The 103,143-nt window shown below is 48.6% G+C and overlaps 3 protein-coding genes across 14 annotated transcripts; 1 reads left to right on the forward strand and 2 right to left on the reverse strand.

Annotated features, from left to right (window-relative positions):
* Positions 1–13,490: 13,490 nt before the first annotated feature.
* Positions 13,491–76,542, reverse strand: VAV1 (vav guanine nucleotide exchange factor 1). Its single transcript, XM_047777316.1, has 27 exons — positions 76,260–76,542; positions 40,505–40,621; positions 39,949–40,007; positions 39,765–39,833; positions 39,507–39,615; positions 39,314–39,409; positions 37,781–37,849; positions 37,502–37,605; positions 36,816–36,915; positions 36,115–36,210; positions 35,802–35,870; positions 35,435–35,521; positions 35,246–35,331; positions 34,768–34,900; positions 34,273–34,382; positions 33,490–33,591; positions 33,148–33,245; positions 33,037–33,059; positions 32,809–32,854; positions 29,622–29,758; positions 29,222–29,287; positions 26,943–26,974; positions 21,667–21,783; positions 20,196–20,283; positions 17,324–17,438; positions 15,574–15,725; positions 13,491–13,800 (listed from the first exon to the last, which is right to left on the reverse strand). Exons 1-27 carry the CDS (start codon positions 76,461–76,463, stop codon positions 13,747–13,749), a joined length of 2,538 nt encoding a protein of 845 aa, XP_047633272.1. The 5' UTR covers positions 76,464–76,542; the 3' UTR covers positions 13,491–13,746.
* A 2,698-nt stretch (positions 76,543–79,240) lies between these two features.
* On the forward strand, positions 79,241–91,412 carry SH2D3A (SH2 domain containing 3A). 11 transcript variants are annotated; one of them, XM_047777321.1, is made up of 11 exons: positions 79,244–79,323; positions 79,630–79,797; positions 80,062–80,515; positions 83,548–83,684; positions 85,166–85,515; positions 86,755–86,831; positions 88,032–88,749; positions 88,909–89,083; positions 89,173–89,284; positions 89,779–89,964; positions 90,789–91,412. In XM_047777321.1, exons 4-11 carry the CDS (start codon positions 83,616–83,618, stop codon positions 90,947–90,949), a joined length of 1,848 nt encoding a protein of 615 aa, XP_047633277.1. In that variant the 5' UTR covers positions 79,244–79,323; positions 79,630–79,797; positions 80,062–80,515; positions 83,548–83,615; the 3' UTR covers positions 90,950–91,412. The 11 variants fall into 11 exon arrangements, with proteins under 11 accessions (XP_047633279.1, XP_047633281.1, XP_047633277.1 ...); XM_047777322.1 differs by having other exon boundaries at positions 79,720–79,797; XM_047777326.1 differs by lacking the exon at positions 79,244–79,323 and having other exon boundaries at positions 79,330–79,797; positions 88,032–88,519; positions 88,634–88,749.
* A 258-nt stretch (positions 91,413–91,670) lies between these two features.
* Positions 91,671–101,308, reverse strand: TRIP10 (thyroid hormone receptor interactor 10). 2 transcript variants are annotated; one of them, XM_047777330.1, is made up of 15 exons: positions 101,197–101,304; positions 99,903–100,018; positions 99,762–99,818; positions 98,508–98,655; positions 98,368–98,430; positions 98,062–98,166; positions 97,853–97,981; positions 97,075–97,221; positions 96,786–96,980; positions 95,606–95,773; positions 95,230–95,339; positions 92,777–92,909; positions 92,430–92,572; positions 92,216–92,337; positions 91,671–92,092 (listed from the first exon to the last, which is right to left on the reverse strand). In XM_047777330.1, exons 1-15 carry the CDS (start codon positions 101,218–101,220, stop codon positions 91,944–91,946), a joined length of 1,809 nt encoding a protein of 602 aa, XP_047633286.1. In that variant the 5' UTR covers positions 101,221–101,304; the 3' UTR covers positions 91,671–91,943. The 2 variants fall into 2 exon arrangements, with proteins under 2 accessions (XP_047633286.1, XP_047633287.1); XM_047777331.1 differs by lacking the exon at positions 95,606–95,773 and having other exon boundaries at positions 101,197–101,308.
* Positions 101,309–103,143: the final 1,835 nt, after the last annotated feature.

Here is a 103,143-nt window from a genome sequence, read left to right on the forward strand (position 1 = left end):
ACAAAACAGAAAGAGACCCACAGACACAGAAAACAGGCTTATGGGAAGAGGAGGGAGGGATAAATTCGAGGCTTGGGGTTAACAGAGCCACACTACTGTATCTAACATAGATTAACAACTAGGACCTGCTATATAGTGCAGAAACTATATTCAATATCTTATAATAACCTATAATGGAAAAGAATCTGAAAAAGAGGAGATATATAGATACAGATGCAGATAGATATAATGGAATCACTTTGCGGTACCCCTGAAACATTGTAGATCTACCATTCTGCAATAAAATAATTAATTAATTAAAACATGTGTATGTGTCTATTTCAAATCGTTATTATGAGGACTCAGTGAAATAACACACCAAAAGCACTTGGAGTAACAAGTAAATAGTAAACACACATCAGCTCTTATTACTATTAGAATTCACTACACACATTTACATCCAAGTACATACATATTGTTTTTACAGGACATGGCAGAAGGGTTCTCCCTCATTACGGCTGCGGCCCCCACATGTGGGAGAACAAAATAGAAAGCAACAAAAGAGCCTTATCCTATCACCCCAGCAGAGCTGGCAAAGGAGATGGTCAAAAGCCAGGCTTGTGACCTCTTAGCTCAAGGGGCTGCAACTTTTTCTATAAAGGTCCTGGTAGCGCATATTTTCCACTTTGGAAGCCACAGGGTCTCGGTTGCAATTTTTGCCATTATAGCGGAAAACAGCCACAGATGGTAAATGAGTGTGACTGCATGCTAAGAAAGTTTTATCTGTGGACATTGAAATCCACATTCCATATACTTTTCATGTATCTTGAAATATTGTTCTTCTTTTGATTTTCTTCAACTATTTAAAAATGTAAAAAAAAATAAAATAAAAATGTAAAAAACGTTCATCGAAGCACTAGTCCCAACAGCCAAAAGGTGGAAACAGCCCAAATGTCTATCAATAGATGAATGGATATGCAAAATACAGAATATCTGTTACCAAACCAAACCAGGGTCCAGGCCATGGTATGACTATATTATGTATAATTTTCCACCATTTAAAAAATTATAAATGTTTTTAGCCTTCGGTAGCCTCCCACAGTATCCATTGATGGTCTGCAAGAAGTCTTTGTGAGAGGAGTTCTCGTCCTGGCACAGCGGAAATGAATCCGACTAGGAACCATGAGGTTGAGGGTTCCATCCCTGGTCTCGCTCAGTGGATTAAGGATCTGGTGTTGCCATGAGCTGTGGTGCAGGTGGCAGACGCGGCTCAGATCCTGTGTTGCTGTGGCTGTGGTGTAGGGGCAGCAACTGTGGCTCCAATTCGACCCCTAGTCTAGGAACCTCCATATGCCGTGGGTACTGCCCTAAAAAAAAGCAAAAAAAAAGTCTCTGGGAGAATTAGAAAATGAGCACCCACCCCCCGCCCCCTGCCACAGCTGTAACCCCACTCCCACAGTGTATGGCTTAGCTTAGGATGAGTTTCTATCTCTCCTTGTCCCCCTAACCAAGCACTGTTGTACAGAATATAAGTATATACAGAAGTCCTGGCTTCCCACTAAGGTCAGAAGAAAATCCCAAATTTTTACCATGTTCTATCCCTGCCGACCTCTTACTTCTCTCCCTAGTTCAGACCACTCCAGCTTTATGACAATTTCTTTTTTTTTTCTTTTTCTTTTTTTTTCTTTTTGCTTTTCAGGGCACATAGAAGTTCCCAGGCTAGGGATCAAATGCGAGCTACAGCTGTCGGCCTACGCCACAGTAACAGCAATGTGGCATCCAAGCTGCATCTGCAACCTACACCACATCTCACGGCAATGCTGGATCCCCGACCCACTAAGTGAGGCCAGGGATTGAACCCACGTCCTCATGGATACTAGTCGGATTCGTTTCCACTGTGCCACAACAGCAACTCCATATGACAATTTCTTGATTTTACTAGCTCCATAAAATGGTTTTTAAACAGAAAAAGAAAATCTGTTCCTTGTCTCACTTCATTGCCCAAAATTCCATTATTAGAGAGTCATTTCTTTTGCTAAATCATTTCTCTTCCAGAAAATACAGGGTGCTGACTCAACAGCCTCCTCAGAGCCTTGGCACCTGCTATTCCCTCTGCCTTAACACACATTTTCTCCTCCCCCCTTTTCCCTGGGCACTCTCTCCATTCACTCAGGGTCTCAGCTCAAATGTCCAAGATGGCTTCTCTGACCACATAATCAATAATAACCACCCACCACCATCAAGATACTCTCTACCCTGCTCCTCTACACTAATTTTTGCCATGAAACTAATTCTAAGTAAACTCAAGCTGAGCCCGCATATTTGCTCAGCTTTTTCTTCTGCCCTTTCCTGCTTCCAGAGGTTAGTGCAGCCAGATCAAGAGGAGGATGCAAATTACATAAGGCCCTGTGGGTCATCCTAAGGATTCGATCTGCTGCCTGGACTATATGACTTGGGTTGTGCTTTTGCAGAATAGATCGGAAAAGGGAGAGACTGGAGACCAAGTGATGATACTAATGAATGGAAATCTGCTGGGTCAAGTGTGAAATGGCCCCACTGATTAAAACCTCAAATTGTCCACTGATTAAGTCTCCTTAATCCATGGCTCCCCACCTCCTGCAATTTAAGGCTCAAAGTTGTAAGCCTGACTTGGAGCCTGCGCTTTCAGTCTGGTCCCAGAACAATCTATGCAGAAAGCTTAGAGCCAAATGAGCGGTGGCCACTAGAGGGCAGCACACAGCTTCAAATTGATGAGTTTGGAGGCAGCGGGGAAAATATTTCATGGGACCTGAGACACTCCCCCACAACTCAAACAGGAGTGCTGGCTCCCTGAGAACAGACTTTCCTCAAGTCAACAGTCCCCATGAAATGTGATGGGACCCCAAAATGAAAATCCACTGCAGAAGGAAACTTTGAGAAGTGATGGGTATATTTACGGCCTTGATGGTGGTGATGGTCTCACAAGTGGATGTGTATCCCCAAACTTATCGCTATGTATACACTCAATATGTACAATTTGTATGTTTCAGTCTTACCTCAAAAAACTGTTTTTAAAAAGAAAGAAAATCTGCCCTATGCCTGACTTCATTGTCATTCCACCATTAGAGAGTCATTTCTTTTTCTCACTCATTTCTCTTCTAGAAGATACCAAGTACTAACTCAACAGCCCAAACCTAGCCCTCTGGAATGGATTAAAGAATTAAGAAGAGGATTTGGGCTGCAGTAAAAGGCTTTGGGTAGAGCCCACTCCATCTAAAATAGGTTTATCTGCCTTTGCAACAGTATAAGCCCATGTTTATCCTTCAGAGACTTGGATCCAAACTCTCCTTTTGGGAGACCTCTCATCCCTCTAGCTTCCTCCAGCTCTGTGTTTCTACCTCTTGCCCCGTCCTGGCTACATGAGGCTATGACTGCTTGTGTCCAACAAGACTCTGAAATGACTCTATAAGTCCCTTCTCTGTGCTTTTGGGTGAATGAATGGGAGATACCACTGGGCAGTGTGAGGATGCTACAAAGCCATAAGCATCAGGGGCCCTTTATGGTGCCCAAATATGGGCTCATATATATAGGCTGTGAACAAACTCAGGTGCACAGGTACACCTTTCTTTCTCTCTCTCCCTCTCTTTCTCTCTCTCTCTACTTCTTTCCCCAAGCTGGGATCCAAGTATCAGCCCAGCAGTTTGGGACACTACTGATACTGTCCACCAGAGGGCAAGCTTGGCTTTACTTTGGTGCTATCTGCGTTGGAAAGCGCTCTCGTGTGTTCGAGTGTGTGTGTTGGGGGGTGGTGGAGAGAGAGAGAGAGAAAGAGATGTTTATAAAGGACCCTGTTTGATTCAATGCCATATCTGCCTGGCTGTGTTTTAAATATGTCCACCAATATCACCTGCGGATGCCTTCGTCAGAGTTAGTAAGTCCCAGGGCAGGGTGTATGAGTGAATCTGTTTGAGGGTTTGTGTCTGTCAGTCTGTCTGTTTGGGGTACAGTCTGTCTGTTTTGGGTATTGTCTGTTGTGTGTTTGGAGTGTGTTTCTGTGCCTGGTTAAGCAGATAAATGTCCCCATATCTATAGAAATGACCTTTATAGTTGCACCTGGGAATTGCCAGTTGGGTGTTTGCATCTGTACGTGTTTCTGTTCATATTTCAGTCTGTTTCCATGCTTGGGGAGGGGAGGATTTGGGTCTGGGGTCTGTTGCCTGTTGCAATGGGGAGAGTATTTCTGTGTCTGGGCATCTCCAGAGCTGTCTGCTTGCTGTTGTGTGTGGGCAGATACTTTTTTTGTTTGTCTGTCTGTCTGTATCCCACTGTGCGTCTGCTTGCCGGTCTCTATTAGTGTGTATTTGCCAGGGGTGGGACTGGGTCTCTTCATGACTGTCTGGGCATCTGCTTGACCTGTTGCATGGGGGTACCTTCCTGAGGGCCTTTGCGATCCTCGGGTATCTTATGGGTTAAATTGCATCCCTCCTCCTTTTAAAGTCCCCTTGTTGGAGTCCTAACTCCCAGGACCTCAGAATGTGACTTTGTTTTGAATTAAGGTCTTGGCAGATGTGATGAGTTCATTGGAGGCTGTGCCAGAGGGGGGTGGGGGGCAATCCTCAGAAGAGGCAGAAATCTGGACCCAGACACACACGCAGCGAGGACGCCACATGAACACTAGAGCTTTCCTACCATGAGCCAAGAAACTCCCAGGAGGTGAGAGACAGAGACACCCGGAACAGATTCCTCTCCAGCATCTTCAGAGGAAGCACAGCCCCCTGGTGACATCTTGATCTTGGACTTCCAGCCTCCAGAGCTGTGAGCCAATACATTTCTATTGTTTAATTAAGCCACTCAGTTTGTGGCACTTGGTTATAGCAGCCTGGGCAAGCTAATACAGTGTGTGTGTGTGTGTGTGTGTGTGTGTGTGTGTGTGAGAGAGAGAGAGAGAGAGAAAGAGTTAGGGCATTGAGAGGATACCCTATGTTCCTTTGAACCTCTCTGTGCCAGTATATTCTGGTGAGATCTGTTCCCTCGGACCCAGCTCTCCAGCCATCAGCGGGCCACTCCAGGGCACACCTGAGACCCCTCACCATCTCCAGAAAGAGGTGGTTTCCTCCACCAGGTGTCTGCCTGGTCCCTCTGGAGAGTCACGTAAGAAGGAGGGTCCAATAACTTCTCCAGCCTTTCCTGTCTCTCGCCCTCTCTAAGCAGAGTGAGCTCCTTGCAGTTTCCAGAACCCACCAAACTCACCCTCAAGTGCACTTTCCCCTAAACCCACCTTTTTGGGTTTTTTTAATTAATTTATTTTTTTATTTTCCCACTGTACAGCAAGGGGATCAAGTTATCCTTACATGTATACATTACAATTACATTTTTTCCCCACCCTTTGTTCTGTTGCAACATGAGTGTCTGGACATAGTTCTCAATGCTATTCAGTAGGATCTCCTTGTAAATCTATTCTAAGTTGTGTCTGATAAGCCCAAACTCCCGATCCCTCCCACTCCCTCCCCACCCCCCATCAGGCAGCCACAAGTCTTTTCTCCAAGTCTATGATTTTCTTTTCTGAGGAGATGTTCATTTGTGCTGGATATTAGATTCCAGTTATAAGTGATATCATATGGTATTTGTCTTTGTCTTTCTGGCTCATTTCACTCAGTATGAGATTCTCTAGTTCCATCCATGTTGCTGCAAATGGCATTATGTCATTCTTTTTTATGGCTGAGTAGTATTCCATTGTGTATATATACCACTTCTTCCAAATCCAATCATCTGTTGATGGACATTTGGGTTGTTTCCATGTCCTGGCTATTGTGAATTAGTGCTGCAATGAACATGCGGGTGCATGTGTCTCTTTTAAGTAGAGTTTTGTCCATATATATGCCCAAGAGTGGGATTGCGGGGTCATATGGAAGTTCTATGTATAGATTTCTAAGGTATCTCCAAACTGTTCTCCATAGTGGCTGTACCAGTTTACATTCCCACCAGCAGTGCAGAAGGGTTCCCTTTTCTCCACACCCCCTCCAGCACTTGTTGTTTATGGATTTATTAATGATGGCCATTCTGACTGGTGTGAGGTGATATCTCATGGTAGTTTTGATTTGCATTTCTCTTATAACCAGCGATGTTGAGCATTTTTTCATGTGTTTGCTGGCCATCTGTATATCTTCTTTGGAGAAATGTCTATTCAGGTCTTTTGTCCATTTTTCCATTGCTTGATTGAGTTGTATAAGTTGTTTATATATTCTAGAGATTAAGCCCTTGTCGGCTGCATCATTTGAAACTATTTTCTCCCATTCTGAAAGTTGTCTTTTTGTTTTCTTTTTGGTTTCCTTTGCTGTGCAAAAGCTTTTCAGTTTGATTAGGTCCCATGGGTTTATTTTTGCTCTAATTTCTATTGCTTTGGGAGACTGACCTGAGAAAATATTCATGATGTTGATGTCAGAGAGTGTTTTGCCTATGTTTTCTTCTAGGAGTTTGATGGTGTCCTGTCGTATATTTAAGTCTTTCAGCCATTTGGAGTTTATTTTTGTGCATGGTGTGAGGGTGTGTTCTAGTTTCATTGCTTTGCATGCAGCTGTCCAGGTTTCCCAGCAATGCTTGCTGAACAGACTTTCTTTTTCCCATTTTATGTTCTTGCCTCCCTTGTCAAAGATTAATTGACCATAGGAGTCAGGGTTTATTTCCAGGTTCTCTATTCTGTTCCATTGGTCTGTCTGTCTGTTTTGATACCAGTACCACACTGTTTTGATGACTGTGGCTTTGTAGTATTTCTTGAAGTCTGGGAGAGTTATGCCTCCTGCTTGGTTTTTGTTTCTCAGGATTGCTTTGGCAATTCTGGGTCTTTTGTTGTTCCATATAAATTTTTGGATTGTTTGTTCTAGTTCTGTGGAAAATGTAATGGGTAATTTGATAGGGATTGCATTGACTCTATAGATTGCTTTGGGTAGTATGGCCATTTTTACAATATTGATTTTTCCAATCCAGGAACATGGAATTATCTTTCCATTTCTTTACATCTTCTTTGATTTCTTTGATTAAAGTTTTATAGTTCTCAGCATATAGGTCCTTTACCTCTTTGGTCAGGTGTATTCCGAGGTATTTGATTTTGTGAGGTGCAGTTTTAAAAGGTATTTTTGTATTCCTTTTCTAATATTTCATTGCTGGTATACAGAAATGCAACTGACTTCTGAATGTGAATCTTATATCCTGCTACTTTGCTGAATTTATTAATCAGTTCAAGTAGTTTTTGGGTTGAGTCCTTCGGGTTTTCTATGTATAGTATCATGTCATCTGCGTACAGTGACAGTTTTATCTCTTCTCTTCCTATATGGATGCCTTTTATTTCTTTTGTTTGTCTAATTGCTGTGGCTAGGACTTCCAAAACTATGTTGAAGAGCAGTGGTGAGAGTGGGCATCCCTGTCTTGTTCCAGATTTGAGTGAAAAGGCTTTCAGTTTTTCTCCATTGAGTATTATATTTGCTGTGGGTTTATCATAAATGGCTTTGATTATATTCAGGAATGTTCCCTCTATACCCACTTTGGCGAGGGTCTTGATCATGAATGGATGTTGGACTTTGTCAAATGCTTTTTCTGCGTCTATTGAGATGATCATATGATTTTTGACTTTTTGTTTGTTAATGTGGTATATGATATTGATTGATTTGCGTATGTTGAACCATCCTTGTGAACCTGGGATGAACCCTACCTGGTCATGGTGTATAATTTTTTTGATATGTTGTTGGATTCGGTTGGCTAAGATTTTGTTGAGAATTTTTGCATCTATATTCATCAATGATATTGGGCAATAGTTTTCTTTTTTGGTGGTATCTCTGTCTGGTTTTGGAATGAGGGTGATGGTGGCATCATAGAATGTCTTTGGGAGTATTCCTTCTTCTTCAACCTTTTGAAAGAGTTTAAGGAGAATGGGCACCAGTTCCTCTTTATATGTTTGATAGAATTCGCCTGTGAAGCCATCTGGTCCTCGACTTTTATTTGTAGGGAGTATTTTTATGACATTTTCAATTTCATTTCTAGTGATCGGTCTGTTCAGTTGGTCTGTTTCTTCTTGATTCAGTTTTGGCAGGCTGTAAGATTCTAGAAAATTGCCCATTTCTTCCAGATTGTCAAACTTGTTGCCATATAGTTGTTCATAGTATTCTCTTATGGTTTTTTGTATTTCTTTTTCACTTATAATTTTGGTTATTTGGGTTCTTTCTCTCCTCTTTTTAGTAAGTCTGGCCAGGGGTTTGTCAGTTTTGTTTACCTTTTCAAAGAACCAGCTCTTGGTTTTATTAATTTTCTCTATTGTTTTTTGAGTCTCTATTTTATTGATTTCTTCTTTGATCTTTATAATTTCCTTCCTTCTGCTGACTTTAGGTCTTTTTTGTTCTTCTTTTTCTAATTTGTTTAGGTGGAGGGTTAAGTTGTCAATTTGGGATCTTTCTTCTTTTTTGAGAAAGGCCTGTATTGCTATAAATTTCCCTCTGAGCACTGCTTTCGCAGCATCCCATAGGTTTTGAGAGGTTGTGTCTTCATTATCATTTGTTTCAAGGTATTTTTTAATTTCCTTCTTGATTTCCTCATTGACCCATTGGTTTTTTAGTAGCATGTTGTTTAGTCTCCATGTAGTAGATTTTTTCTCTTTCCTTAAACCCACCCTTTTGAATTGAAGTATAATTGATTTACCACCTTGTGTTAGTTTCAGGTGTACAGCAAAGTGATTCAGTTATACATATTTTTTTCAGATTCTTTTCCATTACAGGTTACTACAAGACAGTGAATAGAGTTCCCTGTACTATATACTAGGTCCTTGTTGTTTATCTATTTTAGATTCAGTAGGGTGTATCTATTAATCCCAAACTCCTAATTTATCCCTCCCCCTCCCCCATTTTTTGTTTGGTAACCGTAAATTTGTTTTTCTATGTCTGTGAGTCTGTTTCTTTTTTGTAAATAAGTCCATTTGCATTATTTTTTAGATTCCACATACATGATATCATACGATATTTGTCTTTGTCTGAGTTACTTCACTTAATGTGATAATCTCTAGGTCCATCCATGTTGCTGCAAGCAGCATTATTTTATTCATTTTTATGGCTAACATACCATTGTATGTATCACCACACCTTTATCCATTTATCCATTTATCCATCTGTCACTGGACATTTAGGTTGCTTCTATGTCTCAGCTTTTGTAAATACTGCTGCTGTGAACATTGGGGTGCATGTATCTTTTCAAATTAATTTTCTTCTTTTCCGGGAAGGGGAAGGGAGTGGGGTGATTGGGGAGCTTGGGGTTAATAGATACAAACTCTTGCCTTTGGAATGGATTAGCAATGAGATCCTGCTTTGTTTCACTGGGAACTATGTCTAGTCACTTATGATGGAGCATGATAATGTGCAAAAATAGAATGTGTACATGCATGTGTAACTGGGTCACCATGCCGTACAGTAGAAAAAAAATTGTATTGGGGAAATAACTATTAAAATTTTTTTTTCTTCTTTTCCCGATATGTACCCAGGAGTGGGGTATTAGGATCATATAGCAGTTAAGGAACTTCTTTACTGTTATGTCAATTTATGTTCCTACCCACAGTTTAGGAAAGTTCCCTTTTCTCCACATCCTCCCCAGCATGTATCATTTGTAGATTTTTTTTTTTTTTGGCCATTCTGACGGGTGTGAGGTGATACATATTGCAGTTTTGATTTGCATTTCTCTAACTAGTAGTGCTTTTTTTTTTTTTTTTTTTTTTTTGCTTTTTAGGGCCGCCTCTTCGGCATATAGAGGTTCCCAGGCTAGGGGTCTAATTGGAATTACATCTGCCGGCCTACACTACAACCACAACCACATCAGATCCAAGCCGCGTCTTCGACCTACACCACAGCTCACGGCCACACCGATCCTTAACCCACTGAGTGAGGCCAGGGACCTCGTGGTTCCTAGCCGGATTCATTTCCACTGCGCCATGATGGGAACTCTCAATTAGTGCCACTGAGCATCTTTTCGTGTACCTGTTGGCATCTGTATATCTTCTTTGGAGAAATGTCTAAGTCTTCTGCCTTTTTTTTCCTTTTATTGTCACCTCATGCCTTACAGAGTTCCCAGGGCAGGGATCAGATCTGAGCCGAAGTTGCAACCTATGCCTCAGCCGTGGCAAAGCAGGATCCTTAACCCACTGTGCAGGCTGGCTAGCGAAACTTCATCCCAGCGCTCTGGAGGCTGATGATCCCGTTGCACCACAGTGGGGAATTCCATGCCCTTTTTTTTTTTTTTTTTTTTTTCCGTATCCACAGCATATGGAGGTTCCCAGGCTAGGGGTCCAATTGGAGCTGTAGCTGCCGGCCTACACCACAGCCATAGCCACAGCAACGCTGGATCGGAGCCGCATCTGAAACCTACACCGCAGCTCATGGCAGTGCCAGATCCTTAACCCAATGAGTGAGGCCAGGGATTGAACCTGCACCCTCATGGATGCTAGTCAGGTTTGTTAACCGATGAGCCATGATAAGAACTCCCCATGCCCATTTTTTGATTATGTTGTTTTTTTGATATTGAGTTGTATGAACCCTTCGTATATTTTGGAAATTAAGCCCTTGTCAGTCTCATCATTTGCCCATACTTTCTCCCAGTCCGTAGGTTATCTTTCATTTTATTTATGGTTTTGCTGTACAAAAGCTTATAAGTTTGATTAGGTTCCATTTGTTGGCTTTTGCTTTTCTTTCTTTTGCCTTGAGAGATTGATCTAAGAAAATACTGCTACAATTAAGTCAGAGAATGTTTTGCCGAAGTTTTCTTCTAAGAGTTTTATCGTGTCAGATCTTATATTTCACTCTTTCAACCATTTTGAGTTTAGTTTTGTGTATGACGTGAGGGCATGTTCTAACTTCAGTGATTAACAGCAGAGTGTCCAGCTTTCTGCAGCTCTTTCTCCTAAGAGGTATTCCTGCAGATTTACCGAAGAAGCAACGTCTTGGCTTTTTTATTTATTTATTTATTTATTTTTTGTCTTTTTGCTATTTCTTGGGCCGCTCCCACGGCATATGGAGATTCCCAGGCTAGGGATCTAATCGGAGCTGTAGCCACCGGCCTACACCAGAGCCACAGCAGCACAGGATCCAAGCCGTGTCTGCAACCTACACCACAGCTCACGGCAACGCCGGATCCTTAACCCACTGAGCAAGGGCAGGGACCGAACCCGCAACCTCATGGTTCCTAGTCGGATTTGTTAACCACTGCGCCACAACGGGAACTCCCGTCTTGGCTTTTGAACTTCAAAAGCCTAATTAAAGACCCTGGATCTTGGAGTTCCCTGGTGGCTCAGTGGGATAAGGATCCAGCGTTGTCACTGCTGTGGCTCAGGTCACTGCCCTGGTGTGCATTTGATCCCTGGCCTGGGAACTTTGGCATGCCATGGGCACGGCAGAAAAAAAGAAAGGAAGGAAGGAAGAAAGAAAAAGAAAAGATTGATTCTGAATTTTGGCTTTTGAGCCCCCCAAAATCAAAGCTCTCAAGGATTCTAGATAACTAAAGTCTGGCCAAAGTGGTGACCAGGGGCCGGGGGGGAGAGGGGAAAGGGAAGTTGTTGCTCAATAGGGTATAATTTCCCTTTTGCAAGATGAAAATTTCTGGAGAGTGATTGCACAACAGTGTAAATATACATCCCGCCGCCAAATTGCACATGTAAAACTGGTTAGGATGGTAAATTTGATGTCATGTGGGTTTTGCCACAATTTTTAAAAAATAATGCTATCAAGTCAAAAGAAAGCCTGGCTCTCTATACAGATGAGTATTCAGGATGAGTCAACTTTTCTTGCAGCAAAATAGATCGAGGTTCCCCATTGTGAACAGGAAGAGCTGGGCGGGAAAGAAGATGGTTAAACTCAGACATGGGTCCAGAGCTACGTTCCTGAATCCTGCGATCCCACCTCTCATCTAAATGGCTTCAGGGTGATGTGAGAAAAAGAAGGTTCCCGGGAACCCCCACCCCCACCCTGGACCCCAGGATAGAGCAGGCTGGGCGGGGTTTCTCCATATCCATCATAAGGCAGCATCCTTTGAGTAGGACTGGCTGCAAAGGACTGTGCACACCCAATCAGTACCCCACCCATTGCGCCCCAGGACTGACAAGGTCCATACAGGTTGGCGGCTCCAGTATGCCTGTGGTTCTCTGGCCACCAGAGCGTGTACTGCCTACATACAAGCAGGTTTCAAGCAACACCTAATGGAAGTTGATGGATAAATACCCCAGTTCCCTCGCCCTCCTCAACTCCAAAACTTGTTCTACGTTAACTTCCAGGTCCTGAATAAGAAGTCCCCATTGCCCACAGCTGTCACCTGCTCATCAGTGCTCCCTGTATCCCCCTCCCCTTCCCATCTCTCTTCCCCGCCCCCTCCCCTCTGGTTCCTTAGATCACCTCCCAGGCAGATTTTGCACCTCTCAATCCTTGTCTCAGGCTCTCCTTCTGGAGCAGCACCACTGAAGACAGGGACCACGTCATTTAGCATCCAAACCAGGATGCTCTGGAGAATGAGAAGGAAAAGTGACTCATAACTAGACCAGGGCAACAGCCAGGACTGCCCCAGGGAAACCAGAATGTAGGGTCATTCCACTCAGCATTCACAAAGAAACAGCCAGATGCCTGGTCCGTGCCAAGAGGGACACGGATGATGCAGAAACAGCAAAATCGAAGCAGAAGCTGTGGCATCTCAGCAGGGGGCAGCGGTGTCTCCAACACTCATGCCAAAGCCCCTGGAATTTGAACGTGACCTTGGAGAGAACTGACTCCAGAGACCCAGATGCAACTGAGATGAAGTTTCTATACCACTTAGCAGAACTGGAGGCGCTCCAAATAGGAATTATGTTCTATTATAGAAAAGGCGAATGAGACTTTCGTTTTTGCGATCTGAAATCTGTTGACGTACAATTATTTTCTGCTCTGTGGGCGTCCCATTTCCTTCTTCAGGTCTTATTTTACTTTTATTTTATTTTTACTTTTTGGCCACTCCGCAGCATACAGAGCTCCCAGACTAGGGATCAGGTCCCAGCCGCAGCTGTGACCTTTGCTGGGCTGGGGATTGAACCTCTATCCTAGTATTGCAGAGACGCCACTGATCCCTTGTGCCACAGTGGGAACTCCAGGTCTTATTTTATTTTGTTTTATTTTATTTTTATTTTTATTTTTGTCTTTTTAGGGCTGCACCCATGGCAAATGGAGGTTCTCAGGCTAGGGGTCCAATTGGAGCTATAGCTGCAGGCCTAGGCCACAGCCACCGCAACACAGGATCCAAGCCACGTCTGTGACCTACATCATAGCTCAGGGCAAAGCCAGAGGCCAGAAATCAAACCCGCGTCCTCGTGGATGCTAGTCAGGTTCGTTAACCACTGAGCCACCCGATGGGAACTCCCAGGTGTTATTTTAAATGGTAGAGGACGGTGATACAGCTGGAAGGCAGGAATTGGCCAGGGAGTTTTGTCTGTGTCCCAATGCCCCTTCCCACCTTTAGCCTTCTAGGGCTTTCTGAATGATACCAGTCTGTCCAATTATCATTTTATTAAAAGCTATTGCCTTGAGTCCCGCCTTCTCAAGGGGACCCAGAAGGAAATCAGTGTGTTATAAATTAATTGCACCAGGGCAACATCCCAGGAGCCCTGCCACCTGCACACTGACTCTCTACCATTCATCCTGGGCTCTCAGCCCACCAGGACCTGTCAAAGCCACTGGCCCCGCTGCCTGTTCATCCTGGGCTCAGAGCCGAGAGTAGTTTCTCATCTCTTTGCCAATGTGCCAAAGCTCAGCAGTACTCAGAATAATCTTCTTCCACATAATTGGAGGGGAACCAGCCAACCTGGAAAGAGACAGGGAAGTGGTCAGGGCAGCCTCTGCATCTTCTCCTGCTGTTCCTTGTTTCTTCCTACCTCAGGGCCTTTGCACCTGCCATACCTTCTACTGCAGAAAGTACCTCCCCCAGATATACCCTCAGCTGACCGCTCTCACCTCCTACAGTCCTTTACGTCTGTATCACCTTATCCTTAAGAACTTCACAACTATTAAAAATTGTAATCCCACCCACCCCAACACTCCTTATCCCTCTTTCCTCCTTTCCATAAAACTTCTCACCACCTAATCGATGACTTATGTTACTTTCTTATAGGCTTGTCTGTCTCCTCTCCCTTCACTACAATAGGGCAGGGATTTTTGTCTATCTTATTGATCACTGAGTTCCAACAGCCTAGAATCGTTCCTGGAATGCCATAGATATTTAATAAATATTTACTGAAAGGAGAGAAGGATGGATGGATGGATGGATGGATGGATGGATGGATGGATGGATGAATGGATGGAATGAGGGATGGATGATGGATAGAATGATGGATGAAATTATAGATAGATGGATAGAATGATGATAGATGGATGACTGGATAGACAGGTGAATTCTTTACAGCCCAGACCTTCCTAAACACTCCCAAAAGGCTCCCTCAAGTGTCCTCCATCACACACTGAATTTACCCTTCATGGTTCCTAAAACCATTCACCTGAGTCATTATCCAGGTCACTTTTCACGTATCTTTTCCTCTGGTAGAATTTAGGCTCCTAACCAGCGGCCTTATCTTCATTTAATAAATATTTTTCGAGAAACCCATACATCCCAGGCAATAGTCTAGATACAAGGAATTCATCAGCACATGACACAAAGACCCTCTGCCTTTGAGAGACAAAAATAAGAACCAGGCAGAAACAAACTTTTTTGAGAAAACTTGAGCTCTCTCCTGAAAGTCCAAATTCAGGCAGACAGAAGAACCCAAAAGGCAAAGGCAGTGGGTCCCAGTTCTGCCTCTTGATATGATTCAGTTGAGCACCTACGATGCAACGTCACTGCCCTGGGCACTGGTGATATGGCAGTGAACAAGATAGATGAATCCTTCCCTTCATGCTCCCTAAACATGCCAATCACTCTCTCACCCCAGGGCCTTTGCACATGCTGGTTTCTCTGCCTGGAATAATTTCCCACACACCAACCCCACACCCCGCCCCCATGACCTTGTACTCGGCTCACTTATCTCATCCCTCAGTGATCAGCTTGGCCTCTTAGAAGGCATCCTGTCCTGCTCCCAGGGTGGCTCAGGAGTTCCCCTCAGGGCTCCCAGGGTGCCTTATGATTTCCCTTCTCAATCTTGACTGCTTACTATTGCAACTGCATGTGTACAAGTCTATGCTTCTCACTAAACTATGAGTTTCACGAGAGCAGTAATTGTGTCGGGCTCATCTTTGCCTCTCTGGCACCTGGCTGAATGCCCGGCACATAGTAGGTGCTCAATACTTAAATGCAAGGTGCAAAGGAGACAGTTCGGGGGGTGGGGGGATGCGCTGGGGTTGTGGAATGGGAATCCTATAAAATTGGATTGTGATGATCTTTGTACAACTATAAATGTAATAAATTCATTGAGTAATAAAAATTAAAAAAATAATAAATGCAAGGTGCATAAATGAAATCTGCCCCTCATCCCTTCCAACTAGAGACGCCCTCCCCAGGACCACTGCCCACCTTCTTCACGCCACCAAGACGCCCAGTTCACCCTACGCCCTTTCCCTGGGGCTCCCAAACTCCACCCTGACTCACCCGGCCATAAATCTCCCCTCGCCACCAGCCCTGCTGTCCCTTCTTGTTCAGGATCTTGATGATGTCACCCTCCTTCAGGGACAGTTCCGATCGGTCCCGGGCGCAGAAGTCATAGCGGGCTTTGGCTGTCCCAAAGTACTTGGTGCTTCCCGCTGTGTGGGGGGACAGCAGATGTGGGAAGGGGGTACAAAGCAGACACCCACCCACTGTCTGGGGATGGGGGTGAGGGTGGGCAGGGAATGCTCCCAGGAGGGTACACCAGGACGAAGGGCCCCTCGATGCTCCTTTATGCTGAGTGTGAGGCACCCCGTGTTCGGAGGGGGGCACAGCTGTATTCCCAGAATCATCCTTCTAGCCCAACCAGCATCCACATTTAGAAAATAATACCATTTATCATCTCTTAAATGTTTTGCATCTATTCACAGTAAAAGAAACAGAAGAATGATGTGGGGTTTTCCATTCCAGATAACATTCATTATATTAAGAATGTCCAAGGATTGCAAAAGAGAGAATCAGAGAAAGAAAAGCAAGGGGGGAAAAGGACACAGAAAACATTTCAAATGTAATAAATGTCACAATATAAAGTGACATTATAGAATATAAAATTCATGTATAGTATTTCTGCAAAGATGCTAAGATGGAATGTCCATATACAACCAGGACAAAGAAAGGAACGGAGAGACAGACAGAAACATATTTGACGGGGTGATAAAAATAGGGGCAATTTTGGTCTCTGAGTCCTGATGTTATGCTGGTGTGGCTTCTTCAAAAATATATCATTTTAATAATAATTAATTTTTAAATCCAGATTTAAAATTTCTGGAGGTGTAAGAACTCAGACACTCCACCCCCCGTGTGACTGTTTCAAAAAAGTTACACCAGAATGCACTCCAGCAAAATGAAACTTGAATCGGAATAAGGAATTTTGAAAATAAAGAAAAACGTGGAAAACAAGAAATACAGAGTCTAAATAATTCTTGATACTGTATTTGCAAAGTGAACTGCAATGGTAAAGAAAAAATTCCTACAATACAGTTGTTTTCATTCATTCACAGCCAACATTCCAAATAATTTCAACAAACCAGGTGAAGGAGCGATACAAAGGAAAAGAGAAATAAGAGTGTGCTAACAGTCTTGCCTTTTTGTGGAAGAAGATTGTAGATACTAACTAAGGCCTGATATTGATACAAAAGGCTTAGGAGTTCCCGTGGTGGCCCAGTGGTAATGAACCGGACTAGCATCCATGAGGATGTGGGTTCCATCCCTGGCCTCGCTCAGTGGGTTAAGGATCCGGCATTGCCATGAGCTGTGGTGTAGGTCGCAGACGCCGCTCGGATCCTACATTGCTGTGGCTGTGTATAGGCTGGAGGCTTCAGCTCCCATTCAACCCCTAGCCTGGGAACCTCCATATGCCAAAGGTGTAGCCCTCAAAAGGCAAACAAACAAACAAACAAACAAAAAAACTCACAAAAATAAAGGCTTAAAAGGTGCAGGGGAGAATGCTTCTGGTCCCTGGTGTCCTCAGATTCCTAAATATGAAAGGAACCCCTACTCCACCTTCCATCCAAGTCAATGGATATGCAAACTTCTCAAGGGCAAAGGGAAAGACTGAAAGTGGAAAAATGTTCAGATGGTTTCACCGAGAAGACTTCTCTACACCCACTGGAAGGAACGCCTGTGGTTTCCCCAGACTTTCCCTCCACAATGGGAGGAAGCTGGCACTGCAGACCCCCATCTAGAGACCTCCTACCTGGAGGTTTGCTGATGGCTCTCCTCTCAGGCTCCTTAAAGGGGAACTGCAAGGTGGTGTCCAGTGACTTGAAGCAATCTTTCAGGGAGTTCTGTTGGTAGAATTCAACCAGCTCCTGGAAAGAGAACAGCAGGACAGATGCTTTTCCAGGTCAGCCTATTGGGCGGGGGGCGGGAGGGGGATGCTGTAGAACTGGAAGGAGCTACATCCATCTCATCCCAGGAAACAGGTCCTTCCTTGTGGCCTCTCTGGCAATAGACTCCTTGAATGCTCCCTGTGACGTGGAGCTCACTTCCCTACTGGTCAGCCAGGACCATTTTATACGGAAGAAGTTACATGGTCTCAAGCCAGTTCCCCTAATAGCCAGTTCACTTCATTATATATTTATCAAAGAATCATAGTTCCCATCATGGCTCAGGGAAAACAAATCTGACTAGCATCCATGAGGATGTAGGTTCGATCCCTGGCCTCGCTCAGTGGGTTAAGGATCCAGCGTTACCCTGAGCTGTGGTGTAGGTCGCAGATGTGGCTCGGATCCTACATTGCTGTGGCTGTGGTGTAGGCCAGCAGCTGTAGCTCCGAATGACCCCTAGCCTGGGAATCTCCATATGCCAGGAGTGCGGCCCTAAAAAAAACAGAGACATTTTAAGGAGATGAATGCAATGTGTGAGCCCTCTGGGAAAAACAGCTATAAAAAACATAATCAGGGCAATCAGGGAGCTTGGAAAACAGGCTATATATTAGATAATAATTTTGTAGCAATGTTCAACTTTCTGGCTGTGATAATGAGGCAAGAGAATGTTTTGGCTCTTCAGATACCCGTGCTAAAGTGTTTACAGGAAAGATCTGGCTGCCTGCAAATTACTCCTAAATAGTGAAGAATAAATGCATGACTGGGGCAGGGGAGAGGTAGAAAGAGAGAGAAAGCAAAAGAGGCAGAATATTAACAATTAGTAAATCCAGATGAAAGGTCCACAAATATTCATAACACTATTCTAGTAACCTTTCAGAATTTTTCAGAAATAAAAAAATGAAGGGGGACATTTTTTTCAAGAATAATATATCCCATTTCTGGGTATATATCCGGAAAAGATGAAAACGCTAATTTTAAAAGATACATGCACCCCAATGTTCATAGCAGCACTTTTTACAATAGCCAAGACATGGAGGCAACCTAAATGTCCACCAACAGATGAACGGATACAGAAGATGGGGTGCGTATATACAATGAAATATTACTCAGCCATAAAAAAGAATGAAATAATGTCATTTGCAACAACATGGATGGACCTAGAGATGATCATACTATGTGAAGTAAGTCAGATATTGAAAGACAAGTGCCATATGATATCACTTATATGTGGAATCTTTTTTAAAATGATACAAATGAACTTATTTACAAAATGGAACTAGATTTACAGACAAAGAAAACAAACTTATGGTTACCACAGGGGAAAGGGAGGAAAGGGATAAATTAAGAGTTGGGGATTAACAGATCACACTACTACGTACAAAATAGATAACCAACAAGGAACTACTGAGTAGCACAGGGAATTATATTCAATACCTATAATGGAAAAGAATCTGAAAAAGAGTTTATGTGTGCGTCTATGTGTATATACAGATGTGTGTGTGTGTGTGTATGTACATATATATAATATATAACTTAATCACTTGCTGTATACCTGAAACTAACAGAGCATTGGAAATCAACTTTACATCCTTAAAAAACTAAAAAAAAAAAAAATTTAAGTTTGATGAAGAAAAAGATTTGTAGAATGAACGAACAGTCCCTAACCTTCTGGGCACTCAAGGATCCAATGGATCAAGTGTAGGATCAAGTGAAGTCTGAGATATCTTCCTTAAAAAAAAAAAATGCAGATATATGCACAATTCTGGATTTTCCTTCAGAAGACTCAAAGCTCCTTAAGGATCTGCAGACCATGAGTGAGATCCATGTGCCTTAGACCAATGGGCTTAAAACGTCTAACAGGTAGCCCGAAATTACAGGGCACCAAACAGAAGCCAAAACATTTAAAGATGTTCGGATTCTCCATGAAATGGTCATTGAGCAGGTTAGGCAGAGCTGAGTCTTGATGCTTGACAAAAATAGAGGCTCTGGGAGTTCTCTAGTGAGCTCAGCAGGTTAAGGATCTAGTGTTGTCACTGCAGTGGCTCAAATTGCTGCTGTGGTGCAGGTTCGATCCCTGGCCCGGAAATTTCCACATGCCGAGGGCATGGCTGAATAAAAATAGGGCCTCTGCCATTCTGTGATATGAGAATTAAACTTCAGTTTCCCCCATCTGTGAGATGGGAACTCAAGAGTGAGTTGAGGGGATTAACAGGAATCCTATTTATATGTGATACTCAGTAAGTGCTTATAAATACTCACTTCTATTATGTTTATTATTATTATTATTATTATTATTATTATTATTATTATTATTGCTGGGCATTAGGAAAATGAGTTTAAAGCCAATTGCTCCTGGAATTCCCATAGTGGCTTAGCAGTATCCATAGTATCCATGAGGATGTGGGTTCAACATCTGGCCTCCCTCAGTGGGTTAAAGATCCAGTGTTGCCGTGAGCTGTGGTGTAGGTCACAGACATGGCTCAGAGCTGGCATTGCTGTGGCTGTGGTGTAGGCCGGCAGCTGCAGCTCCAATTTGACCCCTAGCCTGGGAACTTCCACATGGCACAGGTATGGCCTTATAGAGCAAAATAAATGAATAAATAAATAAAGTCAATTGCTCCTTAGTGTTCTTGGAGGGGCTGTCCTGAAACATAGGAAAGGGGGTCCTCAAGATAGAGCTTCAGGAAGGGTCCTGCCTAGATTCTAGAAGGCTGAGGTGACGGGTAGATCAGCCCTTACCGTAAGCCCTCGGAAAGCCTTCTTTTCTGTAATCCGGTAGAGTCCTTCTCCCGTCATGATTTTAATATGCTTGACTTCAACATTATACCTGGAAACAGGGAAGAGAGTGAGATAGTCATGGGGCCCTGGGTCTGGAAATTCAGGGCCATCTCCTGTCACTGCTCAGCCCCAGGCTACACACCACCCCAACCATGGAAGAAGCATTCTTGGCTACTTCAAGGAGGGGGCGACCCCTGGAGCCCAACTGGATCCCTTTTCTGGAGCCTTTGCTGCTCTAAGCCTTAATTTCTTCCTCTGTATAACAGGCAACATCTTCCTTGACTCACAGGATCGTTGAGAAGTCAAGAGGATGTCGTAAAGAAAGCACTGTTCTAGAATAGATAGGACAAAACCTCCACTTGCACCACCAAGGAGCACCACAGACTCTAAAGGACACTGGAGAAGGAACCCACTTCCACCAATATGGTGCACCACGGACTAGTAAGGACACGGAAGAAACATGCAGTGGCAGAACCATCTGCCAATCTGACCTAGATAATAAGAATAATAATGATAAAAAATCTCCTTCTCCAAGTCCCCCACCCCCAGAAATGCCGGGGAAAAACGGTGAACTCTCAAAAAAAGTAAGGGAAATCCCCAGAGGCCAAAAATGAGGGATGAAACTAAAAAGTAGGCAGGAAGCATCAACTGCCACCCTATAGGCTTTGCTGATCTTGGTAACCAAGGAGAACATGTCTTGATCACACAGAAACATCAGATGAGTTAGTGGATCCTTGCAGGGTGGAGAGTCGGCACTGAGACCTGACCACACTCCATAAGGCTGGATTGTCAAAAACTACATACTTAGGGAAAGGGGTGGTCTTGAAGAATTCCACCCATCAGCAAAGCAGGGGCCATAAGAAAGCTTGTTTGTCTCAGACCCAACACAGAAAAGTCACTGCTGAGAATTCACAATCTCAGTCCTGCCCTCATATGGATTTAGGGTTTAAAATTAAACTACCTGTGTAATTGGGAATGAAGGAAGTAACCTAGAATAACTTTGTCTGAAAAAGAAATCTACTTGTTGATTGCCAATGGAAAATCTCTGGAGACCCAGGCAGCAAAGATACCTGCTGGGAAAGCCCCACTTAAGATCACAAGGCAAAATTACAAAACCAACAAGGAAACGAGCCACCATGAGCAAGAAGCTTCACCCAAGAAACAGAGAGGCAGGAGAGCCAGGGTCTGCAAGACTTGGGTGCAGGTTGCATTTCTGCCTCTTCCTGGAGTATGCGGAATACTCCAGGCTTGGAGCCTTGCTAAGAAGCATATCTCTTTCCTATGGGTTGTCGGTCAATTAAAAGGAATAAGAAAGATTAAAAACATGCAGCACGAGCTCAAAAAAAGGTGACTATCGTGACATTCCCTTCTTCCTAAAGCATCAGCAGCACCCAGGTCACAAGGGGAGATGAGTCAGAAAAGGAGGAATTACTTAATGCTGATGGCAAATTCTGCAGCATCCTTCACCCTCTGCCGCACCAAGAACGTCCCATCCGAGCGGTTGGTGAGGATGCTTTCTGCCCCAGCACGCTCCATGGGGCCAGCATACCTGTCAAGATACACCAAGGAGAGGAGATTGCCTTATTGAGGCTGCTTTTTCCCCCCAACCCCTGTGACTTTTATACTTATTTATTTATTTGCTTTTTAGGGCCGCACCTGCAGCATATGGAAGTTCCCAGGCTAAGGGTCGAATCGGTGCTACAGCTGCCGGCCTACACCACAGCCACAGCAACTCAGGATCCAAGCCACGTCTGTGACCTACACCACAGCTCACAGCAACGCTGGTTCCCTGACCCACTGAGCGAGGCCAGGGGTTGACCTTGCATCCTCAGGGATACTAGTCAGATTTGTTTCCACTGCGCCACCAACAGGAACTCCAAACCCCTATGATTTTTAAAGTTAATGTCAGCCTTGGTCCAGCAGCCCTTAGACACCAAGGTAAACCCTGGGTGGTGAGGTGGTGGCCAGAATCCCAAAGTATGCAGTGGCCATTGGACTTCTGTAAGTCACACCAAAATTTCATACCTGGATTGCAGGAGACGGCTCTTTGCCTATGACTGTGTTTTAGAGTGATGCAATGAGAAATATATATTTGGTCTTTGTGCGCCTCTCCCTCGTTTCCTGGCATATAACTCTTAACACCTCTGGCATCTCCTAAGTGATCAGTGTCTTTGTGTATGCTGATGAGAGTGTCTTTGTGTATGCTGATGAGATGATGGGGTTAGGCGGGTGGCTGAGGGCTCCTCAAGAGCCTTAGGATGGGGGCTGGTGACCAGAAGAACCTTTAGCCCCACCCTACCCCAATGTCTGGGGAGGGAAGAGGGGCTGGAGATGAGTTGATCACTAATGGCCAGTGATGTAATCAGTCTTGCTTATGCAGTGATGCCTCATCCAAACCCCAACCAAATGGTCTTGGGGAGCTTCTAGGTTGGTGAACACAAGGAGGTGGTACCCAGAGAGGGGGCAGAAGCTCTGCTGCCTTTCCTACACCTTGCCCGGTGCACCTCTTCCATCTGGCTGTTCCTGAGCAGGATCCTTTTATAATAAACTGGTCATTTAGTAGGTAAACTGTCTATCTAAGTCCTGTGAGTTTGTATGAGCAAATTATCCAACCCAAAGAGATGGTTGTGAGAATGTCCCCTTTACAGCCAATGGGTCAGAAGTAGGGGTGACCTGGGCTTGTGATTAGCATCTCAAGTAGAGGATTGTCCCTTGGGAGTGAGCTCTTAACTTATAGGATCTGACACTGACTCCAGATAGATAGTGTCTGAACTGAATTGAATTGTACCACACCCAGGTGGTGTCTGGAGAATTGGAGAATTGTTTGGTGTGGGGAAAAAGAAAAAGAAAACATATTTGGTTCAGAATTGTTGAAAGTGTTGAAAGTGGGGTGTTTTTTTTTGTTGTTGTTGTTGTTTTTTTAAATCAGGGATTGGGTGGTGGGGAGGATGAACAGTGGAGCAGAGGATTTTTATGTTTCTCTTTTTTTATTTTTTGGCCATGCCCCAGCATGGGGAAGTGCCTAGGCCAGGGATCAAACCCGTGCTACAGCAGTGACAACTCAGGATCCTTAACTTGCTAAGCCACAAGAGAATTCCCAGTTGTTGGGGTGTTTTTTTTTTGGTTTTTTTTTTTCTTTTACTCTGAAATTCAGCATTCCTGGTCAGGCATTTACCAGTGTCCATGGTTGCCCATCTCTGTGGTCACCAGGATGAAAATAGGGTGAGGGAGGAAATCAAGACATTAGCCTCAGGTGCAAAATTCAAAGGGCAAGCCACAAAACTCAGTCATCGAGATAAATAATAAGTCGTATTTGAACGCACTATTTCTAAAAATCGAAACAGGAAGTTCCCATTGTGGCTCAGCAGTAAGGAGCCTGACTAGCATCCATGAGGAAGCAGGTTCCATCCCTGGCCTCACTCAGTGAGATAAAGGATCGGCGTTGCCATGAACCGTGGTATACGTTGCATACGTGGTTCGAGTGGCTGCGGCAGTGGCATAGGCCAACAGCTGCAGCTCCAATTCAACTCCTAGCCAGGGAACTTCCATATGCCGCAGATGCAGCCCTAAAAAAAAAAAAAAAAAAAGCAAAATGACTGCAAAAGCAGCTGTAGGGAGTTCCTGTCGTGGCACAGTGGTTAACGAATCCGACTAGGAACCATGAGGTTGCGGGTTCGATCCCTGCCTTGCTCAGTAGGTTAATGATCCGGCGTTGCCGTGAGCTGTGGTGTAGGTTGCAGACGCGGCTCGGATCCCGAGTTGCTGTGGCTCTGGCGTAGGCTGAAGGCTACAGCTCTGAATGGACCCCTAGCCTGGGAACCTCCATGTGCCGCAGGAGCGGCCCAAAAAATGGCAAAAAGACAAAAAAAAAAAAAAAAGCAGCTGTAAAAAGGAATGTAGCTCTGACACCAGCGACGACGTGGCCAGACCTTAAAAACTTGAAACGGAGTGAGAGAAGCCAGACACAAAAGGCCACGTGGTGTGTGATTCCATTCATATGAAGGGTCCAGAACAGGTAAATCCACAGAAAGTAGATTAGTGGTTGTCAAGGGCTGGGGAAGGGAAGAGGTCATGACTGCTAATGGGGGATGGGGTTTCTTTTTGGGGGTGATGAAAATGTTCTGGGGCTAGATAGACGTGGTGGTTGGTGAAGGTATTAAATGCCATTTAATATAGATGTGAATGTAAATATATTTATTCTGGAAATATAAACATATATAACATAAATAATATATATTAATTATAGATAGTATATAATTATATGATATAAAACATGAATATGAATATATTTATGGCATAAATTTAAATATATATTAAATATACATTACCTATAGATAAAAATTAATTACAAATGATACATAAATGTGAATATGAATGTGTTTATGCTATTAATGTAAATATATAATAAAGTATATTAATTACATACTATGCAATTATAGATAATATAAAATGTGAATATGAATATATTTATGGCATAAATTTAAATGTATAATGTAAATAATATATACTAACTATAGATAATATGTGATATATACATATAAATTATTTATGATATATGAAAATTTATGCGATAAATGTAAATACATAATGTGTCAACAATATATATTATTTATACACTATATAATTACAGATAATATATAAATGTGAATCTGAATACTTATGCTATGTGTGAACATAAATAATATGTTGTTATAGATAATATCTACTATAGATAATATATCAATATAAATATGAATAATGCTATAAATGTAGATACATAATATAATATGTATTAATTTTATATAATATATAATAATATGATAGGTCAACATGAATATGTAATAGAAGCATCAACATTAACATAAGTGCCACCTTAAATGGTTAATTTTCTGTTATGTGAATGTCTCAATTTTAAAAATAAATTTAAAAAATCCCGATGGACAAAATGTCAACATTTTAAATAAAAACAAGATCTGACTCTGCACTTGCCTATTTCACCACAATTCACCTTTCCCTACTCCCAGCCCAGTCATATTTTTATTATTATTTTTTTTGGTCATATCTTGTCTTTATTTACAGTTTTGAGATTTTGCTCATCATGGATTTCTTTTGGCTTGCTTTTGATTTATTTTAAATATTGCATTAAAATAGTATGGATCTCGCTACCTGAGTTTGGGGCGCCCCCTTAAAGGTTGCACCCAAAGTTAAGGTCTTACTCTTCTCATCCCTGTCCAGCCCTGGTGACCACATCCCACAGGGCAGTGGCGGAGTGATTACAGCCTCAAGAGACCATGGCTTAAATCCTGCCTCTGCCCCTTAGTCCCTCTGTGACCTCAGGAACTGATTTGTTACTCTGACCCCAATTTCCTCTTCTGAAAAGAGGAGATAAAATTCCTCAATACCGAGGGACATTTTCGACAAATGGCAATAATACATTTGGAGCCCCACATACTTTGTAGGACGTGAATGTTTATCATGCCCATTGGTTACTAATACTCTCCACAGGCAGTCAGGTCAGGCTTTGCAGGCAAGCAGACTTGGGTTCAAATCCCACCTCCTCATTTTCTCACTGTGTGACACTGAACAAATCACTTGCCCTCTCTGAGCCTTGGTTTCCTCATTTGCAGAAAAGGAGTAAGAACAGCAGGTACTTCAAAGCATAATTGAGAGAACTGAACGTATCCTTAAAGCGCTGGCACATGGTTATAAAAACACCACCACGTTAGGTCAAGCCCAAGACTCCAACAATTGTAAACTGCACCGTGCTTTCACAAGCTATTATGAAATAAAAATTGCTGTCCATAAAATTAGGCAGAAGACTGAGACTCCACTAATTATAAGAGCCATTCCAATGCCAGAGATGTTAAAACGTGAGGAGGGGGATGATGGGCACTTTAGAATGGATCGAAATGAGGTCATAACAGCTAACGCTAATAACAACAGATAATAAAGTGCTTTTTGTGTGCCAGGAACGCAACTAAACACTTTATAGGTCATGGCTATGGAAGCCTAACAGCCCTATGAAATAGATACTATTATAAATCTGTTTTCCAGGAGTTCTCATCATGGTGAGCGGAAATGAGTCTGACTAGGAACCATGAGGTTGTAGGTTCGATCCCTGGCCTCACTCAGTGGGTTAAGGATCTGGTGTTGCCGTGAGCTGTGGTGTAGGTCATAGACGCGGCTCGGATCCCGAATTGCTGTGTCTGTGGTGGAGGCCGGTGGCTGTGGCTCCGATTCGACCCCTAGCCTGGGAACCTCCCTGTGCCGTGGATGCGGCCCTAGAAAGCAAAAAAAAAAACTCTTTTCCATAGAGGAAAGCTGAAGCATAGAGAAGTTGAGTTATTGGCCCAAGGTCACACAACAGGGATATGTTGGAGTCCGAATTTGGACCCAGGTCAGCGGGGTCTGAAGCAAAATTGTAAACCCCCACCCCTCACTGCTCTATAAGCAGTAGGTGCTCAAAAAAGCGAGGGAGGGAACTGCCATTAGCATCATCATCATCATTTGCCTTCCAGTGAAACCACAATCTCCCAAAGTCAAGGACCCTCCTTTGTCTGCTCTCTCCTTAGCAGCCCCCAGCTGAGGGCTGAGCCCAGCAGTCAAGGCTCAAGGTTTGAAGAATGAATAACTTATTGGCTTGTAGCCCCCACTTCCACCCCACGGCCCAGCCCAGGCATCCGCCCCAGAGCACCCCAAGCTGAAAATAAGAAAGGTGGTTATACTCACCAAAGATGAACAGACAGGTCCTGGGGGGGACCCTGGGGACATAGATAGAGATCGACACTTAGGGCAAAGGGTCCAGCATGGCAACAGAGGTCAGGGCCCTACATTCATTCATTCATTCATTCCGCTATCACTGATTAGGCGCCTACTATACTCTTCTTTGGACATACATACGGCCCCAGAATCCAGGAGGAGAGAGCGGTTCACCCTCAAATGAACCAGCTTTAAAGAGACAGCTAAATGTGCAGAAAGAAATTGAAGATATGCCCAGAGCTTGGCTTCTGAATGCCATGGCCCACCAAAAGGACCTGGGCTCCTTGGGTAAATGGTTGATTCCAAGATTGGGGCAGAAAAACTGCAAGGGAAGTCTGATATCGCGCTAGAAAGTAAGGAAGGGCTCAAAGGATGGGGACATGTCAAAAGGAAAGGCTAATCTGAAAGGCCCACTGGCCAAGGCTAAGGCAATTTTTTTACAGACTTTTTTTTTTTAATTTTTATTTTTTGGCCATGCCCACAGCATGAGGAAGTTCTGGGGCCAGGGATCAAACCCGCACCACAGTGGTGACCCAAGTCACAGCAGGAATAATGCCAAGCCCTTAACCCACTGAGCCACCAGGGAACGTCCAAGGCTGGGACAAATTTTATTTTATTCTTTTTTTTTTTTTTCCTGTCTTTTAGGGCTGCACCTAAGGCATATGGGAAGTTTCCAGGCTAGCAGTCAATTCAGAGCTGCAGCTGCTGGCCTACACCACAGCCAGGGCAACGTGGGATCTGAGCCGTGTCTGACACCTACACCACAGCTCACAGCAATGCCAGATCCTTAACCCACTAAGCAAGGCCAGGGATCAAACCTGAGTCCTCATGGATACTAGTCAGGTTTGCTCACGATGGGAACTCCCTGGGACACTTTTTAAATAAAAATCCAGGAACATGAAGTTCCAAGGTGGTGCAGTGGGTTAGGAATCCAGCTTTGTCACTGCTGTGGCAGAGGTTCGTTCCCTGGCCCCGGAACTTCTGAATGCCATGGGCGAGGCAAAATCCAGGACCATTTCCTGAGATAGATAACATACAGATACAGAGATAGATACATAGATGATTATTAGATATATAGATGATTGACAGATACATAGGTACATACATAATACACAGATACATGGCAACCACAGTTTTTCCTTACAATAGAATATCAGCTAATAACTTTTCAAGGAATGATGGAAACTCCCAATGTAATTCCATAGTGGAGAGATCCGGATGACCCCAAACCAAAAAAAAAAAAAAAAAGTCTAAGATATTTCAGGGACAATTAGTAAAAGTATAAATACATAGTCTAAATATATAATAGTATAATCTCTATGTTGAAGTTCATGTATTTAAAACTCATGCTCTGGTTATATAAGAGAAGGTTCTCCTTTTGGGAAATATTCAGAGAGGAGGGGGAAATATGTCTGTAAGCTTAGACGTCTCAGGAAAAATAAATACTAGACATTTCAAAATTAAAATATGTCGAGAAAAAAAGCAAATGATAGAACACAGGGGACAAAATGTTAACACTTGGCGTATCTGAGTAAAGCATAATCGGGAGTTCTTTGCATTATTCTCGCGACTTTTCTGGAAGTCTGGAATTTTAGCAAATGAAAGCGACAAAAACGGGAGATGAGCTTCCCAGCAGACGCCAGTGAAAGCGGCAGAGGGGTCATGAGGGAGGATGAGAGAGGGCTGAAGTTTGGGGAGGGAGGGAAAGACTTGGAGTCAGCATAAAGACTGAGGAAGGGAGCGCCCCTGGGGCACAGCGGGTTGAGCATCTGGTGGTGCTGCTGCTTTGGCTCTGATTACTACTGTAGTGCAAGAGCCAGCCCTGACCCGGGAACGTCTACTTGCCATGGGCGTGGCCAAAAACGGATGGGGGCGGGGCAGAGGGATGGGCAGATTGGCTCACAGGATCTGAGCCAGGAGGCAGGGGTGGAGGTGGGGGAAGAGGAGGATGACCCTGTATAGGACTCCATTCGATGCTTGTGAAGGAAGCCAGAGACTGGCCAGGCTTCTGGACCCCTGCTGCTCTCTTCATGCGGAGGAAGATCGTCATACGAGAACCAAGGAGACAAGGATGGGCCATCCTTCTCCAGGTGGCTTCCCCTCCAGGCTCAGTCATCAAGGTAGGTAATAACCTGCCAGGATGAGCAACCTCCTCCCATTTTTAAGAGGGTCTCCCCAGCGCTGCCCGCCCTCACAGGACTCTCTGTGGACCCCCTTGCCCTCGCTCCAATCAGACTTGAGGCACTCACATGTACATAGGGCTTGACCCTGTTACAGGGAAACCAGCCAACTTCGTTGGTAGACGTATTCCTGCCCTAAAAAGATGGGAGGGAAAGATGTTCAGAGGTTACAGGCATCCGCGATGCATGTGTGTGTCCGTCTGTCACCCAGTGGTCACTCTGCTTGTCCATCTGTCTCTCTGCAGCCTGAATGACCCAGAGAGGTGCCCACACTAGTATCAACTTCCTGGAAAGACCACCAGCTCAGAAGGCCCAGGCCAGCCCCAGAAATCCCCATGGTCATCCCCCTCCCCAGAAGGGGCTTCCATTGCCAAAGTCCAGGGGGCCCAGGATCCCATGCCCAAGGACACCCACACCCTGACCCCATGCTTGGGCCCTTCTCCATCACTCCAATGGCCCCAGCTTGTACCTCCCACCAGTTCTGTTCGGCCTCGGCCTTGGTGAGCTCCACGATGTCCCCCGGGCTGAGACGTAGAAAGGGTCCGATGGCTCCTGGCGGTGGGGGCAGCCCGTAGTACTCCTGACACACCTCCATCTTGGGCAGGCCTGGAGGGAAGGGACGACGTGATACGGCGTGGCTGGCAGTTGAGGACTTTCAAACCTGAGCCTCACCACCCACCAAGATAGCGAAAATTTTAAAATCAGACAATACTGAGTGATAGTGGTGAGAATGTGGAGCACTGGAAGTTGCCCAGATTCTTGGATTCTTTTTTTGGTTTGTTTTCAACTCAAAAATATTTTTGGAGTTCCCGTCGTGGCTCAGTGGTTAATGAACCCAACTAGCATCCATGAGGATACCGGTTCGATCCCTGGCCTGGCTCAGTGGGTTAAGGATCTGGCATTGCCGTGAGCTGTGGTGTAGGTCACAGATGTGGCTCAGATCTGGTGTTGCTGTGGCTGTGGTGTAGGGCGGCAGCTATAGCTCTAAATCGAGCCCCAGGCCAAGAACCTCCATGTGCTGCAGGTGTGGCCCAAAAAGACATTAAAAAAAAAAGTTTTTAACATGAAAACAATTTAAAGAGAGAGGGTAGCCACCACTCAACAGCCCATTCCTACACAGCTGGAAAGAATCCACTTTGGAAAACTGTTTGGTGGTCTCCACAGAAGTATCCACTCCTGTATATATCAGCAAGGGAAATGAAAACATAGGTCCACAGAGAGACCAAGACAAGAATGTTCTCAGCAGCTCTACTCACAAGAGCCCCCAAACTGGCAACAAACCCAATGTGCTTAGTAAAATGAACAAACACAGCACAAAGCAATCATACTGTGGAATACAATACAGCAACGAAAAAGAACGTGTCATGGTGTCAAGTAACCACACTAACATGCAGTGAGATTATATGCTGTACAATTGGCTTATAGGAAGTTCAAGAACAGGCAAACCTAACTGATAGATCAGATAGTGGTTCCCTCCGGGAGGCAGGATGGACTAGCAGTAAGAACATCCAATAAGACTTTCTGTGATGATAGAAATGTTCTATGCATTGATCTGAGTGGCAGTCACATGGGTAGAAATTCAGTGAGTCTACACTTAAGATTTATTCTTTGTGGAGTTCTCGTCCTGGCGCAATGGAAACGAATCTGACTAGGAACCATGAGGTTGCAGGGTTCAATCCCTGGCCTTGCTCTGTGGGTTAAGGATCTAGTGTTGCCGTGGGCTGTGGTGTAGGTCACAGATGCAGCTCGGATCTGGCACTGCTGTGGCTCTGGCATAGGCCAGCAGCTGTAGCTCCGATTAGACCCCTAGCCTGGGAACTTCCATATGCCACGGGTGCAGCCCTGAAAAGATGAAAAGACCAAAAAAAAAACTGATTTATGGTATACATTTTCTATCTCAATAGAATGTGTGTGTGTGTGTGTGTATATACACATGGCCAGTATATATATATACACATACACACTCATATATATTTATATACATACATATATATAAAATGGATATGTGCAAATATATATATACACACACATACATATATATGAGTTTACATATATACTGGATATGTTTAAGTGGATATACAGTGGATATATATATATATATATATATATATATATACACACACACACACTCATCTATGTTTCCTCCTATTGGGGACATTCAGGTTGTTTCTGGGTTTTGACAAAGTTGATACATGCATTCTGTATGATGCTGATTTTGTACATATGTATTATTGTGATATATAGATATAGTACATATCATATACCTACACCCACTATTGAAGACATTTGAGTCATTTCTAATTTTTTTTTGGGGGGTGCACCCATGGTGTATGGAAGTTCCTGGGCCAGGGATTTAATTTGAGCCACAGCTGTGGCAACATTGGATCCTTTAACTCACTGTGCCAGGCCAGGAATCAAATCTGTGCCTCTGCAGAGGCATGAGCTGCAGCAGCCAGATTCTTAACCCACTGCACCACAGCAGGAACTCTTGTTTCTAATTTTTGACTATTGCAAATAAAGTTGATGTATCTACCTATAGATAGAGAACTATAGTTATCTATAGATACCTATTCCTATGCCAGGATATATAGATAGAGAGAGAGAGAGAGGAAACTGAATTTTTACACTGATTCTGTATGACTGAGCAAAGAGTTTCTTTTTCCTGGCTACACCAAGTTCTTTAACAATGCTTTGCCCTCCTGCTTCCTAGCCTTCACACATGCCATTCCCTCTGCCTGGAACACTGGCTCCTCCTCTGAGAAGCCTTCCCTGAAGGCTCAGATTCATCAGGTCCCCCTATTTGATGCTCTGGAAAACCCTCCATTTTGCCCACCTCAACTGTAATGACAGCCTAAGTTTGTCTCCTGCCACCAGTCAGGGAGCTTCACAAGGACAAGAAGCATGCTGTTTTTAGTCACAATTTGCCCAGATAATACACACAGTAAATGCTGAATAAAAATCACCCATCACAACTGGGATCCCATAAACACTATTAAAATACACATGAATCCACCCTTTCCCCTCTGCCCTGGGGCTAAAAAGACTTCTGGATTGGTCCAACTGCATCTCCCATTCTCCACTGTCTAGGTGGACCACACTTTGCTGAAACCACCCCATCATGATAGGATAAACTGGGAATTGGGGATTAACAGGTACACACTACATAATATAGATAAATGACAGGACCTACTGTATGGCATAAAGAACTATACTAAATATCTTGTAATAACCTATAATGGAAAATAACCTGAAAGAAAAAAAATATGTATATATAACTGAATCACTCTGCTGTACACATGAATCATTGTAAATCAACAATACTTCAAATTGCATATGTGTGTGAGTTTGAGTGTGTGTGTGTGTGTGTGTGTGTGTGTGTGTGGGCAGGTGGGTGGGTGGGTGGAGGGAGAGAGAGAGGGGATGGGGAGAGAAAGAGCATCTGAACAAGGATTGCTATGTTCCACGCACGCCCTTCACAGCGTGTGGGCAAAGCAAGCAAAGAATTTCAGTTCCTCATTTATAAATTCCTTTTGGGTTTCTAAGACTGGCGCAAATGCTGTATAAGCAGGACATTAAGGGATCATTAAAATCATTGTTGAGAGCTGTCCCTGGGCGGGCGTGCTTTCTGCCCCACACAGCACCCCCTGCTGACTCACCCAGCTCATTCCTCTTTTTGTCCTGAGCCCGGCGATGTGTCTTATCCTGGAGGGAGAGACCAAGAAGAAAGCAAGCGTGGCTACCTGCGCCCTGCCTGGGAGCTCCTCAGCCTTTATCTGAGCACCCAGCAAAGGGCCATGCCCACTGCCAGGGTCTCCTGGGTCCAGCCTTCCTTACCCTGCACCCCCATGATTTTCCAGGCATAGAAAGGAGCATGGGGATCTTACCTTCTTCATAGTTCCTGCAAAATCTGCAAGAGGGTAAAGGAAGTAACTAGTGAGAATGGAGCATCCCTCTCAAAGAAGCAAACCTACCTCCCACACTCAGTCCCCTGGTACCTTGCCCATGTCGACCACACGGAGGCACCCTCCCCAGACACTCCTTGTGCGCAGGTGCCCGGCACCGTTGACAGCGGTAGCCCTGATAGAAGGTGCCTCTTGGGTGCAGGAAGGAGAGAAAGGAGAGAGTCAGTGATGTTGAATGGACACAGCCTCGTTTTGCCAACAATATGATGGGCCCCTTTGGGTTCTCTTGGGAGCAGGAGAGAGATGGAGAAGCTGAAGGTCAAAGGAGAGCCTCCCATCTCCCAACTCAGAGGCATGACAGCCAGGGGAGCAGCTCCACCAAAGCGGTAGAGCCGACCAACCCCAGAGCCCAGGTTCATCCTCCCAGACTCCCACCTCAGCAGCATCTGGCAGGCCTTGCAGGACGTGGTCTCCTCAAAGGAAAACATCTGGAAGTCGTGACCGTTAGCAGTGGCATTCTCGGGGTAGATGTTGGAGCTGCGGAGGGAAGATAAATCCATGCAATGAGGAACAGCATTCAGCCATAAAAGGGAATGAAATACCCACACATGGTGGAACAAAACTGCATTCCTTTTTTATGGCTGAATACTATTCCACTGCAGGACTATACCCTGTTGTGTTTCTCCATTCATCCACTGATGGGCATTTGGGTTGGTGCCACCTTTTTTGGCTATTGTGAATAGTGCTGCCGTGAATGTGGGTGGAGACAGAAATCAGATTGGTGGTTGCCAGGGGCTAGAAGGGGGTGGTGAATGGAAAGTGACCCCTTCATGGGTGTAGGGTCTCTCTTAGGGGGATGAAAATGCTATGGAACTGGGTAGAGGTGGTGGTTGCCCAACATTGTGAATGTACTAAAAACCACTGAACTGTACCCTTTAAAATGGCTAAAGTGTTACGTGAATTTCATCTCAAGGCAAAGAAGGAAGATGAAGACAAGGGGGAAAGATCTAAAAGATGGTGGCCAAAAGTGATACAGAACCTTGGCATTCTGGTGGTGCGGTCAGCCTTGAGAGCCTGCCCCTCCCATTTCCCAGATGAGGAAACTGAGGTTCCGAGTGGTCCCATGGCAGAAGTGAGACTAGAGCACAGAATTGCCTCGCAGATCCTCTATCACCCATGTGACAGAGTCCTCTGAGGATAGAAAGATGGGGGTCTCACATGGCCATCTCGAACTGTTCCATCCACTTCTTCTTTAATTCCCGTGTCTTGAAGAACAGCTCATAGCCCTGGGCACCTTGGTCCTCGATCAGGAGGAACATGTGAGTCCACTGCAGGGAAGCAGGGTTCAGAATGAAGGCACCTGCCCTGCAGAGGGTGGGACCACATAGGCACTGACCCTACCTCTGTGGGGAGAAAATATTCAAGCCAACAATAGCCTGTCTGCTCCCAGGAGGCCATGCATAGGTTCCGGGGTAAAGGGCTGCCCAGGAGAAGCATACACTTCCACAAATCTATCATCTGTCTCTCTGTGTCTCTCTCTGTGTGTCTATCTGTCTCTCTCTCTCTCTCTCTTTCTCTCTCTCTCTCTCTCTCTCTCACACACACACACACACAGAGAGGCAATCCAAATCCAAAGGCCAAGTGGAGAGCTCAAGCTGCCCTGAGCACCCCCAGCGTTGGCGTCCCATCCCCCGCCCCCCGTTTTGGCCTCACCTTTTTGTTGTCCCGCTCTCCGGAGGAGTCGTCTCGAACCTGGAAGCTGTGCAGGTTCACAAAGTCCTTGAGGTCATAGGAATCCCCTCGGCGCTTACAGATGAGCAGAGCTTTGTCGAGCAGGAAGGCGTACCTGCAAGCAGCTGGGTCAGGTGCCTCTGCCTGGCTCCTCCCCAAGTCCCCCATCAGCTCTCCGCCTGATCCCCTCCACCTTCCTGGCCCTGCTCTGCTGTCCATCTAGGACTCCTGCCCTTCTCCTCCTCTGTGGCCAAGTTGGCCCCCTGCACCCATCCAATCCAACATCTTCCATAAGATGCCTGCAGGTCCTGCCACCTGCCTTTCTTGGCTCCACCCACACACATCCAAGCAGGCTCTGCCCTGCTTCTTTCTCTAGCTAAGCCCCACCCACCCGTCTATCTGGAGAGCGGACCCAGCCCCTGCCCATGCTCCGCCCCCAAATCCTTTTGGCCCCACCCACCTGTCCATCTTGGAGCGCCGCTCCACCGACGTGATCTTGAGCTCGCCATCGATCTTCGGCCGGCCATAGTGGGCCAGAGACTGGTCCTACACACAGTAGGCAGGGTGTCTGGCAAAGGGCCACCAAGGAGGAGACCAAACCCTCCCTCCACGTGGCCCCACCCCTGGCCCTCCGCCCTCCGCTCCTCACCAGGTTCTCAATGGACAGCTGGAAGTTGGTGATCTGCCGCAGGGTTTCGTTGTCCCGCTTGACCTCGTTCACACACTGCGCCAGGTCCTAGGGATGGGGCAGAAGTGAGCTTAGGACCCCGCCCCCCCGAACTTGGCCCAGTCCCTTACCAGGTACCTGGCAACAGGGGATCAGCCCTCACCAGGGGCTGGGAGGGAAATGTCACTGTCCCAAAGGAGATGCTATGAGTAACTCACTGGTCCCACAGTTGTGTCGCCGTGAGGTGAGGAGAGGGGTTGCCTGTGGACATGACCATGCCTGGGTGGCACCTCACTAACTTGAATGTGCATGTGTCTCTGTGTTATGGTCGCCGTGTGTGACCACTCACCCTCATGGCATCCAGGGCCAGCCGCAAGTTCTCCTTCTCCATCGTATCCTGCGTGTGTTTCACCAGCTCCTGAGGGACCCACAGACGCACATGTCACCTGTGCCCACTCTCTCCTTCTGGGGGGTGGGGTGTGCTTCCAAACAAGCCTGGCCCACCCGCTCCTTCCTTCCTCCTTCTTCTGTCCTTAGAGGCTGGGACATGGGCCCAATGACCCTAATGATGCCTCCCAGAGAATCCCAGAGGCCCACCTCCAGAAGCCCTTCAAGGAGATAGATGCCATAATTCCATGCCTGACCCCTCCCCTTTTGTGTACCTGGAGAAGGAGGTGGTATTTGAGCACCCGCTGCATGGGCACCATCAGCAAGTCCCGTAAGGTAAACCTCCCATTGTTTGCGCGCTGAGAACATTCCTGGGGGATAGGAGATGGGGTGAGTGAGAAGAGGTAGAGGCAGGTTTGGCTTTTTCTAGAACTTGGAGCATCCTATCTCCCCCAAGGAAATAAGGAAGAATGCCACAGGATGAGGGGTGGTTTAAGACGCAGCTGGAAGGCTGCCTGGGGTGGAGGTCCCGGAGTCCTCAGCTAAGTGGGGTTAGGGAGGGTCCCCACCCTGAGGATCAAAGAGGCTGGCTGGATGGCACACACAAGCCGCCCCTCATCATTCCTGCCCTGTCTGTGCTTCCACTAGACACATGGGTCAAGACTGGGGTTCCGCCCAGGATCAGGGCACAGCCAGAGTTTGATCAAGAGTCAGAACCTCAGTTCGGCACTCGGGCTCAGCACAGAGTCAGGGTTCGGCTGGGGTCAGTGCTCAGCGCTCTGGTCCAGCTCCTCCTACTCCATTTCTCCCACTTGGCTGGTCACTACCTCTAGCCCCAGACCTTGAGGAGGCAGACCCTTGGCAGGGCTGCAATCGAAAGGGACGCCGTCTCCAGCACAGTCTCCTCCCTCCTGTCCCCAGAGCCTGGGAAGGAGTGGGAGAGCCCCCCAACCCTAAGATGTAGCCCAGCCCCCACCTCCAGCTTCATCTGCACATCCTCCCGGGCTGTGGCTACTCGATCCAGGTGCTTGCTGGCTGACTCCACCTGGCTGCAGTAGCGGCCGTAGACGAGGAATCTGTGGGAAGAGGACAGGTGGCTGGGAAATGGTGGCTGACACCAAAGCCAAGCAGATCTGAGTGTCAGTCCTAGCCCCACCTCCTCCCAACCAGATGACACTGAGCTTCAGTCTCCTCATCTGTAAAATGGGCATAACAATGATCCCGCCACCCTCGCATGGGGTTGATGGCAGCATTTAATGAAAGAATGCACAAGAAGCTCTTGGCGCAACCCCTGGTGTATCATGTCTGCTCAATGTTCATTTATTAAGCATTTATTGAGCGCCCACTGTGTGCCAGGCCCCATGTTAAACACTTTAAACATTCAATCCTCACTACATCCATAGGAGCTATGTGCCTGTATCATGCTGATCTTATAGATGTGGAAGCAGAAGCACAGAGAGGTTAAGTAACTTCCCAAGGCCACACAGCTCCCAAGAGGAAGAGCTGGGAATTTAACCAGAGATGGGCAGCCCCTTGCCCATGAGCAAAGAAGAAAAAGTTTCCGCTCTGTCCAGTGGTCTCTGAAGGGAGGGCTTCCCAAACACCCAGCTTAGGAAAGGCAGGGTGACCACCAGAGGTCTGGGCTGGCCAGCTGGGTCTCACCTCTCCTTGTATTTGATGAAGACCTGGTAGAGGGTGGGTGCGGAGGGGCTGGCCAGGGCTTCCTTCAACTCCTTTAGGAAGTGGGTGTGCACAAGAAGCAGGTCCTACTCGGAGGGAGGGGTGAGAGTTGGGGCAGGAGAGTGTAGGCTGTTGGGAAGGAGAAGGGTCCCCCCACCCAGGGTCATTCATCTCCCAACCCCCATACACCAGGGACAGGTGAGGCCAGCTGATCATCCCCACTGGACGGAAGCCTAGGAGATCGGGGACAGGCCCGCTCACCTCAATGTTGATGAAGATGATCTCAATGTCTTGAGGTTTAAGGAATCGTTGCAAGGGCTTCATAAAGTGCTGTGGGGGAAGGGGGAGGGGGGGAGAGAAGGATGATGCAGGAAAGTGAGGCTCCTCTCTCCAGCCCAGCCCCAGAGAGGTAGGGAGGAGGAGACAGAGATGGAAAGAGACAAGCAGAAACACAGAGACTGGGAGCGGAGAGAGGGATGCATAGAGAGAAAGAGAAAGATGGAGGCAAGGAAATAGATAAGGAGAGAAGAGATAGAGAACGCCCACACAAAAACCTATACAGGGGAGTTCTCGCTGTGATGAAGTGGGGTAAGAATCTGACTGCAGGAGTTCCCATCGTGGCTCAGCAGTTAACCAACCCAGCTAGCATCCATGAGGACACGGGTTCAATCCCTGGCCTCGCTCAGTGGGTTAAGGATCTGGCATTGCTATGAGCTGTGTCGTGGGTTGCAGACTCAGCTCAGATCCCTTGTTGCTGTGGCGTAGGCTGGCAGCTATGGCTCCTATTGGACCCCTAGCCTGGGAACCTCCATGTGCCAGGGGTGTGGCCCTAAAAAGACAAAAAAAAAAAAGGATCCAACTGCAGTAACGTGGGTCGCTACAGAGGCTGGGGTTCCATACCCATCCCCGAGCAATGGATAAAAAGATCCAGCATTGATGCAGCTGTGGCTCGGATTCTATCCCTGGTCTGGGAATGTCTATATGCCTTGGAGTGCGGATATTAAAAAAAAAAGCTATTCAGGGCTGTTTGGGGCAGAATTATTTACCATAGCCCCAAAGTGGAAACAACCCGAATGTCCATTAATGGATGAATGAATAATAAATAAACAGTGAAACACTGACACTCGACACAACATGAATGAACCTTGAAAATATGAGGCTCCGGGAGAGAAACCCAGACACAATAGACCACCTAGTGTGTGAGTCCATTCATATGAAATGTCCAGAATAAGTTAATCCATAGAGACAGAAAGTAGATTAGTGGTTGACAGGGGCTGGGGGAGGATGGAGGCTTAGGGGGTGATGGCTAAGGGGTATGAGGTTTCTTTGGGGGATGATGAAAATGTCCTAAATTTAAACAGTGGTGATGGCTGCACACCCTTGTAAATGACCCCTCACTCCAAAAGGCTGTAGATGCTGAATGAATCAAGTGTATGGTATATTGATGAAATCGCAATAAAACCGTTTAAAAGAGAGATGACCAAAGCAAAAAAAAAAAAAAAAAAGGAGAACTGTAAAGTCAGAGACACTAAGAGACAGACGGACAGAGATGAGGATACAGGAAAAGATAAAAAACAGGGATAAAGAGACACCAAGGGAGAGAAAGATAACCAGAAGTAGTAGGGGAAGACAGAGGGAAAAAGAGACAGACAAAGACGGAGAAAACCAGAGAGGAAGAGAGACAAAGAAACACAACGCAGCAGGGACGGGCAAGAGCCCCAGACCCGCTTGGCACGGATGCCACCTCCCCACTCTGCGCATGCGTCTGGCAGAGGCCGGGTGAGAGCATTGCACCTGCTGGATGGAGCCCAGCGTGTCCGTGTACTTCTCCTCCGTCTGCTGAATCTCCCGCAGACAGCAGCACCGCTTGTCATACTCTGTCATCTTGGGCTGAGAGTGGGGAGGAAAGGCAGATGTTGGGGGTCCAGGGCCGCGCCGCGCCCCGCCCAGGCACCGGTCCCGGCCCAGTCCTGCGCCCCCTACACACAGGCATGGGCACCGGCTCCGAGCGCATGAGGTCCTCGTAGATCTCATCGCCCTCCGCCTCCTCGTTCTCCACGCAGTCGTACAGGTCCTCATCCTCCTCCACGGTGTCGCTGCAGGATGCAGAGTCAGGCAGGGCCAGGGAACCCCCAGACCAGGGTGCCCTCATGTCCCGCAGGGCAAGGCCACCTCCCCTTAGGAGGACAGGGCCATGTCCCCTCAGCCCCCACCTCCAGGGCGGGTGGTGGCCCCAGACACTCACTCAATCTGGTCCGACAGGCCACTGTAGATGTCTTCATCACCCACACTGTCCTCCTCTGTGGGGAAGGGCCTGGAGGAGCCAGGGTGGTGTGAGCCAGAGGCCCGCGGTCCAGGTGGGAAGGGGGCTTCAAAGAGGAGGGGGATTGGGACTCAATGGGTCCAAAGCTGCCTCAATGGCTACTCACATGATCCCCTTGTTCTGAGCAATCGGGGTCCAGGACAGAGCCGACAGGGTGCAGATGACCTGTGACAAAGACCGCAGCTGCTCTGTATACCCCACGGCCACCCACATGCCAGAACACAGCCTCCATGCACCTGACTTTGAGGCAAGACCCCATGCCCCTGGAAGCCTAATTCAAGATTTTCCCATCCTCTCATCCCCCCATGTCAGCATGTTAAAGCTTCCTTAACTGAGCACCCACCACTTGATCCCCTTGTTCTGTTTAATCCTCATAACCATTCCCAGAGGATTGGGATGGTATTATTTCTATGAGGAACCTAGTGCTCAGAGAAGGAGAACCACATGTCAAAGGTCACACAGCAAGTGGTGAGCAAGGACTCAAACTCAGTTCCACATGTCCTAAGCCAGTCTCTTTGCACCTGGTGTACAGCTTGGTCTAGCCCATCAGTCCTTTCCCAACAGCCCTTGGCTTGCCCAGTGTAGACATTCATTGAAATGAACTGAAATCCAATCTCTGGGCTCTAGGTATCCAGCTCACAGGCAGTTTAGACCCAGCTCACCTTCCCAAAATCCTGCACATCGAAGAGGTCAAAGGCTTCAAAGAGTTCACTCCGCTTGAGGCCAAACTTCTCATAGCAGGTAGACAAGAAAGTACGGATATTCTTAAGGCACAGGAACTGTGGGGAGAGACATGAGAGTGGAACAAACATAATGGGACAGGGAAGAAGCTGACCCCTGGCCATCTGACCTGGGGCTGGCACAGAAGAGGAAAGAAAGATCAAGCTGTACCTGAAGCCAGATCTACCCCAGAATTTTTTTTTTTTTTGTCTTTTTGCTATTTCTTTGGGCCGCTTCTGCAGCATATGGAGGTTCCCAGGCTAGGGGTCGAATCAGAGTTGTAGCCACTGGCCTACACCAGAGCCACAGCAACGCGGGATCCGAGCCACATCTGCAACCTACACCACAGCTCACGGCAATGCCGGATCATTAACCCACTGAGCAAGGGCAGGGACCGAACCCGCAACCCCATGGTTCCCAGTCGGATTCGTTAACCACTGCACCATGACGGGAACTCCCCAGAATTTTTTTGATTGCGGTAAAATTTGTAAGATATAAAGTTAACCATTAACAGATAAGAAAATGTGATATATACATACAATGGAAAGTTACCGAGCCATTAAAAAGGAATGAAATTTTGATTTATGCTACAACAGAGATAAACCCTGGAAACACTGTGCTAAATGAAATAAGCCAGACACAGAAGGATGAATATTTTACAATTCCATTTACACGAGGGCCCTAGAATAGGCAAATCCGTAGGGATAGAAAGTGGAATGGTGGGTACCAAGGGCTGAGGGAAGGGAATAGGGAGTTAGTGTTTAATGGAGACAGAGTTTCTGGTGAGGATTATGAAAACATTTTGGATAGAGTGGTAATAACACAACATCATGTATGTATTTAATGCCACTGAATTGCACCCTTACAGATGATTTAAATGGCAAATAATATCATTTGATTTATATATATATAATTCATCTACTTTCACATAAAATTGTATTTATAATTATAAAATATATTTATATAATTTCATTTATATGTAATGATAAAGATTATGTATTGTTTGTCACAATAAAAAAATTTAACCACTAATCTTTATTTTTCTTTTTATGGCCGCACCTGTGGCATATGGAAGTTCCTGGGCTAGGGTTCAAATTGCAGCTGCAGCTGCGGTCTACCCTGCAGCCACAGCAACAACAGATCTGAGCCGCATCTTTGACCTATGCTGAAGCTTGTGACAACACCAGATCCTTAACCCATTGAGGGAGGCTAGGGATCGAACCCCCATCCTCACAAACACTATGTCGCGTTTTTAACCCACTGAGCCACATAGGAATTCCCCATTAGCTATTTTAAAGCATACGATTCAGTGACATTTAATATCTTCCCAGTATCATGTGCCCATCATCTAGAGCCAAGATAATTTATCACCTGAAAGGAAATCCTGCACCCATTAACTAGTCCTTCTGCAAACCCCCACCCTCCTCCTTTCACCCTGGCAAACATTAGTCTGCTTTCTGTCTCTATGGATTTACCTATGCCCACCAACTCATTTTGGATACACAAAGTGAGGTGTAGACAACAATAGAATATATTCAGCCATAAAAATGGGTGAAACACTTGACACTTGTGATACTTGTGGCGTAGATCAGCGGCTACAGCATCCACTACAGAGTGGATGACCCTCAAAAACATGTTGCTCCTTGACAGAATCCAGACACAAGGGAGTTCCTGTCGTGGCTCCATGGTTAACGAACCCGACTAGCATCCATGAGGACGCAGGTTTGATCCCTGGCCTCGCTCAGTGGGTTAAGGATCTGGTGTTGCCGTGAGCTGTGTTCTGGGTCACAGACGTAGCTCAGATCGCGCGTTGCTATGGCTCTGGCGTAAGCTGGAGGCTACAAACTCCAATTCGACCCCTAGCCTGGGAACATTCATATGCCGCTGGTGTGGTGCTAAAAGACAAAGAAGAGAAAAAAAAGACAGACACAAAAAGGTTACATATTGTGTGGTTCCATTTTATGTGAAATATCCCTGAACTTTCCAACATCATGAGCCAAGACATTCCTTTTTCATTTAAACCAGTTTGGGTCTGGTCGCTGTCATTTGCAGCCAGAAGATATTAGGTGACAGAGTTCCCTAGTGACCTAGAGGTTAAAGACCCAGCATTGTCACTGCTGTGGCTTGGGTCACTGCTGTGGCAAGGGTCACTGCTGTGGCAAGGGTTTGATCCCTGGCCTGGCAACCTCCACATGCCTTGGGCACAGCTTAAAAAATAAAAACAAAACACACACACACAAAAGATATTGGGTGATGCCTCAGTCAAACACACATCTGGCTTTGAAGTGTCTGGTTCTAATATAAACAAGCGCTCGTGTACTTGCATTTGCCCATCATCAGCTCAGCCAAATGTCCCAATGAATTCAGTTCTCTCTAAGATCCCCCAGATCCAAAAGAATTCTAACCAACCTCCTCACCATCAGCTTCCCCCAGCACATGGAGCTGCCCTTTCCCATGGCCCTCAGAACTCTCAATAAAATCGATGTGGATCAAGACTCCCGAAGCACAGCTCTGATTCAACCCCTAGCCTGCATATGCCGCAAATGCAGCCCTAAAAAAAGGCAAAAAAAAAAGAATCTGACTGTAGTGGTTCTGGTCGCTGTGGAAGTGCAGGTTCCCTCCCCAACTCGGCGCAGTGAGTGAAAGGATCCAGTGTGGGTCACAGCTGTGGCTCTGATTCAATCCCTGGCCAGGGAATTTCCATATGCCATGGGTGCCACCATTAAAAAAAAGAATGAATATTGAGGAGTTCCATGGTGGCTCAGTAGGTTAAGGATCCAGTGTTGTCACTGCTGTGGGGCAGGTTCAATCCCTGGCCCAAGAACTTCTGCCCGCTATGGGCATGGCCACAAATCAAAAAACAAACATAAAAAAAAAAAGAATAAATTCTGACTTTTATTAGGTGATTTTTAAAAATCCGTATAGGATGATCGTGTATATTTTGTTCTTGATTCTATTTAATACGAGTTATATTAATAGAATCCCCAATATTGAATCTTTGACTCCTTCCGACTGACTCTAAATTTTTTTCTCTACATTTAAAATAAAGCAGATGGAAAAAAAAAAAAAAGCACATGGAGTTCCCATTGCGGCTCAGCAGTAACCAAGAAGACGCCGGTTCAATCTCTGGCCTCACTCAGTGGGTTAACGATCTGACATTGCTGTGACCTGTGGTGTAGGTCACAGACTCAGCTTGGATCTGGGATTGCTGTTGGCTGTGGTGTAGGCTGACAGCTATAACTCCAATTCAACCCCTAGCCTGGGAACTTCCATACGCTGAGGGTGCAGCGCTAGAAAGACAAAAATTTTAATATAAATAAATAAATAGGGAGTTCCCGTCGTGGCGCAGTGGTTAACGAATCCGACTAGGAACCATGAGGTTGCGGGTTCCGTCCCTGCCCTTGTTCAGTGGGTTAACGATCTGGCGTTGCCGTGAGCTGTGGTGTAGGTTGCAGACGCGGCTCGGATCCTGCGTTGCTGTGGCTCTGGCATAGGCTGGCGGCTCCAGCTCCGATTCGACCCCTAGCCTGGGAACCTCCATATGCTGCGGAAGCGGCCCAAATAAATAGCAAAAAGACAAAAAATAAATAAATAAATAAAGGATAAATGAGTCACACATTATCTACACGCTCTAAAATGTCAGTATAAGACCCTGGCTCTATTTTTACACAGTGTTTCAATTCCCATACATCTAAAATTTATAGAATTTATGAGGCTATTCTGCCTCAATACTTGTGCTTTTGCTGGCATGCCTATGGCCATGTTTAAGTCAAATCAGAAATTATTAAAATGATGAATAAAGTGAACTTACTTTTTTTTTTTTAGTGCTGCACTAGCAGCATGTGGAGGCTCCCAGGCTAGGGGTCTAATCAGAGCTACATCTGCCAGCCTACACCATAGCCACAGCAACGTGGGATCTGAGCCACATCTGTGACCTACACCACAGCTCATGGCAACGCTGGATCCTTAACCCACTGAGTGAGACCAAAGATCGAACCTGCAACCTCATGGTGCCTAGTCAGATTCGTTTCTGCTGAGCCACAACGGGAACTCCAGGAACTTATTTTTAAATTAAAATATATATATACATATAATGTATGTGTATATATATGTGTGTGTATATATATACACACACATACATACATATATATGAGAGATACTAAGGAATTCTTGCAAAAATTCTTTCTTATCCTTTACAAGATGGAATTGATGGGAGTTCCCGTCATGGCACATTGGAAATGAATCCAATTAGTATCCATGAGGATGCGGGTTCGATCCTTGGCCTCGCTCGGTGGGTTGGGGATCTGGTATTGCCATGAACTGTGGTGTAGGTCGCAGACGAAGCTCAGATCCTGAGTTTCTGTGGGAGCAGTAATTCTGATTGGACCCCTAGCCTGGGAACTTCCATATGCCAAGGGTGCGGATATATATATATATATATATATATATATATATATATATATATAGAAGGAATTGATGAAGAAAGTGAGTCAGGGACAAACAGCTGGAAGGCAAACTCCGGCAGCTGCATTTATGAACAACTTCAACGCACAGTGTGTATCTCAAACTTTCATCTTCAGACTATCCTCTCAGTTATGGCCACATACACCACCTACCTAAGCCATTATGTGTAGTACATGGACTTTAAATTAACTTTAACATAAATAAAGAGAACTTTCTACCCTACTCTCAAAGGAAAACAAGGTCAAGTGCTACAAACAGAAGCCAGTGTAAAATAAATATGACGTAACAGCATTATACAATTTTATCTGGATCTTGCTGCCTGCCCAAGGCCTTTTCTCTCTGTCAAAAAGAGATGAGCAACAATTAGAGATACATAAAAGACATAGTAACAATTCAGCATCCATTCCTGATGAAAGAATGAGAAAAAAGAACCCTTGGCAAAGTAGGAATAGAAAGGAACTTCTGTAACCTGATAAAAAACATCACCAAAAAAACCTTAAAGCTTTGTCTTCAGTATAAAGTGGAACAACATACTTAAGAGTATAATGTTGCAAAGATTTTCTTTGAAATCAGAACGAAGGCAAGGGTGTCAAATGTTCATGCCTATTGACACTGCACTGAAGATCTTAGCCTGTGCTGTAAAACAAGACGAAGAAATGAAAGACAGAAGAGAAACAAATATAATCGGAGTTCCTGTCGTGGCTCAGTGGAAACGAATCTGACTAGTATCCATGAGGATGCGGGTTTGATTCCTGGCTTCGCTCAATGGGTTAAGAAACCAGTGTTGCCGTGAGTTGTGGTGTAGGTCACAGATGCGGCTCGAATCTGGCATGGCTGTGGCTGTGGCACTGACCAGCAGCCACGGCTCCAATATGATCCCGATCCCTAGCCTGGGAACCCTCACACCTTTTTAGGATGTGGCCCTAAAAAGACAAAACAAACAAAAATTCAGTCGTCATTTTTGCAGATGATATGCTTGACAACACAGAAAGCCCCAAAGAATATACAGATGAACAACTGGAATTAATAAAATAGCAATGTTACTGAATACAAAATCAACACACAAAGTTTATTGTACGTCGGAACATCAGCAAACGCGCTTTTTTTTTAAGATCACATTTGCAAAACTTTAGAATAAGTAAAACTAACCTATGGTGATAGAAATCAAATCAGTGGCTGCTTCTGGAGTGGAGAGGGTGGTAAAGATTGACTCAGAAAGGCCACAAGTGATGGAAAAGTTCTGTGTCTAGATAAGAGCGTGGGTTGCACAAGGGTACACATTTGCTAGAACTGATTGAATGGTAAATTGAAGAACTGAGCACTTCCCTGTATGAAAATTGGACTTCAGTTTTTTTTTTCCAGCCAAGTTCACTGCATGTGGAAGTCCTGGGCCAGGGATCAAACCCACACCACAGCAGTGACACAAACCGCAACAGGGACAACACCAGGTCCTCAGCCACTGGGCCACCAGGGAACTCCTGGACTTTGATTTTAAAAGAATAGCATTTCCCATCACCTAAAAATATAAAGCAAACAAACCAACACATCTAACAAAAGAAGCTGGTTAATATCTAACACATCTAACAAAAGAAGTTCAAATCTTTATGGAGTAAATTATAAAAGTTTATGGAAAGATATGAAGGAAGATCTAAACAGAGTGAAATATATACTAATTCTTATCTATGGACTCAATATTGTTTAAATGTTAGTCCTCTCCAAAACTGAGCTATCAAGTCAATGCAATTTCTATTAAAAATCCCAGAATGGGAGTTCCCGTCGTGGCGCAGTGGTTAACGAATCCGACTAGGAACCATGAGGTTGCGGGTTCGGTCCCTGCCCTTGTTCAGTGGGTTAACGATCCAGCGTTGCCGTGAGCCGTGGTGTAGGTTGCGGACGCAGCTCGGACCCCGCATTGCTGTGGCTCTGGCGTAGGCCGGTGGCTACAGCTCCGATTCGACCCCTAGCCTGGGAACCTCCATATGCCACGGGAGCGGCCCAAGAAATAGCAACAACAACAACAACAAAAAAGACAAAAAGACAAAAAAAAAAATCCCAGAATGATTTTTCATTGAATATCTTTAGTGTGACCATTACTGAACTCCAGAGTTTTCTCTCAAACCTCCTATCTTCAACCCCAGGAGGCAAGAGAACAATCCTGGGATGGGACGGTGAGGAACAGGATGGAGAATAAACCCGCAAAGGGCTCCTAATCCAAAAGGATATGAGAAGATGCTCCTACTTGCTGTGTGTCTTTGGGAAAGTCACCTCCCCTCCCTGAACGTGCTTTCTCAACTATAAAATGGACTGTCTTGATGCCTGCTATGTCCTGTTGTAATTCAATAGGATAATGCATGAAAAGGCCTTGGGATGGTGTGAGCCCTCAATATCTAGAAGCAACCACTGTCTTCCTCCCTATCACCAACATCACCGTAATCACACCCATCATTATCACTATCATTACCATCATGATTATCACAGTATTATTGTTATCACCTCTACATCGTCATCACCATCATCTTTATACTCATCATCAATATCACGTCATAATCACCATAACCACCACCATCATCATTACAATCATCATCTTCATCATCGTCGTCAACATCACCATCACCATCACCGTCATCACCATCTAAATCATCATCATCACCATCATAATCGCCATTACCATCACCATCATCATTACCACTGTCATTTTCATCATTGTCACCATCACCACCACCATCATTATCATCACCATCACCATCATTACCATCTCATCACTACCATCATCACTATCATGGTAATAACCATTATCATCTTAGCTCCAGCTAGAAAGCCCAAGAGCATTCACTGACCCATCAATTTTCAGAACTGGAAAAGACCTCGGATATCAACTAGTCTCTAATGTTCATCACCTAGAGAAAGGAAGAAAACCCAGAGAGGAAGAAAAGCAAAGCAAAGTGGGTATCTCTCACCACCTTCTAGGCTTTAGTTCTATTCCTTCTGCCTACCTGTGGCACAGGTCACTGGCAATCCACCAGAATTCCTGCTTTCTCTTCCATAATATGGAATTGCTGCTGGAAAGTTGCCTGCCCAGACAAGAACTGTATTTTCCATCCCTCCTTGCAGCTAATTCTATCCAATGGAATGTGAGTATCTGCCATGTGCATCATTTTCAGAGCAATGAATTTAATAAGTGGGATTGTGGCATTCCCACTGTGGTGCAGTGGGTTAAGGATCCAGGGCTGTCCCAGCTGTGGCTTGGATTTGATCCATAGCACAGGAACATCCACATGCCACTGGTTTGGCTGAAAAAGGAAAAAAAAAGTGGGATTGCCTTCTCCATCCCCTTTCTCCCTCTTGTCTGCTAGCTGGAAAGAAATGATGCTGAGACTCTAAAGGCTAGCAAAGCCACAAACGAAAATAGCCTCTAAATCACCACATAGGAAAAAAAACTTCCCGCATGGTACCAGGAGGAACACTGGACTATTATGTAAAAAGAAGTAAATTCCTATTGTATTAAGTCACTGAAAAGGCCTATTTGTTACAGCAGCTAGTGTTATCCTAATACAGTAGCCTTAAGGATTAGAGCCAGCTGTAGTCTGTCTGATCCTCAGAGGCCCTGAGGCAGGAGATAAATGGGCTCCAGGCTAGACATTTACAATCAGCCTCCTGTTTATACTTTGAGATAGAAATAGCAACAGGAACAGGATAAATAACTGGACTTTGTCTACAGTGGACACTTTTTTTCTTTTGCTTTTTTAGGGCCGTACCTGCGGCATATGGAGATTCCCAGGCTAGGGGTCGAATCGGAGCTACAGCTGCCAGCCTACACCACAGTCACAGCAACGCCAGATCCCAAGCCACATCTGCGACCTACACCACAGCTCACGGCCAGTGCCAGATCCTTAACTCACTGAGTGAGGCCAGGGCTTGAACCCATAACTTCATGGTTCCTAGTCAGTTTCATTTCCTCTGTGCCACGATGGGAACTCCCCGTGGACACTTTTAAACAATGGAAGTGGCAGGGCAGAGAGGGGCTAAGCCCCGTTTGGGCAAAAAAATCAAGAAATCACATACTTCCCATCCTTGATGTCAGGGAGACCCCAACTACACATGTGCAAAAGGACCCCCTAGGGTCAGAAAGGGAGGGGGGCCACCCCATAATAAGTGGTGTCTATCTTCCATTTCATCCCTTGCCCTGGAATCCATATTGACTAAGAGATGTGCACATATATTGGGGCGGGCCCTGGGTTCAGTCAGGTGAAAGAGGAAGCAAGATAATCGGCCAAAAGGAAAATAAAGACCCAGAAGAAAGGCCCCATCTACGTGATTTAAATGACCCCTTTGGCATGCTCCCCACTAGCAGGGGTGTCCGCACTCCTCTCTGAATGTGCTGTTTTGCTCCTAAACTGCTTCCCTGTGTGGTCTCCCACTTGTGCTGTGCTTGCACTAATAAACCTGGTTCCTGTTTTTATAGTTTCTGCCTACTTGAAACATTCTTATGGGGGCAAGAATCCCAGCAACTCTGCTTTTAGCCTCTAGTCCCTAGTGGCCTAGCAGCTGGGACTCCTGGTTTTCACCCACGTTCAATTCTGAGCCGAAACTCGAGATCTCGCTTGCTTCAAGCCATCACTCACTGCTGTCTCCCAGAGAGCAGCCCCCCGCCTGCCCACTCGAGCTATTCTTGCCAATTATTCCACTAATTACACACAGGGAGATAAACAAAAGCCTGGATCTGGGTTAAAATTTCCTCTTACATCCGCCTAGGGAACTCCTATTCATCCTTTGAGGTCTATCTCCAACATCTCTTCCTCTAGGAAACCTCCCCCAATTTCTTCGCCTAAACAGAAGTCCTCAATCTCACTCCCCCACCCCAGGTCCCCTTAATACAATGTCTCTCCCCACCCCAGGCTTGACGACAAGGTCTATGACCCACTCTGTGCCCTCCACCAGATGAAAGCAGTACTCGGAGTTGAGTCATCTCTGGAGTCTGCCTGTGATAGCAATAGTGCCCAGTAAGTGTTTATTGAATGACTAAACAACATGAGGGTAGCCAGAGGAGAGTCTGGACCTCTTTTCCTGCCTAGGGTTGGGTTTTCAGAACAACAGCTGGATGCACTGCCCTTTCATGACCATCAGCTTCTTCATTTGCAGCTGGGGAAACACGTGCTTCACCCACCAGTGGGCAAAAACCAAACAGGTTCAAGGCTGACAGCAGCAGGGCCACTTGTGCTCTACGCTCTCCATCGCCACCCAGCGACTCACCTCAGGACCCCAGGAAGAGTCTCAACACACCCCATGTTTTTGTAATCAAGTTAGAATATGTTTATGGATTATTTCCTCCAAACCGGGAATGAATCCCAGTGTTTTGCAAGTATTGATTTCATTACTCCTCCCCTTCTAATCAATAAAGAGGTCCTTTGGATTCACCATCCAAACTCTCTCTCAATTGCAAGCCTGCCTCAACATTCTTTTTTTTTTTTTGTCTTTTTGTTGTTGTTGTTGTTGTTGTTGCTATTGCTTGGGCCTCTCCCGCAGCATATGGAGGTTCCCAGGCTAGGGGTCGAATTGGAGCTGTAGCCACCGGCCTATGCCAGAGCCACAGCAACGCGGGATCTGAGCCGCGTCTGCAACCTACACCACAGCTCACGGCAACGCCGGATCGTTAACCCACTGAGCAAGGGCAGGGACCGAACCCGCAACCTCATGGTTCCTAGTCGGATTCGTTAACCACTGCGCCACGACGGGAACTCCCTGCCTCAACATTCTGATTGTCAAATCCTCAAGCAGCCTCCACCATCTCTCACCTTTGTGACTGTATCAGCCTCCTCGATGGTCTCGCTGATGGGTGTTTCATTCCTCCCAGCCTCACTGCACACAGCAAATCCGACCATGGAACCTCGCCATGGTTCCTCATCAACCTCAAAATAAGACCTAACCTCACCTGCAAAACCTGGCCCCCATGGAATTCTGTAAGAACTATCCTTTTTCTTTTCTTTCTTTCTTTTTTTTTTCTTTTTGTCTTTTTTAGGGCTGCACCTGCGGTGTATGGAGGTTCCCAGGCTAGGGGTCCCACTGGAGCTGTAGCTGCTGGCCTACGCCACAGCCACAGCAACTGGGGATCCGAGCCACGTCTGCAACCTATACCACAGCTCATGGCAACACTGGATCCTTAACCCACTGAGCAAAGCCAGGGATCGAACCCACGTCCTCATGGATACTAGTCCGTTTCATTAACCACTGAGTCCCAACAGGAACTCCACAAATAACCTTTTTCTCATGCTATCTCCCCCACCTCTTCCCCTAACCAGGTAAAAATGGTGGCCACACCCTAAATGCAACAGGTTTTACATTTTCCTCCTCCTATGCCTTGTTCATGTTGTACCCTCTGGCCTGAATGCCCCTTGTGATCATTAAAAATATTTTTCAGCTTCAGCATCTAGAAGTGGAGTCTAGTTTCCCAATCTTCTGTGTCTGGGCTGGTCTTGCAACCGGCTTTGGCCAATCACAGGCAACAGAGGTCACACTGTGAGTTTTGAACTTAGGCATCCCAGACTCATGGCAACCTCTGCCCTTGCTTTCTTGGAACACTGTTGTCAATTTAAAGATCTCAGGTTAACCGCTGGGAGGATGACAGGCCACTTAGTGCAGAGACCAGCATACTGCAGGGAGGTAGGGAAAAAACCTGGTCAATTCCCTTTAGGGTCTATGGCACTTCCATCTGTCCAGTTGGGAGATGCTAGTGGATTCTCCCTCACTTTTTCTCTTTTCCTCTTTTTTTTTTTTTTTTTTTTTTTTTGCTTTTTAGGGCCGCGCCCGTGGCATATGAAGGTTCCCAAGCTAAGGGCTGAATTGGAGCTATAGCCACTGGCCTACGCCACAGCCACAGCAATGCAGTATCCGAGCTGCATCTATGATCTACACTGCAGCTCATGACAACGCCAGATCCTTAACCCACTGAGCGAGGCTGGGGATTGAACCTGCAGCCTCATGGATGTTAGTCAGATTCATTCACTGCTGAGCCATGATGGGAACAACTCCTTTCTTTTTTTAATAATAGGCTTTCTTTTGCAGAGCGTTTTAGCTTCGTGGGAAAATTAAATGGAAGGTAGAGAGAGATGTTTTATATGCTCCTCTCCCCCCAACGCATGCACAGCCTCCTCCATTATCCACCTCCCCCACCAGAGAGGGTACATTTGTTATAATCAATGAACCTACAATGACACGTTATTATCACCCAGGGTCCACAGTTGACATGAGGGTTCACTCTTGTTGTTGCACATTCTATGGATTTGCACAAATGTGTAATGACGTGTATCCACCATGACAGTATCAGAGTATTTTCACTGCCCTAAAAATCCTCTGGGCTTTACCCACTCATCCCTCCCTCCACCCTGAGTCCTGGCAACTCGTAACTTTTAACTGCTTCCAGAGTTTTGCCTTTTCCAGAATGTCATAAAGTCAGAATCAGACAGTGCATCGCCTTTCAGATTGGCTTCTTCCCCTTCGTAATAGGCATGTAAGGTCTTCCCATGGCTTGAGAGTTCACTTCTTTCTAACAATAGTCTATTGTCGGGATGTACCAAAGTTTATCCATGCACCCACTGAAAGACACCTTGTTGGCTCCCAAGTTTTGGCAATTATGGATAAAGATGTTCTAAACATCCAGGTTCCATATGGGACAGTAAGTTTTCAACTCCTCTGGGTAAATGTATTTCCTTTTGAATTAAAGGTTAACATTACATTTCAAATCCACATGCAATCGTCACTCTAAAACACACGCCTTTCTTTCCCTCCCCACTGGTAGCTCCTATCCAGAAATGGGTCTGCGTTGCTCCTATCTGTATCCTCATTCTCTTACTACGGATGCACGTAGCCACAGACAATGTACGGTGTGCTTCTGCATTGTCCCACGCCCCTTGCCTTGCTTTCCCATATCATCTCACCTCTGCTGCTCTACAGCGTCATTTTGCAACGTTGACTCTCAACAGTCTCCGTGAAACCAACACTGCCTGTGTGAACCAGCCCCTGACCTCCAGAGGCCCCAGCCCTTCATGAGAGGCACCATTTATTGAGAACTGAGCCCTTTCCGAAGCTGATACTGAGATGCCCAGTTTTGTTTGAGCTCTAAGAGATGGATTCTAATAACACCTGTCCTCCCAGTTATTCAAATCCAACATGTTGGTGTGGCCTTAACTATGTCTCTCTTACTCCACTTCTATCAGCAAAATCTTACTGGTTCCATGGGGATGTTTCTCTATTTCTTTCTTACTCTATTTCCAATCCACTCCAAAATCCTATTGGTATATACTCAAAATATACCCAGAATCCCATTCCCTCCTCTCTACCTCCAGTGGCCCGAGCCACTGTCACCACTCCTTGATGATGGCAATGGCCTCCCACCTGGACTCCTTGCTTCTGCCCCTGGGCTCCCAAAATTTATTTGCAACATAACTGCCAGAAAAATAATGTCAAAACCCTCCCAAGACACTCCACTTGGATGCAAACCCACATTCTCTCCATAGCTCCTAAGATCCACACGACCTTCCCACATCATCTCTCTGCCCTCACCACCTCCCCATCCTCCCCTCATCCACTGGGCCCTCCTCTCTGTTCCTAGAACATGTCAGGCATGATTCAGCCCCAGGACCTTTGCACAGGCTATTCTCTTCCTCTTAGAATATCCATCCCCCAATTAACCTGGTGCCTTGCTTCCTTGTCACTTCGAGGGCTTCGATGAAATGTTGCTTCTCAGGGAGACCTCCCCAACCACTCTATTTAAAATTGTAGGTTAAGGATCTGGCATTGTCACTGTGACCTGTGGCTCAGGTCACTGCTGTGGCGTGGATTCCATCCCTGGCCTGGGAACTTCTATCTGCCACAGGTGTGGCCTAAAAAAAAAATTAACACACATGCACTTCATTTATTTATTTTGTTATTGTCTGTCTATATTCCCCACCCCAACCCTCCCCGACACACCAGGATATCAGCTCCACGAGGGCAGGACCCTCCATGTATCTAGCTCACTGCTGTGGCCTCAACACCTAGTATAATGCCTGACACACAGTAGGTGTTCAATACAAGTCAGTGACTGAATGAATCCCCATTTAACAGATGGGACAACTGAGGCTCAGAAAGGAGATAGCCCCACCCTGAGGCAGCAGAGGTAGAAATGGGAAGCCAGACCCAGCTAGCTCCCAAGCTCTGTACCATCCTACCTCTTGATCTTTTTTTTTTTTTTTTTGGTCTTTTTAGGGTTGCACCCGCAGCACATGGAAGTTCCCAGGCTAGGGGTCAAACTGGAGCTGCAGCTGCTGGCCTACACCACAGCTCATAGCAACACGAGGTCAGGGACTGAACACACATCCTCATGGATACTAGTCAGGTTCATTACCACTGAGACACAACGGGCCTACCTCTTAAAACCACACCAGGCTGCCTCGTGGTGCCATATAGCGGGTGGCACTGGGGGCGGGGGGTGGGGTTCAACACATGCCACTCTGTAGCCCAGCAGCCTTTGCGGGGGTCGCAGGCTGACTCCAGACAGGACTGGCAGGTCACCAGGAGCAGCAGAATAGATGGTCCCATCTGGCCAGAGGGAGGAAGTTCACTGCTGACCTCAGGAAGATCAGCTGAGCCTGAAGACTTCTTCCCCCCAGTCATGTGACACCTCAAACAGGGAAAGGGGGGGTATGACTCATCAGCCCTCTGGGCTGGAGTAGGGCCAGCTGAACAAAGGGGCTCCCTCTGACAGCAGGAGTGACTGAGGTTAGACCACTAGAAGGACTTCCCGGTAGCCTGAAGTGTGGGCGAAGGTGGCAAAGGACAGGAGTCCCTTTGAACAAATGAAGGTGGGGGCATGGGACAGTATTTCCTCCCTATCAGTGGAGGGGGCAACCCCCCAGCTCCCCTCCTCCTTCCACCAGAGCCTCAGAGTTGGGCTGGCATCTTGCCCACATGCAAATCAGCACCCAGACACTTCCCCTTTGCCTGCAGGTCCCCCATTGTCACAACCCCTGCCCCAAAGAAAGAACTGGAAAGGTTGGTGAGTTCACCATCCTTCTTCTGGGAACCAGTGTGGTGGGACAGAGGCCACTTTGGGTGGCAGAGAGGGGCGGGGGAGGGGCGGACGGAAGGTGGGGGGGCACGACAGAAGGAGAGGGAACCCAGAGCAGAGCGCACCACTGCAGCAACCCCACCCCACCCCGTACCCCGCCCCAGGGAGCCCGCCGGAAACAGGACATGCCTGTTACCAGGGCTTGCTCAGGGAGATCTAGAAAGTGGAGGCCCTCAGCATGCAGCCCTTGCAGCCCCTTCATCCTACAGACCAGAGAGGGTGGGCATTCTGTGCACCATTTTCAAAAGCTGCCGCAGAGACACAGAGTATGAACTCCTCTTCCGGCCCTTCAAAGTCCTCCCTGCCACCTCTCACCTCCCACCCTAACACACACTCAAAGTCTCACCACCAGTTGAGGTGTGTGTGTGTGTGTGTGTGTGTGTGTGTGTGTGTGTGTGTGTGTGTTGGGCCGGGGAGGGGGGGGCATCAAATAGATAAGGTTTGACTCCCAGCCCAACCACCACAAGCTGAGGGACCTTGGATGGGTCGTGACACCTTCTGGTGCCTCTGTTTCCTCATCATCACAACGGGAATATAAATACCCAATGAATCTCCACTCCACCCCTGGCCCACCAGGCAGGGTCAGGCATTCATTCAGCAAACATGTATCTAGTGCCTACTGTGTACCAAGCTCTGGAACCTGGCGGCGGCCAAGACAGGCAGATCCCTGTCCCCACAGAGCTAGTGGCGAGGCAGATGCTGAGCAGCGAGGCACAAGAATAACTGATGACAACTGTGGTGAGCCAGTGTGTGAAAAAGCAAAAGCTCTGTGAGATCGGGTTAAACCAAGGCTAAGAGACGATGCAAAGAAAAGAAACATTCCCGGAAACTCTGGCACACAGCTGGCGGGGGTGTCAAATAGCACAACAACTTTGGGAAAAGAGTTTGGCCATTTCTTAACAAGTTAAATATGGGCCACCCATGGGACCGCACCATCCCCAGGCATTTACCCAAGAGAAATGCAAGCAAGTGTTCACAGGAATGTTCAGAGCAGCTTTATCTGCCAAAAAGTGGAGGTAACCAGGGAGCTGCCTGGTGGCTCAATGGACTAAGAACCTGGCATTGTCACAGCTATGAGACAGGTTCGATCCCTGGCCCAGGAACTTCCACAGGTTGTGGGCATAGCCAAAAAAAAAAAAAAGTGGAGGCAACCCAAACACTGGTGGACAGGAGAATGGATGAGCAAACTGCCGTATGCCCATGTGATGGAATACTATTCAGCCATAATAAGGAATAAAGAACTCTGACACGCAACTGTTGGAAGAATTGCAGAAGGATTATGCTGAGTGAAAGAAGCAGCGTCAGAGAGTACATACTATCTAAAACTAGAGCAGATGTGTCATAGGGAAGAATAAATTTGACTCCAGATCTGTTTCTTTTCCTTTGGCCACCCCATGGCCTATGGCGTTCCCAGGTCAGGGCTTAAATCCAAGCCATAGTTGCAACTTCATCTGTAGGTGCAGCAGCTCAGGATCCTTAACCCATTGTGCCAGGCTGGGGCTCAAATCTGTGTCCCAGCTCCCAAGACACCACAGACCCTGTTTACACCACAGACCCTGTTTACGCCACAGCGGGAACGCCTCTGTTTCTTTCCCTTTAACTTTTGTATTCTTTTGCTTTTGCTACATGTGAAGAATGTTGCTTCAAGTCTGAAATAGACAGGAGCGCCCCTTTTCAAGGCTCTGACCTTTAAAGGTACAACCCTTTTCCATTCATACAGGGATAAAAAGTTGCAGAAGAGAGGAAAATCTTTGTCTTGTTGGAGGCATATGTGCGTGGTGATCTGACCTGCACCAACACCTACAAGAACAAAGGATTCTGGCACCAAGAAGTTTGCAGCACCCAACCCCCCGCCCCTGCCTTTGGCATAAAAGAAACTTGCATTCTAACTTGGGGAAGATGGTTCTTTGGGACACTAGTCCACACCCTTCTCGGTCTGCTGGTCTTTTGAATAAAGAGGCTATTCTTTGCTTCAACAATTTCTCTCTTGATTTATTGGCCTGTCGTGTGGCGAGTGAGTTCGGACCTGGTAACAAATGTGAACTAATCTATAGGGATAAAAAGGGATTGCTTGGGGACAGCAGGTGGGGGTTAGAAGGGAGCGACTACAAAAGGGCAGGGGGAAACCTCTGGGGAGGTGGAAATACTCACTGTCTTCATTGTGGGGCTGTTGTCACAAGTCATGTATGTTAACATTTATCAAACTGTGTGATTTTTTTTTGGCCGCACCCATGGTGGGTGAAAGTTCCCAGCCAGGGATCGAACCCCAGCCACGGCAGTGACAACACCAGATCCTTAGCCCACTGAGCCACCAGGGAACTCTACAGATTGTATATTTTAAATGTCATCACTGTATGTTAATATGGCTGTTTTTTAAAAAAGCCATTGGGAGACCAGATTCCTGCTGTGTCTTTCCCTAAAACTAGAAGCTTTAAGAAGAAATTTTAAGGGAGTTCCCATCATGGCTCAGTGGTTAAGGAATCCGACTAGGAACCATGAGGTTGCAGGTTCAATCCCTGGCCTTGCTCAGTGGGTTAAGGATCTGGCATTGCCGTGAGCTGTGGTGTAGGTCGCAGATGCGGCTCAGATCCCGTGTTGCTGTGGCTCTGGCGTAGGCCGGCAGCTACAGCTCCGATTGGACCCCTAGCCTGGGAACCTCCACATGCCTAGGGAGCGGCCCTAGAAAAGGAAAAAAAAAAAAAAAAAAAAAAAGAACTTTTAGGGAATGAGAGGGCGGGCAAGAAGGAATATTGTAAGCAACCACTGGCTGGTAATGCAAAACATACTCTCCTGTTTCATGTTCGTTCCTACCCATGATGAAAAAAATCAGAGACAACTATATGCTTTTTCTGTCCGAATAAATCTTCAGAGTGTGCGTGTTGTCGAGGGGAGTGTTCCAGGCAAAGGGAATGGCATGCAAGTGGGCTCTGATCATTCAGTCACCCCTTCCTTGATTTGGCAAATATTTATTGAGCCTCTCTTATGCTCCAGGTACTGGTCCAAGTGCTGGGCATACAGCTGGGAATGAAAGAGACACAAATCCCTGCCCGGGCGAGGCTGACATTCTAGCAGGAGTAAAACAATGAATGTGGTAGGTGCATATGTATTTAACTTGTTAGAAGGTGGTAAATGTTAAGGGAGAAAAATAAGTAAGATAAAAGGATGGAGCCTACCGGGGGGCAGGGGTGCAATTCTAAATGAGGGGGCCATCGAAGGCTCATTGAGAGAGTGGCATCTGAGTAAAAACTTGAAGGAGGGAATGACCCAGACGGGTAAGGTGTCTGGAGGAAAAACATTCCAAGCAGAGGAAACAACCAGTGCACAGGCCCTGAGGCTGGCCTCTGCCTGGTGCTTGGGAGGAACAGGTTGGCAGCCAGTGTGGCTGGAACAGAGTGAGAAAGGGGAAGTGGGAGCAAGGGACCCACAGGTGCTATGGGATGCTGATTTACCAAAACGAGGGCCATGTGATCAAAATGGGGGCAAGTGTCATGGGAGCATCCTACCATCCTGCCACATGTCTCAGAGTCTTGGAGAGGGACGCGCAAATGATTGTGACCTTTTGAAGCATTTACTCCAACCCCACCTCTTCCCCCCTGCCACCGCTCAATCACAGCTTGATTGCAAGCTTTCGGCAATGTCAGATCCTTAACCCACTGAGTGAGGCCATGTATTGAACCTTCATCTTCATGGATACCAGTCAGGTTCTTAACCCACTGGACCACAATGGGAACTGCAAAAGTATAGCTGATATATAATGTGCCTTTTATATATTCCTTTTCTTTTTTTTCTTGGTCGAACTAATTTATTTTTTTTAATTGTTCATTAGAGTGTAGTTGATTTACAATGTTGTGCCAGTTTCTGCTGTACAGCAACATGACCCATTCATACACACACACACACACACACACACACACACATATATATGTATACATATGTGTGTGTGTTTCTTTTCTTATATTATCTTCCATCATGGTCTATCCCAAGAGACTGGACACAGTTCCCTGTGCTCTACAGCAGGACCTCATTGCTCATCCATTCTAAATAGTTCGCATCTGCTAACCCCAAACTCCCCGTCCATCCCTCTCCCTCCCCTCTCCCCCTTGGCAACCACAAGTCTGTTCAAAGAGGCAATATTCTTAAAATGCTTGTGGTCACAGATTTGGGGGCCTGGCACCTGGGTTCAAATCACAGCATAGCTACTTAGTCACCTGGGCAACTTAATTTAATTTTCCATGTTACAATTTCCTCATCTGTAAAGTTAGGTTAATAACAGGTAACGGGCTGTGTTTTCCAAAGATATTCACAAGAACATCACCCATCCCTCATGCTCCTCAGCAGTGTGATCTGTCACACTCCCATCAGCAGGTGGAGTCTGATTCCCCTCCCCTTGAATCTAGTTTGGTCTTAGCGACTTGCTTGTCACTGAGAATGCAGCCAAGTGACACCATCTGCTTTCTAGGCAGGTCAGAAGAAACCCTCCAGCTTCCACCTTGATCTCTTGAGAAACGCTTGCTTTCTCTCCACACTCCTTCTCAAAAACCCAGTCACCATATTGCGAGGAAGCCCAAGCCACACAGAGACATCACATCCAGGCATCAGCCCCAGTGGAGCACAGCCTCAAATCATCCCAGCCCGGGCACCCAATGGCAAATGAATAATCCTCCTGAAGATTCCAGCCCCCAGACATTCCAGATTTCTCATCACAGAGCTGACAAGCCATCATCACCATGCCCCGTCTGAACTCCCCCAACTCACAGAATTTATCAGAAAGATAACATTCTTAGCCTCACAGGGTCCTGCTCAGTCACATTACCTGACTAAGTTTGGGCTGTGTTTTTTTTCCCCAGAAACAGAAAACTAAAACCTAAAGGTAACTACTCCATGAGTTTTTTTGTTTTTTTGGTTGGTGGGTTTTTCTTTCTTTCTTTTTTTCTTTTTATGGCCGCACATGCTGCATATGAAGTTTCCAGGCTTGGGGTTGAATCAGAGCTGCAGCTGCAGCCTATGCCTCAGCTTGCAGCCATGCCAGATCCTTAACCCACTGATCGAGGCCAGGAATTGAACCCCCATCTTCACGGAGACTGCGTCAGGTTCTTAACCCACTGAGACACAATGGGAACTCCCACCCATTCCATGACTTTGATGTGGAAATCAAATGAATTTCTAAGTAGTGAGTACGTAAAACAGCACTTGCAAGTAGTGAAGTATTTAATAAGTGGGACTTGTTTATGTTGTTATTCATGATACTTTTTTCTTTTGGGGGAGTTCCTGGGCCAGGGATTGAACCCAAGCCTTAGCAGGAACCTGAGCTGCTGCAGAGACAATGCCGGATTCTTAACCCCCTGTGCCACAGTGGGAACTCTAATACTTTCTGAATCTATTCCCATCCACATCATTAAAAATGTTCTTTTCAAGGCGTTCCTGTCGTGGCGCAGCAGAAACGAATCTGACTAGGAACCATGGGGTGGTGGGTTCCATCCCTGGCTTTGCTCAGTAGGTTGGGGATCTGACGTTGCTGTGAGCTGTGGTGTAGGTTGAAGACGTGGCTCGGATCCTGCATTGCTGTGGCTGTGGCATAGGCCGGCTATAGTTCTGATTGGACCCCTAGCCTGGGAACCTCCATATGCTGCGGGTGCAGCCCTAAGAAAAGGCACCCCCAAAAATGTTCCTTTCAAAGTATGAGACCTGGCTGTGGATGAACTTTGCTCTTTTGGCCTCTTGACTGTACACCCTTCTGACTGTCCTCCTAAATCCCTGGATTTTCCTCTGACATCTTTGCTGCTTCTTCCTCCTCTCTGTAATCTCTCCAGCTGCTGCACGCTAGGACCCAACCCTCAGTCTCCTTTCCTCTCTCTCCTCCCAGAAAGATCTCATTCACCCCCATGAATGCATTTGCCTGTCCCTTATTTATTTATTTTTTTAGGCAAGCAATAGATTTATGAGGATAGGACGCTTGTGAGAGATGCAATCGAACAGGCACGGAAGCTCCGCTTTTTTTGTTTGTTTGTTTGTTTTGTATTTTTAGGGCCGCACCTGCGGCATATGGAGCTTCCCAGGCTCCGGGGCTAACTGGAGCTACAGCAGCTGGCCTACACCATAGCCAAAGCAACACCAGATCCGAGCCACCTCTGCAACCTACACCACAGCTCACGGCAACGCCAGATCCTTAGCCCACTGAGCAAGGCCAGGGATTGAACCCAAAACCTCATGGATCCTGGTCGGATTCGTTTCCGCTGCGCCATGATGGGAACTCCTTGCCTATCACTTATAGGTACTGCTTTCAGTACTTTGCAACTTGATGACTAGGAACTGATTAAATTCTTATAAGAGCCCTGCAAGGGACTATCCTAAAGCCATTTGAAGGAGGAGGAAACCAAGTCACAGATTCAGCAATTCATCCAAGATCCCACAGTGGGGATTGGCCTCCAGACCCCCAAGCCACCAGAGCCCAGGGTCCTCAAAAAGTTTCCCAGGAGTTCCCACAGTTGCTTAGCAGGTTAAGAACCTGACTAGGGAGTTCCCGTCGTGGTGCAGTGGTTAGCGAATCCGACTAGGAACCATGAGGTTGCGGGTTCGGTCCCTGCCCTTGCTCAGTGGGTTAATGATCCGGCGTTGCCGTGAGCTGCGGTGTAGATTGCAGACACGGCTCGGATCCCGAGTTGCTGTGGCTCTGGCGTAGGCCGGTGGCTACAGCTCCAATTAGACCCCTAGCCTGGGAACCTCCATATGCCGCGGGAGCGGCCCAAGAAATAGCAAAAGGACAAAAAAAAAAAAAAAAAAAAGAAGAAGAAGAAGAACCTGAGTAGGATCCATGAGGATGCGGGTTCCATCCATGGCTTTGCTCAGTGGGTTAAGGATTCAGCGTTGCTGTGAGCTGTGGTGTAGTCGAAGACGCGGCTCGGATCTGGTGTTGCTGTGGCTGTGGTGTAGGCTGACAGCTACAGCTCTGATTAGACCCCTAGCCTGGGAACTTCCCTGTGCTTCGGGGGCAGCCATAAAAAGAAAACAAAAGGGTTTCCCAGCCTCAGCATGACTGATGTTTGGGCAGCTGTCCTGGGCATAAAATGGCATTTAGCAGCATCTCTGGTCTCTACCCACTCGATGCCAGAAGCACACCCTTCGCTCTAGTAGTGACAATAAAAAATGTCCCTAGGCATTTCCGGATGTCCCCTGGGAGACAGAGCCACTCCACCCCACCCCCACCCCCAGTTATGAACCAGTGCGCTCTAACCACCAGGCTGGGCTGCCTTCCATCAGCAGAGTCACATGGCCCAATCAGAACTCCCCCAAACCCATTCCTCCTTGCCCCTGCTATCCCACCTCAGCAAATGATATCCCCACTCATGCAGATCCCTATGCTACAGACTTAAGACATTGCCTGGCCTCCCTCCATTTGCTCCCAGCCCTCACCCTCATCCAATCTCACAGCAAGTGTGATCAGCCCAACCATCAAAATGCAAGCCAGGGAGTTCCCATCGTGGCTCAGTGGAAACGAATCTGATGAGTATCCAAGAGGAAGCAGGTTCGATCTTTGGCCTTCCTCAGTGGGTTAAGGATCTAGAGTTGCAGGTGAGCTGTGACGCAGCTCAGATCCAGCATTGCTGTGGCTGTGGCATAGGCCGATTTGACCCGTAGCCAGGGAACCTCCATAGGCCACGGGTGCAGCCCTAAAAAGACCAAAAAAAAAAAAAAAAATTGCGAGCCAGGCCCACTCCCACCATCACATCTCCCGGGGACACTTTCATCATCCTCCTCCTCCCAGCGACCCTTGCTGCCGCCTCTCTTCCCCTAAGAGCCCAGGCCCCACAAAGCATCTTCAAACCCTCCAAGAACCCTTCCTTCCATTTAAATTCCTCACACATCCCCAGAGCCACTCCGGAGAAGGGGCTCCCTCCTAAACCTCATTTCCCTCCACCCTCTCTTCCCTCACTCGCCTTCGGCCAGCAGATCCTTCGTTCCCATCCTCCTGCCACAAGACCCTGACGTGGTCTTTGCCCTCTGTGCCCCCATTCTTCCCAGAGCTGGCTTCGCAACCTTCAGCTCTCAGCTTTCCTTGACCACCCCCCAGAAGCCTGCCCCATTTGTTCGCCTCCATCCTGACCCCTGGTTTCTTGTCTGCAGCATTTGCTGCAATGTTTGTTTGTTTTTTTCTTTTTTTGGCCACGTCCGTGGCAAGCAGAAGTTCCCAGGCCTGGAATCGAACCCACACCACAGCTGTGACAGTGCCGAATCCTTGACCACTAGGTCACCAGGGACCTCCACAATGTGGAATTTTTTTTGTTTGTTTTGCTTTTTTACGGCCGCACCCATGGCATGTGGAGGTTCCCAGGCTAGGGGTCCAATCAAAGCTACAGTGGCAGGCAGGCCTATACCACAGCCACAGCCATGCAGGATCCAAGCTGCATCTGCGACCTACACCACAGCTCACGGCAGCACCCGATCCTCAACCCACTGAGCGAGGCCAGGGGTCGAACCCGCCACCTCATGGTCCTTAGTCGGATTCGTTTCCACTCCACCACGATGGGAATTCCTTGTTTGTTTGTTGGGGTATTTTTTGGCTGGTAAGTCTCTGCAGCGGTTGAATGGGGGACTCCAAATAGATACATCTACATCAGATCCCTGATGTCGGAATGTGACATTATTTAAAATTAAAAAAAAAAAAGACTTTGCAAGACATCATTAAGGATGTCAGGATGAGGAGATCATTCTGGATTATGAGACCCCAAGACAGTGCAGACAAAAAGGACACAGCCCAGTGAAGATGAAGGCAGAGGCTGGAACTGGGCAGCCTCTAGCCAAGAAACACAGGGCACCAGCAGAACCTGGGAGAGGCAAAGAAGGGACTGTCCCCTCCAGCCTGGAGATGGAGCAAGAGGCTGCCGACACTTCCCGACACTTTTGATTTCAACCCTCTGCCCTCCAGAACTGTGAGACAATATAGCTGTTGTTTGAAGCCACCCAGTTTTTGAGACATTGTTACAGCAGCCACAGGAAACAACCCAGGCAGCCTTCTCTCCCAGGAGGCTGTGAACTCAGGACAGCAGAGGGGAAAGCTGGGGTGTTCTTTCCCATCACCCCAGCCATCAGCCTCGCACCTGTTGCTGATAATAAAATAAATGAATACCTAATGTGAAAAAGCTCTCATTCTCACCTTCACTCCAGCCAGCAGGTGTTCATTTCTCTTTGGGTTTCCTCCCCACCCCACCCGACACAGGAAGTTCACTCCCTCCAAAACAGTAGTTCTGTCGCCCAGGGGCAAGTGGCTGCTCCTCCACCCCCACAGGGGACTTTCAGGATTGGCTGGGAACGATTCATTGTCACGACTCCAAGGGGGAAGCGTGCTACTGGCAGAAAGTGGGTGGAGGTCAAGGATGCCTCTAAACATCCTCCAAGGTGCAGAGCAGCCCGCAGGGCAAAGAATGAAATGAAGTGAACATTTGACAGATATTTACTGAGCACCTACTATGCACCGGGTGCTGTTTTCAGCACGGGGGAAACAGTCGTGAAAAGACAAAAAGCTTTGCCCTGATAGTCCGGTGGGGGAAGCAGATTTTACGCAAATAAGTAAAAACTGTGGTTAAGTCAGAGAGTGCTATGTGCTAGGGAGGAAAATAAAAAAGGAAAAGAATGGAAGGTGTGGGGGGCAGGGGGTGTGATTTTACAGATGGAAACGAGGGCAATCTCTGATAAGAAACCTACAGGAGATAAGAGAACAACTAGGGTGTATATGTGAGGGAAGAGGGGTTCAGTGGAGAAAGAACTGCCTGTAAAAATGCCCTGGGGTTCGATTGCCCCTGGTGGGTTCTAGGAACAGTGGGGAAGCCCACATGGCTGGAGTTGAGTGAGGGAGGGGGAAAGAGGATGGAGATGAGGGGCTGAGAGGTGGGAAGAAGCCAAAGGCACAGGTTCTTCTGGGTCTAGATGAAGACTTTTTTTTTTAATCTTGCTTTTTTCTTTTTTAAATTATAGTTGTGTGAACCAGAGTTTGGCCCCTGCCATCTGCCTCTACGTGGATTAAATCATGTGCCACTGCAGTTGTCAACCCGCAGCAGCCCCTGAGCAGACCAAGAGTGAGGTACTCTGTGCTCTGGGAAAACTGGAAGAACGGGTCTTCAGAGTTAGATGTTTTTAGGAGACGCTTTTATGAGCCCAATTCTTGCATCTCCTCATATCTAGAAAAACGCTGAACTCCTTCAATGATGGCTGATGTCTGTGCCTAGTGGTCACCTTCATGAGACCAGCAGCAAACGACTGTAAAAGGTATGCATGGCTGCATGCACCTCCTCCGTCGCCTTTATGAGTTAGATCTTGATATGTCCCCCTTTCCTCTTTGGGGCAATATTTCAGCGCTCTCTGAAATACTGCCTCCTGGGCTGCAGTTAAGTGGACAGAACAAAAGATGTCTGTGAATACGGTCACTCCCAAGAATGGGCCAGCAAGCCCCGAGGGAACTCAGGAAAGAAGCAAAGACCAGTCCATAGGTGAGGTGCTGGAGGGACTCCGGTAAGCCCAGACCTTTGCATCTTCCCATAGAAACTGGTTTTCTGTAAATCTGGTTTTCTGTAAATCTTTTGTTCCTACCACCTTCCCTTTGTTGCAAAATTCCTGTATGCTGGCACCCCCACTCATCTGCTCGGGAGCGATTTCTCAGGGCTACCCGAGATGCCATCTCCCGGGCTTATGTCCTAATTTTGCCCCAAATAAAACTTGCCTCTGAACGTTCAGGTTGTATGATTTTTTTTAAGCTGAAAGTTGATTTACCATGTTTCAGATGTTCAGCATAAAGTGATTCACTTCTATCTATATCTACGTAGACATAGATAAGAGATATATACTCTCTTTCAGAATCTTTTCCATTATAGGTTATTAAAAGATACTGAATATAGGTTCCTGTGCTATACAGTAGGTCTTTTTTATCTATTTTATATACAGTAGTGTGTATATGTTCATCCCAAACTCCTAATTTACCCTTATTTTGTAAGTAAGTTTGTATCTTTATTTATTTATTTATTTATTTTGCTTTTTAGGGCCGCAGCTGTGGCATATGGAAGTTCCCAAGCTAGGGGTCAAATAGGAGCTACAGCTGCTGGCCTCTGCCATAGCAACTCGTGACTGTAGCTGAATCTGTGACCTACACCACGGCTTATGGCGACGGGGGATCCCTGACCCACTGAGCCAGGCCAGGGATCAAACCCAAATCTTCATGGATGCTAATTGGATTGTTTTGCTCACCACAATGGGAACTCCCTGTATCATTATTTTAGATTCCACATGTAAGTGATATCTTATGATGCAAGACTTTGTCTTCTGCTCCAGGAAGAGCCATGGGAGTGCTGGGAGCAAGGAGAGGGACAGGGGTTTCCAGAATCCCTGGAGAGAATCCTGAAGGGTGACATTTCCAGTACTGGGCCCAGAGAGGAAGTCAGTGATCAGAACAGAACGGAATGGAAAAAGCGTAGCACCAAATGTTGACCCTCCCAGGCTTCCATACCTGTCAACTCTAGAAGGCATGTTCAAACTCCATCAAACCCAACCCAACCCTACACACTTGGCTAAGGCTGGCTAGGCTCTGTCCCATCCCCAGCTGAATCCTGCCCCCAGAGCTCTGGTCCAGGTCCTCCTCATTCCTCATTCCACCAAGGTTTCCTCCAAGCCAGCCCCCTCCAGACTTGCATCTCCAAAGGGAGCTAGGATCACCCTGGGATCCTGCAGCACCGTCTCCTCCATACCCACCCAATCCCTTTCCTCATCCTCCCTGCTGCTCAGCAAAACTACATTCCCCGTCAGCCTTCAGTTGGATGGGACCATGTGACCAAGTTCTGGCCAATGGAAGAAGAATGGAGATGATGGCTCCACTTCTGGGCCTGGCCCGGGAAAACCTCCCATGGTTTCCCTCCTCCTAACTCCCTCTTTGTCTTGTGGTTGAAGAGAGGATTCCAAGCACTTCAGGGAGGGTGGGGCCTTGAGATGGAAGGAGCCCAGGACTGAAGGGGCTTTGTAAGAAGGGCTACCCCCTAAATCCCGCATTTGACCCCAAATGGACTGTGATATGAGCGAGGAGGAAACGCTTTAGTCATTGAAGTGATGCGCTTTGTTACACAATGTGCAGCTAACATTTTGCACCCTGACCTACAGGCAGGTCAGACCCACTGAAATCAAATTAACAAAAAGAACAACTCCCATTGATTCAGTGCTTGCTACATATCAATTGGACATCAATCACTGTGATAGGAATTTAATGTACCTAATCATATTGAACCCTCACACAACCCTGAGATAAAGGTGCTGTCCACATGCACTTTATAAATAAGAAAATGAGCTTAAGTAATAGATTAAGTAATTTAGATTAAGTAATTTTTTTTCTCCAAGATCGCAAAGCTAGTAAGTACCTGATTTAAAATTCAAAGCAGCCTAACATATAAAGAGTTCCTAAAAATCAATAAGAAAAAAAGGCCAGCAGTCCTAGAAGAGGGGGGAAAAATGGAAAAGTGATATGAACAAATATTATTTTGCAGAAAGAAATTATAAATAGCTCTTAAACATAGAAAAGAGGTTCGATCTCACTCAGAATAAAGGAAATGTAAATCGAGCCATCACGAGCTCCATTTAGCACCCAAATTGGCAAAATCCCAAAAGCTTAACAACATTTGGCAAGGCAATGGAGAAACCAGCACTCTCAGGCATTGCCAGGAATAGTGTAATTGGAACAATGCATATGGGAACAATCCCAAACAGTTTGGCAAGATCTACCAAAACACAGACTCATCTGCTTGGAGCCAGCAAACTCTTCTGAGAATTTATCCCATGGATATATTTTCTCATGTGTATGACCACAGTAATAACGTCAATATGTAGCGAGATTATTTTTTAGGCTTTTTTTCCTTTTTTTTTTTTTTTTTTGCTTTTTAGGGCCACACCTGCAGCATAGGGAAGTTCCCAGGCTAAGGGTCGAATCGGAGCTATATCGGCCAGCCTACACCACAGCCACAGCAATGCAGGAGCTGAGCCACGTCTGTGACCTACACCACAGCTCACTCGGCGCCGGATCCTTAACCTACTGAGCAAGGCCAGAGATTGAACCCACATCCTCATGGATCCCACTTGTGTTCGTTAACCACTGAAACACGAAGCAAACTCCTTTTTTTAGGTTCATTATAGTAACTCATCCTTCACAACTGTGATTTCAGACAGGGATTTTGTTTGTTTGTTTGTCTTTGTTTTGCTTGTTAGGGTCGAACGTGTGGCATATGGAAGTTCCCATGCTAGGGGTTGAATCAGTGCTGCAGCTGCCGGCCTACCCCCACAGCCACAGCAATGCAGGATCTAAGCCACATTCGCAAGCTACACCACGGCTCGCGGCAGTGCTGGATCCTAAACCAACTGATCGAGGCCAGGGATCGAACCCTCATTCTCATGGATACTATTTGGATTTGTTACCGCTTAGCCACAATGGGAACTCCAAGATAGGGATTTATTATCCCCATTTTACAGATGAGGAAATGCAAGCACAGAGAGGTTAAGTAACATACCCAAGGTCACACAGCAGAGGAGCTATAAAAACATTCATGGACCAGGTTATTAATTGCAATAATTTTGTCAGAACAAAAGCCTCATGCAGTTGAAGTGTCCATCAGTAGGGGTGCTGATAAAATAAATGATTGATTGCACAGCCTTGCAATGGAATAGAATTTTGTTTGTTTGTTTGTTTTTGTCTTTTTGCATTTTCTAGGGCCGCTTCCCACAGCATATGGAGGCTCCCAGACTAGGGGTCCAATCGGAGTTGTAGCCGCCGGCCTACGCCAGAGCCACAGCAACTTGGGATCCGAGCCGCATGTTCAGCCTACACCACAGCTCACGGCAATGCCAGATCATTAACCCACTGAGCAAGGCCAGGGATCGAACCCACAGCCTCATGGATCCTAATCGGATTGGTTAACGACTGTGCCACAATGGGAACTCCATGGAATAGATTCCTTAAAATCAGGAATCCTGGGACCAGGCTGCCTGGGTTCAAATTCCTGACTGTCACTTTCAAGCTGGTTGCACTGAGGTAAGCTACTTAACTTTTCTGTGCCTCATTTTTCTCACATGAAATATGAGAATAATAATGATATCTACCTCACAGGTTGTTATGAGGATTAAATGAGTTAATGTATAGAAAGTATTTAGGGGGGGGTTCTCTTATTGCACAGCAGGTTAAGGATCTGGTATTGTCACTGCAGTGGCCTGGGTAGCTACCATGGCACAGGTTGGATCCCTGGCTCAGAAATTTCCATATGTCACAGGCGAGGCTAAAAAGAAAAAAGATTAAAAAAAGGAAAGCATTTAGATGAGGGATCAGCAAACTTTTCTACAAAGATCTAGGTAGAAAATATCTTCAGCTTCTCAGGCCAGACACTCTCTGTGGCAATTACTCAACTGTATAGTTACAACTGGAAATCAGCATGTTATATAATACATAAATGAAAGGACGTGGCTGTGTGCCAATAAAATTATAAAATACGCTGTAGATGGCAAAAAGCACATGAAAAGATGCTCGGCATCACTAATTACTAGAGAAATGCAAATCAAAACTACAATGAGTTACCACCTCACACCAGTCAGAATGGCCATCATTAAAAAGTTTACAAAAGGGAGTTCCCCTTGTGGCTCAGCAGTAACAAACCCGACTAGCATCCAGGAAGATTAGTGTTCAATCCCTGGCCTTGCTCAGTGGGTTAAAGATCTGACCTTGCTGTGAGCTATGGTATAGGTTGCAGACTCAGCTCAGGTCCTGCATTGCTGTGGCTGTGGCATAGGACAGTAGCTGCAGCTCCGATTCAGTCCCTAGCCTGGGAACTTCCACTTGCCTCATGTGTGGCCCTAAAAAGCAAAAACAAAACAAAACAAAACAAAAACCAAACAATTGGAGTTCCCTTGTGGCTCAGCAGGTTAAGGATCTGGGATTGTCACTGCAGCCTCGTGGGTCGCTTCTCTGATGCAGGTTCAATCCCTAGCTCAGGAACTTCCACATGTCATGGGCATGGCCAAAAATAAATAAATAAATAATAAAATAAAGAGTCTCTTTTAAAAAAAGTTTAGGAGTTCCTGTTGTGGCTCAGTGGGTTAAGAAGCCAACATAATGTCCTTGAGGATATAGGTTTGAGCCCTGGCCTCACTCAGTGGGTTAAAGATCCGATGTTGCCACAAGCTGCAGTGTAGGTCAAAGATGCAACTCCAATTTGACCCCTAGCTCAGGAACTTCCATATACCAGAGGTGCAGCCATAAAAAGAAAATAAATAAATTTTTAAAATTATTTTTAAAGTTTATAAACAATAACTGCTGGAGAGGATGTGGAGAAAATGGAACTTTCTTACACTGTTGGTGGGAATGTAAGTTGGTGAAACCACTATGAAAACAGTATGAAAGTTTCTTAAAAAACTAAATATAGGAATTCCCGTCGTGGCACGGTGGTTAACGAATCCGACTAGGAGCCATGAGGTTGTGGGTTCAGTCCCTGCCCTTGCTCAGTGGGTTAACGATCCGGCGTTGCCGTGAGCTGTGGTGTAGTTTGCTGACACAGCTTGGATCCAGCGTTACTGTGGCTCTGGCGTAGGCTGGTGGCTGCAGCTCCGATTCAACCCCTAGCCTGGGAACCTCCATATGCCACGTGAGCGGCCCAAGAAATGGCAAAAAGACAAAAAAAAAAACCTAAATATAAAGATACCATATGACCAAGCAGTCCCACCCTTGGGCACACATGTGGAGAAAAACATAACTTTGAAAAGATACATGCATCCTGATATTCATTGCAGCACTATTTACAATAGCCAAGATGTGGAAGCAACCTAAATGTCCATCAATAGAGGAATGGATAAAGAAGATGTGGTACGTAAATACAATGGAATATTATTCAGCCATAAAAAAGAAGGAAATCATGCTATTTGCAGCAACCTGGATGGACCTGGAGATTATAATACTAAGTGAAGTAAGTCAAATAAAGACAGACAAATATCATATGATATCACTTATATGTGGAACCTAATAAAAATTATACAAAAGAACTTATTTATAAAACAGAAACAAACTGCCAGATTTCAAAATCAAGCTTATGGTTACCATAGGGGAAAAAAGGGGGGGCAGGGATACATTAGGATGATGGGAGTAACAGATGCACACTACTGTAGATTAAACAGATAATTAGAAAGGACCTACTTACAGCACAGACTCAGTAGTCTGCAATAATCTATATGGGAAAAAAGAATGGATATATGTATATGAATATCTGATTCACTTTGCTATACACCTGAAACTAACACAACATTGTAAGTCAACTATACTCCAATAAAATTAAAAACAAACAAACAGAAAACACACTGGGGTCCAGATTCAGTCCTCCCACTATAGTTTGCCAGCCCCTGGTTAGAAAAATGCCAGGCACAGAGCCCAATATAAATGGTTTGGTAAATAAATGGACAATCTGCAATATTGCGCAGGCATCTTTTTTGAAAGAATGAGAACATTCTCTATGTATTGATTTGGAAAGATTTCCAAGACAATGATTAAATTGAGGAAAGCAGAGTGAAAAGCAGCGGGTGGTCTGTGCAATCTTTCATATAAGAGAGAACAATTGTTAATAAGCACCTAAATTCCTATTTGCATGAGGAAATGCCAGAAGGATATACAGTCAACTTAAAAAAAAAAGTAGTCACTTATGGGGGAAGGATAGGAGAGGGCTAGAGGTTATATTTTCCCCTCTGCAGCTTTTGGTGCGTTTTGATCTTTGAACGATATACATGTATTCGTTAACCAAAGAGTTAAATATCTTAAGATTCTACCAGGCTGTCCCCTAGCACAGGCTTTCTCAACCTCAGGACTGTTGACACTGGGGCCGAGTAATGAAATTGTCAGGTGTTGAGCAGCATCCCTGACCCTTATCCCTAGAGGCCAGAAGCTCCCAGATGTGACCATTCAGACTGTCTCCAGACATGGCCATCGCCAAAGGTGCGCTGGGAGGCAAAACCCCACTCCCATTAAGAACTACTGCCCTGGAGTTCCCATCTTGGCGCAGCGGAAAGGAACCTGACTAGTATCCATGAGGACGCAAGTTCGATCTCTGGCCTCACTCAGTGGGTTAAGGATCCCACGTTGCTGTGAGCTGTGGTGTAGATCGGAGATACCGGCTCAGATATCCCGTTGCTGTGGCTGCGGCGTAGGCCAGCAGCCATAGCTCTGATTCCACTTGTAGCCTGGAATCTTCCATATGCTGGGGGTGTGACCTTAAAAAGACAAAAAAAAAAGCAAAAGAAAAAACCATTCCTATAGGCTGTGCTAGGCTGCCAATCCTCCTGCTCTCTCTCATCTTTCTGAGCAAGACTTTTTTGAGAGATTTAGAGTTTATCAGGTGTCAACATGTGTTGAGGAGTATTGAAGTATTACAGCTGTCCTTCCCCCAAAGGTACTGGGGTTTTTAGTTTGTTTATTTATTTTTTTTTTCAGCCTCTCTGGACATGGTCAGGGATCAGATTTGAGTTGCATTTGCAACCTACACTGCATCTGCAATAACGGATCTTTTAACCCACTCTACCGGGCCAGGGTTTGAACCTGCGTCCTTGTGCTCCAGAAATGCCACCTATCCCATTGTGCCACAGCAGGAACTCCAAAGGTGCCATTTTTATCCACAGTTCACAGATGGGGAAACTGACACTCAGAGAGGTGAAACCAGGAAGTGGTGCTTGCAGGGCTTTGAACTCCAGTCTGGCTCCTCCAAGCCACCAACACCTCCCTACCCCGACCCCAGCCCAACCCTCCTCTCCCACTCTCTCCCTTTCCTGCCTAAACCAGTGGTACAGGGGACCAAAGCCCAGAGAGGTTAAGTAACATGCCTGGGGTCATACGGTATAGGAGCTGAAAAAAGATTCATCCTCTTGGCTCCAGGGACCGCCCCCCTGTCGAGTCTAATCAGCTTGCCGGTCCTGGTGGATCTTTCCCACAATGACTGTCACATTCATCCCTTCCTCTCAGCATCCTCCGCCTTAAAATTTCATCTCTGCAACTCGGAATGTGAGCTCCCAGAGAGAGTAAAGGTGTCTGGTCATCACTGTGGTGGCCTATGATGACACACCCTTTCTCTGGGTCTCAGATCTCAGAGGGACGGTCCAGCTTTTGGAGACTCACTTCAATCTGACCTCACCCATGAACCATTCCCCTCCCGCACCCAGCCAGGGCACTCCCTGCCCCAAAGCACGATGTGGGCTCCAGCCACTTGCACCTCAGGGCCTTTGCACGGCAGTGCTCTCTGCTGGGAGCCAATCTTTTCTCAGATTCACATGCCTCGTTCCCTCACTTTGCCCAGGTCTCTGCTCAAATGTCACCTCATCTCCTACGCAAAAGTACAATCCACATTCCCGAGCCCCCTTCTCCAGACCAAGTACCACCTCTGACCATGTATATGTTTTCTTATCTGCCCACTGTCAGTGTTTCCCACTAGAAGGCAGGCTCCTTTTTTTTTTTTAAATGGCCGCACCAGCAGCATATGGAAGTTCCCAGGCCAGGGACGGAATCTGAGCCACAGCTTCAACATATGTTGCAGTTGAGGCAATGACAGATCCTTTAACCCACTGCGCTGGAGCTGGGGGTTGAACCCACACCTCTGCAGTGATTCCAGCTGCTGCAGTCAAATTCTCTCTCTCTCTCTCTTTTTTTTTTTTTGTCTTTGTCTTTCGTCTTTCGTCTTTTTAGGGCCGCACCCGTGGCATATGGAGGTTACCAGGCTAGGGGTCTAATCGGAGCTGTAGCTGCCGGCCTACGCCAGAGCCACAGCAATGCAGGATCCAAGCCACATCTGCAACCTACACCACAGCTCATGGCAACACCAGATCCTTAACCCAGTGAGAGAGGCCAGGGATCGAACCCGCAACCTCATGGTTCCTAGTTGGATTCATTTCTGCTGCGTCACAACGGGAACTCCCCAAATTCTTAATCCACTGTGCCACAGCGGGAACTCCTATAATGCAGGCTCTTTGACAGCAGGGGTTTGTGTGTGCCTCTTCCCCACTGTCTCAGCACCAAGAAGAAGCCTGGCCATACATCCTAATTCTTGATGAATGAATGAATATGCTCCTCCTACCCTCTACCCAGGAAACAACTGAGCAAAAGCAGAGTGTGTGTCTCCCACCCCCATCAGAGGCATCCTTCCTTGTCTCTCTCTGCCCTTCTATATCGCACTGGCAGTTCCTGGCCTGAGCTTAAATGTGTTGAAGGCCAGGGACTTGCAAACCTAGACAGGCTATTCTTCCAGTACCTCCCTCTCACTTAACATGACCAGCTTTTAGCTTCCCTCTTGTCTCACTGTGAATGGGGCACAGGGCTGAGCTTCGAAAGGAAACAAAAATGCTCAGGGCAGGAAGGAATAGAGCTCCCAGACTCCCAGATTTCCCAGGGAGGATCAGGGAACACCCCTGCCCTGTGCAGAGCTTGACACAGCTAGGCGCTGGAAGCCAGAGCAATAAGAAAACTCCTATGCACTCTTCAAAACCCAACACAAATGTCCCCTCTTGGATAAAGCCCAACTCCTCCAGGCAATGTCTTTCTTGCCTTTGCTCCAGGGCTCCCAGCCCAAAGATTTCTCCCTCCACCCTGGTCCTGACAATACAGAGCTGGGCAATGCCTGTCTCCCTCAGTCTGGGAGTACCTTGTGGGCCAGATCTGGGCCTGGATCCTCAGTGGACAGGACCCTTCAGCTGTTCTCCTAGAGACTAAGGCCACACCCCCTTGCACTTCATCAGAGAGCCAGCTGTAGGAAAGATGCAGGCAGGGCTGGAAATTCATCCTTAAATCTACCCACTTTTGCATTAGCTGCTCTTGAAGTCTCACTGGATCTTGACTGCCTGCAGGCCTCGGGACCTCAGGTCCGCTGGCTACTTCCTTATGTGTGGAAGCCAGAAGGAACCAAGCAAACATAGGCAAATCTGGGATGGCCTGTGGCCAGGGCAGCTGGCCGGGGCGGGGGAGGGGGGGTGGTCCTGGGGTTCACTCACGTTTTCAGGAAGCCTGTCTAGGCTCAGGGAGGGTGGACAGCCCACCACTCCCACCTATGGCCCTGTGCCAGGAAACACCCCCAAGGTCCCCCATGGGCTCACTCCTTGATCACACTTCCCCTCCCCCCCTCCGCACGTGGCATCTCAGCCCAGAGAGGAGGCAAGGGCACCCGCCTCCCATCTCCAGAAAGTTCCCCCCCACCAACCCACAGAGCCTCCAGGACAAGCTTTCCATCCCAGGGTAGGGCCTGAGGGCTGGATGGCAAGTGTCGCCTCAGACCTCCAGGACAGGCTGGACACCTCCAACTCCCAGCCATCAGCAGACATCACTTCTACCCAGCACTCAGGAGGCCATAGGGAACCAGAGAAGGTACAGAGAGCAAATCCAGTTGCCTCCCCCACCCAACCACATTCAAATAGGGATTTGAATATATTTCCTGAGCCGGGGGCGGTCACAGTCAAATCCGCCTCCCCCTGGACCCAGGGCCCTGGTAAAAATCCCTACAGAGAAAAAGCAGCTATTACTAGGCTCCCCTAAACCCCAGGACCCGCTCTCCAGGCTCAGGACCAGGTCTCGTCCCAGTGTGCCCCTGGGGGTGGGCAGAGCTAGGAAGACCACAGCCCCCCACCCGCCCTGCGCTGCCCCGGGGCCCAGGCAGGAAGCCAAGGGGAAGATGTGAGGGGAAGGAAGGGGCCCAGGAGGAGGAGACACATGTGGGGGAAGGAATCGGAGGAAGCACCTCCCCCATAGCCAGAATCTTGGGGTGGGGGGCGGTCAAAAGAGTCAAAAACCTCAGACCCCCTATGGCTACCCAGGAGGTTCCTAGACCCCCACACAGCCCCATCTAGGGGTTCAATCCCCAGTGGAGTCAGCCTGCGGCTTGGGGACGTTAACCGCCACTTTGCCAGTTCTCAGCCTAGATGTAGGCTAAACTGGGACCCTATTAAGCCATTCCCGTGACCCTGGGGTGGGCCACCCCACAATCTCTCCACCACATCCCCATACTCTGTGCTAGGCCCAGAGGTGCAGTGGGTTAAGCCCCAGGATGCCAGGCCTGGGTGGGAGCCTCCCACCTCCCACCCTCTGTCAGGCCGGCCAGTGGCGGGCTCACCTGGGACATCTGGGGGCGTAGGTTGACCTCTCGCAGGTTGATGGCATGGGGCAGCAGGTTGTTGAGCAGCTGGCACAGAAGGACGCCATCCCGGAGAGCCTGTGCCAGCTCGCACACCTGGGCCCCCTCCCAGGTCACGCGGTGGCTGGGTGGCAGCACCCGGCACTGGATTAGCCAGTGGGTACACTGGCGCCACAGCTCCATGGCTGCTGGCTTGCCCAGCCGGCCCGCGCACCCTCGCGGCCTCCTCCGCCCGCCCGCCTGCCCGCCTGCCTCTGCTAGCTAGCTACCACTTCCTCTTCTTTGCCTGTAACTGTCGCCCTGAGAGGGGGTGGAGGAGGAGGAGCCGTGGGGTGCGGGGGGGTGGGGGCGGGGGGAGCACCTGCAGCCTAGCCTAGCCCAGCCCCTTTCTAGCAGGACCTGGCCTCCTTCCCCCACCAACTCAACACCTGGGCACCTGGGCTGGAAACAGAGTGACTAGACCGAGGCCTGCTGCCTTCCTCTCTACCTAACCCAAAGGCAGGACTACCTCGGAAACAGACTCAAAGTCTGCCTTCTTCTCACCCCGCCCTCATCCACCTCCACCAGGGTGCAGCCCCCATCCTTTGCTACCCTGGCCTGGGATGGCCTCCATCCCCATCCCCCAGCTCTGTTCCAGCCAAATGGGCCTCCTCAAGTGTTCATCCAACACACCAGGTCGCCTCAGAATCTTGCCCTAGAATCCTGCCACAGGGCCTTTGCACATGCTGGTCATCTGCTATAGGCAACTTCATAGCCAGCTCCCTCATCTCCTGCAAGTCTTTGCTCAAGGTCATCTTCTTAGTGAAGCCTTCCCAAACCTCTCCATTTCAAGTCACAGCCTTTTTCCCACCCCAACACACCCTGTCCCACTTCCCCCCACCAGGCTCTGATCACCATCCCACTAACCTAATATTTAATTATAATTATTTCTTTATGATATATTTAGAAATTTGTGTCTCTTATGTTGGGTTCCCATCGCCCCCCGGCACCTGGCACATATACACACTCTATAAATTTTTTTTTTTGTCTTTTTGCTATTTCTTTGGGCCGCTCCCGCGGCATATGGAGGTTCCCAGGCTAGGGGTCGAATCAGAGCTGTAGCCACTGGCCTATGCCAGAGCCACAGCAACGCGGGATCCGAGCCACGTCTGCAACCTACACCACAGCTCACAGCAACGCCAGATCGTTAACCCACTGAGCAAGGGCAGGGACCGACCCGCAACCTCATGGTTCCTAGTCGGATTCGTTAACCACTGCGCCACGACGGGAACTCCCACTCTATAAATATTTGTTGAATGAATGAATGAATGAATAGTTGAAAACAGCATTGGCTCTACCTTTGACATGTATCCCAAATCCATTCATTTATCCCCATGGCCCTGGCCACCTGTCATCTCTCTCCTTATAGACTTTGATAGAGTCATCACTCATTTAGCAAATATTTACTGTCTTTGTAACCCTTGTTATTGCCTGAAATCATGGTTTATGAGGTTTCTCTCCCCCCCCACCTTCACTCCACTGGAGGTGAGTAATCCCTGCGAACAGCTCCTTAGGGAGGTACCCCCCTTGGATTTTCTTTTTTAATTATTGTAACCACGAGGGGGCGCTATACCCCTTCACTGGACATACCCCTACTCTGTACCAAAATCAGACAAGAGTGGGTCAAGGAAAAGACACGAGTCAGCCTGTTTTGAGACTGGAGTCTCTTCCACATTGACAAGGGGGAAAGCCCAGTCTGGAAACTCCCAGATTTTCGGTCCTACAGGCACCAAAACTTTCATCCCCAAGCATCGATGGCTCTTTATTCAATTTCCTCATCTGTAAAATGACAGTAATCTTCACCGTTTACAATTATGGTAGGGATCAGAGATGGGGCTGCCAGTTTCAGAGGAGGACAGGATAGCGTTCCAGGGCTCTGGGCTTGATTCCCACCTCGACCAATGACCAATCACAAGCCGTGTCAAACCTGGGCAAACGACTTCGTTGCCGCATGCCTCAATTTCTGCATCCAGAAAGTGGGGGCGATGAAAATAGTACCCATCTCATTGAGAGGTCTATGTAAAATGGAATGCATTGACGAAAGTCAACAAGCGTAACAGTCTTGGCATACAGTAAGCACTTAATGAATGTTAGCAGCCACTGTGGCTTTCAATTCTGTTACTGACTTCAGTAAACTTGACCAGAGCGTCCTCTTTCTGGTTCCGGATCCCTCCCACCTTTCTCATGCTAGTCTCCAGGCAGCATGATGGAAGCCCCCTTCCACTCCTTCCCTCCACCCAGGAAATCACCCGAATGTTTATCCCCCACGTCCCGCCAGAGTTTTGATCAATTCCAACTTCCGATTACTGGGAGAAGCTGTCGTGTTTTCCCGCATCTCTCTCCACAAAACACAAACCCTCAATGGGGTTCCTTCCCGGAAACCCGGGGGCGGCGGTCAGGAGGAAGCGCACCCCGTTACGTCACGGCCACTGTCACTCCCAGCCGGTCGAGAGGGCCGGTAGGGGCCGCCCCGCCCCTACCCGGAAGGGCTAGAAGACAATCCCCATGCCCTGTCCCCAGGGGTCGGGGGTGCTTACGGCCAGCTCGAGGCCCTAAACGGAATCAAGGGGCCGGGTCGTAAGGGGCGGAACTGAAAGAGGGCCTAGGAAATGAGTGGGCGTGGTCACTCAGAGGAGGACAGGGCAAGTTCCGAGAGGGCGGGGCCCACTGGTAGATACTTAAGGAGTTCCCAAGGGGGCGTGGTCTATGGGAAGGTGGTTTTTCCTCCCAAGGGGGCGTGGTTAACGCCAAGACGTTTCTGAGGAGGAGGAGCAAGAACAAAAGGGCGGGGCGATAGCCCCGGAGGTACAGCTGAAGAAGGGGCGGGGCCTGCTGGGGTAGTGTTTTTAAGTAGGCGGGACCAGGTGATGGGGCTCGGTTCCCTTCGGGCGCGGCTGGTGAAGGCTGGACCTGGCTGGGGCAGGGAGGGAGGGGTGGGGAGCCTCAGAGCCTCAGGCTTCCGCCTGGCCTCAGGTTCTTGGGAGCTCCGCGGGTCCCGGCCCAGGTAAGTGAGGGGCCCCAGGCAGATCCAGGATCGGCTTATTACTGGGGTTGGGAGCCCTCTTTTTTTCAGGTGGGGCCACCGGCTCGCAGGAAAGATCTGGGTGTCTGTCCACGCGCGTCCGGGAATGTAAAAGGGGTCACCTGATTGGGTGGCTGTACTTCACGCGTGTCCATGTACCTGGGCGTCCTCCTCCAAGCGTGTTTCCTGTGCAACATGGAGTGCCTCCTTGCTTCCACTTTTGCCCCAGCGATCTTTTTAAAGCACAAATCAGATGGTGCCCCTCGTACAGGTCAAACCCTTTCGTAGCTCCCCTTCCATCCTGCTGAGATGAAAATTCGAAGTCCTCCAGTCCCTGCATCATCTCACCCATTGCCGACCTCACTGCTCTCCACTTAGCTCCTGGCTCAGAGCACTCAGCCACATCAGCCTCCCTGCTGACATAAAATGTAAAAAGCAAGCCCCAGGCCTTTGCAGGTACTCTACCCTCCACCTGGACTGCTTTCTCTCCACGTCTTGGCATAACTGTCTCTCCTCCACTGAGATCTCAGCTTCCTTGTCACCTGGTGGGCTACCTATCTAAGGCAGCCAGCCTTGTCCTGCCTTCCTTATCACACCTCCCTGTTTCATCATCTTCATTGTTTACCCTTAGACATTATTTTCTTCATTCATTGTGTCTCTGTTTGTTGTGTGTCTTGGCCACCAGATGGGCCTTGGTCTCATTCATTCCTGTTTCTCCAGGGTCTGGCATGCTGTATGCCTTCAACCAGTCGGTGTTTGCTCACATCTGAGTCCTCTGTCCAACTGTCTCTGTCCGAGCGGCTGTCCCTTTCTTTACATGTATGTGATCCCTAGAGCATGAATAATCCCCTACCTCTTTTCCCCAGGTGTTCTTCTTACCATCCACCTCTCCTGATTCTGCCCTTTTCCTCTCTCCCCTGCCCAGATATCCAGAAATTATTCCAAAGGATGCAGGGCAGGAGGATGACTTAATTGGCCTGTGGCTGACCTGAGCCCACGCTGAGCTCCCCCTGAACTAACCAGAGATTTGTCAGTGACCCACCGCCACATCCACTAAGGGGCACATAAGACAGAGGAAGCTGGAGTCCAGGAGACTCTTAAGATGAAGGCCAGGCCTGGCCCTGCTGACAAACAGGAAGTGCACAGGCATCCAGGAGACACACCTGGCGTTCAGGTATGCGGCGCCTGGAGCCAGGGCTCTGCTCAGCTCCCCGCCCCTTAAGCCACCTTGGGCCAGTCTGGGAACTTCCTGCCCATTTCAGGCCCTCAGCCCAGCTGACTCAAGTCAAAAGAATCCTGGTGCTATTTCCCTGCAGACCCTGCCAGACCCTGGAGACCTTGTGGGCAGGGAAGCAAGAAGTAAACCCCAGCTTCTCTCCCATCCAGGGCATTTTTCTCCAGCAGAACCTTGAGACACACAGGGCCTGAGGTCTGAGTGATGATCAACGGGATCCTAAACTGTCTGAGATTGACCACAATAATAATGAAATGGATTGGCTCCAAAATAAAAAAATCTGCAAATGCCTACTTGCTGTTTGCTGACATTTCTACAAAAATGTGAACTTTTAATGTCCTTAAAAAATGGCATTACATTGGAAAGCCATGTATGAGTTAGGTTTTTTCCCTAATGATTAAAAAAAAATTTGGCCGAGCCCAGGGCATGCAGAAGTTCCCAGGGCCAGGGATGGAACCCACGCCACAGCAGTGACAATGCTGGATCCTTAACCACTAGGCTGCCAGGGAACTCCTGGGTTAGATTTCTGTGCAACCGAAGAATCCTTGAGGAGTTCCTGTTGTGGCTCAGCAGGTTAAGAACCCAACTAGTATCCATGAGGATGTGGGTTTGATCCCTGGCCTCTCTTAGCGGGTTAAGGATCTGGCATTGCTGTGAGCTGTGGTGTAGATCGAAAACTCAGCTTGGATCCCGATTTGCTGTGGCTATTGTGTAGGCCCGCCGTTGCAACTCCAATTCAACCCCTAGCCTGGGAACTTCCATATGCCACAGATGCGGCCCTGAAAAAAAAAAAAAAATCCTTGAGCATGCACATAGGTGGCTGAGATGCTATGGACTTTGGTAAATTAAATTTCTCCCACAGCCTGGAGTTTCTTTCACCCTGAGAACCACCTGACTTGATCCCTCAATTTTCTCCCAATCTGGGGAGTTCCTGCTGTAGTTTGGTGGGTGAATGATCCAGCTCCTCTCTGTGGAGGCACCAGTTTGATCCCCGGTCCAGTGCCTTGGGTTAAGGATCTTGCGTTGCTGCACCTGCAGCGTAGGTCACAGCCATACCTTGGATTCACTGCAGCTTGGATTCATTCCCGCCGGGAAATTCCATATGCCATGGGGGCAGCCAAAAAAACTTTTTTCTTCAAATAAAAAAATAAATGGTAAAATCTCCCAATCTTTATTGAGACCTTCCTGGGCCACCCTGTGGAAAACCTTAACTCTACCATTTGAATCTTCATATCCCATTCCTGGTGTCCTTTTCCCACTTAGGTCTCTCTGATCTACTCTGTGGCTATTCATCTATTTATTTATCTTCCTAATCATGTCTTCCCAGTTAGAACATCTCTAAGGGCAGGAATTCTGTTCTATTCCGTTCACTTCTAGCGAGTAGAATGGGTGCCAGGCACAGAATGGGTGCCCTAAGAATATTGGTTTGTGAATTCTTTTTTTTTTTTTTAACTAACGCCTTTATTTTTATTTATTTATTTATTTATTTTGGTCTTTTTGCCATTTCTTGGGCCGCTCCTGCGGCATATGGAGGTTCCCAGGCTAGGGGTCGAATAGGAACTGCAGCCCCTGGCCTACACCACAGCCACAGCAACGCGGGATCCGAGCCGTGTCTGCCACCTACACCACAGCCCATGGCATCGCCGGATCGTTAACCCACTGAGCAAGGGCAGGGATCGAACCCACAACCTCATGATTCCTAGTCGGATTCGTTAACCACTGTGCCACGACGGGAACTCCCAGTTTGTGAATTCTTTAATCAAATTTCTACAAAACAGAGCATATGTCATCTGCATTAAAAAACCTTTTTTTTAGTTTGTTTTGGGGTTTTTTTGTTTTGTTTTGTTTTGTTTTGTCTGCAGCGTGCTGCGACTTGATGTGGAGTCTCATTTCCCAGACCAGGGACTGAACCCACACTGCAGTGGTGAAGGCACTGAATCCTAACCCCTAGACCACCAGGGAACTCCCTGAATTAAAAATTGCATTACAGGGAGTTCCCGTCGTGGCGCAGTGGTTAACGAATCCGACTAGGAACCATGAGGTTGCGGGTTCGGTCCCTGCCCTTGCTCAGTGGGTTAACGATCCGGCGTTGCCGTGAGCTGTGGTGTGGGTTGCAGACGCGGCTCGGATCCCGCGTTGCTGTGGCTCTGGCGTAGGCCGGTGGCAACAGCTCCGATTCGACCCCTAGCCTGGGAACCTCCATATGCCGCGGGAGCGGCCCAAGAAATAGCAACAGCAACAACAACAACAACTACAACAACAGAAAAAGGCAAAAAGACAAAAAAATTGCATTACAGAAGTTCTCTCATGGCTCAGCAGGTTAAGGATCTTGTGTTGTCACTGCTGTAGCTGTGGTTACAGCTGTGGCAAGGGTTCAATCCCTGGTGGAACTTCCACATGCTGCAGGAGAGGCCAAAAAAAAAAAAAAAAAAGGGCAGAAAAAAATTGCATTACATTTGAAAGTGATGTGAAAGTCTTCTCCCTTTGCAAGAATCCCAGTAAATGCATGACTCGTTCCATGAAACCATAGCCTATTCTAAATTAAAGTTACTTGGAGTTCCTGCTATGGTGCACCAGGATCTGTGGTGTCTCTGCAGCGTCAGGACACAGGTTTAATCCCCCAGCCTGGCACAGTGGGTTAAAGCATCTGGCATTGCTGCAGCTGTGGTGTAGGTTGCAACTTCGGCTTGGATCTGATCCCAGCTGGGGAACTCCATATGCTGCAGGGCAGCCAAAAACAAAAAAATAAAAAAGTTACTCATAACTCAGTTTTAAACTGATCAGATAGATAGATAGATAGAATCTGAGTATAAGTAACTGCTCTAAAATATAATATATATTTATACATATAGAGAGAGAGTTGTCTGTTAAGACTTGATAGGATGTGGGCTGCTGTCTTCAAAACTATGAGAGATGTGGAAAGGGCTGACCCAGCCACTCAGAAAGAAAGAATAATTATTCCTATTTTACAGATGAGGAAGACTGATACCTGCTGGAAGTACAAAGCACAGCCCCTGCACCCTCTGCCCCCAAGAGCTCCATGCAGGTGCCAGAGGATGGAGAGGACTTGGCTGGTCAATCCTGGTACCATGGCCCCCTGTCCCGCCAGGTACCCCTGCCTCCTACAGCACCTCAGTACATCTGATGGGAGTCTTTCCCACCTTGGACTTAGTGGGGACTCTGGGGACCCAGATGAGGGGCTTAGGGTCAAGGTCTATTGGAAGGGGTGGCTGGGAGGCTAGGGACTGTCTTGAAGCTTGGTTGGTGTGGCAAGTCACTTCTTGGGTTTAAATTATCCCTTCCTTTGAGATGGTGTTGAGGATGGCAACAGGGATTGAAGAGGGGCCTAATGACCATTCAAACCACCCCTTGGTTCTGCTGTCTCTCTCTCTGTGGATCCCAGGCATCCTGTGTCCCTCCTGGACCCCATCTCCCTCTTAATACAAGGCTCCTCACCTTCATCTCTAACTTAAGGGCCACCTTCAGGAGTCCCAGGACTCTGGCAATCCACTCAAATTATGAGAGGCAGGAGTTCTCATTGTGGCTCAGCAGTAAGAAACCCAACTAGTATCCATGAGGACACAGGTTCGATCCCTGGCCTCGCTCTGTGGGTTCTGGCATTGCTGCGAGGTGTGGTGTAGGTCATAGATGCCACTCCCATCCTGAGTTGCTGTGGCTGTGGTATGGGCCAACAGCTATAGCTCCAACTGGACCCCTAGCCTGGGAACTTTCATATGCTGCATCTGTGGCCCTAAAAAAAAAGAAAGAAAGAAAAAAAGAGGATGAAGTGAGTTCATACATTTTACACCCAAAACAGTGCCTAGCACATAATAAGGTGTGTACATGTGTCCGTTGAACAAATTATCCAGTCCCCAGCCCCCAACACCAGCTCTGCTTTGCCCCTCTCTGATGTTATGATCCTAGGCTCCTGTTTTCACACCAGCCACCATGACTGGTGTAAAATTGCTTGACTATTTTTATAAAGGTGGATTTAAAGGTCACGGTCTGTTTGGAAGGATCTAGCTAATGGCTTTTCTGGGAGCCACATTTCATAGCAAACTCAGCGCATGTCCTCAAGTTGGAAGTTGCATTAGTCAGTGTCAGATAGTGGCTGTAACAAACAGTCCCAAGATGTCACCAGCCAGACTTGATAAACATTTAAGGGCTAGTTCATGTCACAGTCCAAGGTGTTTGAGGAGTGGAGATGCAGAGCTCCAAAATGAGTCAGATCCAAGTCTTGTCCATCTTGTACCTCCTCCATTCCCCAGGGCTTTGGGGACATCAGCTGACAAGGGACAGAACCTGTAGGATTGTACAGGAGGGTTTTATGGGCCGGGTCTGGAAATTCCCCAGAGCACTTCTTCCCTCATTCCATTGGCCAGATCTTATCACATGATGACTCTAACTGCAAGGGAGCCGGGGAAATGTAGTCCAGAGGCTACATGAGAAAAGAAATGGTTTGGCACAAAACTATCCAGTATCCAGGGTGGCTTTTCTTGGGTAGGGGGAGTGATGGTGGGGAGTCATCATTAACTACTGATAATGGGCTCATGCCTAACCCGCCCCCCCCCCCTCTTCCTCCACCCCCAGAAGGCTGAGGCTCTTCTCCAGCAAGATGGTGACTTCTTAGTTCGGGCATCCGGGTCCCGAGGGGGCCACCCTGTGATCTCCTGCCGCTGGCGGGGCTCAGCCCTACACTTTGAGGTGCTCCGAGTGACCCTGCGTCCCCGGCCAGGCCGGCCCACAGCCCTCTTTCAGCTGGAGGATGAGCGTTTCCCAAGCCTGCCTGCCCTGGTGCGCAGCTATGTGACTGGCCAGCGTCCACTGTCCCAGGCCACGGGGGCTGTGGCCTCTAGGCCAGTGATGCGACAAGGACCAATTCGACGCAGCTTTAGTGAGAACAGCCTTTCAGAAAGCCCAGCCCAGACAGAGCCACTCAGGTACTCACAGGCTCCCTCTCTCCTAGATGACACCCAGTAACCCCCAGTGTTCTCTACCTGAGCATTATCCACAATTGGCATTTGAGACTAGATTATTCTTTTGTTGTTGTTGTTTTCGCTTTTTCTGTTTTGGCTGCATATGGAAGTTCCTGGGCCAAGGATCAAATCCAAGCCAGAGCTATAACCTACACCACAGCTGCAGCAACACCAGATCCTTAACCCACTGCACCAAGCTGGATATTGAACCCATGTTCCTGCCACTGCAGAAACACCATTGATCTGGTTGAACCACAACAAAAACTCCACTTTTTAAAATTTAAAAGAAAGGACTTCCTGTCGTGATGCAGAGGAAAGGAATCCAACTAGGAACCATGAGATTGTGGGTTTGATCCCTGGCCTCACTCAGTGGGTTGAGGATCTGGCGTTGCCGTGAGCCGTGGTGTAGGTCGCAGACACGGCTCAGATCTGGCGTTGCTGTGCCCAGGCCAGCAGCTGTAGCTCTGATTGGACCCGTAGCCTGGGAACCTCCATATGCCATAGGTGCGGCCCTAAAGAAAAAAAAAGTTAAAAATATTTTTTTTGGCCACAGCATGAAGTGGCTTGATTTGAGACTCAGTTCCAGACTAGGGATTGAACCTGGCCCACAGCAGTGAAAGTGCCTTGTCCTAAGCACTAGACCACTAGGGAGCTCCCTAGGCCAGATTATTCATGGTTATAAGGTGCTGTTTGCACATCATAAGATGTTGAGCAGCGGAGTTCCCGTCGAGGCTCAGTGGTTAACGAATCCGACTAGGAACCATGAAGTTGTGGGTTCGACCTCTGGCCTTGCTCAGTGGGTTAAGGATCCAGCGTTACCATGAGCTGTGGTGTAGGTCAAAGACTCGGCTTGGATCCCGCATTGCTGTGGCTCTGGTGCAGGCCGGTGCCTACAGCTCCGATTCGATCCCTAGCCTGGGAACCTTCATATGACGTGGAAGCGGCCCTAGAAAAGGCAAAAAGACAAAAAAAAAAAGATGTTGAGCAGCATCCCTGACCTCTGTCTACTAGATATCAGTAGAATCCTCTTTACCCCACGCCCTAGTTGTGATGACCAAGAAATATCTCCTGACACTGTCAAGTGCCCCTGGGGGAATGACCAGCCCCCGGTTGGGATCCAAGGATGTAAGATTTTCTGAGCATTGTCGGGGGTGACCCTGCTCAGAATAGGACTACACATCTCCCCCATCTCTGCTCCCCCAGGGCTAGGAAGCGGAGTGACAGTCAGCCTGTGGGTTTGGAGCATGTGGGGCACCCAACAGAAGACCACCCTGGACCAGGTAAGGGGCTTCCCGGGCAGCACAGAGCTCAGGGATGGCTCTGCCAGGCTCTACCTAAGCAAACTTGAGCAGGGGACTTAACCTTTTGGAAAAAAGGGATGGTAATACTCTTCATGTTGTCACAGTAATTTAAAAACATACAGGAACTTTGTAAAAAAATTTTTTTAAAAATATGTGTTTATGGAGTTCCAGAGTTCCCTATTGGCTCAAGTTAAGGATCTGGCATTGTCACTGCTGCGGCTCAGGTCTCTGTTGTGGCACAGGTTCCATCCCTGGCCCCAGAACTTCTGCATGCTGTGGGTGTGGCCAAAAATAAGAAGAAGAAAATAAAATGTGGGTTTGTGATTATTTCAAGGAGCCCTATATGCTCTAACCATGGCTGACCTAATAACTCCTGCTACATCCCCTCTTCACGTCAATCACACAGTCTTTTTTACAGTTGCTGGAACCTGCCGAATGTGTTCCGGCCTCAGGGCCTTTGCACTTGTTATTCTTACCACTGGAAAAAGCTCATTCCCTACCTTTACCTGACTGCCTCCTTCTCATCTAACATGAGTTCATCAGAGCAGCCGACCCTGATAATCCTACATAAAGGAAGAGTCCCCTTTGTGTCCTGACTGCCTTGTCGGCCCTGCCCTCCGCCCAAAGTCTCGTGACATGCCTGAGACTGTATGAAGTGCTGTGATAACATCAATGAACAAGAATGACACAGATCCCTGCGCTGGTGGAGCCAACATCCTTTTAGAGGAAGAAGGACCATGAACAACAAAAATTAGTCAATTATGTATGCTTTGGGGCAAAAATTAAAGTAGAACAGAGTAAGGAGTATGGAGACGGGAGTGAGTATTTATTTATTTATTTTTGCTTTTTAGGGCCACACCCACGGCATATGGAGGTTCTGAGGCTAGGGGCTGAATCAGAGCTGTAGCTGCTGGCTTATGCCACAGCTATAGCAATGCAGGAACCGAGGGGCAAGAACAAAGAATTCAAATTTAAAATTTAGCATTCAGAATTTGCAAAACTCCATATGGGCTAGAGGAGTTTTGGTGAAGTCGTTCAAGTCCAAAGCTGCGCCAGGTTAGGTGGGGTACCTGGTTATTGGCTGAACGAGTGAATGAACCTGGAGGTTGGTACCCCACAAAGCCCCAACCAGCTATTTTCTCTGTGGACCTCTTTTACCCTCTCTTGTGTGACCCCCAGGAGCCTCCACTGTGCCCGCATCTGCATTGCCTCGGACAGGAAGTGACCCTGTGTTGCTAAAGACTCCAGCTCTCCTGGGGTCCATTGGTGACAACCTGAGGGCCTCCGATGGGCAGCTTCATGCCAAGGCACCAACCAAGCCACCTCGAACACCTTCACTGATGCTGCCTGATGCCTCTGGACGCTCCCCAACGTACTGTGAGCTGGTGCCCCGAGTGCCTAGGGTCCATGGAACACCCCCTGGCCACAGCTGCCCAGAGCCAGAGGCACCATGGTGGGAGGCCAATGAAGAGGAAGAGGAGGAGGAGCAAAGATGTTTTGCAAGACCACAGGGTGAGGTCTCTTTCTGTCCCCCTGACAACCTCTCCTGCCTGCTGGGCCCCCAGAATCGGCCTCTGGAACCTAAAGCCCTGCGCATTCTCCGTGGCCTGTTCCTGGAGCACCATCCTGGGAGCACTGCCCTCCACCTGCTATTGGTGGACTGCCAGGTGGGTCCCCTACCAGGTAGGGCTGAAGCCAGGGCATGGCCCAGTCTCACCTCATACCCATTTACTCATTCTGCTCCTCTGAACTCCCTACTCTTACCCCTCCCCCACCGCCAGGCGACAGGCCTCCTGGGGGTGACCAAGGCTCAGCGGGGCGCCATGGGGGTTGCCTCTGGTCTGGAGCTGCTCACTCTTCCCCATGGACATCGCCTGAGGTTGGAACTGCTGGAGAGGTAAGGCAGCCACCTAAAATCCCTAGGGTCCTCAACCTCCCCCCCTTTCACGGCCCCCCAGGGAGGAGGGGAGATGAGCTGTGTCACCTGCTCTCCCTCCTCACCCCCACATCGCAAACCCCGCCACGGCCTCCAGAACCTTGCCCTCCGCCTCTGCAGGCTCGAGACGCTGGCGTTGGCGGGGGCGCTGGCAGTGCTGGGCTGCGCGGGACCGCTGGAGGAGCGCGCTGCCGCCCTGAAGGGCCTGGTGGAGCTGGCTCTGGCGCTGCGGCCAGGGGTGGCGGGGGACCTGCCCGGACTGGCTGCGGTCATGGGCGCCTTGCTCATGCCCCAGGTGCGTAGGAAGCAGGGATGCGGGACGAGGCCAGAGAGCAAGTGATGGGGAAGAGTGGAGAGAAGGCGGGCTCGGGTCTCTTCTTCCAGGTGTCGCGGTTGGAACGCACGTGGCGCCAGCTCCGGAGGAGCCACACGGAGGCTGCGCTGGCCTTCGAGCAGGAGCTGAAGCCGCTAATGCGGACGCTGGATGAGGGCACCGGTGAGTGGCATCTTTAGATAAGTGGTAATTCTAATCAGGACCTCAATCCGGTTCTAAGCCCCGCGGGGGTTTTAGTACCCCACTCCGCGCCTTAGGCCTGGTCCCTGACTCCCATCCAGCTCTGTGCTAGGCTCTCTGGCCTCTGGGTCTCTTTCCAGCCAAAATCCACCCCTTGTTTCTGTCCTTTGCTCCACCTCCGCCCTACATTCAGCCGGCTGTTTGGGTCCAAGGCCCCGCCCCCTCGCCCTAGCCCCCGCCCTCTGTGCGAGGCTAGGTCCAGGACCAGATCCCTAGGCCCCGCCCTCACTATCTCCTAGGCTCCGCCCCTTCCCTGGGCCCCTCCCCTGACTCGGTCCTGCTCTAGACTTCGTATCTGACCCAAACTCCACCCCTTGCTTTTGTCCTAGGGTGTTTCGGCCCAATGTATGGCGCACCCACTTCACCCTAGGACCCACCCTCTGCCCCTAGCCCAGCCCAGACCCTTACCCCAACAGGACCTTGCGACCCGGGCGAGGTGGCGCTGCCGCACGTGGCACCCGTGGTGCGCCTGCTGGAGGGCGAGGAAGTCCCGGGGCCCTTGGACGAGAGCTGCGAGCGGCTGCTGCGCACCCTGGACCGGGCGCGTCAGATGGCCCGGGACGCGCCCAGATTCCGCGAGGCGACAGCCCGGCGCCTGCGAGGTGAGCGCCCCATCTGCGCCCGGCTGCCAGAGGATCCTGACTTTAGGAACACGCCGTATGCTCTAGCCCGGTACCCCCAAACCCACCGGCCCAGGGACTAGAGCCTCCCGCTACACCTCCCAAACTGAGGGCCCCACCCAAATTGAGACGGCCCCGCCCTGGGTGGGTGTTTCTCGACTCAAGCATGCTGCAATAGACCAGATGGTGCCGTCCGCCCCTAAAGGGCGGCCCTATCCCCCCAGAGCCACGCCCGCAGAGTCCCACTCTCTCACACTTGGGAAGGTCCTGCCTCCAGAGGATCTCGATCCCCCCAAAATGATTCAGTCCTTCAACCTGATGGTACTGCGCTCCCTCTGAGCTCAGAGCCACACCTCTCTGGGGCAGCCCAGCTTCCAGAATCTCCCACCTGGGTAGTTCCTGCCTTCACTTAGCACTCTTCTCCCTCCAACTAGGCCCAACTCCACCCCCACCCCCACAGGTTTGTCGCATAGGGTAGCCTGGACCCCAAGTCCCGCCCCCCGGGGCAGCTCCATCTCCAGGCACAAGCCCTAAGGTGGGGCCACCAGGATCTTGCACCTGGAACAGACTGCTCCCATGCACTCCTGGCAGAGCCCGCTTCCACTGGGCCCGTTAGCCACCCCCATCCCACTCCCTGCAGAGACCCAGGAGCCCCCTCCCCGCTAACCTTGCCCAGTAGTCCGGATAACCTGGGACAGAATCCCTCCTGGCCCCTGCTGGGTCAAAGTCCCAAGGGGACCAGGCAGTTGTCAGAGGGTAAGGCAGGTGCCTGGCCACGCCTCCAGCTAACCTGGCTCCGCCCTCAGGATTCCAGCCCAACCCTGAGCTGAAAGAGGCCCTGACCACCGGTTTCTTGCGGAGGCTGCTCTGGGGAAGCAGAGGGGCTGGGGCACCGTGGGTCACACGTCTCGACAAGTTCCAGCACGTCCTCAGTGTCCTGTCGCAGCGCCTGGAGCCTGACCTTTGAAAGCACAGATCCACTTCTTCACGCGGCGATACCCAGTCTTCCAGGGATCCCCAGTGTCCTCAGGCAGCCAAATGCAGTGGGACCTGCACCCAGCTTCACAGAAGGGACGGGTCCTGGTTTGCAAGAACGCACCCTGCACCCTAAAACTGCGCACGAATCCTAAGGGAGGGCAGCCTGCTTCCGCCTATGAGAAGACCCGACGTCTGGAGGTTCTGAATGCCCTTTCTCACCGCCCATGCCCACACCCCCCTCAACATATCCCACAAGTGGTGAATGTGAGGCTTTGAATGTTAAAGAGAACTCGCAGATCTGTAAGAGGCCAGAGTTTAAATCCATTTTAAATGCTGTGTGACTTCCAGCAGATCACTTGACCTCTCTCTCTATCCCCGCCTTCAACATAAAAGTGAGACTGTGTACTTTCCAGGGGTTGTCATGGGGATTAAAGCTCAGCATTCGAATGAGATCATGGGTGGAAAATGCCTGGCACACAGTAGGGGCTCAACAGGTGTGACCTGTTCTCAGTGAGCTATAGCAGAACACCAAAGGGGTGACATCTGGCACCCTCCTCCCTATCAACACACCCAACCCCCCAGGAAGGGGCAGGGGATGCCAAGGTGTGCCCAAGTTCACCTTCCCTTCCTCCTTCCTGGTGCCGCCGTTGGGAGGGTGGTGTTTGAATCTCCAGCCCCAGTATCAGAATCTCCTAATAGGACACAGACTGTAAGAGCTTTTCATAATTGTTTTATATAAAACAAAATGGCCCCAGCCGAGTGGCAGGAAGAAAAGATGGGAAACATGAGTATGTACATCGATGGTGGAAGGCACAGTGGGTCCCTTGGGTGGGGGCTCTGGGGCAGGGTGGGGGGGAGGGCAGCAGGTTACACAGGTCTCAGCCGAAGCCACGGGGGCAGAAATAAAGTGCGTAGGTCCTGGGGCCCCCCATGGCCCAGAAGCAGCAGCCAACAACCCCCCCTCTTCCCGCCTCTGGCAGGGTTCAGTTGAGCGTGACACGGAGGTAGGAGGTGGGCACGTAGCCCTCACCTCCCTGTTTCCGCCTGACCCGGGTCCAGCCGTCACCTTTGTCCTCTTCCATGAGACTAAGGTCCTCGCCCTCGGCCATGGAGATGGTGCCCTCGCTGGACCCTGTCATGGGGTGGGGGGTGGGGGGTGGCGGTGGGCTCAGATCTGCTCAAGGTGAACCTAAACAGAGCCTAGCCAAAAATGCTGTCCCCGAAGCCACCGATGCGCCACCCAGGCTGTCCTTACCTTCAAAGTGGTAGATGGCCACACAGTGGCCTATGGGCGATGCGGGCTCCTCTTCAAAATCCTCATCAAACTCCGTGTAGATGGGAGCATCCTGACCCTCCTCTGCAGGGGGCTCTTCAGAGCTGGTTGGAGAGGGCAAAGCCGGTGAGGACAGGACCCCTCCTCATCACTCCTGGGCCCGGATGCAGACACACACTCTGGCCTCCCTGCTCACCTCTCCTTGTTATCCTGTGATCCGTTGTTGCTGCTGCTGCTGTCTGGCGGGGCGCTGGCTGGGGGGTCTGGGGGCCGAGTGTGCCGGCCCAGGGTGTCCCCTCGGTTGCTTAGGACCCGGCTCTCGGCTTCTGCCAGCCAAGCCTGGGAGGAAGGGACCCCACCGTCAGCTCCAGGGCAGGCCTCCAGGGTTAGCCCATTCTGGGCCCTGGAGGTTTCCTGCGATCAGCCATGCACACCCAAGGCGGTGATGAGAAACAGCTGGAGCACCCCCAGCACCTCCCTGTCCCCTAGGCAGTGACTCAGCCAGGCCCGCCGGCCCCGCCCCTCCCCAGGGTCTTCCCTGACCTCATACTTCTGTACTTCCAATTTCAGCCGTTCAATGTTGTTTAGGGTTTCTGTGATGCGGGGTTCCAAGCTGGCTGGGTCCCCCATCTGAGGTGTCTTCTCATATACGTCCTTCATTTTCTTCAGGGCTTCCCTAGGATGACACAGACAGAGGAGAAAAAAAATCTCATGTGATGCAACAAAAAATAACAGGCTCGGGCTCGGTGTCAAGGAGCTCAGCCAGGGCTTCACGGCCTGGGTTCAAATCCCACGGTGGGCATTTCCTAGCTGTGGGAGTTTGCATGAAGTTGCTTGTCTTATTTATTTTTTGGCCAAGCCTGTGGCAGGTGGAAATTCCAAGCCAGGGATCAGGCCAGGGATCAACCTGGAGTCACATCAGGGACCCGAGCCATAGCAGTGTCAATGCCAGATCCTTACCTCGCTAGGCTACCAGGGAACCCCATAATATGCTTGCCTTAAAAATAAGAATAATGGTGGAGTTCCCTGGTTGCCTAGTGGTTAAGGACTTGGTGTTGTCACTGTGCCTTGGGTCTCTGCTGTGACTCAGGTTCAATCCCTGGCCTGGGAACTTCTTCGTGCTGTGGGCGTAGTCAAGAATAAAGGAAACATGACATCTATATATCTATACCTATCTCATGAGAGTTGTGTAAGATTGGAAGAGTGCCTTTATTTATTGAGCTAGACATTGAGTGAGTACTACATACCATGAACCCCACTGGGCATTCAACGATCAGGATCTCACTTCTGCTCAGTCTCTCAGGAAAACAGGAGTTCTAATGATCTATGTAAGGAGTTTAGAATAGTGCCTGGCATACCCTGACACTATAGATGCTAGGTGTTATTATTATTATAATCATTAGTCCTGGGTCCCTATTTCCTCCAGGCCTATATACACAGGAATGGCTACAAGCACAGACCTTTGGAATATGTTCAACCTGGGTTCAACTTCTTTCCAGTCCTAATACTTGACGTACATCACAGAAGAGGAAACTGAGGCCTGAAAACACCTAGAATTCAAGGCCAGTCCATCGTGACTCCAGAATATGCACCCGCAATCCCCACACCATAAAAACTCAGGAATGATAGGGTTCTTGCATGGAACTTTATACCAATAAAAGCCGTCCTGTACAAGAGGTTCTGGGCAAACGGCAAAATATAATTTGGCCGCCTGTCCACAAGTGGCAGACGTCATTCTTATTATGTAAGAGGACTGGGAAGAGAATCTTGTTGCTTGGAAAGACTGAGTAAAGATTTTCTTTTTTTTTTTAATCTGGCAGGTTTTTTTATTGTTAAGATTTTAAGTGTTTTAAGTTATTAAATGAATAACCATATGCATTCTTCTTATAGACAATTTATGTAGTGAAACTACTAGACTTTTTTTGATATTGAACCATCTTTGCATTACTGGGCTAATACCCAACTGATCATGATTTTTTTTTTGGTCTTTTCATTAATATTTTTTATTGCAATAAAATAGACATCATAGGAGTTCCCGTTGTGGCTCAGCGGTTAAAGAATCTAACATCCATTGAGGATGCAGGTTCGATCCCTGGCCTTGCTCAGTGGGTTAAGGATCTGGTGTTGCCATGAGCTGTGGTGCAGGTTGCAGATGTGGTTCACATCCTGCATTGCTGTGGCTGTGGTGTAGATTGGCAGCTACAGCTCCGATTTGACCCCTAGCCTGGAAACCTCCATATGCTGCGAGTGCGGCCCTAAAAAGCAAAAAAAAAAAAAAAAAGACGTAATATAAAGTTTCTGGTTTGAGCTATTTATAAGCATACAGTTCCGTGGCATTAAATTCACTGATGCTGCTGTGCAATCATCACCACCACATGATGTATTATTATTTTTCAATATGCCATTGGAATTGCTTGGGTAGGATTTTGCATCTAAGATCATAAGTGAATTAAATATGCCCATAATTTTATTTTCTTGAATTCTTGCTATCTCAATTTTTATTTATTTATTTTTGTCTTCTTGTCTTTTTAGGGCTGCACCTGCGGCATATGGAGATGCCTAGGCTAGGAGTCAAATCAGAGCTGTAGCTTCGGGGCTACACCATAGCCACAGCAACACGGGACCTGAGCCGCATCTGCGACCTACACCCCAGCTCATGGCAATGTCAGATCCTGAACCCACTGAGCGAGGCCAAGGATCAAATCCTCGTCCTCATGGATGCTAGTCAGGTTCGTTAACCACTGAGCCACGACGGGAACTCCACTAGCTCAATTTTAGAAGTGCAAGTGCACCAACCTCGGCAACGAGCTAGCAGGTTTCACTCTTTCTGTTTGTTGGAATGACTTCTGTAAGATGGGAAGCAACTGTTTCTCATAAGCGTGGTAGGAATCACAGGTAAACCCATCGGGACCCCAGGGTTTGTTGGAGAGACCTTCGAGTAGCATTTTGATGAAATTTCATCTATTATTTCCCTTTGTCCCACCCTTTCACCTCACCTCTGGTCAATCTCCTTCTGAAGTTCACGGTTTCGTTCTTCCAGCTGCTGCTGAAGCCGCTTTCTCTGCTGCTCTGGGGGCAAGTGGCTGAAATCCTCGGTCACCACCGTCTGCAAGATGGAAGAAGACTTGAGTTTGGGAACACAGAGGCTGAGCTCGCGGGCTCTAAGACACTCCTAAGACACACCAAGTCCACCTTCCTCCCCACCCAAGGTTCTTGGGGGGCAAAGGCCATGCACAGAGCAAAGCAGGTCCAGGTGGGGGCCATGGACGGAGGGGGCCCAGCCAGCGGCAGGAAGCGAGCCCAGGGTCCCGCCACCCGGCCGCTGGGCGGGCTGGGGCCGCCCCCTCCTCCTTCCCAGGGCGCCTCACTTACCCCACGGCTGCCTCGAAGGCTGCGGAAGGATGCTAGCCGCGGTTTGACCGACTTACTGATCTCACTCAGTATGGCCAAAGGGTCGAGGCCGGAGCGGGGGGACGGGGGTCCGTTAGGTAATGCCGAGGGCAGGGGGCCCCCCAGTGGGGAGAGGGGTGGGGGGCGTGGCTACCGGCCGGGGCCAGGGATGGCATGGGTCAGGAGGGGTGGGTGGATGTAGAAAACAAGGACGGATGAACGGACGGACGGACGGGTGGACACGATAAAGAAAAAAGGAAAAACAAAAAACAAAAAAAACCAAATGGAGAAAAGAAAAAAAAAAGTAAGAAAACCACAACTTAAGATGCACAATCACACACAGAAAATGCATGCAAAGAGCAACACAAAAATCTGGGAGCTGGTGGGAGGGCGTTAGATTGTGAGCCAGAAGGCCGGCCCCCTCCCTCCCCCCATGTCTGCCAAGCCTCTTGCATCCTATGTATCTGTCCACCAACACCCCCAGCTTTCCGGGCTCACAGTCTAGAAGGTGGAGGGAGAAGCAGGAAGAAATCAAGGTCTTAGACAAATACGGGGCCACAGAGGTCAAGGGCAAGATTGAGAGAAGGCTCAAAGGCATGAAATACCAAAAGGGTTACAGCTGGGGTTTAAGCTGGGGGGTTTGCACGTATCGATTAAAGAGAGGTGCCAAAAAATATGTCAAGAGGGACCCAAAGTGGAATCAAAGGTATAAACTAGCTGGGAGAGGAGGATGCCAGAGGTTTAAGCCACAAGTATCCAGGTATGTGCCTGCCGTTGAAAGCCAAAAATCCCAAGAGAAAACAGCCTGAGGCTGGGGGCCCAGAAAGCCATCAATGGAGTGGAGAGACTCGGGGGGTCTCCTGAGGTTGGGTGTCCCAAGCCTTCACCCAGCCCTGAATCTCCCAAGCAGGTCTTCTCCCAGCATCCTGAGAAGCAGCAGACAGACGCCACAGGCACCCCCTCCTTACCCCCCCTACTCAGCCTCGGGGGACTCCCAGGCCAATCGCCCGGCCGCCTTCCTTCCCTCCAGCCCGGGCCAGCAGCCAAGAGGAAAATTCCTGCCCGGGACTCAGCGTTCCGGTGGCTGGGGCTGACTCAGTTGGGGCCCCTGCTGTCCCCACTCACGCCCATCCTTTCCACCCCAAGGGCCCACGGCCCCCACCTTGTTCTTCTTGCCGAAGGGCCAGCGCTTAGCCCGGCTGCGGCTCGAGCCTCGGAGCTCTGGCCGGCCATCCGAGGGGGTACCCAGGCTGCTGTCTGAGGGCACGCGGTTCATGGGCTGGCTAAAGTCTTCAAATTCCACGTCGCCCGGGCGGGCAAAGCCTGACTTGTGCAACTCAATTAGGACCTGGGAGTCCTGGGGGATGGGATTGGGGTGGGGGCAGTCAGGGGCAAGACGGGGTACCTGGCCCCCGGGCCCCCTCCAGCCCCTCCTTCCACCTGCCACCCACTTTCTTGGCATCCACAGCTTCGGCGGCCACCTTCATGCCCTCCAAACACTTGGCGATGATGGGTACCACCTGCAGCTCAGCCTCCGACAGGAGCCCGTACCCAGCCCCCAGGTGGGTGGCCCGGCGTTCATCCATGTCTTGAAGCTTCTGCAGGGACAGGGGGTGCGGGCTTCTTAGAGGGTGCAGGCTTCTCAGAGGGTGCTGATGGAGGGGCTGGTGGCAGGGATTCACTCCACATACATGATGGAGACCCACACTGGCCCCAGCCCCAAGCCCAGTCTGGCAAGGAAAACACAAACTCGAACAGAGAGACTTCCAGCTCAATGTGGTAAGAGAAGAAACATGGAGCCAGGGAGATTTCAGAGGGGAATTTGAGGACTCCCCCAACCCTTGCCTAGGGAATGATGAAAGGCTTCTCAAAGGAGGTGAATATAAAGCCAGGGATCTGAAGGAAAAGCAGACCCAGCACACATATTACCAGGCCAAGGGTTGGGACAGAGCACAGAGCAGAAGGCTATAATAGAAGGGAAATTCAAGATCTTCCTGAGGGGTAGTTGCTGGGGCTTGGAAGAATAAATAGAAGTTTCAAAAGGAAAGAAAGACAACCCAGGCAGAACGAATAGCTTGAGAAAAGGCAGAGTGCACTGTGACTATTCATTTCTAATTCTCTTTCAATTTAGAGATTAGGGCATTGCAGCTGGGGTTTCAACAAATGTGTAGGAGTTGGTTAATTTTAGAGTTTGGGGGGGAGGTGGGGCTGTGAGTTTGGAACACTCACATCGAATATCTGGGGCATCTGGGAAAAATAGAAGTGAGCCTGGTCTCGGTTGAAGCGCTGGAGTTGGGCCGCATACTCATTTTTGCTTTCTTCTGCCATGTGACTCCGAAGGTGGGCTTGTTGCTTGGCCTGAGGAATATGAAAGCAGGGGTCACTGCTAGGTTTGGGCCCTGCCCCCCCCTCAAGCCTGCCTCAGACTGCACAAGCACCTTTTCCACATCAGCCTTGGTGGCGTTGATGTCTTGGTCCAGCCGCTCAGCTGTCTGGGCTGCCTTCTCTGCCTCCCGGCAGTCCCGCTCAAATTTACGCTTACTCTGTGTAGAGGACAGGACCGGCATGAAGGAGCCACCAACTAAGGTTTCAGGGACAGGTGGGAAGTCACCCAGCACATGGAGGGGGAAACCCACAGTGGAGGTGGGGGACCAGGCCAGACCAAGGGGGTACCTCCATGGATCAGCCACCCTCACCCCACTGCTCAAGGCCAGTGCCCCTCTTCTCTCCATGCACAAACTCACATTCTCCAGCTGCTTGAAGCCACTTTCCAGCTGCTGCTGGGCCCGGCGGCCTTCTTGGAAGTGCTACGGAAAGAAGGGGGTAATAAGGCTCAGCCGGATGGCCAGGGCCCTGGGGAAGTCCCAAGGAGGGCATCACCCACCATCTTTCTCTCCTGCTTCATCTCCTGCGAATACTTGGCCAGCTCGAGACATACTTGGACACTGAGGTTCTCGGCCACCAGCTCCCGCTGGCCTGCAAAATCATTCACCTCCTGGAGAAGCTGCACAAAGGACTGCTGCTGGCTGAACCTGGGGTGGGGGCAAGGGGGCAGGGGCTAGGGGTCAGGGCCCTTGGAAGCCATATGCCCCAGAAGAGTGTAAGCCCCAAAACATTCACCCAGAAGCAATGATAAATTCTAACCAATCTCCCTTATCCCCACCCGCTGAGGGGGAACTCAGAATTCTCAGGATTTTGAGGGGGGTTCAGAGGGGGATATGATGCTTATATCACTTTTCACATTACCCTAGTGGTGTTAGTGGCAGCATCTAATAAACGTTTTTGTATGAGATTTTTTTTCTTCTCTTTTTAGGGCTGTACCTGAGGCATATGGAAGTTCCCAGGCTAGGGGTCAAATTGGAGCTGCAGCTGGCAGGCCTTACACCCCAGCCAGAGCAATGCAGGATCCAAGCCCCATCTGTGACCTACACCACAGCTCATGGCAACACAGGGCTTTAACCCACTGAGAAAGGCCAGGGAACTGACCCACATCCTCAAGGATACTAGTCAGATTCTTAACCTGCTGAGCCACAACGGGAACTCTCAATGATAAGTATTAACATTCACACTCAGTGGGATAAAAACCAAGAACGCAATTAATGTAATTAATGTCAAATTAGTTCAGGTCAGAGGTTGCCTCTGGATAGGTGCCCAGAAAAACTTCTGATTCTTAGAGCTTTGGGGATTCTGGAACTGGGGACTTGGAATAAAGTGAAATGGGCTGGGCATTGTTTTAACACATTATCTTAATCTTCAAATGAGCCCCTACAAGGTCATTATCATTATGATCAGTATTGTGATCATCATCCCCAGTTCACAGTGAGGAAGACAGAGGCACAAAACTTATGTCACTTGCTCAGAGTCATTCATTTAATAACTGTTGGAGCCTCTCCCATTTAATAGGCAAGAAAAATGGAGGCGGAGAACTGGAGTCAACTGCCCAAAGCAGTTCGGCTAGAAAGTAGTGGATTTTGAATTCCAACCCAGGTAATACGGTTCCTGGTTCCCAGCTCATACCTCTAAGTGGAACTGGGGGGAGAAGCCAGGAGTGCTTGGGTGGCCCAAATGGAGGGAGAGGAAAAGGATCCAATACCCCAGTCCTCCCAAATCTAACTCTGCCTCCCCTCTTCATTCTTACTTGGATTCAGGGTCATCTTTGGCAGGTCTCTTGGGCAGGTATTTTTTCACCAGGCTCCTACGGAGAGAGGCAGGAAGACTGAGCCCCCAGCCCTCCAACCGCTCCCCCGAAGCCCAGGGCGCGGCCACCCTAGAGTCTCACCGCAGCTGCTTTGCATAAGCCTGCTCCACCTCCGTCCGCTCTTTCACGAACTTCACATATCTGTCCAACAGGTCCAGACCCCATTGCGTGTGCCGCTCAAGCACCTCAAACTGATCCTAGTGGGGGATTGGGAGGACCGGGATCAAGACTTTGGGACCCCACAGCCCGCTGACCTGGCCCAGGGGAGCCTCCAGGCTCTGAGCTCCCAGAAGGAGTGGCTTCCCGGCCCCGCCCCGGAGCGGCGTGGGGTGGGGGTAAGCAGGAAACCGGCGGGAACCCCCTCCCCTTCCCAGGAAGGGCCAGGGAACAGGGGCGGGGCCCCAGCCGGACTACAGTGTCCCCTCTCCAGACGTCCAACAGGGGTGTGGAATGGGGCAAGGCCACTCCCCCTGCCCCGGCTCCCCTAATCCCCCCCAGATTCCGGAAAATCCGGCCGGCCCGGCGTGAGTCAGGGCCAGAGGGACAGGGTTCCCCGCAGCTTGGGGGGCCCCCAGAACGGCCAGAGAGCAGGCACCAGGTTCTCCCGGTCTCCATGCTTCCGCGGGTCCCCCCCGAGGGGTGACTTGGTTTCCCTCACTGACTCCACTGCACCTCCAAAAGAAATCCCAGAGTTGGCACGAGGGGCTATCTAGTTACCCCAGGGCGCCCAGGAACCCAGGATTACCACCACCCCAGAAAGAGGAGGGGTCATATATCCCAGCTAGGAGAGGGGGAAATTCCTGGGGCTTCCAGAGCAGAGGTTTGAGGCGGTCGGGTGGCTTCCCCTCCCAGGGCCCGGGGCGGGCTGGGGGAGGGGGCTGCGAGGCCGATCCTCGCAGCCCCCTCCCCCCTACGGCGTCCCAAGCCCCTAGTAGTAGATTAGAGGAGACGAAAGGGCGGTCTGGACTTCCAGGTCCCACGTGGGGCTGTAAGTGGCCAGAGGGTCCCCTCCCCCGCCCAGGCCGGACAGGCGGACGGCGGGCAGGGACCCAGGGGCCGTAAGATAAGCCGCCGGCCCAGCCAGGGCGCTCAAAATAGGTGACCTCTCCCAGCCGCCCCGGCCTGGTCCTAGAACTTCTTTTGCCCTCCTGACTCAACCCCGTACCTCAGTTCCCTACGCCGCTCCTGCAAGGTGGCCCTCTGCTCCCCGGAGTTCCGAAACGCCCTGGGAAACTCCGAATGAGGGCGGAGAGCGGGGTTTCCAGGGGTCGGTGGAAGGGAAAGCGCAGAATCCCCGCTGGGGTACTGTAGGGGGCAAAGCGGGGGTCTGGACCCCAGGAAGGGAAGAACTTGGAGCCGGGAGGATCGGACTCACCCACAGTTCGGTGCCCCAATCCATGCTGCTCTCGCCGATGCCGACGCAACCGCCGCACCCGGTCCCCACCGCCCGACGCCCGCCGCCCGCCGTCCGCCGTAAGCGGCCGGGAGACTCAGCCCAGGGCGGTGAGCCCGGCCCCGCCCCGCTAAGGCCACGCCCACTCCAGACTTCGTCACGCCCCCATAGGCTCGGTCACGCCCCCGCACGGAGCCCCCGCACAGCCCACGGAAGGTGGGGGCCCACAAGGAGGCGTGGCCCGAAGGACGCCCCGCCCCCTCTTAAAGGAACGTCGCCACCCGACGCCGCTGGACCAACCCCTTTAAAGGACCCCCACCCATTTTCCAAGTCCCCTGGGACCCTCTTGTCCTCCCAACCCTTGCCCCCGCCCTAGTCTGTTTTTCCTTTCCTCTTTTCTTTCAACTATTCCTTAAAGGGCCAAGACACTAAAGTCCCAACTCAAGAGGTCCTTCCTCGACCCCGTCGCAGGGAGAACTTGAGGTCACCCGGCTCTTGCGGGCCGGCCCGGCTCCAGACGGCTATGCTCGTCCCACTAATGGCCTGGTCCCTCCGGCCGCAGAGCGGATGGGAGGATTTCGATCCTGCCTAGGATGTGCCTCGGCCAAGGCCGGGTCCATTAGCGCCCCCACCGCATCCTGCCTCTCTCTCCAAAGTCTGAGCCGGGAAACTGAGGTCGGGTTGTCCTTGGGGCTCTGGGCCCAAGCCTTTCCCCATCTGCTGTCCTGTTCGGTTCGTGCTTGCACCTGCCCATTTTCCAGTCGCATGCATTAAGGCCCAATCAGGTTTAAATGTCTCCAAATCCTAGGATTCCGACAATGTCTCCTTTCTCCCCTCCAACCCCCTTGCCCTGGGGCTTGGAAGTCTGTCGCCTCTCATTAAAGTCTGTTCACACCTTGTTAATTCCTTTGAGGCACTGGGATGAAAGGGGAGAAATCTCTGCAGCAACCTCTTTCATCCTCTCCTGCTTTAGGTGCTTTCTCTTTGGCTACAGAGGTGACAGCCGCCCTGCTGGGGCTGGGGGCCCCGAGCCCCCAGGGCAGGTTAGGCTCTGAGTCCGCAGGCTACCTGTACACAGGTGGGGAGCCCAGGAGGATAGCTCCAGGAGCCCACACTGGGACAGATGGCTCTACGGGGACCTGGCCCCACCTGCTGGTGGCTTGTGAGTTAGAAAACCTCAAATTGTAAAGTGGACCTGTGTTCCAGAGGTTAAAGGATCAGGAACTCAGTCAGGACCTCAGCCTGGGATCTGGGACTCAGTTGCTCAGCCTGAGAGTAGGGTCTCAACCTCTAACTGAAATTGGGATTGATCTCAAGTCCGCATCACAGTTGGGATAGGGTCTGGGATCAGAGCCTTAGCAGAAGGGTCAGCCACCCAAATGAAGGCCTCAGTTTCAGACTGAAATCCAGGGATCAGTCCTTATCTGAAGTGAGGGGTTAGTCCTAATCTGAGGTCAGAGCTCAGTCCAGGTGGAAGCTCAACCAGGTATAGGTTGAGGGTAAAAACGGGTGGGGGAGTCAGGGTTTCAGGCTGAGGTCAGGGCTCAGCCTGAGACAAGACTAGCCTGGAACCTGGGGGTGAGCCTCCAGCTGCCTCACTCCAGGATAGAAGCGTCCACCTAAGGCTGGGAATTCAGCCTGGGATCATAGGTCACCCAAGGGTCAAGATTTAGCTTGGGGCTAGGTTTTGGCCTCTCCGTGGATCAGGAAGATTAGGAGAGAAGATAGGCTTCAGCAAATGCATGTGTTTACCAAAAGCCTGAACTTTGGCTGGGAGCCACATCCCTGGGGTACAAAGGGGAAGTCCGTCCTTAGGGATACTGGGAAATGTAGTTTATTGAAGGCTCCCAATGAGCCGTCTGCTACCCCTCCGTTTTGGGTACTGTAGTTCTGAACTGGTCAGTCAGTTAAGGGTGGGTGGAGGAATTC

This window comes from Phacochoerus africanus, chromosome 4 (assembly GCF_016906955.1).
Source record: "Phacochoerus africanus isolate WHEZ1 chromosome 4, ROS_Pafr_v1, whole genome shotgun sequence".
NCBI classification, from domain to species: Eukaryota; Metazoa; Chordata; class Mammalia; order Artiodactyla; family Suidae; genus Phacochoerus; species Phacochoerus africanus.

Coding starts and splice junctions, on each gene's coding strand:
- VAV1 (XM_047777316.1), bottom strand. CDS start 76,463: ATGGAGCTGTGGCGCCAGTGTACCCACTGGCTAATCCAGTGCCGGGTG. Junction 33,060..33,147: donor GTGTGGTCGACATGGGCAAG/GTACCAGGGGAC, acceptor ACCCTCTTGCAG/ATTTTGCAGGAACTATGAAG. Junction 21,784..26,942: donor GACCTGTCTGTTCATCTTTG/GTGAGTATAACC, acceptor GTATCTTGACAG/GTATGCTGGCCCCATGGAGC.
- SH2D3A (XM_047777323.1), top strand. CDS start 83,616: ATGCAGGTGCCAGAGGATGGAGAGGACTTGGCTGGTCAATCCTGGTAC. Junction 83,685..85,165: donor ATGGCCCCCTGTCCCGCCAG/GTACCCCTGCCT, acceptor CTCCACCCCCAG/AAGGCTGAGGCTCTTCTCCA. Junction 88,750..88,908: donor AGGTTGGAACTGCTGGAGAG/GTAAGGCAGCCA, acceptor CCGCCTCTGCAG/GCTCGAGACGCTGGCGTTGG.
- TRIP10 (XM_047777330.1), bottom strand. CDS start 101,220: ATGGATTGGGGCACCGAACTGTGG. Junction 98,431..98,507: donor TGAAGCAGGAGAGAAAGATG/GTGGGTGATGCC, acceptor TTCTTTCCGTAG/CACTTCCAAGAAGGCCGCCG. Junction 97,222..97,852: donor AGATGCCCCAGATATTCGAT/GTGAGTGTTCCA, acceptor CTGTCCCTGCAG/AAGCTTCAAGACATGGATGA.